Source organism: Podarcis melisellensis (assembly GCF_964234715.1).
Source record: "Podarcis melisellensis genome assembly, chromosome: 4".
Lineage (NCBI taxonomy): Eukaryota > Metazoa > Chordata > Lepidosauria > Squamata > Lacertidae > Podarcis > Podarcis melisellensis.
In genome coordinates, this window is record NC_138531.1 from 48,912,384 (window position 1) to 49,032,314 (window position 119,931).

The window sequence follows — 119,931 nt, forward strand, 5'->3', positions numbered from 1 at the left end:
ACCCTGTGGGATTTGACATCTTTCCGCAGGGCCTGCAAGACGGAGCTGTTCCACCAGGCCTTTGGTCTGGACTCAGTCTGACCTCCCCTCTTCTTCTTTTTATGGAACCCCTTATATGGGATCCTGCATATAAATTTTCCCTCGGCCCTTTTGCTGGCCCATGTAGGACCAGCGTGGATAGCTGGCCCTGGTGAATATTTGATGTTCCCTTCCCTTAAGGTCTTGATTTATGGGCCACCAGTAAAACGAGGCTGCATCTTAAGCTGTATTTTAAGCTGTATTTTAACTAATTTGGGTTTTTAGGGGGTTTTTTAGCTGTATTTTAAATTTGGTGTTAGCCGCCCTGAGCCCAGTTATATAAAAATAACATAAAAATAAAATACTATTATTATTATTATTATCATTATTATTCTATGGGTTACATATTGTGCTTTGATTGCATAACAAGTATCAAACCTTAACAAAGTCTGGGAATTCATTAAGGGCTCTAAGAGAATGAACTCATCTGAGGCATTACATAATGGGTAGTTTAATAAATAATGTACAATATTCTCTATCTAGCTTTTGTATATTTTAAAGTAGGGTTGTAATTTTTCTTGATTTTACTGTTTTATCTTTTGTAAATTGCTTTGAGGGTGGGTGGGTGGGTGGGTGTTTTTACAATCAAAATGTGTATAAATTTCATGAAATAATTAAAATAAACATCCTATTATGCTCAGAGGAGAGTGTGATGAGAGAGGGGGGGAAAGATTGCATAGACTGGAAGGGTTTATAAATAATTTTTTTTGGCATGGTGAACTGTAAGAAAACAAGGCCACCTAGAAAACAATTAGAACTCATTTTGATGTTACGCTGCAAGAACTTTTCCAAAAGTTAAGTCAATCTCTTCTAGATAATCATGTCAAATATGCTGAGACGTTTATAGCACAAGCATAATATACAAAATAGCCTTTTCATTTATTGCCCCCGTTGAAAACATTGGCCTGTTTAGGCAATCTGGTGTCAGGCATATGACTTGGATGGCATAAGTAGCATATTGTGGAAAGAGACTTTAATAAAAGGGAAGGCTAACTTGGGCATGAAGCAGTGCAGCAGTGTCACAAGGAAAGCACAAGAGTGTTCTGAAGAACTAATTCTGGGTAACTTCCAAAGAGGTCAAATCAGCTTCACTTCATGTTTCAGCATCATATCAAATATGAGCAACTACCTTCCCCACACAAAGGTCTTAAACTGCTTCTCAAAGAAGAAATGTAATTTGGGGGGAGTGCTAGTTCCTGGGAACTTGGTGGACGCTGATAAAACCATCAATAAGGGTTTTAAGCAAGAGCATGCAAGACCTGATATAAAAGGAAATGTATACACCCTCCACAAGTAAGTATGCAGATAAAATTTGTTTTTAAAAAGCTGAAAAGTAAACAGAATATTGTTATAGGATGGGGGGCAGTCTGGATGTGCTCTGGGTGTGTCTTCAGTGCTCTCTGTGGCACTTGCTTCCTCCGACTCTTGCTTGTTCTCCCATTATTGAGGCTTCTACTCCTTCTGTCTGCTACCCATTTGCAGACTTCTAAATAGTCAAAGTCTCTTCCTTCTCCACAATTGACGTCCAATCTTTATGCCTTCCAGCTGCCCTTGATCTCCTTAGCCACCTCATCTGAGTACTCTGCAACTGAGCTTCTGGGTCATTCTCAACCATTTGTAGAGGCTGAACAGGCAAAGCTCTCACCTTCTTATGTGTGAATTTAAGAGTCTTCATAAACTCACATCGGAGGTCGCCATTTCCCCCTTCAAGGCTCCCCGTAATCTGATGGCATGGCCTCTGGTTCTGTAGCTCCATTTGCTGCTCAATAATGCTTCTGCTGTTCAAGACTGCTTTTAAGCTACTCCATCATCTGTGTTTGGTGCTCTGCTTGCTGCTGTATCTTCAGTTCAATGCTTTTAAGCTGCTGGAACATCAAGTTGATCTGTTCCAGGAGTATTGCTGTTTCTCTCACCTTAGCTCAGGCACAGCTTGCTCACAATTCCTGTTCCAAGAAACACAATCCTACTTCTAACATCAGTATTACACGTACCTCAGTCTCTGAGCAGTGGGAGACTTCAGAGGTTGTCGGCCGGGGCCATCCCACCCATGAGGCCGGGGCTGTTCCACCCATGAGGTGAATTGAGGTAGCCACCTTGGCTGGTGGAAGCCCAAAAGGTGCCCCCTCATGGGTGCCTTGCCTGCCCTGCCGCCACCACCACCACTGGTGGAGAAGTGGTGCCAGAAACAGAAACAGGTCATTGAAATCTTATGAAATCTCACCAAGATTGCATGAGATTTCAGTGAACTCTTGAGAGAACTTGCTGGGTATAGCCACACAACCAAATAAGGGAGGTCGCGGAGACACTGAAGTGTGGCATGTTTCTATTTCACCTCAGGCAGTGAAATGGAACAGGACATGCCGCCCTGGTGCCAGCACACCACAGGTTGGGTTTCCTTAGAATGAAGGTGACTTGGTGGGACTGGTTAAATCAGCTATGATACATTGGGTGAGAGATATAGGGCATAATATAGAACTGAGTAAATGAGAGAAATTGTGGGGTGGGCAGGAATATCTGCCCCTTCTTCTGGAAGCACCACTAGTTAGTAGTTTCTGGGGCAACACACCTGTACTTGGCAAACCCTTTAGTCATGTAGAGATGCTTAAAAGACTTTGCTAAGGCATTAACCCAGGAAAGAGCCTGGTTCGACCACTTCAGCAGTTCCTTCTACAGCCAGGGGTAGTGTCAAAGCATTAGCTTCCAGGCTCCAAATCCCCACTTGGCCATGAAGCCAGAGGTGAAGAAGGGGGAGTGGAAGCAGGCTCCCCAGGTGTCACCACTGAGGAGGGGTGACAAAATGGCGGGCGGTACTCACCACGGGGCCTGCAGCATGCCTGAGCCACACGTCTCTTCTGGGAGTGATGCTTTGGCTTGGGCGCCCGCAGGCTCCACACTCCCCAAATGGTCCACCCACTGCCTCCCCCTCAGCTGTAAGGGCAGCTGAGTGGGAGGAGGCAGGCAGACTCCTCCAGGCCCCACAGGCGGCTAACTCCACCCCCACAGGAGGTTGGCCCCCGCCTCAGGCATGCCACCCCAGGCACCCGATCGGCTTGCTCCACTGTTGTATGAAGCTCCATGGTGACCTTGGTTCAGTCACCAATTCTGAGCTTAGCCTACCTCACATGGTTGTTGGGGTGAGGGTTGGAAAACCACTTAGGAAGGAAAATTGAATGGAGCAGGTCAAGGGCGTGGCTAACAGATTGGGATAGTAAACAGGAGGCCCTGCATGCACTGTAACATTTTATTACAGGTCCCTCCTTATGTAAGCATATATTATCAGTTTGTGAGGAAAGGAGGCAAACTTTAGGAGAAAGGTTTGGATGGGAAGACATGATTCTGCTGTGTTTTTAGATATTAAAATGCTGCCAAGGAGCATTTTAGTTTGAGCTTGTTTATTGATCTTGCGTTGAGAACGACCCAGGCCTTCATAATAAATTATGAATAAAATCATTATGCAAAACAAATACAATCTCATATTTTAAATAATAATTCTACCCTCAGAAAGCTGAGCGGATATGTTGCTGCAGCTTTCAGATAAAAAGGGGAAAGAAGAGGAGCATGTGGAAAATACCTAAAAAGCACAATCTGTTAAGCACAAATTTGTTTCCTCTCAGCTGAGTTAAGATCAAAGAAGGTTGCTATGACTAAAAATCATATATCCCTATGAGCATTTGTTCTGTTTCTTATTCTGCTCAGGGTTCCTGTGGTCTATTTTCTGGGCTGCTGTAACTGTCTTCTGCTTGCCAACCTCTTTGTGGTGTGTGAGAAGTCAACAGTGAAGAAGAAAAATTAAAGCCACACATGCAAACCTTGTGGTCTTAAACACACTGAGCTGAACAGTGTCCTCTTCTGTTAGTCATTTCAACTTCCACATCTTAAAAGGTTTCTATAGCCAAATTGGGAGATCAGTCTGTAGCAGTATGCAGCTTCAGCTTCAGCAACTGGAAATGAAGATGCGATTGAGGTGGCTGTTGATGTTGCACCCTGAAAGACTCCATAATTAAAAGGTTTCCTTCTACCTCTCATTACTGTAGCGATAACTGATGCATTGCTTTCACAGGTAACATAGGAATATGGGAAGCTACCTTATAACAAGTCAGATCACCGGTTTGTCTACCTCAGTATTGTCTACATTGGCCTGGTTCATACATAACACTAAACCATGGTTTATTACACAATGGTTTATTAAACTGTGCCTTAGCATCATGTGTGCAACCAACTGAGCAGCTTAGCTACAGTTATTAACATTCAAGGCTGAATAATCAATGGTCTTAGCAATCTGTCTCACACGAAGAGGCCTGTTTGCCCTAATCGACCCTCACTCTGTGGCTTTGGAGCAACATTAACACCTTTCACCAGCACTCTTCAACTCATCCAGGCTCTCAACCTGAGCAGCATGAATTGTTGCCCACAAGCATCCACTGAAATGGATCTCCCACACCTTTTCCACAGCAGCAAAAGAAAGAAAGAGAAAGAAGGTAGCAGCAATAAGCTGCACCTGGTGTTTCTCTCCACTTCCTGGTCCCCCTGACAAAACTCATGGGCCTCAACATCAGCAGGGCAGTGAGGGAGTGATTGGCAGGCAGATTTGTTGGCTTCTCCCATCTTTCTCTTCCTTAGCTGCCAGTGCAAACAGTGCCCAGCACCCTCTTGTACCAATATATAGCTGTATATGTGATACAGGAGCATAAGGGATAAGAGCTTCCATTTGTACCAAGCACCTCATGCCTACATACTGCTTTTAGACACTCAGGCAGGGAGTCCTGAGGGCAGGGTTAGCATCAGAGGTTGAGGCCACTCCCCCATCCATGTATTTAGTGTGCACATAGAGAAAACTTCAGAGCAAGAGTTAGGTTTCCTTGTCCGCTGTGGTATCTACACAGTATACCGAAAATATAAATAGTTCACAATTTATTTATTTTATTTTTAAAAAAGTTCTACTAATCCTATGCATGACCCAAAACTAGGGATGTGAATCCTACATCCTTCCAGATGTTGTTGTCCTACTACAACTCCCCTAATCCCAGGCCATTGTCCATGCTGGCTGGATCTGATGGGAGTTGTGGTCTAACAACACCTAGCAATCCACAAATTTCCCATCTCCAGGCAGTGCAACTGTCCCTTTTAAAGAAGGGCATCCCAGATTTACAGAAACCACCCTGGCTTTCTAACCCCAATCCTGAATGTCTTATTTTGGATCCCGTGCTCTGGCTGAAAGATGGAACCCCTCTCCTTCCTCCTTCCGGAAGCTGTGCTAGCTTCCAGAAATGAAGCATTGCTTCCAGAAGTACGTCGGCTGGAAAGCAGAGTACTGCGGCCCCTGAAGCGGCTGAGGAGGTGGTGAGCGAAGGTGTGTAAGGGGCCCTCAGTGGGGTGGGGGTGGGGAGTGGTGAGCTCTGAGGGAGGGAGCTGATAGCCGAGAAGGGGCGGGGCCTGGGTGAGGGGGCGGGGCCTCCATCAAGGTCATGTACTGATTTGTCTCACTAGGATGTTGGAGGGTATGCCATCTCTGCATGGCGTAGCGTGGGTTGTCAGCACCCGGGGCAAGGCAAGTAATTTGCGCCCCCTAACCCGTGGATTTGCCCCCCCTAACCCTAACCCCCAGATGTTGCGCCCGGTGCGGCCGGCCCCCCCTGCACCCCCCGCGCTACACCACTGCATCTCTGGCATTTAAAATAACACCTGTGGTATACAATCAGGAGGAACTGCAACATATCAAAGAGAGAGAGGCATCTTAAAAGCCATGAAGTACAGAAAGCTTTTAACTGAGGCATCATAAGCTAAGGAGCCTATTACAGGGAAAAGCCTGTCCTGGCTGTACATCTGCTGTTAATGTTCCTGAGGAAGGAGGACCTCCACAGAAGCATTGTTCTCCTCAAATGGAGCCCAATATTTCTTGGGCTGTGTTTAACAGCAAAAATAAGCATGTCACATCATGACTGGGCATCCCTGCCCTTACAAAGAAATGTTCTCTGTGTGTAGAGGGTCAGGGGGTTGGATGTGTAAAGAGGAAGTGGCATTCTGGTTTCCTACCTAAACTTTCTACCTGGGCACCAACAGCTGCTTAGAACTTCCTATGTAACAACTAGCAGTAGATCAGCAGGTGATATTGCATAGTTTGTTATCGCCATCTATCGGTCTAGGCATGCACATGCAATGGCCTCTGAAGTTTAGATCATGGCAATAGAAGGGGAGTAGAAAGGGAGGGGGAGGAGAACACTTTTTTAAAAAACAAAATTGTAAAATATTTCCTGCATACCCTAAAAGGTTCAAGTGCAGTCCAGAATAGCGTGTACATGGCAGTCACCCCAAACCGGGCAGAGGCAGCAGGTCGCATGAGTGGAGCTCCGTTGAATGTTCAAGGTACCTTGATTTGGAAAGATTTTCCTTCCACTTTTCTGCCGTTCCCCATGTCACCAGCCCCTGCTGTTCAGGACTCCCCCAGAGGTTTGGGAGTGGGGTGAGACAGGAGATTTGTGGTGTGAGAAGGTCTTCCACTCCTGTACCTTTGCTTCTTTCCTGGTGCATAGATCTGCTCTAAGGGAGACAGTCGAGTTACCCATTCCGGATGGAGTTGCACTTGCTTTGAATGAGCAAGTGCATGGCTTGGGGGTAGATACATATTTGACATCAGAGGTCCAGGTGCCACCTGTGGCTAGGAGGGTCTTTTATCAGCTCCACCTGGTTGGCAAGCTGGAATTGTTCCTGGACAGAGATAGTCCTTCCTTTGCAGTTCTTGTTTTGGTAATATCAAGGCTGGATTTCTGCAATGTAGGGCTGCCCTTGGTTTTCGCTTTGAAGCGTCAGCTGGTGCAGGGTATGGTTACCAGGCTGCTGGTGAAGGCAGCTGGCAAGCAATATGTGACACCATTGTTAAAATATCTGCATTTGCTGTCCGTCTACCACTGAGCCAGGTCCGTCTATTACTGAGCCAGGTTGTGTTAATTTACAAGGCCCTGAGCAACTTTGGTCCAAGCTTGATCACAGAGATCAACTGCTGAAGCCTTGTTGGCCATTCCGCAAGCTGACAAGGCTTGTTTGACAAAAACAAGAAAGTAAGCCTTTAGTGTCATTGACCCAGTCCTGTGGAAGACACTGCCAGTAGCAGACTGTGCCAACTTTTAAATGCCTGCTGAAAACCTTTCATTTCCGTCAGGCTTATGCAGGTGATTAAGACTACAGTACATATCTCATAAGAGTTAGTCTGTTTCTGATCTTAACATTTTTATATTGTTTACATTGCATTTTTGTCTGTAAAACAAAGAGAACTCTGTTGCGTATGTCAGGTTTTGCGCTGTTGCGATTAGTAATAATGTCTTCTCTGAGACCATGAATCTGGAAGAGACGGCTGACATTTGTGAAGAAGACAATGGACCTTATCATTGCAAAGAAAGTGAGCATGAGTGCAATTAAGAAGACAACTAGATGACTTATGTAAATTGTTTTCTGGGGGTGTGCATGGGGTTGAAGATGGATCTTGTCTCCATGCAGGTTTTTTAAAATGATGTTTGCAAGTTTCTGTGTGCTTTGAGATGCAATTTGGGTTCCCAGGTGCACTATATAAAATAAAGCTCTGCGTTCCCCAATCACTCTTATGGGTAACTCAAAAACAGTTTTAACTCTCCCCCCCCCCTTTTTGAAAAAGATTATCAAATTTGCAGGCATCAAGTGGATTAAGCCTACTAAATTGCAGGTTCAAGGGAGTGATAAAAGGGTCTTGCAAATATCCTTATAGGCCATCTTCAACAATCCATTTTAATTTCATACTTTCAAGAGTGGGGTTCTTTTTCCTATTTTAAAATGATATATGGGCAAGTGTTGTGTATTCTTGCTTGTACTTAAAAGAAAACACACTCGCAGCTTTGCACTGGTCAGTTTGGCTTTCCCAGTGCTTGTTTGTGTTGGGAGAGTATGACACTCAACTTGCAATGCAGAGCTGTGGAGGATTTTTGTTTTCAAGCAGGCAGGGGACAATTGCTTAAAAAACAAAGTATTATTTTTTATGTTGTTAAATGAAACTTTTAACTTAAAAAAAACCCCTCTACGACTCTGCTCCAACCACAATAATCCAGAGCTCCTCTAGCGCTCTGTAGGCAGAATTGAGAAAGCCTCACTTCTTGCCAAGCCCACAGACCTGGAGTAGAGAGACGTGAGAGACATGGAAAACATAGATATATACTGTATAGAACAGAATACAGAAAAACAGAGTGGCAGTGCAACAAGCTTTGTGGAGTCATGGTGCTTTGCTGACATCACAGTTTGTCCCAGGGAATGGTAAAATCAGCCCTGATACGGAGCAGTTGCAAATCCCTAATACCCTCATATATTCTTGTTGTTTAGTGTAGAATAGTGGTAAAGAGGCTGAGCTATGAAACAGAAATTATCTAATCTTGGCCTCTGCTATGAACTCACCAAATAGCCTTCATCTCATCAGCATGTTTCAGCTCCAGCCCCTTGGATGTACAATATAGACATGATGATAAAATTTATCCAATTTTACAAGGAAGTCGTAAGTATTACAGAGTATATTCCAAGGCGGCAATCCTATGGACACTTACCATGCAGTAAGTCCCACTGAACTCAATGGGTCTTACTTCTGAGTAGACATGCCTAGGATTGTACTGTAAAAATGCTAAGGAGTACGAGGTGCGTATTTTTTTCCTGCTTGCACCCCATTACTTATGAGGGCTTCCTTTAACAAGGGTGGGATTACAAAGGGAACAATGGAAAGTAAAAATCCAGCGAATGCGATCAAACAATAACATAACAGGAACTTCTGCAGCTTTCTGTTCTCATTAGTTACTTCCAGTGAGAATTGCAGATCTTGAACAAATGTGATTTATTGAAATTACATTCTTTGGAATTTAAAGCACGGTTGTCATTTGACGAATACAAATTTAAAATAAAAACATTGATAATGTAGTTTTGGCAGCTGCTGAAAATTGCACAACAAACATTATTGAAAAGATCTTATACTAACATAAGGCTTATGCTTCAAAACACGATGTGGAAAATGTTTCCTCTTTGCGTCAGCAAGTACTGCAGTAAAAGAGAGAGAGAGCACTTTGTCCTGGAAACATTGAGACCATGCCCAATTTCTCTAATATCTGCTGGGATTCTCAAAACCTAGGGTGAGCTAGGTTTGATCCAGCAAGGCACTTCTTATATTCTGAAGAAAGAGTGCACACTCAGGATTGCAGATTACTTGTGGCTCGTCTGTTTCAAATAATGGCATGCCCTCTTGCTGTAACACATTATTAGGGGGTCACGGGAATCCTAGTAAGCAGATCCCGCAAGACTCAAGTCAGCCCAAGTCCTGTTGTAAGGTGCTGGGCAATGGGACACCCAGCTTTCTAGTTGTTAAGTAATGGGGTGAAGGTGAATCATTAGTTCTTACCGCATCAAATTGACATTGGCTCTGTAAGTGTAGCTAGACTACAACTCCTATCAACCCCAACTATTGCCCATGCTGGCTGTGGCTGATGGGGGTTGTAGGTGTTCTCAAAGGCTTTGGACATTGCTTCTTCCTACACCATTCCCCTTCTTTATCTACAGGTGTCTTGCGATCACATTCCACCCTTTGCCTACCTTACAGAACACGGTGCAATATAGGAGCTAGTCAGAACAGCACATCCTGGGTATGAGAGAAGACAGGTGTGATTCTTTCCCACAGAGCAACCTTTGTGGGAGTACCATTGAGTTCAAAGAGGCTTACTCCCAAGGAAGTGGATCTAGGACTGCAGCCCTAATTGCGCAGTACAGCCCTAATTGCTTATTTAAATGATTTGTTTAAAAATGTACCGGTTTGTTCTTAGTACCATCAAAAGAAATAAAAGGTCAATAAAAGAATGAGGAAGTTGTAACATGTCAGTTGTCGCTTTGCTATCAGATACACGCCTACTTGCAAGCTGGCTTCTAAAACTCTATGACAAAAGGAAAGGGAAATAGGAGAAGGGAGAGTTGAAAAGCTACAGGAAGATTTAGATATGTTTTAAAGGATGAGAAAGAACCTCAGGATTCAGTTCTAGAATTTGGCTGCAGCCAGTGTAAAGAGCCCAGGAAGGCAGTGTGTAGCAAGGGCTAGAGTCTTGGCCTAGGACTGTAGAAAACTGGGTTCTAATCCCTATGCCTCCATGAAGCTCATTAGGGTCACACCCACACAATACAGTCAAAGCACTATTATACCACTTTAATAGTCACAGCTTTCCCCAAAGCATTCTGGGAACTGAAGTTTGTTAAGGGTGCTGAGAGTTGTAGGGAGTTAATTCTACTCCCAGAGTGGTTTAACAATCTGTCCAGGGAACTCTGAGAATTGTAGCTCCACAAGGAGAATAGAGATCTGCTGACAACTCAGAACCCTTAAACTACAGTTCCTGGGATTCTTTGCAGGAAGCCACGGCTGTTAAAAATGGTACAAAAAAGATAAAGGGACCTCTGACCATTAGGTCCAGTCGTGGCCGACTCTGGGGTAGTGCCGCTCATCTCGCTTTATTGGCCAAGGGAGCCGGTGTACAGCTTCCAGGTCATGTGGCCAGCATGACTAAGCCGCTTCTAGCGAACCAGAGCAGAGCACGGAAACACCGTTTACCTTCCCGCCGGAGCGGTACCTATTTATCTACTTGCACTTTGTGCTTTCGAACTGCTAGGTTGGCAGGAGAGCAGGGACCGAGCAACGGGAACTCACCCTGTTGGGGGATCCGAACCGCCGACCTTCTGATCGGCAAGTCCTAGGCTCTGTGGTTTAACCCACAGTGCCACCCAGTGGTATAGTCATGCTTTAAACATATGGTGTGGATGTGGCTTAGGTGACCTTGAGCCAGTTACTCTCAGCTTAAATCTCTGCACTGGGGAGAAGCAGTGTTTGTTGCCCTGAGCTCCTTCAGTGAAGAGTGGGATAAAAACGAAATAATTAAAACAAATGGAAAGGAAAAAGGAAGTGATTCTAGGTTTAGGAAGACTGGCAACAATGAATGAATAAGGGGATGGTGAGAAGCAAAGAAGAGAGGGTGGAAGAAGAGTATGGGAAGCTTTATGTTTAAGAAGCAAAAGCTTTAAAGCTTGAGACAATAGAAAGAGAGCAAAATGGAAGGGGAAAGAAGAGGAAACCAGAGGCTGAAGAGACTATAGGAGCAGCAGCATGAGGAATGGAAACAGGACACAAATCAGAGGAAGGAAGACCAACAAAAGGGCACGATAAAGCACACAGTGATGGAACAAACCATGCCTTTCGGCCACCACCGTGTGAGCTACCGGAAAACTATTTAGCAAGATCAAATCGAAAATGTTGTATTCTTGCTGCTCAGTACATTTTTTGGTGGGGCAATTTTACCTCTTAGCTTTGGAGCTAATAGCAGGTAGGAAGCAGATTGGACTGAATGCCAACACCAGACCAGGAAGCAGTCCGGATCTGCCACAAAATCCCATTGGTTGCAGGCTGGCATCTATGTAAATTGGCAGTATCATGAAAATGGATCAAATGTCTATGTTGAAAACAAAACAGGAGTTGGCAAGAAACGTAATGCGCCCTACACGTTCTGGGCTACTGCTCTTCTTCCAGAGCAATTTCAGGCAAGATACAGTTAAATCAGACAAGCTAATTACTCCAGTCCCATGGATTTCAAGGGGAACTAACTTAGCCTGGAGCCAATGCAACTTATAGCTAAGGCCCATTAAAACCAACACAATTTTGGAGCACCTAATGGCAGAATGGCTTGCAGCAAACGGCACAGATCCAAACAACTGTGTGGGTAGTTTGGTGGAAGAATAAGGTTAAATGTGTTTCTTGATGAGCAGGAACCCCTTTCCCTCAATGCTGTGTTGCAAGACTCCCTCTGGCTACTTCTTCTTCATAATAATAATAATAATAATAGTATTTATTACCTTCCCTTTGCCAGCAGGTCCCAGGGTGGGTCCTGAAAGCACACATCTCAGGAGTCAAAGGTAAAGGAAGAGGCACAATATGGCATTGTGTCAGCTGCGGAAAATGAAAAACAAACCAACCTCACAGGGCATGCTCAAGCTCTTGAATGTATCTCAAGCAGGTCTTTGGATGCCAGCCTATGCATTTAAAAGTTACATTTTAATCCAAGACATCAAAACACAAATGGAGTGCTGACAATGGAAGGAAAGGGGAAACGGCTGCCACATTCTAATAATGATTAAAATTGAATAATGAAGAAAGACCAAAAGAAAAAGAAAAAGAAAAAGTTCATGATATATTTTGTTTATTATTGCTCTCAAAGGGCTTGGTAGTCAAATATACAAGCTATGTTCTATTAAACCAGAAGAAAATAGTGTAAGGTATAAAATCTATGCTCACTGTTCCAACCCAAACCGCTTGATATTCTTCATGAGACACACTTACTGCTGTTTCCAGTAATACTCTCTCACACGTACTCTGCATATTTATATAAAAAACTATTTGAAGAGACAAACCAAAATTTCAAGCCAAAAAGATGAGCTGCCATGTACTAGATTGTGCCATGTTGTACACTTCAGTTTTCAAAACGGATATGTCTTTCTAAAACTGCAAACAAATTAATGTATACTTTGCTATGTCTTCAAAAACAAAATATGATCAATATGTCATGATATGAAAACAAAACAGAAGGAAAACATCTGCTTTTTCTCTCCATAATGTACATGCAGTACTCCCAACACCTTTTAGCAGGAGCCATTTGCGCTAAGTGGAGGCTGGACACCTATTTTAACAGATCTGTACACTCTTTGCTTCCTTGCAACATTTCTTCCTGCATGACCCCCGCTTGCCGCCTGCCCCCCCCCCACTTAATTCTGTTACAGTGTCTGGACTTATCTATCAATACATAACTCCTTGCTCACAAGTAATAGTAATGCACAGCCAGGGGACTTTCCCACTTTGTTTTTGTTATTAAGTGCATTTAAAATATATTCAACATCTTCTTCAGAAAGCAATTATACAGCATCTGTTAAACGGAGGAAAGAAAAAAACCTTTCCAACAAGGAAGTGTTATTTACCAAGTACTTTTAAAAAACACAATCCTGCCTCTTCAGTCCTCTGGTTAGATAACAGAGAGGAAAGCTCTCTGCTCAGCTGTCTAACTGTTTAAAAACAAAACAAAAAGCAGAATATATTTACTAAGTAAAAAATAGTCATGGCTGGATTCTCCCCAAGAAGCACAGGTTCAACTTCCAATGAAGTTAATAAGTTGTCTGCCCTTACAGTCAGGGTAGATTTTATCCCCTTTCAGGAAGCGTAGCTTACCGATTCCGGGACTGACAGTACAATGTTATGCTGGGGGAAAGCAAAATTCATGGATACTGTGGGCTGTGACTTAAGAAGCCAATGAAGATCTTTTTCTGCAATAGTAGTTCCCTCACTGAAGAGACAAGCAACTGCTTTATTTGAAAAATGGCTTGTCTCTGCAGAAACAGGAACTGGTAGCGCAGTGTTCTAGCTGCATGAACCATTCTCTTGCATGCCATTTTCTACATGTTTGGATATTGGTTGTTTTGATCATGGCTCCATAGGACAATTCCAAAAACCTTTCATGTAGAAATCCCTAAGCAAACATTCATCAGCATGAGAAAGCTAAGATAAGCCGTTTCCGCAAAGAATCTTTCCAAACTTCAGAGTGGCAAGTTGCACATAAAAGTATTCTCAAAACGAGCTCCTACAAGTGAGGAATAAGAATAATTAAAAAATGCTAACATTTGGAAAGTAAGATGTCACACACTTATCCCTGGCTATGAGAGGATGTGTGTGTTACTATCACATCGTAAGGAGCAGTGGGGGCCCGATTCTGCTTTGAATCCCATTTATAGAGCTTAATTCCTATTGTATTGTGTGTGTTTTTTTGGTGCGGATCTGATTGCAAAATTTGGTCCCAGCACTGGAAGATGATATATGCCACTGCCATATGCTTTCAAATATTTCCGAGATGCAGCAATCAATTTGCAAAGCCCTATTAAAGGCAGCTGCGCACAAAACAGTATCTGAAGGGAGACTTTGACTAGTCATTCACCTACAACATTCATTATATGGAGTAAACCTAGAGGTGCTGTGCCAGTCAAAACATGGTTGGCTTGAAGGCTGTGTCAAGCAAACAAATGGCTTTCCACAGGGAAGCAACCTCAATGCATTGTGACTGAGGGCAGCCACCACATCAAGAACCTTTCTACTTAGCTCTTATGTGTGTTTTCGGAGCCAGAGATTGTTGAAACCAAACCGGTAGCTCTTAATGTGCAGCAGAAAATCCTCAATAAGTCTGAACCTTATATAAAGGCTTCATTGATTGCTGGATGACCTGGCAATATCCCGTGATAGTGTAGGCAAACTGACATTCCAGCCCTAAACACATTTGCCTGGAAGAAATTTTGACCTGAAATCAGTAGTGTTTCCTTCCAAGTAAGTGTGCTGAAGGCTGCAGAGGTACAGTACCAACCTTATGTTATCTACTACAATTAGTAGCTTTTTGAATACAATTTTTTTCCAGGTTTCTCTGTTGTTTTATGCTGTTTTTGCACCACAAGCCATACAGGGGATTCTGAGAACACACTTTTTTTTTTTTGCAGTGGGGGTAGTACTGCCAAGATGAAATGACTGAGCAGCCATAGTCATACTGGTAATAATTTCAGGATCGTCATAAAAGCTTTTTGTTTTGTTTTTTTAAAGAAAGAAATAGCAAGTCCAAGATCTATGTAGGAAACTGAGCTAAGCACATCCCTGTTTCAGCTGGGAGTGCATGAGGGGTAAGGAATGTGTCTGTCAAGTAGGGAAGCCTGGAACCGCATTAATTCTAGTGCCTTGTTCAAAGTATGTGCTTATCAGTCAGGTACTGCTGCCATTGGAACGCCACGGGTGTACAGAAATGAATAAATATTAACCTAAAAATAAAACATCTGCAAGGATGAAGTAGCTTTTCCAAACTGCTTCCTCCTCGAGGAGCAGCTGTTAGTCAACTGGAGATTGTGTTTTGCTGCAATTCATGCTGCCTTGCTTGTTTGTTTGTTTTTAAAAAAAGATGCCATGAATAAGAAAATATTAAATTAGTTTTAGCAAGAAGAAACATTCAGTAGCTCCTCTTGCGAGCAAGTGTTGTACTCTTGAAAGACAAACCAGTTTATCTGAAGATGCATGTAGCTACACCCATTAGTTCCCCCTCCCACCCACAAGAAAGCCAAAAATAAAACAAAACATTAGCCCAGATATTTTTTCTCCCCAAACTTATGAACACAGGGATCCTTGGGCAGGTAAGTAGTCAATTGTTTCCTCTTCCTCTTGAATCTTCTAATTTCTTCAGTCTTGGCTCAAGTATTAGTAGTTATCAGTTAATAAGAAAAAAAAGATAAGTTTTCTAAGTGTCTTTCTTTCAATGAAGTTAATTTGATACCATAGTCTTGTTATATGTTTGGAACTGTATCTGTGAAGTTATTCCTTTTTCTTGAATTCTTGGTTGCCGTAGCTGGAGCCTTTTTCTATTTCTGTTACGCCGATCAGTCTGCGAACTCCAAATGAAGCTTTAAAACAGAAAGGAAAGAGAGATGACTGAGTTACGCCGCTCCTTGTCCATTAATGATCTGTTATATACTGAAAAGTAAACTATAGAGAAGGTAGCAAAATGTGCGCATATGCATAATGCATGTGTACACCCATACACATTGGGCTGTGTATGTGTATGTGTATATATATGTGTGTGTTGTGCTGATTCATTCTATACCACTACTCCCAAATTCCTAGCTGTTAGAAAGAGGAAGAACCAACTCAGCATCCTAAAGCCCCAGCTACTAGAAATCCCACTCTGCACTACCATACCCAATCCCATAAACTGCACTTCTGAGTTTTCACTCGTTTTAAAGTTATCTACAAACAGCCAATTGGAACCAAAAAGGGACAGGGAAACTATGGCCAGGGTAGGGAAGAAATTTTATTCAGTTTGTATTTACAGCTATAACAAAGGCGGCATTTTTTCATCTCCGCCAAGCTAAGCAGTTGGCCCCTTATCTCTCTCGCCCTGACCTAGCCACTGTGATCCATGCGACTGTCACCTCCAGACTGGATTATTGTAACTCGCTCTACGTGGGGCTGCCCTTGAGACTGACCCAGAAACTCCAGCGGGTGCAGAATGCCGCGGCGAGACTCCTTATGGGGTCTTCGCTGCGAGATCACATTCATCCGGTACTATACCAGCTGCACTGGCTCCCGGTGGAGTACAGGATCAGGTTTAAGGTGCTGGTTTTAACCTTTAAAGCCCTATACGGCCTAGGACCCTCATACCTACGGGACCGCCTCTCCTGGTATGCCCCACAGAGAAACCTACGGTCTGCAAATAATAACACCCTCAAGGTCCCAGGCCTCAGAGAGGTTAGGCTGGCCTCAACTAGAGCCAGGGCCTTCTCGGCTGCGGCTCCAATCTGGTGGAATGCTCTGTCACAAGAGACTAGGGCCCTGCGGGACCTGACATCTTTCCGCAGGGCCTGCAAGACAGAGTTGTTCCACCAGGCCTTTGGTCAGGGCACAGCCTGACTCCCTCCTCTGGCAACCTGCACAGAATCTTGCTTAATCAGTTGCCATTAATTTGATTTCAATTGATTTTTATAATGAAATATTTTTAGAATGTGCAATTATCTGATTGTTTTGATTGTTGTTAGCCGCCCTGAGCTCGGCTTCGGCTGGGGAGGGCGGGATACAAATAAAATTTATTATTATTATTATTATTATTAAAGGTGAATCAAATTAATTTGCAATAACCAAAATAATATACAAACTGAACGTCAGACATCTTTCTAAATTTGCAATGCCGTTTTCTAGCCAAGTAATGTAAACAAAAATGCACACACTAAGGTAAACTGTGCATATGAATACATATCTTTGTGAAAAACAACATACGTAAATATACCATATTATGGGAAATTTAAACATTAAGGAAAATAAAATGCATGTGTTGGCAAAATTGCATAGTATGATATCTATATTAGGAGAAAACTGCATTCCATTTGTAGATTTTATTTTTTAAAATTGCAAACAGATGTGAAAATGTGGAGAACTTAACTATAAGGTTGGAAAGATGAGAGAAACCAAAATTGGTACCCATTTCTACTGGTGGCTTACCAGAAGTTGTTGGACTACAATTTCCATCATTCCCATTGGCCGTGATGGCTGGGGACTGATGGGCAAGGGAGTGCAACAACATCTGCAGTGCTGCAGGCCCCACAGGCCCTGGGCAGGAATGAATGCCAAGCCCCTTGGGACCCTGAATTTTGCATCATTAAATGCTACATCTGCACAGAACACCAGTGCAGAGATCAAGCATCTGATAAGGACTCAAAGGAGTAAAAGGCAAGAGCAGGTACAACAATTAAACTAAGTTTTAAAATATATTTAACAATCCATTCAAACTGTGTGTGTAGCATTGTTTTTGTTTATTACTTATGCACTTTTTTGTTTTTCTACTGCAAACTGCCCAGTGATCCTCAGATGAAGGGTGATATAGAACAGCAGCAGCAGCAGCAGCAGCAGCAGCAGCAGCAGCAACAGAACTGCAGCCTAAACCAGCACAGGCTTTAGTACAAGGAGAAAAGTATATATAGGTGTCTATGTGATGCAAGGGCTAATGTATTAGGTTTGTCTGGATGGTCTTAGGGAAGTAACTGTTGCTCAGCCTAAACTTATCATAGGGCTACTGTAAAAAGAAAATGAAGTGTATATTGCAACCTATCCTGAGCTCGATTGGGAAAGATAATCAAAATACAGTTGTAATTTGGAACTCAAACTCATTGGCTCCCGAACAAATCGGTTCTCAAATGATCGAAACCTGGAAGTGAGTGTTCCGGTTTTCTAACAATTTTCAGAAGCCGAACATCCGGAGCCGCTTCTGGTTGGCTGCAGGATGCTCCCTGGTTCGAGAACCAAGGTACGACTAGACAAGATTCTGAGTACACTTCTCAAAGTGCTAATTATTAGGTCTAACAACCACTGTGTTCCAGTACAGATAGATAGATGAATGCAGCTTTTATTTGTCTTAACACAATCTTCCTTCCCCACCTCACTGCAAGTCAGCTAACAAGCTGAGCAAATGACCGTGGGGCCTGGCTGTATCACAGGATACAGATGTGCACATTCAGCTTGGCGTTTATTACCTGCTCCAACAAAGCCCATGAATGAAAGAATCAGGAGAGGAGATCCGCTTGCAAAAATGCCAAAACCAAATTTGAAAAGAGGAGACAGGACAATGGTGGCCCAGAACAGAAAGTTGAGGAGAGTCCATGGTCTTCTGCGAGGTTTGATTTGCTCTCCAGGAAATGTACCCTCTTGATTATACTTCTCTTGTAAAGCATCCTTGAAGAGAGAAAGAAAAACCTTTATAATTTGGGGACACACAGGGGTGCATTCATATCATTCAATGCCTGTACCTTTTAATATGGTCACAGAGGCAGGTCTCTGTGACCCCGTAGTCGTTGCTGCAGGAGCAATCTGTATTTTCTGTTCCATCATGATTACTTAAAAAGCAAAAACACATTTTTAGTGAAACTAGGCTCTGCTACTCTATTCCCAACCAAATCCTTTTTCTATTCATTGTGCCTTCTTCTACATGCCATCACTGTCTGGATAGGAGATGGTGTTCCCTGATGATAAAATGGCAGGTTATGGTAAGAAAACAAAATATAAATAAAATACAGTCTCCCAGGAAGCTGAAAGGTGTGTCAATGTCACACTTTACATTATTCATGTAACCTAGTCATGAAGTGTTAACCTGAAACTACTGTTAGTCCCCATCAAGTGTTATGGCTACTATTTAAACCAAACACAACTTGTCCTTAGAATTATGTGGAAATGGAAGTTATTCTCAGGCAGCCCCGAGAATTCAGGGCCCCATTCACACAATCAATTGCAGAAAGTTAGAAGGTAGTAAACTTAGGCTGCATTTGCATGTAACCCAAAACCTTGGTTTTAGAACTGCATGAGCCCATACAAGCCCCAGGCTCATGTGCTTACATCCTTGAGGCTTCTCCTTTGGTGTCTATCATGCACCAAGTCCTTACATAAAAGTTGCTGTTACTGTGTAAACCATCTTCAGTTTCAAGCTTATTATTCCCCTAAGGGGAGCTGCATCGAGTGAGCTGTAACTGTATCAGGTTGCCTTTTATTTTCCCCACTGATTTAACTGCTATATACAATACATGGTAATTAGTCTCCAACTATTTCCATTTCCACTGACAAGGCAGCGTAAAGAAGCAAATAAGAATGCCCAGTGCCACTGGTGAACCATAGCTTGCAGATCAGATTAGCACAGAACCCTCCAACCCTTTATCTGGCAGGGTGAGGATCCGACTTGGGCAGATTCTAAAACACTTAAGAAATCAGCCCCATTGATTTCAGTGGTGTTTTTATTTCTATGCTGCCTTAGGGATGAATGTGAAAAATGAAGAAAAACAGGCTACTCAACCCAATGGAACCTTTATTAGCAGAAGTTACAGTTTTCTCTTGAATTAGTATTCTCTCTCTTACAATGAAGTATCATCTTTAGAACAAATCAGATTCCTGATGTTTTTTTCAGTGTTAGTATATCCATTCCCCCCCCCCCTTTTTTGCTACTGTGAAACCCCATTGCTCAGTAAAACTCACATGATATAGAAAAGACAGGATTGGGGCCCCATTTGTGGAGGAAGCAACGTATCGCATCACCATGGTCTAACAGAGAGTATATACATTCAGCTTTGCACACATTCGTATCTCAAGATATATACAAAGGTGGACAAATGTCAAAGCACTTTCCCCATGGTAGAAAACATGTTTATGTTAAAATAACCATGGGAGATCTTCCACAAAGGATCTTCCATATTACATCTAGTTGCTCCCTTACAGATACAGCAATGCTGTCTTCTTTGAGAATTCATTCAATTAGCATATTATTCCGTAAGATCTTAGAGGCAGGACAAGTGATTTACCTTTTCTTGGTAAAGTTTATGGAGCCACTTTGCTGCTTCCTTTTCGTCCAAAGGGATATCTTCTAGTGGAAACCTCCTGGTGTGTTTTTTAAAAAGGTTCAATAAAGAGCATTTAATAAAGAATGAGCATCACAATTATAACTTCTATGTTACTTATACTGAGTACTCTGCTCTAGATGAACACAGATTCAAGTGAAAATCCTGTTTTGTCACATCCGTACCATGAATTTGCCACTAGGGGGTGCCCACAGCCAGAATACATAGGTTGCACAGCGGAACACTTCTTGCTTTGTACAAAAATGGATGGGTGAGTTTATTGAGAAGTGCTATATATATATATATATATATGCAGGTTTTGGTGTCCTCGGGTGTCTTCCCGTGTAAAAGTTGGGGTGTCTAGGCGACGTTTCGACGAGGTCTCACTCGTCATCTTCAGGCTGGTGCTTTCGGCTTCTTGTTACTGGAACAGAGCAGGATCTCAGTGTTTGAGTTCCTATAAATACTGTTGAGGGGGTGTGGTGTATAGCCTCCAATGTTCTGGGCAGAGAGGAAGTTCCCAGGCTAGTGTGCCTTTTCTTCTTTTGTTCCTTAATTACTTGAGGGATATCCTGAGTGATTTCTTGAGTGATATCCTGAGTACCACTTAGGTGGGTCATTAGGTGTGGATTAGTTGCTAAAGTCTTTGTGTCTTGACCACATATATGCTTGACCACATATATGCTTGACCACATATATATATGCTTTCGTAGATTTTCACGGGTACAGGAATGCAGGTTTTGGTGTCCTCGGGTGTCTTCCCGTGTAAAAGTTGGGGTGTCTAGGCGACGTTTCGACGTCGCCTAGACCAGTGTTTCCCAACCTTGGGCCTCCAGCTGTTTTTGAACTACAATTCCCATCATCCCTGACCACTGGTCTTGCTAGCTAGGGATGATGGGAGTTGTAGGCCAAAAACATCTGGAGTCCCAAGGTTGGGAAACACTGGCCTAGACACCCCAACTTTTACACGGGAAGACACCCGAGGACACCAAAACCTGCATATATATATATATATATATATATATATATATATATATATTTAAATAGTGGCATGATTCTCTTTCTTTCACCCAAATGAAGGCTACAGGCCAATGGTGACCAAAGCTTGGGTCAGATAACCACAGGAACTTGAAGATGTTATTAAAGAAATTCCTGTGGTCCATCTACTCTTAAGTAGTGACAAAGGTTAAAATGACAATAGAGATTCTGTTGAGGAACCACACAGACTGTGACTCTTTGGAACTTGGCTGCCCCTGTTATAGCTGTATAACAAATAATGCCGTTTTAGTTTGTTGGCTTGAGAGGAAGCTGGGAACATAAGACACAACTTGTCTGTTGAGCTGAGCATTGTCAGCTCTGACTGGCAGCAGCCAAGGGTCTTTCTTAGCACCAACTCTGGAGCAGGATCTAACCAGGGAACCTTTGGATGCAAGTGGAACAGACTCCCACAAGAGGTGGTGGTGCTCTCCTTCCTTGGAGGTTTTTAAGTAGAAACTGGATGGTCATCTGTCTAGTTGAGATTCTTGCACCACAGGGGATTGATTGGCCTAGATGACCCCCCCCCCCGGGTCCCTTCCAACTCTAAAAAAAGGTAAAGGTAAAGGACCCCTGACAGTTAAGTCCAGTCTGGGGGTGTGGCGCTCATCTTGCTTTACTGGCTGAGGGACCCGACGTTTGTCCACAGACAGTTTTTCCGGGTCATGTGACCAGCTTGACTAAGCCGCTTGTGGCCAACCCAGAGCAGTGCACGGAAATGCCATTTACCTTCCCAATGGAGCAGTACCTATTAATCTACTTGAACTTTTTTTGGTGTGCTTTCGAACTGCGAGGTTGGCAAGGAGCTGGGACTGAGCAACGGGAGCTCACCCAGACGCAGGGATTCAAACCGCCAACCTTCTGATCGGCAAGCCCAAGAGGCTCAGTGGTTTAGACCACAGCGCCACCCACTTCCCCTCTTCCAACGCTACACTACTAAAAAATCATGTGCTCTCCCATTGAACTATAACCCCTCGCCCAAAAGTACATGTCTTTCAGAACACAGCACCGGTGTGAGTTAAAATGCTTGCTTAAAAAATATAATAAATTATGGTGGGAGAGGCAAGTAATGGCAGCCACTGCCATGTCACTCCATGAGCTGTACAAGGGACAATGTCTGGAGATGGTTCAGTAATTTTTGTGAAAGGTGAGCTGTGGACCACTTTGGGGATCCCCAAAAGCCCCATAATCCTTCAGGGCTTTCTGTTTGACAGCCCTGAACTAGATAATTCTTCTTTTCCTAGGGCCATAAAAAGCAAAGACTGTGGCAAGCCTGATGATATGTATTTCTGTGGGGCACCAAAGAGATGACAAAGCCTCCTTCGTCACCATTCACAAGGGTAGAAATGACTTGCTTCAGATACGCCTGAAGCGGATCCAGTCAGAAAGCATTCCTGGCAAGTCTTTTACTGAACAAAACAAAAACAGAGGAGATGGGCCGTCCATTCATATGGCTGAGCAGCAGGCCTATCCGAGAAAGCGCAGGCAACTGGATCTCAGAACTTTGAGCCAGACTGGACTCAGCAATCTAAAAGACACGAATGACTGTACTATGCAGTTCACCATCTTTAAGAGAGGGCAGTAGGAATTTATGGAGCTTTACATAATGTACTTTCCCACGACCACATGGGTCTGTCAAACCAAATATGGAAGATGCTGAAATGGCAGGCAGAGCCAAGTATTACTTTTACAGAATTCGCAGTCGTGCTGGATGCATGCAACAGCCTTCGTCTTCTAATATTAATGGTGGGAAAGAGGCTCTTCCATACTAAGCCTGAACAGCTGAAGTATCCCAAATCCATGCAGTGAAAGAACATGGGAAAAAGGAGGCAGGCTTACCACCATATTTGGACACTGTGACAATTCTGAAATACGTGCCATGCTCTCAAATACATGCCATGCTTACCTGACACACATATCAGCTTTGTATTTCTTCCCATAAAGGATTCCTAATAAGGAGGGGTTCTTGTTTCCTCTGAAGTTTAACGTTACATCGTACACGGCTGAAACTATGGCAAACGAGAAGAGGTCACCATTATTTTAGCCTCTAGGATCCAACATTTAATTGTTATAACAAGGCATACAAACAGAGTGCCAAATGAGGTGAGGCTCCTGAGACCGGAAGCACATCATTCTCCCAAGTACAATGCTCCACTGGCCAGACAACGTCAACACAAAACTGTGCTGCAATTCCAACAGCACTTAAATGGGTTAGGACCAGCCACATTCACTGCACTGAGTGGGACGTGAATAAGCATCTTTTTGCTTTCTCAAAATTCCAAAAGTGTCCCGCTGTTTTACTGCTACTGAACATGTCTCTGGTTCATGCACTCCCCATGCCCCTCTCCTCCTTTGGCACATGAGGGAAGAGAAGTTCAGAAGCAGTGTTTGTTTCATCTGAATTGGGACAAACGGTAGTTAGCTCAAATCATGGTTTGTCAAACAAGCTAAGATCAAACCGCGGTTTCTGATACTCGCTTTCTGTGGTGTGTGTGGGAACATGATAAAGCTAAACGCAATGGTTAGTGAACGCTTTTGATCTCTTCCTTGTAGTTAAGCCAGAGGAGGGGACAGGGAGCAGGTTCATGCATTTAATGCTAAACAGTGGTTTAACATGACATCTGAAGCGAGTTACCCTCTTTGTATACAACACAACAACAAACTATGGTTTGCTGCAAAAACTGAAATAATGGAGAGAACCAGATTGCTTGAGCATACAGGGAAGAAAAAGAGACGAGGGAGCTCATGAGTCAGAGCCTCCTTTATGTAACACTAAGTCGTGGTTTGGTGATTAAATCTGAACTTAGCGTTAGTGTTAAGTTTTAATGGGGTGAATCTTAGTCATGTTGCAGCCAACAGAAGTGAAGAACCCTGAGATTATACATACATGAAGACGGGTATCTATCTATATGTGACTCACAGAAACACAAGGGAAATTACTTCACATATAGAAAGAAAAAATTAACATTAATATTAGGTATCTTCACCTCTCAGAATCTCACAAGCATGCTGAAATGTGTGTTAACATATTTCCCATCTAGCAGAAAAGGGAAATTAATCCAGGGCAGTGTTTTGCTCAAGGCAGTTCTTCATCCAGATTCAACTCTGTTGTCTTTCCTAGATTCGAGTGGCTCTTATGGATTAAACACAATCCAGAGGAAAGTACATGTAAGTAAGTGCTCCTGAATCAATAGTACTTAAGCACTTAAGTGGAAGCTAGACACTCTTTTATTTCCTCAAGATTTAAATCACATTTATACTTCTCTGGGTTGTGCTGAGTGGAGGTGGGGGAATAATTTCAATTTGCAAAGGGAAGCTCCAAAATCTTTTATCAACAGTCTTTAAAAAACACTGTCACACTTTTCGAACACCTGGATAGATTGGGAAGGGAGAGGAATGTGGATAAGGAATGGCGTAAAATAATGTGATAAACCTTCCACCAGTAAGTATGGAAGGGGACATTGTGATTTCCTAAGCTCCCCAGATTCCGCAGAACAGTTTTGATACTGTTGTCTGGAAAGACATAGCAAAACTTGTAACCCACAATTGTATTTGGCCAGCCATCTGTCCTATTTAACAGCCTTGTCTGTGTGGCATAACACGAACTTACACCTCACATGCACGCTGGGAGCGTTAATTAGTCAATGTTTGCACACCACTTTAGAAATGTGAAGTGCTAATAAGCAGTATTAATTTCTCTGAATTCAAAGGGGAACTAATTAACGTATTAAGAACTAATTACAAAATAAAATCCAGCGGTCTAAAACGTCAATATTAAAGTCAATACTGATTTTCCACTGAAGAAAATAATAATAATCTGGGGACCAACAGCAATGAATGCGCTCAAGAATCACATCCACAAACACTGCAAGGAAGGCCAAGGAAATAGATACCTGTTCCCCTGAGACACTGGACGGCAGTCGTGAAACCTTTGGTTCTGGGCAACAGGTGATATTTGAGCTTAGGCAATCCTTTGGATTCTGCCACTTCCATACTGATACGATGCTTGGTCTCTGTAAAACGAGTTCCTTCACAGTACAAAAGAAACTAATGGAACAGAAGAAGAGGGGAGGGGTGGAAGAAACATCCAAGTGTTACTTCTCAAATAAAGAAATCATATGGAGAGTTTGCTGGGGACCAGTATCCGGATTCAGAAACTTTTGCATCAGTGGAAAGATTGAATGACACCAAGGACCCAGAGACAAACGAAGAGCTCTGTTGGGTCAGGCCAAAGGTCCATCTAAGCCCAGCGGCCTGTTCTCATAGTAGCCAACCATAGGCCTAAGGGCAACAGCACTCTGCCTACCTGCAGTTCCAAGCAACTGGGTAGTCAGGGGGATACAGCCTCCACCTATAGGGGCAGAACACAGCCATGGTGCCTAGTGGTCACTGAGAGACCCTCTCCCTCGATCATTTCCTTTCACTGAAGGGAGAAGAATCCTCAGGCACCATTGCGTTTACCAATCATTCCTCTCCAGAACTCCCCTCAGCTTCTCAAATCTCTCTCACCTTCAGTACCATGCCAGTCCCAGAGCTGGCAACAGGTACACAAGGAGACTTACCAGCATGGTTAGAGCATGGACCTCAGAACCAGAGCACCACCACATCTTCCATGGGGAGATTTTCAATGCCACACCCCTCTCCACTGCACTATTTTATCCTCCCATCTGGAGACCTTTAACCAGCACTAGACTGCCACTCATGACTATTTGCTTGCTGGACGTATTCTGTTGAAGTGTTTTGCCTCCCGTCCCCATCCTGACTTGAACAGAGGGCTCAGCACTTTTACTGATGTCTGAATTCCACCTATTCCTAGATCTTAAGGCCTCAGCTTCAAATAGGAGATCCTGACCCAGAACTCATTTAGAATGAGAACATGCCCATACCTCAAATTTCCTCACATGATCAAAGCATCCTCTTTAGGGTCATTTCATCACTTAGTTTTCCAATAAAGATATTAAAAACTGTATTTTTTCAGGGGGAGAATGTACATGGATTCCCAATATGTAAATTTGGAGCACATCTGACTATTTGTGCATTGTTATTATTCAGCATATTAATACTATATCCAAATACAGTGATGTTGCAGGATCACTTCTGCAGAATCTGTACCTCATACTAAAAAAATGGGAGAAATTCAACATAGCACTAAGGAGATTGTTCTGTCAGCTCAAGCATTGCTGCTTGCCTGATGGAATGATCTCCCCCCCCCCCCATGTACTATTTTGGGGGTTTTCCTGACCGCTGCTCCCCACCAAGCCAATTTAGGGGGTTCAAGGGAGGAGAATGGAAGGCTAACTGGGCCAGTTAGTTGAATCCGGCCCATACTTGTGTACCATACACAAACACACCTGCCAATTTCAAGTTGGAATTCATTGAATAAGCTGCGAAAATGAAGGGTTTAAACCAAAGACAGCTGCACAGCCTACCTGAGGTGAGACATTGAAGGCTATATACTATTAGACGTGAATCCGCATACAGATTTGTATATAAAATCTTAATATGGCCACACACACACACACCATGCAGGAAGACCGCACCTTTCACCATCTTGTTCAAAGTGCCAAGATATAACTTACCCACATATACTCTGGATAATCGGACAATCGTTTTAGACCTTCAACAACTTTATCTCTGTCTTCTTCCCATTTCCTTTTGCAGAAAACAATCTCCAGGAAGTACCATGTCCAGCCAATTAGGGGCACGTACAACAGCTCTTTCTTAGCAAGAACTTTTGAACTCTGAAAGGAACACCACAAGATAGTATCCATTTGTTTGTTTACAACACATCATTTACAAATTGTGCCATTTCCAAAACTGTTCTGAAGCGGCCTAGTAAGGTGATGTTGTTTTTTTGTTTCCTGGAATTTACTAGTCACATCATATTACTACTACTACTACTACTACTACATGTATATCCTACCTCCAAGGAGCTCTAGAAAACATGGCTTTCTCCCCATTTTATCCTCACAACAACCCTATGTGGTTGGGTGGGTTCTGCGTGTTTGTATGTTTGTGTGTGTAAAAGGGGAGGAGGAGAGAGATTGGTCCAAGGCCAATTGGACTGAATTGGGAATGTGAATCTTTGTCTCACCTGTCTGAGTCTGAAATGCTCAATCCTTCTTTTGGATTGGATTCCTGGCTCATTACATATGCTAATCATCTGCGCACTATCCCTTGCTTTTCCTGTAGGACTTGCTTTTTCCTGCAATCGTTAACAGTCATCACCAGGTTTACCATATCCATTGAGTCAATCACCCATCTCCTACTACCCTCCTGAGGAAAAACCCCACCCTACCCTCCCACTATATATAAGGGTCTGGTGACTTCTGTTTCAGTGTATCTGAAGAAGTGTGAATGCACACGAAAGCTCATACCAAGAACAAACTTAGTTGGTCTCTAAGGTGCTACTGGACAATTTTTTAATATATTTCGACTGCGTCAGACCAACACGGCTATCTACCTGAATCTAATTTTGCTGTTAGTGGGAAGGAAATTTATCCAGTGTGACCATTTAAACACCCACCCCAGCTGCCTCCCTTTCCCAAGGTGAAAAATAAACCTGACCCTACCCCTCAAATTAAAAGATATACAAGGCTACAAGTTCAATGCACTCACCCCCAAGACGCCAAATCGCTCTGTCATGGTCCAGCCACACAGAAAGTCTATTTCAAAGTTGTGGTTCAGGATGATGATGACATGTTCTTTTCCAAACTTATCGACTGTAGCCTGGTCTGAGAACAAAGTGCATTCTGTACCAGACCACCATTCCAGCAACATCACTAATTCTAAGTCACAGAAGGAAACAAAGAAAGTAGATTAGGCCTTAATGTTTTATACCACTGTATATGGCAGACTATTATTTCCAACCTTTTTAACTCTGTTAAATGTGCAGTTATATACTATCTATACAGGGCAGAAGCAAACAATTTTCAGGGATTTTGTTTTGAACACCTTAGTTTTTTACTGATGACAATTTTCTTTATTTAAAAGCTCCACTTTCAGCCTTAAAAGATATGAATTTCAGGGCTGCAAGAGCACTTTTAAATCAAATTGGCTGAAGTTTACAATACGGTTTCCAATGCCAAACAAGTCAACCATTCTGATCAAGAGGAAGATCACCAACCATTGTTTCAAAAGCTGTTACGATTACCCAACCACATTATCCAATTTTGATAATTTTTGCTGGGATACAAACATAACTCTGCCATTTAATTAACTATATAATTAAGTAACTGGGAGTGGTGCACAGGGCGGTTCATCCCCTTCATCCACTCACTCTGTCCTGCAACAGAGCTTCCCAGCGGAGAGGTGACTGTGGTTTTCCTTGCTGCATCCCCTTTGCTGGGTTGCTGCACTATGGGAACCACCACTCGAGGCTTCGTTTGGCTGCTGGCTGGGCTTTCTGCCTTTCGCTCAGAGAGGCTCAGAAGTTGAACGTACCTGTGCTCTGAAAATCCTTTATTTTGGCTGCTGATCCCTTATTTTTGAGGCTGCTGGTCCCTTATTTTCAAATCTGTAAGTTGACAGCTATGCACTGTGTGCTCCCTTCCAGTCTCAATGCCTATTTGATCGCTTAATGATGATGAGTAAGCAGTCAGCAGCATTGCGTCAGCACCAACCCAAGGCCCTGTTCAGATGGCAGCTTACTGCAGCAGAACTTGTTTTAAAAGACTCTGGTGTTTTAAAAAGGGAAGTGGCCGCATTTTGTTCTGCACCGGTTTACAAGCACTGATGCATTTCTGTTACTGTCTGAATTTTTTAAAAAATTATAACCCACCATACAACTGCAGGCAGATAACAACTGACTATGTTGTTCCTTCCCTGCAATGTAGCCCAATGAATAAAGGAACCCAAGATCCCACCAGACCATTTAGAATCTCTGTCTGTGTTCACACATTACAGTAAACCATAGTTAATGGTCTACAAGGAATACAGAGATCACTCCTACTTCACTTCTCTCCTAGTGTGAGCAACAAACTACGACTCCTGGCTTAGTGTTCTGCCCAGAGAGAGGGCTGTGGTTCATCTGGAGTGAAACAAATCTACAATCTCTCATTCGAATGTATCACTAAACTAGTGGTGGTGGTTTGTTTCTATTCTTGCTAGAGGAAGAGCACTTTCACTATGGTTTACATTGCTATGCGAACACAGCCACTATTTGCCTGTCCGCGTTTCTTAAGATGGGAACCTTCTGTTAATACTGGACAGCCTGAAGAGGAACTTTTAGACTCCAGGAGTATTTCCCTATCTTTTCTGACAGTTCTTGCCAACAGCTTGAGGGAGCAGCAAAAGGAACAGAGAATTGGTTCTGAAGAAATGTTTGTAGCCTGAAGTACTGACTTCACTAGTGTTGGGAAAATCCCAAGATCCTTTTGCTTTTCCTGAGCTTTCACAGCTCCAATACTGACATCTTAGAAACTGAATTATTATTTTTTACTTGTTAAGCCTTGTACAGAAATGTCCCACCCCAATAAATCTGACAGTGGTTCCTGATGTATTTTTCCAGCGGTGCATTTTATTCTTGTGTGGTTTAAAAGTAGGAAAAACTGGAAGTCAGAGAAGTACATAACAATATACTTTACAGCAGGAATTGGGGAGCCTTCCCCACTCAAATATTTCTGAGTTACAACTCCAATCATCCCTGGCTACTGGCTATGGTTTTTGAGGCTGATGGGAGTTGTAGTTCAGCAACATCTGAGGGAGGGAAGTTTGCTGGAGGTGAGGAGTGAGACAGAGACAGAGAGTGATGCTGGTAGGTTCAGCCTTAAGTATCACAACTTATATACAGTACTGCCCTGTGGTCTTTGAATAAAGGGTGGTATACTAATTTAATTAACAAACAAACAAAGTTTAAATACATTTTAACACATGTATATTTTAACAACTTTAGCTTTGTGTTAATCAGCTGGTCACCAAGTTAATAACCCCCCCCCCCGCACCTGTTGCACCTGTGGAACGCCCTCCCACCAGATGTCAAGAAAATAAACAGCTATCTGACTTTTAGAAGACATCTGAAGGCAGCCCTGTTTAGGGAGGTTTTTAATGTTTGATTATTATTATTAGTGGAACATCACTTAGCCTTAAAATGAAAAGAATGTCATGGCATTTTAAAAAAAATTGATTGTGGGGAAAAACACACAAAAAACAGTAGAGGGAAGGGACTCAATGTACAAGCTGCAATGTACAAAAATCTTGCAAACAGTAAACTATCCATTTAGACTTGGATGGAGCTATTGTTGCTAGGAGAGTAAAAACTGAACATGCTGAGCTCTCCCTCCCCTTTTTTTCTTAAGTCATCTGGAGGTAGCTAGAATGAATAAGGCTGGAATATAGATTGCCTTCATGAATTAAATATGCAGCAAAGTGTTTTCTCTTTGCAGGAAGTCAGACGAAACATCCGTGCTGCTCTACAACAGGAAAGAAGCTTTTTTCAGAGAAGTGCAGCACTGATCATTTTAGTTAAGAGCGGCACAGCAAGAGCTTCAAATCTCTGAAGGGAGCCAGTCTGTGAATGACTTTCACATGGCTGGCATCCCATGGTGAGGAAAAGGTTTACAGTTCTAAAATTACCTCATCAAATAGTTATACTGGGGTTTGTTTGTTTTTTAAAGTGTACAGTATATATGAAGCTTCTTTTTTTTAAAAAAAAAAGTTAAATTAAGATATCCTTGAAGAACAATCTGGAAAGGGGGATCTAGTCTAAAGAGGTCAGTTTATTCTGCACTATGTATGCAATGATCATGATGGACCACCATCAACAGAGACTTGCGTCTCTTTCCACATCACACTAAATGCCGTGCTTGGTGGTTTCACATACTCAGTTACGAGTCCTCAAAAGATGTGTTATACTGAGTGTTGGGTGAATCAGCATGCTTAAAAAGCATAGATTGAGCTCCAAAATGCATGGGTGCTTCAGCTGGTATACATAGGGGGAAAGAGCAGCTTTTCACTACAAACACAAATTTACTTTTCACAGCAAAATCTGCATTGGGGGAAAGAGAGGTGTGGGGAGCTGCAGCATTTTTAAATCCACTGACTTAACATCCTCTAAAGCAGGGTCAAGAAACTTGCGGTCCCTGCAGATGCTGTTGGAGTTCATCTCCCATCAGCCCCAACCAGTGTGGTCAAAGATGATGGGAGTTGTAGTTCAGCAAAATCAGGATGAACACTGATTAAGAGCCTGAGAAAGAATGCTAAGAACGCAGCAGTCATCATGGTCAGCCTAGTCTCAGGGGTGGAATCGGTGTAAGACCTGGATTTTAACTGGCTACTTAAATACTAGAAACCTTCTATTGAGTCTTTGCTTTACAGCTGCAAGGCAGCTAAATAAAAACCTAGTTATTTCTCCCCCTCCAGGTACCTATGAATACAGGAAAGTCCTCTACATCTCACACAGCCAGCCAGCTAAATAGGTTTGGGAGATGACCTGTATACTCAGCTGCATTACAGTGAAACAGAATGTCTAGTCTAGCTCTACCTAACCATGATGGTTCAAAGCTCTCCAAGAAGCTATTGATCTCAAGATTTTTAAACTGAAGATGCCATGGATTGAATCTGTTGCCTTGATACAAAAACGAGCTCTATCATTAGTAGGATGTCGTACCAATGTCCCTTCTGAAACAAGCCCAAACGGCCAGCTTTTGGCATTGAAGACAAAACTCCCAACCACCTGCCTGTTATCTATTCCCCTGTCTCACTAAAGAGGTCACCTAATGAACCTGAATTGCCCTGCACACACCCCTCCAGTGTCAGCTGTCAATCTGCAAGATCCACCCTGAATGGGAGCTGCAACTGGAATTGTATGTTTGTAGAGATAGCCGTGTCGTAGTAATATTCAGAGTTCTCAGAGTAAGTGAAAGAAACAAAAGGAAAGAAAAGCAGGGGAAATGACCGTTCAGCAAAAAGCTAACATTTCTTCATGGATAAAGATAACAAAGAGAACAGTCTGACTTTAAGACTTGTTAGTGATATTAGTGCAGTGCTAGCCAACACAGGGCCCTCCAATTGCTGTTGGACTACAACATCCATCATTCCTGACCACTGGTCAGGCTGGCTGAGGCTGATGGGAGGTGGGAGTCCAACAAGATCTGGTGGGCTACGCCTGTATTAGTAGATCATGCTGTTCATAAAACTCCTTGAGTGAAAGCATTTGGATACAATAGAAGCCCATTTAATGCTTAAGATGATTTCATCTTTATTTCCCAGTACCCTCTTATAAACATGAAGACAGGAAAAAAGTAAAAAAAAAATAAAAAGCACCCTTCCCCAGCTTGTCCCTGCCAGGTTGGTGGAAATGGTACTTTGGCATTTTTCAAAATAAGGACCCGAAGAGCAGAGCTTCTAGGCGACAATGTCAAAAAATGTCGCAAGCGATCTCAGTAATGAACTTGCTCCTGGACTAACCTAGTCAAAAAAAAAAAAGCATTTTAGCAGCTGTTCACTATGAGCCAGTTCAACTGGATTGTTTGCAGGGTCTGTTTTCCACCTTAACAATTTTTCAGTGGAAAAACTGTCCCTTAGAGCACTTTAAAAGATTTAAGAACAGTTAAATATTTAAGGTACACAAGACTATTTTGTGTGTGTTTGCTTTAAAAAACAAACAACTGAGATGGCTCTCCCTCTAGAATTTCTGTCATACCTCAGGCTCTCTGAATAACCAATGCAATGTGACTACAATGGAAGACGTTTTAAAAAAACTTTTGCCCCAAGTTACAAACTTGAGAAGCACTGCAGTGAATACTAGAGTAGACAAGGTTGGTAGGGAGTAAGAAAACAGGCATTTGTGCAAGAAATTTGAAAGTAAAAGACGGTCTAAAGGACTGGGAAATGAGACAAATGGACAAAAACAGGCACTAGAAAAGAATGAGAAAACATAAAACATACATACGGGGGGGGGGGGGAGGTAGGAAAGCTGTAAGCTGGGAAGTTACAAAAAAATGAAGAGTGGAAAGAGGAACAAGGCAACAGGGTATTTGATATCTCCTCCACTGGCAACAGAGGGTGTGTGAGAGAGTTAGGCTTGTTGGGACTAAAAGCAATACCACAGGAGGAAGGAACAATGCCCAACCTCTTGTGGATACCTGCTGTACGGAAGGATGAAGGGCCTATCCTAGCTATGCAGGCAAGTGGTTTTTCAGGAGGGCTGAGAGGGAAGCAGAAGGGCTGGAACAGGGCCCCTCCAGAGAGTTTTTGTGTGTGTGTGGCTATATTCTGCACAACATGCCATTCCTGCAATAGTGCTTCAGAGAGTTCTCACCTCAGCTCCTGCCTTTAGGTGCAAGGATATGGAAAAAGCGGGAAATATGGTACATGCAGAGAAGTCCGCCGTGCAAGAAAAATTCCCAGTGCCTAGCAGTGGCAGCTATAGATCAGTGTTTCAGCATCTGCACCCACAAACATTGTTCCCCACTGCTCCTAAGGAGGCCTACCCGCTATAGTCTGAAGAAACTACATTCCTAGTTGGCACATAGAAATCAGAGCATACTCACGGCTCCACAATGAGTAGGAAAGGCGGCAGTTCACTCTTCGATAAAACTGCTTGTTTATAGGCCAGAGGATTAGCGTGCATAGCTGGATGAAGTTAATGATGAACCCACTCACAACGAAGACGAACCCAATCAGGAGGTGAACTATAAACTGGGTCTTCAGAAACGCAATTAAGCCCATGATAACCACTTAGTAGCGCTTGCAAGGTCCTTCACTCAGAATTACCGTCCTACAGAAAAAGAATGAAAGAAACAGCTTGCTTAGCAAACAAAACATTCCTGATCCAGAAGGGGAGGGGAATGCTGATATTTCCTCCCTGCCAAGTAGCAGCTGGGGAATCATAAATGGCATGTTCACCCCCAGGCCAATTTCATCCAGGTCAAGAGTTGGTTAGCATTATATTGCAGATCATGTTGGGGAAATGGAAACCATTCAGCTCTTGCACACCTGCAATTCCTACACAGCTTGGTTTTCCAAAAGCTCCAGATTCTGGTGCCACAATATACCGTATATGATGGTTTTGCATGGGCACGAACAGCGAAACAGAACCGTCTTGCTTTTACACGTAAACAATGGTTTTAAAACAACCTCTAAAATGTAAGACAGCCTCCTCACTTTCTGAATGCATAAGACTTGCAAATCATCAGGGGAGTTGGATGCGGAATACTGAGCCTTTTCCTATTCACTAAAGTCAAAAGGTCACCTCCCTCTACAAAAAAAAGTTGTGGGGAAAAGATAAGGGAAGTGAATATCTGGAAATGGTGGACCATGGGCCAAACGCATACTTGTGAGAGTGCTTTCTGTCCCAACAGTTGCCAGCCATAGAAGAGGCAGATGTGAAAGAAACATTGGCTGTGGTGGCGAGATCTGTTGCTTTGGCCCTTACCCACTCTCAAAATACCCTTTTTGCAAAGCTGAATGGGGCAAAATACTCTCAAATAGCATAGATGCTTCAGATTCTCACTAATTTCACGACTATCTGTAATCTGATAACATTCTCCACCAAAGTAAGCCAAATTCTGCATCAAGAAAAGCTGAATCCTGTGAAAGTTTGCATGCTTCATATGGATCCAGATTCCAGGAGCACCTCTATCATTAAAGTAAGAGGGATCTGCTTAAAAACACCAATCATAAAAAAGAAAGAGTGTGCGGTGCCAAGATGTACCTTTTGTTTAGTTTTTGAAAATCTGTTGTGTTTGGTAGGCCCCATGTTTTCCAGATTCCGCACTGTTCAATGACTTAATTTTAGTTTATGGATGCTGGGTAGCACCTGCCACTAGGGGGTGCAAGGAGAATTGGTACATTTGTAGTTGTCGGAAAAGAATTATAGTTCGATGTGAACAGATCTACTCTGCGGGGCACGCCAGGTCAGGTAAAAATGTGCCACTGCACCCACTCTCGAAATTCATAGAAAAGAACGGAGGAAGGGGGGGTCAGGGAAAGCAAGCTTTGTTTTGAGCGGAAATATAGGGAGAATGAAAAATGGGAGAGGAAGCAAAAGTTATGCTAAATGACCGATGGTGTGTGAGAAGGCTGAATAGGATTTAGCTGGGTGTTAGTGGGGAAAAGGGAGATGTGCTTGCATAGGGCTTCTGGGAAGGGGACAGTACAATACACACAAGCTCAATTCTGACAAATAATGTTTAGAGAGCTTGGGGCCTAAACCTGCCACAGCCATCCCGGTTTTGTAATCCATCACCTGCAGCCTGATGTGGTATAGCCCTTGTACACCATAGAGGCTGTCATTTGTTGTACAGGCACACATAGTGTGCTCACCCACAATGGAGTCTCCACGTGCCTACACTATGCTTTTGCCTTCCAACCTTAATCCTTTCCCTCTTCAGGCCAGGAGAAAAACCAAAGCTGGTGACAGGCACAGGGGCACCCTACTTTATCTCAGCTTTGGGTCTTCTCAGGCTGCTTGGTCGCCCACAACTCTCACCATGTTGCCATCCAGATAAGATTAGTGGCTGAGCTCTCTCTGGATAGGAATTAACAAAACTCTGACAGCCAGGCCCTGAAACGCATTTTTCACTCCCTTAAAATCCTGGTGCTATGTGTTCCTTCAGGGAAAATGACAGTTTTCTTATTAAAAAGGCAAAATGATTCCAACTCCTACACATCAGTTGCTCCCTTCCGATTGCAAGAATGCATCTCCTTGATTTTCACACCACAGAAATGCTGAGTGGGCTTTGATTCGTTCCGGAGTCAGACCGTGGAGGTGGCGAGAAATAGTGAGATGAGACAAGCCCAAGGCTTCCAAAGCAGGGGTGGGTGGCAAAGGCCTGGACCTCAAGGTAAGTTAACTGAAGGAACTTTGAAGACATAAAGTGTCCCTCTTCACCTGCCCCCCTGCGGCCCTCTAACAGGGAATGCTCAGGATCCCCTTCTGAACTACTTTGAATGGGGCTCAAGGGGCTGGTGGAGAAGAAACATTCATTCATGGTGACCCAAGAGTCCTGCAATGATCACAACACGGAGTAAATAAGCTGTAAAGTACCTTGCTGCTGGAGATTAAGGGACCACTGAGCCTAAGTCTGACAGTATCACACATGACAACCAGCCACAGAGCCAGAACCATCATGGACCCTCCTGTGAGCCCGAGAGCCCAAATCAAGACCTCACCACTCCAAGTGGCTATAAATCACAGGAGTGGCTGTCTTCAGATCAGGGTGTTGGCCCCTTAAGAATGCTCTACCATGCGAGTAGAGGCTTAAAGGGACTCAATTTGCTTTCAACCTTTGTTGGGCACAGAACATTTTGTGGTTCTGCAGTTTCTGCCCTGCCTTGTTGTCTTGCCCCATGGGCTCCATCCCAGCCCAGGACGGTATATCCGTGAGTACTTTACAACCCAAGCCAAATCAGGTCTGATTTCAACCTACACCAGAACCCTAATCCCCATGCCAAATCCTCTATTATTTAGAAGTGCCCTCCAACATTCTAGAGAAGGCACAAGTAGCTGCAGGGAGGATGAGATAGACAACATTCCACTCTGAACTTCTTTAAGTTCACTTATCATAGAATCCAAACTAGTTTGTCCCCATTTGAGCTACTTTCATTCAGATGGGAATGAAATAAATTATATCATATAGGTAGATAGGCAGATAGATACTGTACAGGCATCCCCCCACTTACACGTGATCAACTCTCATGTGCGTATTGCCAAGAAATAGTTAAATAAATTCAAACCTGGAAATGATAGGAGAGTGCTGGAGAGTCTACATCGCTCGTGAGCTGACCTTCCCTGGAGCCCAAAGAGGACATCAGTGAGGGAGGGGGAAGCCCCAAAGAGACCACAGGTGCAGTGGGCTTTGTTTAGGCTGCTCAGCTTCCCCACCTAACAGCTGGTGTGCAGGGTATCACAGCAGCTGCTACTTTCCTGCACATATTCCAGCCTCCTGCCAGCACCAGCACCAGAGCTTCAATTTTGGTTATATCTTGGGATACAGTATTTTTTACATAGATTGGCGAGAGAGCAGCAAAGAGGGTGTTTAGAGGCTTTTTAGAGGGTACACCCCATTTTAGGCAATTTCACTTACGTGCTCGGGGGACCGGAACTAACCCCTGCATAAGTTGCGGGTGGTACCTGTATATAAATTTTCATTACATAATGTTAGCATCCTTTTGCTCTCCACGCCACCTACATAATTTCAACCTGTGTCTGTAACCCTAAACACACTTATTAGGGATCATGGTGGAATTTACTTCCAAGTAAGCATGCCAAGTATTGTGCTGTTTTTTTTCAACTAGCAGGAAATTATCTCTTGATGATGATCAAGCAGTCCTGGCACTTAGCATGGAAATTATCACTTTTCAACAGACACGACTGCTCCCTTTGGATATGCTATTTAAAGTCCAGAAACAAGAAGCAAACAGCAACTGGGTAAGAAGAAGGCACAGTTTCCCACACATGTGGGTAAATTAAATCGCAAAAAACAAGCCAGCTAACTTGACAGAAGGCTCTGTGAACAAGACACAACAGCAATCTAGCATAATTAGTTACTTCCTCACACCATTACACATTTATAATTCCCAAACAATGTATTTGATATTTCTGAATTGAATACTGTTCTGTCGTGCTGCCATTCTCTCACAGGGCAGAGGATGAATTGGCCGCTAGCTTAGAAAGAAACATTCTTGTTAATGTCAATAATGTTCAAATCAAATCATGGAGGAAGTCTAATAGGTTAAGTTCTTGAATCCATATATTAAGCTGTAATTTCTGGGCACTGATTTTTCCATTTCAGCATATAGACATCACGACAAGTACTCAAGGTAGCCTTACCCTTCCAACTCTACAGTTCTATGAATGATCCACCAAGAATGAACCAATATCAACCTCACTGTTGACCAAGCAACTGGCCGTTTACATAGATTCTCCAAGTATTTCTGGCTTGAAGGGCTGACAACACAGAGTACATGCCGACATAAAAAGGGACAAAAAAGCTCATTTCGTAAAGCAGACATCACAATGACATCAGGCGTAAAGCACTCTGAAGTCCTGATGTCAAGACTTCAAATCACCTTGCAAGGCACTGCTAAAACCAAGTTAAGAGGTTTGCTTCAGAGTCAATGGCTATATACCAACAACTCATTCACCTAAGGAAACTGGTACACTTGGAGTGCTTCCTCTATCAAGTAATATGCGTTTTTAATGGAAAAATCATACTACTATTGTTAGTTTTCAAAGTTCTAAAGAAGCCCTTTGGAATGGGCAGGAAATAATAATACTTGAGAATATCCTATTTCCTTTCTTATAGGAAGGAAAGTGGTTCAAAGTACTGTACATACACTAAGAGGATGTGGGGAGGGGCAGGTTTTAAAGAAAAAACATTACATTTGCCTTGATTGAATCCAATGGGGATAGATAAAACTAACCTAAGTACAGTACAGTACAAAGAGAAGGCAGATATAGTTCTGGATTAAGAAGCAACAGTGGATTGAGAAAAGTTAACTTGACTAAAGCATGTGTGATTTAAAATAAATACAAAAGTAATAATGAGTTTCATTCTGGGATACTAATTACAGTAACAAAAGATGGTTCTGCTCTATAAATCACAAGCTTCATAATGTGATGAACCCAATATTAAATTTCAGTCTGAGGATCCTCTGAACTAATGCTTGTGAAGAGATCAAACTGGAACAGGATTCAAGGCATTTTTGATGTGATCAAATGCACAGTAAACCCACCACTATTAAATTTCTATACAGAAACTCTAATGTTTATGCTTTGACATCTTGGTTAGATATGTCAGGATCTCCCTGTTCTGCTTCAAACTTAGTCCCATTTAGTGGCTTAATTTTGCTTACAATTTCCAAAACTGAACACACACATAGATAGTGCAACAAATCTGAAATTCTAGAAAATTATATCACAGAACTCCACTTAATTCAATGGAACTTACCAGGCAAGTGAATGCAAGTATTAGTAACCCAATATCCATTTTATATTCTATTCAGTGGTTTAAAGAAAAAAATCTAGGCAAAAAAGAACCAGACAGTCAAAACGAGCCAATCACAACTTTGTCAACTGACATGTTTCTTTGGAGCATGCTTTTATCCATGACCATTGAAGACATCCTTTTGTATGTTGCTCAAAGCAGGAAAGCTAACAGTACAAACCACATGGCTGTCTTTTAAATTATACCACTGCTGTTTAAATTTATTTTAAAAATCTGTTTAAAATCTGGAAATATGTTTCCAGGGTGGTTTACCTTCACAGGTATCTTATTAGGCAGCCATTCAACAACAATGCCCTCATTTCTAACAATAAAACTGATTTACCCAGAAAGCTGAGACTTTAAAAGAAACTGCCAAGGAAAATGTCAATGCAGCTGACAAATTACCCCTTTTTTCCACAAATATATTTCTCATTTTTTCCATATTATTTATTTCCTCTTTAAAATCACCATCGCCTTGTGATCTTCAGATGAAGAGCGGTGTAGAAATTTAATAAATAGCAACAATAATAATGCTTTTCTTCTTTAAATTGCATCTTCAAAGGGATTACAATAATTCACAACATGTTTGACCTTGGTCTATGATTTAGAAATGGCACTCCACATTACAGTTTCCACCTAACTTGACTTTTCCCCTGTTCAAACCAGCATGCAGGCAATTTAGACCATGCCAAATATTATTCTGAGCTGCTGTTCTCCATATACGTACAGTAAGATCTAAGATGGGACACTGCTCTCCCATTTCAATGCTATTGCATCAATTAACAGTGGTGTACCCAAATATGTCCAGCTCAAACAATAAGCCGATTAGCTGAATGGGACTGAATTGCAACAATCAAAACCAAGCAACCCAACTGTGTGTGCTTGGCTGGCAAGCTGAAGACAAAGCCAAACTGCACGGGGTCAGGAGGGGCAGGGAAAGAGTCCTCGAAGACAAATATGAACATAAGAAGAGCCTGCTGGGTCAAGCCAAATGGCCCATCTAATCAAGCATCCTGTTTTCACAGTGGCCATCTAGATGCCTACAGGACACCTGCAAGCAGGACCAGAGCAAAGCACTACTCTCCCCTCCTGCAGATTCCAGCAACAAGACAAAGCAGAAGACAGGACATAAAAAGACAATGCAGTTAACGCCATGCATTCTGAACGGTGCCTATTTTGTTCCACATAAGAAAAAAGCTGTCTCTCTCATATGCTGTGAAAGAGTTGCAAACACGGATAGGAAACAATATATATGTTTGTTTGTTTGTTTAATTCTATTTATGAATTGCTTGATATAAAACATCTCAAAGTGATTTAACAATAATCTCATATTATGCTGATTTTACAGGAAATGGTTTTTCAGAAAATTTGAAATTAAAAAGGGGTCAGCGAGCAGAGGGAAACCCCGAAAGGGCTGTCCGAGATCTAGTGGAAGCCCTCACGTGACTTTCCAAAAGCCTGGAAAGTGAGGCTGAGAAGGAGCTTAAAAAACTGTTTCCACATAGTGCTTTCATGCCATGGAAAGAGCTGGAAAGGCCACATGAGACTCTGAGGGGAGCTCCCATGAGTTCACAAGACAACCCCACAGGGGGCTTTTAAAGCTTGCAGGCCCATCCAGAGGCCTCATGTTACCTTCCCAGAGCCTGGAAAGCATGGCTTAAAAAGCTCTCCACTTTGTGTGTGGGACAAGGCCCATTCAGCGCCAGCTTCAGACAGGTAGGGATGGTCATGTAGGGCCATTCCAGGGGTTGTTCTGGCCTTGTGCAATTTTTCTTACACGCATGTTAGCTGCAAACGTAACCCTTTTACCTGCACAAATACAGACTGCGTCAGTAAAGCACAACTTTATGTTCCAGTGTGAGGCCTCATATGCTTCTGAAGTAACAAAAAGAATCCATAAGACCATGAGAAGAACTTGCTGGATCAGATCAGCTGTCCATCTAGTCCAGCATCCTGTTCTCCCAGTAGCCCATCTGCAAGGAGGACCTGAGCACAGCAGAATCCTCTCCTGCTGCAGTTTCCAGAAAATGGTATTCAGATGCATATTGCCTCTGTCTGTGTAGGCAGAGCAGTCATCATGGCATGTAGCTGCTGAATTAATCTTATCCTCATTTGAAGCCATCTTTTTTTAAAGCCATACCTTCCATAGTTTAACTATGTGTCATATGAAGAAGTACTTCTATCTGTTCTGAATCCTGCGATACTCCCCTTCATTGGAAGTCCCATGAGTTCTGGTGTTATGAGAGAGGGAGAAAAACTTCCTTCTAGCCACTTTCCCTATGCCATGAATAATTTTGCTAACTTCTATCATGTAGCCTCTCTCTCGCTTTTTCTCTTAAATAACAAGCCCCAAACGCTACAACCTTTCCTGCAACCTTGATCGTTGTGGTTGCCCTTTCCTGAACCTTTCCAACTCTACAAAATCCTTTTCTGCATAAAGCATTCAAAATGATTACTGTAATTGATTTCAGTGGGAGCTAAAGTCAACCAACTAGACAGGATCCAACTCAAAATGGCAATACAGCAAATACCAACAGCTGTAGAAATTCACCAAATGGAGGGGAAATTAGACCTTAAGGTTGGTGGGGGTTTTTTCTCACAATAGTGGGTGCCCCTACAGGAAAAACACTTCTCTCCTCCCTAATCTAGGCTCACAATAGGAAGGTATACAGAAAATTGCAGAGGATGAGGAAGAATGCAAGGGGGAGTCACTCCCTATGATACACAGATCTAAGCTATTTAAAATTTTAAAGATAAATCACTAGCACTGAAGTGAATAGGAAGCCCATGCAGATGAGCAAAAATGGGCATATTAAATTCTCTGTACTTTGCACACTGACCTCTGTTGTACACCCCCTGTTGATCAAGCTATGCCTATTGTGCCAGAAAGTTTAGCATTCCTGGCAACTAACTACAGTAATCAAATTTCAACCAGGCTGTTGCTCTCTGCATTTCATCTACATATGAAATGGACCCTGCTAACAAATGCATATCAGACAATTGCTTATTGTTGGCTCGGACACACCTGTGGAGTTTGGCATCACACAAGGTTAGAAACCTTTCCCTACTTTGAAGGGAGCATCTGATTGGCCATGGCTGTGGGTGTCTGTTGGCTGAGGAGATCTCTTCCACCTGAGGAAGAGGCTAGATTTTGCTCTTTAAGACACCTTTTTGGTAAAGGATGCCATTTTTAGTAACCTATGTTTTACATCTTGCTCTGCAGTTTTAGAAATGCAGTCCTAAAATACACAACAGAACAAGTCCCACTGCCAAAAAGACGCATGGATAGAATTACACTGTAATAGTCCAAATTAGGATAAAAATACTAGTAAGAATTCTATCTTATGTGTCTGAATTTAGGTTTCCCCTTCCCTACCCCCTCAAACGAGGGGACGCAGGTGGCGCTGTGGGTTAAAGCCTCAGCGCCTAGGACTTGCCGATCGAAAGGTCGGCGGTTCGAATCCCTGCGGCGGGGTGCGCTCCCGCTGCTCGGTCCCAGCGCCTGCCAACCTAGCAGTTCGAAAGCACCTCCGGGTGCAAGTAGAGAAATAGGGACCGCTTACCAGCAGGAAGGTAAACGCCGTTTTCGTGTGCGGCTCTGGCTCGCCAGAGCAGCTTCGTCACGCTGGCCACGTGACCCGGAAGTGTCTCCGGACAGCGCTGGCCCCTGGCCTCTTAAGTGAGATGGGCGCACAACCCCAGAGTCTGTCAAGACTGGCCCATACGGGCAGGGGTACCTTTACCTTTACCTTTACCTTTACCCCCTCAAACAAATATTACATTCCCATTTGTTCCAGTCTGTTCAGAAGCTGTGGTGCTCACAAAATCTTCTTGTAAACACAGAAGAAAGTGGCCAGGTGCAAAAGAGGAGACAGCTCCTGCACCCCCAAACAGTTGTGTAGAAAAGATAATTTCAGAAAGTCAGCTCAACTTAAATAAGAGACACACCGTCCCTGATCAGTTTTCCTTCCAACTGTCATATGCCTCAGTCTAAGGCATACGCCTAAGTAGTAGGCAATGTGGTACCCTGCAGACTTTGTTGGACTCCAACTCCCATCAACCACCACTCAGCATAACCGACAGCCAAGGATGATGGAAGCTGTAGCTCAGCAACGTCTGGAGGACACCAAATTGGTTTCCCCTCCTCCAAGGGATGAAATAGTGGTATTTTACCAGAGTTCCTTGCCAGTAAAAATATTGTTGGCCTACTCCTGTCCATGTTTAAAAAGCCACCCCAGGGAGATTCTGAAAGCAGTGCAGTTCAAAAGTATAAGGTGTGTTTGGAAAATCAGTAAGGCTCACTGCAGCCAAGACTCTAAGGTTTTCTTGGCAGCTGGGCTGCCTTATATGGACCAAACCTCTCTCTCTCTCTCTCTCTCTCTCTCTCTCTCTGTGTGTGTGTGTGTGTGTGTGTGTGTGTGTGTGTGTGTGTTTAAGCCAAGGCACAGCATCATTCTAGTTCAAAGCATTCAAGCTCCCGCCAAATCTATTAAGAGAACGGTCCTCAGCAGTACGTTGCACTGTCTTCTGTGGTAACCTACAACTGCATTTGGGACGATCAATATCCCAACTGAATGAGCAAGTTGCTCATTTATTTAGCATCTCCGTCTGTCCTGACTGTAAAGAGATACAGAAATCTGTGCTTCACATAACCACAAATGGCTATTCAAGACAATACTTTTTTTAAAAAAATGGACAGTGATCATAAGAGATTTTGTAAATGTTATATTTGAATGGTTTGATGGGCAATAAATCTTATGTAGGGCTTCACTCCAGAGAAAGCCAGGTGTCTGATTTCCCCCCACCACAATTCGGGGCATCTCTGCTCAGAATTAAGTCACACTAGATGCATCCAGACATCATCATAAACCATCATGGTTTATGATGATGGGAATAAGCCTAGCCTTTCTCTGGAACAGGCAGGAAAAGCCCGGAACCTTCAGTTCCTAAGTATTTGTTTAAACACAGCTTGTCATGACAACTGAACCAAACAAACTGTGGTTAACCTTGGCAAGTATTTGAATCAAACCAACTTCAAACGGTGGTTTATGAAGAAAGTTTCTCAGTAAAAGTTAAGAATAATCACAGTTTAAGATTCAAATGTAATGTTAAACCTGTAGTTAACTGAAAATTGGATCTGAAACCTTTCAATCTCCTCTTAACAGCCATACGAGAGGAGAGGGCTAGAATGCATGAGCTTGCAGAAAGGTTAGGCTTATCTCCCAACATGCTAAGCCATGGTTTATTATTCCAGCTGAATGCAACCATTATATTTAATGAGGCTTACTTCCAGGTAAGTGTGCATGCAATCTCAGGCTGCATTCAGAAGGGACTTTATTTCATCTTCCAGGCAATTCCTTATTTATTAATTTCTGAATTTTATATTATATTTCCTCAAGATTTAAAAGCTGCTTCTGGAAGTCTAGTGTGAGTTTAGCAGTAATTTCTGTGTTCGTTTGTTTCCAGAAAAAAACAAAACTGTTTGCAACCCTACTCACTCACAAATCATGGGAGTCTTGCACTGTACGGTAATTTCACATGGTGAAATTTGGGGTGGTATTCTGGCATACAGTACTTTCCCACCATTTAAAATTTAGAACGGCAAGGCAATATATCCATCAAAAAGCCACAATTCCTTAACACAAGACGAACTGCAGTGTAAAAGTGATGTTAGAAATCGGAACAAAAGTGCTAGCATTATCACCAGTAAAACTAATAAAGGCCCTCTAGTAGTGTAATGGGGATTTCCCCCCTCCTCATCCCATGCACCCCCAACTGGCTCTGGGGAGGTCAGAAGAACCCCCAGAACAGCATGTGAAGGAAGGAAAGGGGGAATTGTGCTAGTTGTGGAGGTAAAATGCTTGTGCTGATGGAATGATTGCCATGCCATTATGTTGAATTCCTCTGTGTGCATGTGTATACACAATAATTCTCTAATTATATTTTCACATTTCATCAAATTCTGACTTTAGTACTGTTATCAACCTCACACCCTTTGGAAGGAACAAGCTGTAAATACAATCAGGAAGGTTTATTTTAACTGTTAAGTGACAGGTCAAAAGGCTATCATTGGCAATAACAATTTCTTAAACACTTCTATTCAGGAGTATTCACACGGTGCAGGAACTCAGAGGTCAAATCTGGCCAAGCCCTCATTTCTCCAAGTCCAGTAAAAAATGTGCACAAATTATACTCCTTGGCCCAAAGAATATATAAGCCAAGAGGTTATAAACTCAATTACTCTCTGTAGAACTACAAAGGCTTTTCAATTTGAGGGAGACGCAACTACTGTATATAAATGATTTTTATTTTTATTTTTACAAAGGAGAGTCAAACAAAATATGATAAAGTGGGAGAAACAAGGCAAGTGATTGGCTGGATACACATAGTGTACAAGTGACAGAGTATATAAAGTATATAAAGGTTAGCAAGCAAACCATTTGATCCAATCAAACTGTGCTCCTCTTTAAGAGTTCTTAAAATATTCCATGCATGCAAACTGGAAATACAAGCATAGATATAATGGGAATAGTCAAGGGTCTTAACCTAAAACTAACCAATGCATGCTCTCTATGAATTGCCCTTATACAAAATGCAAACAACTAATCATTTTATAGTATTTCCATATGATGCTCTGCAGTCTGTCTCTCTCTCTCTCTCTCTCTCTCTCTCTCTCTCTCTCTCTCTCTCTCTCTCTCTCTCTCTCTCTCTAACTCCTTCCCCATTTCTTCCAACTGCAATCTGAAAATGCAGTAATTCTCAGTCTATAAAGCAGTGATGGCCAAACTTGGCCTGCCAGCTGTTTTGGGACTACAACTCCCATCATCCCTTGCTAACAGGACCAGTGGTCAGGAATGATGGGAACTGTACTCCCAAAACTGCTGGAGGGCAAAGTTTGGCCATCACTGCTATAAAGGAATGGGTTTGGCAGGTGGGAAAACACTTGCAAAATGGCAAATAATAAATTGCTGTCTATAACACAGCACAGAAAGCAAACCAACTGCTGAAAAAGGTTTAATTTAGTTATCCTCTGATGCTCTGCACAACCTCAATGGAAGGTTAGGTCATGTACCATTTCTTGGAATTGTTCCCATTTGTAACTGATCAATGTGAACAAGACTAATCTAGTTGTCAACTACTTGGCTAGTCCTAGAAGGGTTTCAGCATGTTCTAAGCTGACAGGACACCATCAACTCCCTGAATCAGATCCTTATTGTAACTAGAACCTCTGCAGGTGTGAAGAGTGTCAGTTCCGATTTGTGACCTTTTCTGTGTCCCTTGTGTGTCTCAAGGTTCTGCAGAGCAAAAGCTCTGCTAGATTCCTCACGGCATCTTCCTAGTGTCCATTACTCACAGATGACCACAGGTAATCATAGAACTGTTGCAAGGGACCACAAGGATCATCTAGTCTAACCCCCAGCAATGCATGAATCTTTTTGCCCAACATGGGGCTCAAACCTATGACCCTGAGAGTAAAAGTCTCACGCTGTACAGACTGAGCTATCAAGCTATCAGCTCATTGACCAGGCTGCATGAAGCAGATGGGATATGGAGTCCAACAACATTTGGAGGGCTACAGTTTTCTCCAGCCCTGTAATATATAGCCCAAACCTGGCTGTTGCTATCTGACCAGAAGAATACCACAGTACCTTTCCTCATTTCTAGAAAATAACCCAATCCAGCTTCTGCCCTGTCCATTCCCTAAAAATGTGTTCATTTATTTGTGGCATTTACACCTCACTCTCCAAATGACTTTCCCAAGACAGCTTGCAATGAAATATCAGAACCACACAGATATGTACAAATAATAAAATGTCAGAGAAAAGTTAAGCAGCAGATAAAATGCAACATAGTATCAATAATTAAAAATAATGCCGTGTTTTTAATTAGAGATGGGGAAGTTATAGCCTTCCAGATGTTGCTGGACTACAGCTTCCATCATCCAGGAGCACTGGGCACCTTGGCTGCAGCTGATGAGAACTGTAGTCCAATCACACCTGGAGGGCCACAGGTTTCCCATCCCTGTTTTAAAGGCCTAAGAGAATAGAAGTATATTTTGCCCAGGACTGCAAAAGTAAGCAACAGGCAAGACCCAATGTAGGGCTTATTTCCTAACTGCAGCACCAACACCATCAAGACTCTTTTTGCATCCATGCAGCAAGAGGCTCAGTGCGTGGGGAGGCTCACACCTATAACATTGCCTTCGTCCTTTTTTTGAGAAACTGTGAGATCCATAACATAATCTCAGTTATTTGAGAGAGTTGTTTCCTATAGTTAAGCAGGCTGCTTTGACCTCAATGAGAGCAAGAGACCACTGGCAGAGTAACAGCAAAACCAGGTTAATCTCCCAATATGCAAAGCTGGTAGTCAGCAATCTCTGGTGTCATCTGATCAGTTCATCCTGACTGAAAAGAGCTGAGAGCTACATGGGCAGAAAATCTCAAGTATGTTTAAAAAGGAACACACACGCTCAAGCATTCCTGTAGAAACTGGGTTATCAGGGTTTCGGACTGAAACACTACCAAAACTGGTGGCTACAAAAAGAGCAGCTTTTGTTGGATTGCCTGGTCATTAGTGGTGACATTAAAAAAAAACTTGGCAACAGCATTGTATGTTTCTCTTGAATCTAAACATTGAGAATCAAAGAGTACTTACAAAAGCCAAATTAAACTGAAGGCTCCTGTCTCCATGTTCTGATGTATATAATGCTTGAAATAATTAGAGGTATCCACTTAAGCCACACTCACAGAAGACACATGGATATCAATGAGCTGCATCTGATGCTATCCATGGGTAGGCAAACTAAGGCCCGGGGGGCCGGATCTGGCTCAACTGCCTTCTGAGTCCGGCCCGCGGACGGTCTGGGAATCAGCATGAGTAGAATGTGTGCTTTTATTTAAAAGGAATCTCTGGGTTATTTGTGGGACATGGGAATTTGTTCATTATTATTTTTTCAAAATATAGTCCGGCCCACCACAAGGTTTGAGGGACAGTGGACCAGCCCCCTGCTGAAAAAGTTTGCTGAACCCTGATGCTATCCATAGGTGACTGGAAGAGCTTCTGATCATGCAGTAGGCCTTTCCCTTTCTTTCTTCCCCTCTGTGGCCTCCCAGACATTGTCCGTATGTTGGGGAACCCTCCAGAACAGATTTGGGAGGAGGGCATGGAGGAGCACAGAAAATCCTGTTGCATGAGTGGAAATTTACTTGCCCATCCTTGGATTATGCCTCATGGAAATAGGTTATTTAAGTCCATGCTTTCATTGGGTTTCCTCCGATTATGGCTAACATTAGATATCACCCAATGTTTTGACTACCACTTAAAATTGCTTTAATTTGATTAAACTTACAGACACTGAACATTTTCCAATTTTTTGTTTTAAGTAAAGCTTAAAAGTATAATATGATTCCCTACTTTCAATAGTATTTTTCAATATACCGTACTGTTTGGCCTAGGTCACTAAATATGGAAATTCACATTCTCACATTCCCTGGAGACAAAGTCTAAGGGCACAGTTTGGGTGGAACTGTACACCTACAAGCTTCAGGAGAACAAAAGTATTCCCATTCCTACTGGATTGCCATTTTATCTGTTTCTCTACACCCACAATATGCACTGGAATAGTTTCTCTCGCTACAACATCAATAACTTGATGTTACAGATGTTACAGATACAGAAGGAGCCCTACAGAGAAGAATAAAAACAATCCAAATTCCTTCATCTCTATAAAACATCCTAAGGCAGATATTACAGTTCACCTGTGTAGCTAGTAGTAAACAAAAAGACTCAAGGCCAGTGTGGATATAAGAATCTGTAAATAGCAATAGGCGGCTAAAAAGCCAGACCTCTTCTATGATATTTTAGAACCTATCATCCTCCATTTCATCACAAAAGATTTCTCAAAACACCTGAGCTCCACAAATAATAAGTACCACTGTGAAGAAGGGGAAGATCGCTCTAAAGTTACAAGCTACTGTACTAAAAACCACATTTGATACAAGCAAAGTTCTCAAAAAGACATGTGATCCCAGCCTTATGAAGTGGAAAAGAAACCCACAGAACTTGTTGCGTAATTTGCTACTTACCAGTACAGGTAATAGGCTAAAGCCAGGGCAACCAGCGTCGCACAAACTCCAGCTAACAAACATATTCCCGACTGGTTTGCCAACATCTTTCAAATTCACTTTTGCTTCCACAAAACAAGTAAGTGGTGGCGGGGGATGGGGGGAAAGCCACGGGAAAAACAGGAAGATGACAGTCCCTTGCTTGAAGAACAAATCAGTCTTGACAAGAAGGAAGGATTATGATGACAAAAGCACACTGTGGTAAATCGGGAAACATTGCTGTTACTTAAAAGCTGCTTCCTCGGCAACAAGAGACGGGCTGGTATCTTCTCCTCTTGTCACAGAGGCATCTTGTTAAACCACCCAAGTTCTTAAAGCTCCAGCACCATAAGAAATTAATGTAACACAGGCATAGTTGAATAAAATTGTAAATACCTTGCAATAAATGATAGTGTCAGTGTTGACATACTGAGTCTTTGCCCTAATCCAATAATCGCCTTAAGGCCAATTGCCATGCACAAGAATATATCAGACTGTATGGTGGGGAGGAATGGCAGAGGACTGGAAAAAAATACATACATACATACATACATACATACATATCCCAGACATATTTTTTTTAAGTGAAATCTACTATTTCAAAATAAAGTAACAGAAATGTTGAAAGCTGTAGTTCTTTCAATATAAAATACTATAAACACACACAGAATTATTATTAGTATTATCATAAAGTGAAACAGGGAATAAGAAAAAGCAGAAGGGCTTTGAAAAGAAAAAACAGGGAGGAATAACTCTTAAGTCCTATAAACTGGTGAACCATAATCCTACTTGAGCTTCTTGGATAAACCACAGGATAAGCTAAGAACAAAGAAGGATAATATTCTATTATGTTAAAGAACAGTACAGTTGGGATGTGAGTCAAAGAAAATCTATTATTTTCCTAGTGCCTTATTAATTATTTGTCTGTGGTCAAACTATGGTCAGATATTCCATGAGCCCAAGGTGTCTTTATGTAAGTGGTAGCCTATCTTTATAAATTGCAACAGGGATTTCTCTTGTAGAGAAGACTGGATAGAACAAGGGTTCGTTGTTCCCCAGCCCAGAAAAGATGAGGGCGTGCATGCAGACATACAGAGTCATTCAGGACCACACACAGTCTGCCCTACTATAAACATATAAGTATCTTAAAACAGGATTTTTTTTCATCTTCTGCAGTAGTTATGCACATATTATTGGTTAAGACTGCAATCCTTTATCCACTTATGTAGAAGTAAGCTCCATTGAATTGTGGATGTGTTGCAATTCCAAAACAACATATGTTTACGATGCAGACATATGGGTAGGGAAGGAAAAAGTTGCCCCAGCAGCTCAAAACCTAGGCCAAACCATGGTTAAGGCATTAATGCTGCATTTACAGGATTCTGGCTGAAACAGAACTGATTACTTTTTCAGCAGCATGGCACTAGCCAACAGATCAGCTAGTAAGCAACCTGACTGGTTGACACAATTGGTGAAAATACCAGAAAATACTCAAGAGTTTCCACAAAGACAAAAGCATGTACACCACATGTTTTGTTTTGAAAATGATCCAACACTTGTAAGCTATGTGCCAAAGAAAGAAAAGAATAGTTATTCTCCTTTCTTCAACATATAAAGACGCAGTAATTTCAAACAACAAATTGAAGCCTGTGATCATTCTATTTTTTTATAATGAGACTAAAGGTGGTGCAGACATCTGTGACCAGATGTTTGCCACATACACTTTCAAAATACATGATCAACCGCAGTCAGTGCTAGTTGTTTTCAAACATAGTAGGCATTGCCTGTTAAAATGCCTACATTGTTCAGAATCTGAACACTGGAGTGGACATCCCAGAAGACAAACCTGGGTCTGAAGTTCATTAAGCCCTGGACTCAGCCAATAAATGTACTGTAATGAGTTTCCTAAGGACATTGGGAAAATTTAACATCTCTAAGAAGTCTAAAATCACAGTACTGTACATTTAATAGTGATTCTGTAATACCAAACCTTTGGATATCAGAAAGGGAAATGAGTTAAAATAAAAAGCTGCTATTGGTATAGATTGGCTTCTGTATCAGGTGTACTTTTAAAAAAGTCCATCAATACTGTATGAACTATATTGTATTGACAATTATGTTCTAAACAATAATTTGACTTCACAGTATTGAAACTAAGCAGAATTCTTTACTCTTCTGGTAGGGTATGGGGAAAGGAAGGAAGGAAGGAAGGAAGGAAGGAAGGAAGGAAGGAAGGAAGGAAGGAAGGAAGGAAGGAAGGAAGGAAGGAAGGAAGGAAGGAAATGAAGAGCTGTTACTATAACTGAGAATATAAACTCTGCAATCAGGAATGCGTCCAAGAAATGGCATTTTCTAGTCTATTTAGCAAAAGTTCCAGTATGTAAATGATGTCAAACTGCGATTCAAGAAATGAAGTACCAGAAGTCTATGCATTTCTGAGTATGCACATCAAACTGGGCCTGTTTCCCTCATCTAGGAGAGAACAGCAACCATCAGATCAACAAGTTAACATTTAAATCTGTAAAAGGAGCAAAATGGGCCCCTGGGAAGTTTTCTGTATTTACACAAATCTTCCGGGGCAATATCTGTATGAGCACGTCATTTAATTTCTGCTTCAGCAATTTTCATAATCTCCATTGCATACTTCAGGTTGCCAAAAATGCCACAAATCTGATGTTGAGCTCTCAGCTGATACCTTTGCATTGCCCATAAAAGCAGAGTTGCCATGACCTCTCTTTCAGGCGCAGAAGGTAGCTCCATGTGCTGTGCCTTGCAAGAAAACTATTCTACCTATAAAATTTCCTGTGAAGAGGGAAGCTCTCTAGTCTGCTCTTGAACAACAAATGTTTCTCCCTCCCCAGAGCCTCCTTCATAGAACTAAATTGTGCATGGTCTATAAAAGACCATTATTCAAGCCTATCCATTTTCAAAATATTTCTTTAAGATATATTATGCTAACTGGAAGGAACTAGAAGTACTATCCATCAAGATAAATAAAATATAAAACTATCTAGTGACAGAAAACACGTCTTGCTCTGTGACTTTGCCCCCCCCCCAACCAAACGATGCTATAGCCTGAAAATGCTCCTCGTGAAACTGAATGTTGCCCAGCAGGTAACAAATTAATAAATTAACAAATTACAGAGAAAGTGGAGTGTTACCATCGCAGGAGCGAAAACTCCTGTCTTGAGTTTTCACCAGTCAATAGCTAAAAGAAAAAAAGGGAAAAAATGACCTCTTGACTAAGAAAGGCTGTGCTATGGAAACAATGAAAGGTATCTTCCCTTTTTCCTTGATTAAAATCTTTGTTGGAAAGGCTACAGGAGTGTGAGTACTCCGTCATATGCCATGGTGGGCACTTTTATAAAATGCCCATTCTTATTAGTGGCATCAAAGAAACAGGTCATGAATTAGGATATTATGCATGTTTAAGCACTAGGCATTTCTGACACCAGGGGCGCAGGTGGCACTGTGGTCTAAACCATCGAACCTCTTGGGCTTGCCTGTCAGAAGGTCAGCAGTTCGAATCTGCGCAATGGGGTGAGTTCTCGTTGCTCTGTCCCAGCTTCGAAAGCATACCAGTGCAATTAGACAAATAGGTACCTCTATGGCGGGAAAGTAAATGGTGTTTCTGTGTGCTCTGGTCTCCGTCATGGCATTCGTTACGCCAGAAGCGATTTAGTCATGCTGGCCACATGACCCAGAAAGCTGTCTGTAGGCAAGCACCGGCTCCCTCAGCCTATTTCTGACAATGAGGATTATTATTATTGTAAAGACATGGATCACATACTGCTTATCAGCAGCTAGACTGGAGATCTTTAAGTACTGGAAAAATACAGAACCACTACCTATTTCTTAATGGCAGCAAAGAACACAGGGACACTTGCTCTCATGCACAGAAATTTCATGTACTTAGTGGTGCACTAAAGAATGAGAAAAATACCCAAAATGAAATCAAACACAACAGCAAACCTCAAAAGGATAAGCAATAAACTAGAATAGGTAATATTTAGGAAATGTGAAACTCAAATACATACAAACACTTAAGAACCCATAAAATGCACTTTTATAACTACAAATGTCTTTTTTTTTTAAGGACAGCCAGTTTATAAGCCACTCCAAAATAAATATATATGAAATGCTGCATGCAAAAAAAGCAAACCCCTGATGGCCCTCTAGGCAAATCATTATGAGTAACTTCCTTCATAATGCATATTCATGTATAACTAATACCCATACATGTTTCAACCATTCCCATCTTTCTCACTGGTTTACTATAGTTTAAATAGTCCCAATTTCCATATTACACATGGGAGAAATCTTAGCATGCCTTTCAAGCCAATTTCCTCAGTCTCACACCACATTGTGAAATAAAGGGTTCAATAACATTATCTAATGACTCTGTGTATGACACATGTACTCCTTTGCTTTTTATTCTTCATCATCCTACCACCTCCTTTCTGTAGCTTCTTGCTTGACAAAGAGTTCTAAAGTTTGTAACTACTTTGTAATATTTTGGTTGGTCCCCAACTGGATTTTGGATGTGGTTATTCTTCTTATGAATCAATATGACTGGGAGATTCTTATGAATCAATATGACTGGCTTGAGAGCAGTACATGTGAAAAGGATCTAGGAGTCTTGGTTGACCACAAACTTGACATGAGGCAACAGTGTGACGCGGCAGCTAAAAAAGCCAATGCAATTCTGGGCTGCATCAATAGGAGTATAGCATCTAGATCAAGGGAAGTAATAGTGTCACTGTATTCTGCTCTGGTCAGACCTCACCTGGAGTACTGTGTCCAGTTCTGGGCACCACAGTTCAAGAAGGACACTGACAAACTGGAACGTGTCCAGAGGCGGGCAACCAAAATGGTCAAAGGCCTGGAAACGATGCCTTATGAGGAATGGCTAAGGGAGCTGGGCATGTTTAGCCTGGAGAAGAGGAGGTTAAGGGGTGATATGATAGCCATGTTCAAATATATAAAAGGATGTCACATAGAGGAGGGAGAAAGGTTGTTTTCTGCTGCTCCAGAGAAGCGGACACGGAGCAATGGATCCAAACTACAAGAAGATTCCACCCAAACATTAGGAAGAACTTCCTGACAGCAAGAGCTGTTCAACAGTGGAATTTGCTGCCAAGGAGTGTGGTGGAGTCTCCTTCTTTGGAGGTCTTTAAGCAGAGGCTTGACAACCATATGTCAGGAGTGCTCTGTTGGTGTTTCCTGCTTGGCAGGGGGTTGGACTCGATGGCCCTTGTGGTCTCTTCCAACTCTATGATTCTATGATTCTATGACTGAAGTCCTAAAAAAACACCTAGTTCACAACAAGAAGTTCCAAAAGATGAGCACTTCTTACATTGGTTACGTACGATTAGAAGAACACAGTGAATCCAGATAAGATTAAAATGTATAAGGTTTGTAAGGATTACACCTTCCTCCCAGCCTTCATCTCACTGAAAGCTCTTTTTTCGGGCAATATCAGTACCCATAAAGTCACACAACAATAATGGAAGAAAATAATGGAAACAAAGAATTTCTATTTCCTTAATTCTGTAACAACCCACAAAAGATTGCTCTGTAGCTCTCTGGGAATGAAGTTTCTTTGACAGTACTGTATTTCTCAACAACAGTTTTCTCTGACTAAAGTACTGTGTTAGACTACCATTCAGACCAAATTCTTGCTTTAACACATAATCTTATTAGTGAGCAGAAATTTCTCACACAGTAGAAGGGATATAGTGAAAAGGCACCTTTGAACCTTTAAGTCACCAGGCGCTATCGTACAGATCAGCTGACATGCGAGTTAACAAAGCAGCACAGGTCTGATTTGTGTGGAAACATACTTAGGATTGCGGCCTTAGTAATTTGAATGCTAAATTGAAGAGACTGTTTTGGACTGTTAGTAAGGCAAGTAAGGATAATGCTGATGATGAAGACTAATTATTCAAGTCCAGGATTTAACTGAAAATCTAGGTACTAACTTTGGTGTAAACTGAAAGAAAAAAACATCTCACTGTTTTCTCTCAGTGCACTGGACTTCCATTTAGCCAGCCTTTTGATTTCATTAAATGTTGTAAAAGATTTCAATGGTGGATTTGTGTGTGTGTTTTCCAGCAGGGGGTGTTCTACAGTTACAGCCCTGGTTCTCTAAAAGCAACTGCAGCAGTGATCAGAAATGCAATTTTAATTCAAAAGCACTGACTGCTTTGAATTCTCCTGAACCATGTGCCTTTTCTACATATTACTTAGGGAAATAACTTTATAAACACTAAGTTTGGGCAAGCCAAGAAAAAAAAATTCTAAGAACAGCATTGAAACCATTTATCTTCTACCAGGAAAAACAGACTTTTTGTCTCCAGTTGTAAACTTCAAGCAGTAACAACAATAGAGAAGTACTACCACTCTTGCATTTTTAACATTATGACCTCCTTTACCGCAATACTTTAATGCAGGTTTTACTAGAATTATTATTAGAATAAAATCAGAAATATGAACCACAGTGCTGCAATTATCACAACTTGCAGGCCATTTTCATTAATACCGTATTTTAAAATTGTTGTAACCCACCTGGGACCTTACAGTGAAGCACAGGTAAGAAATATAAGAAATAAACACAGCAAATGACAAATTGTAGATGACTACCACAGGCCTCTACTCTCCAGTGTTTTCATCCTTTATCAGTCCTGGCTCACTCATCATTATTTGCAAATTAAGGAGGCAGGCGAGATAATTTGAACTTCTATTTATCTTGCTTTTAGGTTTCCGATCCTTGAATGTCTTGCCAAGACATTTTCGTGAAATAACGAGTGCTAACAGCTTAAAACCACTGTTATAAAACAACAGCAACGGTGATTCATGGAAGATGCAGAGATAATATTTGGAGGTTACATATTGAGAAATCTTGCTGCAAGAATGCTATACAGTGGACGCTCAGGTTGCGAAAGTGATCCGTGCGGGAGGAACATTTGCAACCCGCAGCGTTCACAACCCGCAGTGCCGCATCTGCGCGAGCACGGGTCGCGATTCGGCGCTTCTGCACATGCGTCGAAACCTGGAAGTAACCCATTCTGGTACTTCCGGGTTCGGTGCGGTGCGCAATCCGAAATCACACAACCTGAAGCGTCTGTAACCCGAGGTATGACTGTATAGTGCTTTGTAATAGAGAAGTGGAAGTATGCATTGGGGTTTACAACAAGGCACACCATGGATGCCTTGGAGGAAATACCTAGTAAACTGAAATTGCCACAACTTGTTAAGAAAACATTCACTTATTATTCATAAATTGTATGTTATACAATTTTCTATAATATGATGAGTAACTAGTTTGCTGCACATTTCCTCCTCAAGCTATTTTTGAACTGCTCCCCCCTCAAACTGGGCTATGAAAATGAAATTGGTGGTGCATATGTGGCCTGTGGAGCCAGTGCAGAGAGAAACAGTTTGGGGAGAAAGGTTTAAGCAACCCCCCCCCCAAAGAATATATCCCACCAACAACTGCATGTGGTTCCATCCTTCCCCGAATGGAACATCAGCTTTTACCTGACATGCTTCAATCACATCCATTTATATGCCAAATCAGATAGCATAAGAAGTTTCAAAATACAACCGTTTTACAAGAAAAACAGGATTTTAACAAAAATGACAAAGAACAAATCTGATGAGTACAGCATTAATGTCTAAATGCCTGATGGGAGAAACAAAGTCCAGCGTAAGAAAAAAGCGGACAACTTAAATGCACAAAGACCACCCAAATGGCCCAAAGGATCCAGTATTTTGCCTATGCAGTAGACTTAAAGGAAAAGGAGGCAACTTGGGAGGTGAAGAAAATTAACTGTTTACAAAAGCATTCTCCTCCTTCTGTCTTTCTCATTCGCACTGTGATCTTATTTACCTAAGGTAAAAGTAAAGGGACCCCTGACCGTTAAGTCCAGTTGCGGAGCTCATCTCGCTTTACTGGCCGAGGGAGCTGCCATTTGTCTGCAGACAGCTTCCGGGTCATGTGGCCAGCATGACTAAGCTGCTTCTGGCAAAACCAGAGCAGTGCACGGTTTACCTTCCCGCTGGAGCAGTACCTATTTATCTACTTGCACTTTGACGTGCTTTCAAACTGCTAGGTTGGCAGGAGCTGGGACCGAGCAATGGGATCTCACCCTGTTGCGGGGATTCGAACCACCGACCTTCCGATCGGCAAGCCCTAAGCTCAGTGGTTTAGACCACAGAGCCACCCACGTTTACCTAAGTGACCTTTGTTTACCATTAGCCACACTTCCATAACTTCATAACCAGGACAAGCAAGAGAGACATTTCCCAGTCTCTCAGCGAAAGTTTATGTGCAGAGAGTGTTCTATTCAGAATTAATAATTGTGAGCATTGGACCAGGTAGAAGAGGATATTCTGAGAGAATTACTCCAGGGTTGTGTGGCCGCAGATCAAGATGCATCAACAGTTTCTTACCACAATATTTATTTTTATAATAGTCCTCTTGAGACCCACTTGAGGTTGTGTTTTCCCTGTGTTAATTAGTTGAAAGCCCACATGGGAAACAAATAATACCTCTGAGGTTACAGAACAGCTTTACTGTATTAAAAAAAAACAAAAAAACTCAGCAGAGACACAGGGTATACCCTCTTCTGCTTAAACCAATTTTATCTAAAATATTACTTGTGTAAAGCATAACTGACCCATCATCGTTCCCATCATCACCAGTTACATGGAATCATCCGTATCAATGGCCTAGTATTCTGCTTTCAAGCCTCTTGGTTCCCAATGCAGTCTGCAGTTAAATCAGGTTGTTTGTTTATTTCTTGATGTTTCTTCAACAACAAAATATGTTTTACTCAAGTAACCTTCTAAAAGCTGCCTAATCTTTCCATAAGTCACTTTTTCCATGATCTGCAATAAATAATAGTCTTGCATCTGAATAAAATATGTAATTACAAGCAGAGAAAGGCTAATAATAAATTGGAATTTAAAGAAATGGAGAGAGATGTTTTGAATGATAGGGGGCTCAAAATCATATGGAAAATTATCCTTGTGAGCTTCATCACATTGAACTTTGTACTGCACGTGCCTCATTTACTCATTTACTTTTGGCCTGAGTTCTTGGTGTGCTTTTTCTTGGTATATTTAAGAACAAGAACTCTATAATGTCATTTACTCAAATGGCACAGGTATCGCAAGGAAACTGAAGCAAAGTGTTGGCTATATCTATAGCTCAAAAGAGTACGCATTTGCAGATGAATGGCTCACTATCTGTAATGCACTCAACAGGGACACCTGCTGCTAAAGTACCACAAATTGGCCAAAAAAAAATATTCTAGGAAGAGAAAGTGTAATGTTATGAGTAGAGAAGTAGGAAAAAAATTTCAATTTCTTTTCATTATTTTTATTTGAATCAAACTGTACACAATCTTATGGTTGTAGGAATACATATAACACTCAAACTCAGGGACAGTCAATGAAGCTGAATGTTGTAATATTCAGGACAGACAAAGGAATGTTATTCTTCACAAAGTGCAAAATCAAAGTATAATTATATCAAGTAACTTCACTGAATATATGCAAGTATTAATATATTTTGCATCAAGTAACTATTAATTTATTCTGTTTTCTTATTGCGTCCTTTTTGTCATTGCAACATTTGCACTGAAAGTATAATTAGGGCCTCCCTTTAGTCTACACACAGAAGAGGCTGTTTTTTAACAACAACAACAACAACAACAACAACAACAACAATTAAGTTTTGCCTTCTTTGTGTTTGAAACTTTCATCAATATTTTACTTACATTCTTTATGAGTGTTAAAATAATATTTGATTATCTGGTGCTTAATATCTATTGGAAGTTGAGTGAACAAGAACATTCTGTACACCTAGACATTCCGTAACAGAGACACATCTACAGGGGCCTTTCTTTACAACCTAAGGAAGTATTCTATCCAAAAAGACTGAAATTCAAGCAGCCAAAGCCAGGCAAACTTTGAATCCTCTCTTAAGCTGCTTAACAGCAGCAGCAGCAAAACTATGATGAAGAATGAACTCAAAACATGAGCTTGCAGATTTATAGCTGAGTTTAAGAATTGTTAAATTTCAGTTACTTCTCTTTAGTCAGCAAACAGACTACACCAAAGCACCATTCCTCATAATTATTTACTAATGAAAAGCAATCCATTAAATTTCATGAGCTACACAGAGCCTTTGCAGGTGCTGCATATTAATCTTCGCACCTTTGAATCACGGCTAAGATAATATTTTAAAACTTATTTTCCTCTCACACAATATCCCCTATGCGGTGTGTGAACTCCATTACTGTGAGCATAATTTAGCAGATGGTGCACTGATATCCTGCACTGTTTAGCTTCTGTAACTCTGTCACACTATGAATGGAATCACACTTTCAAGAATGCCAATAATAAACTGGAGATGAATTACAATACTGTACAGTGGTGCCCCGCAAGACGAATGCCTCGCAAGACGAAAAACCCGCAAGACGAAAGGGTTTTTCGGTTTTTGCGACGCTTCGCTAGACGATTTTCTCTATGGGCTTGCATCGCAAGACGAAAGCCCATAGGGAAATCTCGGGGACCTTTTTTTAAATGCTGGCGGTGGGGAGCAAAGCCTTTCCCCCCCCCTCCGGACTTCAGAAGAGGTCCAGGAAGGCCGGCGGGGGCGAAAGGCTTTGCTCCCCACCGCCAGCATTTTAAAAGCGGTCCGGGATAGCAGGGAAGCGCTTCCTGCTATCCCGGACGGCTTTGAAGGCAGGCGGGGGGAGCAAAGACTTTTGCCCCCGCCCGCCTTGGGAAGAGGTCCTGGACCTCTTCCGAAGGCGGGCGGGGGGCAAAAGTCTTTGCTCCCCCCCTGCCTGCCTTTCCGGGAGAGCGGAAAAGGCAGCGCTGCCCGCCAGCATTTTAAGATCGCCCCGGACAGCGGAAAAGTCTCCGCTGTCCCGGGAAGGCAGGCGGGGGGGAAGCAAAGACTTTCGCCCCCGCCAGCCTTCAGAAGAGGTCGGGGGACAGACTGTCCCCAGACCTGGTCTGAAGGCGGTTCGGTTTCCATAGGAACGCATTAATTGATTTTTAATGCATTCCTATGGGAAACCGTGCTTCGCAAGACGAAAAACCCGCAAGACGAAAAGACTTGCGGAACGAATTAATTTCGTCTTGCGAGGCACCACTGTACTTGATTGTGAAGCTCTCATACACGCAGTTCAAGACTTTAGCCCCAAACCAGCCATTTGGGCACAGTTAGACATAAAAGTGGAACCCTGCTAATAATAAGCCTGCTGCTAATATCACAGCCTGTTTAAGGGTGAAGAGATTAGCTTGGACTAATCTCAAGGTGGCGCTGTGGGTTAAAGCCTCAGCGCCTAGGACTTGCAGATCGAAAGGTCGGCGGTTCGAATCCCTGCTGCGGGGTGCGCTCCCGCTGCTCGGTCCCAGCGCCTGCCAACCTAGCAGTTCGAAAGCACCTCCAGGTGCAAGTAGATAAATAGGGACCGCTTACCAGCGGGAAGGTAAACGGCGTTTCCGTGTGCAGCTCTGGCTCGCCAGAGCAGCGATGTCACACTGGCCATGTGACCCGGAAGTGTCTCCGGACAGCGCTGGCCCCTGGCCTCTTAAGTGAGATGGGCGCACAACCCCAGAGTCTGTCAAGACTGGCCCGTACGGGCAGGGGTACCTTTACCTTTACCTTAATCTCAAGGTATGTATGCCTTTGTATTCTGAAGAGGTTTTAATTACCTCTTGTGCAGTATTCCCCCCCCCCCAAAAAAAGAAAGTTGGCAATGAGAAAGAAATGTTTTTTCAGAAACATATGGAATTCAGTTGTCCATACAAGCATTTTTTAAATTTATTGTGGAGATCATGGCCAGCATGGCAATAACAAGCCAACCAGAAGTGTTATAACAGGATGCTGGACTAGATGGGCATTTGGTCTGATCCAGCAGGGTTATTCTTAGATTCTTATGAAATGTGGTGCAAGGGGCTAAAAGAGGAAGGAAAATCATCAAAATTATTGCTTCACCCACTGGTGGGATTGTCTGCAGGATCTCAGTCCCATCCATCTGCAGAAGCCTACTTAGAAATCAAGCCAATGACTAAATAACCAACAGCAAATAAAAAAAAGCTGATAGTGCGTAAGAGGTAACTAAAAACTTTTCAGAAAACAAAGGCATACAGTAGGCCTAGCAGAACTTCTAGAGCACAAACTAAGTGGAGCAGGTTATTGTTTAGCAATGTCAATGGGCATGCCTGCAGTGTTCGTATCGGAAAAAATATTCCTAAAGATAATCCAAGCTATTAAGAGCTTTAGGGATCAAAACCAGCATCTCCATGTACATCTTTAGGGAATTGTGATTATATAGGAGAAGACCTGCAGACACCTCTTGGAACAATCAACAAATACATCTGAAATAATTACTAGATCAAGATTAATAAATACGCAGCAGCAATACTTAATGGGAATTTTAATTTCACTACAAAGCAAACAGTTAAGTTTCAAGAGACTAGGAAAAGCACAGCTTTTTATCCTACTCATGCGTCACGACTATATTCCCAAAGTACATGTTTAATCAAACTGAAGCCATTGCGTTCTTGAGACTAGCACACAGCAAGTGTTGCTACTAAAATGCTGTTAACTCTGGAAATCAAAACAAAGAGAGTACATCAGTTCTAGAACTCTATTCGCTTCAGTGTTGGGAACAATATTACACTGTTGTGCATATTAGAGAATAACATGGGGTGGAATTCAAACTCTGAGCCATTTAAAAAAAAAAAATCAGTTTGTGCAAGCTTATCAGATTCAACAATTGCCACTCTTTGTTGTGAGGGTTCTCCTGAATGTCCCAGAGGTGGGAGGAGAGCGAGGGAAGCTCTGTTAACATACAAATGTCCACAAGAGGTCTGGAGGGTGGTAACACAGGAATGGACCTTTTCTGCAATGTCTCCCCGTTTGTGGAACCTTCTCCCCAGGGATACTTGCCTGGCACCATAATTATATATCTATAGGCACCAGGCAAAACCTTTCTTCTATAAACAGTTCTATGGCCTTATACCATCTGTGGCCTTTTAGAAGAGGCTTTTAATGTAGTTAAATAAAGCAACAAACAAATCCAATAAGTAATGATTAATAAAGGAAAGTTGGGTGAATCCCAACTATATTCATTTTATTCCCAGAAATCTTTTCTCTCCTCTCCCATTTTTTATTTAAACTTATTTTGGGTGGTGTAATGGTTATATGGGGTTGCTCGTGCGTAAGTTGCCGCCACTCCTGGCTAGGTGGCCTGGTTAAACCTTTCCTGGCTGGACAGCCCTTCACTTCGTGGCTGTTCAGTCGCTAGCAGAATCCGTCAGTTGGCGTTTCTTGAACCTCTTCCAGCAAAGAAGCTCTTTGACGCCAAGTCGCCGCCTACTTTCCCTGCGCGGAAGTCTTCTGCGCAGGGTGGGTTTGGGCAGCAGAGGACCTGTGCTCTCCTCGCTGGTCTCCTGCGAAGAGTCCTGGAGCCTCCTCTCTGCTTCCCCCATCGGCCCCCCTCTATCCCTGGTGTAGCGCTGATTATCTTCCCCAGCCGGAGACCTGCCTCTCTCCTTGCTTGGCCCCTCTCCAGCATCACTGTGGAGCCTCGCCTCCTCCGCTAGTTGCGATGGCAGTTCCCTGACAGGTAGTGACATGACTGTTGACTCTTTTGTAAGGTTCATCACTAATTTCAATCAATCCACACCCAGAAGCTCCCATGGGTGGCGACATGACTGTTTGCTCTTTTGCAATTTTTATCACTAATTTCAATCAACCTACACCAAAAAGCCTAGATCCATATTCCCATGAGAAAAGCTCTTCCTTGGCACACATGAAAAGCTTCTTTTGTAGGGTGTCCACTTTCGCCACTATTATTCATAATGGTACTAGAGGTCTTTCTGAGGTCAATGAGACAAAATGAACTAATAAAAGGGGTAACAGTTGGCCAGAACCAATATAAAGTAAAAGCCTTTGCTGATGATCTGGTAATTACGATTGAAGAACCATTAGAAAGTGTAAAAGAAGTGCTGAATGAAATTGAGAAATTTGGAAATGTGGCAGGGTTTAGACTAAATAAGAGAAAAACTAAAATAATTACAAAAAATATGGATCAAAGTACAATAGAAATACTGCAACAAAGGAAAGAGATTGAGGTGGTGAAAAAAGTTAAATATTTAGGAATTTGGTTAACTCCTAAGAACATTGATTTGTTTCAAAACAATTATATACCGGTTTGGAACGGAATAAAGAGGGACCTGGAAGTGTGGGGAAGAATGAAATTATCGTTTTGGGGTAGAATATCTACGATAAAAATGAGTGTCCTTCCAAAAATGTTATTTCTATTTCAAACTATCCCCATATTAAAGGGGGTAATTATTTTCAGAGAGTGGCAAAGAGTGCTTTCAAGATATATCTGGCAGGGCAAGAAGCCAAGAATTAAATTTAAATTATTAACAGATGCAAAGGAAAGAGGAGGCTTCGCCCTGCCAGACTTGAAATTATACTATGAAGCAGCAGGTCTTTGCTGGTTGAGAGAGTGGATAAAATTAGAAAATAAAGAACTACTAGACTTAGAAGGTTTTGACAACAGATTTGGATGGCACGCGTATCTATGGGCTGAAAAGAAGAAAGTTCACAAAGGTTTTTGGGAACCACATTTTCCGGAGTTCATTGATCGAAATATGGGAGAGGTATAAAAACCTACTAGAACCGAAAGTTCCGCACTGGTTATCACCACTAGAGGTTATGAGTGTGAAGAAAATAAATATGAGGGGTAAATGGATTACATATGGTGAATTGATAATTAAAGAAGGAGGAAAATGGAAATTAAAACCTCATGAACAAGTCAAAGAATTTGTATATGATTGGTTGCACTATTTACAGGTAAATGAAATGTTTAAAAAAGACATTAAAGAAAGGGGATATGTTGAAAAAGACTCAAAGTTTCAGACAGAGGTGATAAATAATAATTGTAAAACTCTGTCAAAAATGTATAAAATATTGTTGGAATGGAATACCAAAGATGAGGAAGTTAAATCGGTAATGATACAATGGGCCAGAGATTTCGGATATAATATTCAGTTCGAGGATTGGGAAAAACTGTGGAATGAGAATCTAAGATTTACTGCATGTACAGCACTTAAAGAAAATGTTATGAAAATGTTTTATAGATGGTATATCACACCGGTAAAACTGTCAAAAATGTATAAGACGTGCAACAAATGTTGGAAATGTAAAGAAAAAGAAGGTACGTTTTACCATATGTGGTGGGAATGTAAAAAAGTGAGGGGTTTCTGGGAGTTGATTTATAATGAAATGAAAAAGATGTTAAAATATACATTTACAAAGAAACCAGAGACCTTTCTTCTAGGAATTACGGGGAATGAAATTAGAAGAAAAGACTGTAAACTTTTTCAATATGCAGCCACAGCAGCAAGATCTCTACTGGCCCAGAAATGGAAACAAGAGGAGCTACCTACAATAGAAGAATGGAGAATGAAGCTGATGGACTATGCAGAGTTGGACAGATTAACCGGAAAAATTAGATATCTTCAAGACCAAAAGTTCATCGAGGACTGGGGGAAATTTGTTGAATATCTGAAAAGAACATGTGATGTGCAAACAACACTGGTGGGGTTTCAAGAAGCACTGTGAAAACAGAGATATATTGTTAAAAACACAAACAGGAGTGGGAGGGAAGCTGAATGGCAAAATATACAGAGAAATGCGTAAACTGAGAAGTAAATATGGATGGTTCTCAGAGAATCCGAAAGAAGTCCAAAAAGCGTTTTTGCTGTTCTGTTGTGAGCAGCTTTGAGCACATTCATAGGGAAAAGCAACAGACAAATTTAAACAATAAAATAATAAATACTCAAAAAAAAGAAAAGAAAGAAAAGCTTCTTTTGTAACTGAGTGTTTCCATGAGCAGTTTGCGGTATGGTGTGGGCATCAAAGAAGCATTATAAACACCCTCATGATAAGATGTTAGCCCAGCATATGGTGATGAAAGAGCCAACTTTTACATAGATTCCATCATATGAAACAGCAACTGCAGAACTTCATCATGCTGAAGGGAAAGCAGTCTTGTCAAGTGGCTTCATGTTGCACATGAACTGCCAACCTAGCCGTTTGAAAGCACGCCAGTGAAAGTAGATAAAAAGGTACTGCTGTGGTGAGAAGGTACACAGTGTTTCCATGCGCTCTAGTTTCTGTCACGATGTTCCATTGCACCAGAAGCTATTAAGTCAGGCTTAACACAGTGATGAGTTGGATATGTCACGGATGTGGCAATCTTTTATATCCGACATAAATACCAGCACCCTGAAGCGACGCAAACAGCTATTTGACAGTCACTGGAACTCCTTCAGTAACAGCATACTGTAATCTGATTGCAATATTTCACCCCAGTGAGCTGTTGAACCACCACATTTCCATTAGCTGCAGTTTCTGCATCAGCCTCAAGGGCAGTCCCACATAGAGCATGTTAAAGTAATCCAATCTGGAAGTTACTGGGGGCGGCTGTATCAATATCCTTACACATCTTACTACAGTATTCAATAGCACAAAAAAGCCCTTCAACATGGTCACTTGCTCTATCCCTTGGGGAAGAAACCCAAGGCATTCACAAATTCATTGGATTCTACTAGCCTCTGGAGCTGGACCATCCAAACTGTACTCAACAGAAAGCTATATCTTTATTTATTGCCTGCTCTTCACCCTAAGGTCTCAGGGCAGACAATATTAAAAACAGTTTAAAACTTACAGATATGTACTCTCTAAAGAATCGTGAACAGAAGTATCGTGAAAATACAGCATTGCATGTTGCTGCTCAACTTAAAACCAGAAAAATATAAACTATGGGGTGCTCAGTGACAATTTTATGCCTGTGTGGGTCAGCATTTCTATTTTTGTCAAGTTATCTTTCTTCAATTGTGCTAGACTTCTTGCAACCAGACTTCCACCCGCATCTCCACCCTGTGGACAGTTTTCTTCTTAATATGTTCAAGGACTGCAGCAGCTGGAGCACAATTCTGCAGCTAGCAAATTTCATCAACTTTGCTCCATCCACTCTGTAGCCTCAACAAGCTCAAGAGACGGAAGTGTTGCCTGCAACTGCCTTGTGAGGTGTTACCGCATTTCAAAATCTTGTTTAAACTCCCCCCCCCCCTTTTTGACTGTTAGAATAGATGCCCTGGAACGACCGGTAGGAGGGGAACTCTGACACTGCTGCCAGACTACACTGCTAACATTATGACTGACACAGCAGTGCTTTGGTAAAGAAACAGGACCCTGGTCTGTGTTAATCTGTTGCCGTTGTTCCCAACCTCAGTGCAGTACAGTGGTACCTCAGATTATGAATTTAATTCGTTCCGGAAGTCCGTTCTTAACCCAAAGCGTTCTTAACCCGAGGCGCGCATTCCCTACATAAACTCCCGCGGCCCCTGAAGCAGATTGCATTCGTATACCGGGGCAAAGTTCGCAACCCAGAACACCTACTTCCGGGTTTGTGGAGTTCGTAAACTGAAGCCTTCGTAAGCAGGACTGTTCGTAACCTGAGGTACTACTGTAAAGCAAGAAAGAGGAAGAACTGAAGTAAAAGGAGGGGGGATTAAGTGGGATTAGAGGCAGAAAATGGGGACTGCTTAAGCAGCAGCAGAAGGACAAAAAACATTAAGCTGAAAGGTGGGGAGAGAGGAGACGAAAGAGCTGGGAAGAAAGAAGCTTTTGGGAAATAGATTCCCACCTTTGCTAGGGATGCACGGTGAGGTTCTGGGCAAGTCAGAAATATAGCTCCTTAAATATAGGTGAAATCTACAGACCTCAAGATGCAGTACAGATAATACAATTACATGTCCCGGTAGGCTGGCCTAAATAAAAAAGTCTTTTTGTGGGCATTCAGAGCATAGGTGGTGCTGTACTAAAAGGTAAGATCCCACCCAAGGGCGGAACCATTAGATGGCATTTGTAAAAGCTTCATATACGTTGAAAAACACATTGAATTTGTCTCATAATAAATAGGTCAGTGGAGATCTCTGAGCAAGGATGCAATATGCTGACAGGGTCTCGCTCCTGTCTCCAATGGTGTTGCAGCACTGGAATCCTATTGAAGCTCAAAAGCAGGGTGTGAAAGCAATGTCCATCCCTGCTATTTGCACCTAGCATCTGGTACTCAGAACTTGTCTAACTTCAAGTCTACTCCAAATATAACTTAGTTGGATACAGCTGTATTATGAAACTTTAAATAATCACCTTTTCTTCAACTTCGTCTCTTGCCAGTCTCTGTTTTCTGTACTCCTACCGAATGGAGCCCAAAACTCTCTACATCAGGCACTCCCCTTAAAGGCATACAAGTGTTTTCATTAATTTCTATATCACAACCTTATGTAAGATGTGCACACAAAGAGCTTATTTTTCAGTTTGAAAATAGAATCCAGACTTGCAGAGGACAGCTGAGTGATGCAAATAACGTTTCTCAGGCAATAAGCATTCATAATTTATATTATGCCAACAGTGAAGCAACTTTCAAATGTCACACTTTATCCTATATAATTCTGGACATTAAAAACTGACATATTGCTATGCTGAGCAATATAATAAAGTGTGAGAAACTCTACCTTGCCACTGCTATTATACAGGGATCAGGTGAAGGCAGGTGCTGAGGTCTATGCAACTGAAATGAGATATTGAGTTACTGTGGGTGTTGCAGTGCAAGAGTGTAAGATGTATTAAACTCCCATCATCCCATGGTGGCTGCAACTGATGGGAGCTGATGTTGAACATCTGGAGGGTATCACAATGGGGAAGGCTCCTTTGGGTGATGATTCAGAATGATTTTAAAATGTTTAAAGCTCATTAAAAATATATAAATAAATTTTATACAGCAGCAGCACTATTTATTTATTAAATCAGAGAGGTCTAAAAGGTTTCATCAACACTTTGGTATTTTGATTGTATTGTGTACTGATTAATTCCCCTGAGTCTGACATCTTTTCTTGTTGTTCCATGGCTGGTGCCTTGGGAAAATTTGATCTTACCCGCTGAATCAAAGTTCAACTAAGCAAAGTGTCCCTTCGGATTTTTCACACATCTGATAGAATTCGATTTGGTGGGCAGGATTGAATTTTTGCAAGGCACAGCCACAGAACAAGGAGAAAAACTCTCTGACCTAGGGGAATTAACTGGTATGAAATACAATCAAAATATGGGTCAAGCAAAAAGGTGCATGAACCTTAAATATCAGAAGCCACAGTACAAGGCCTAACAAGTTTCATAGAGTAAATCAGCCACATTGAAACACAGCATAATAGTAGGGAGTAAAAACACGATTTAAAAGGCCTGTGAAAATAAATGTGACTTTGCCTGTTGCCAAATAAGAAAATATATTGTGGGAGGTATGAATATAGTGCCTAAACTTGCCACAATGCTTCAGAGATATCATTTTTGTTATCTTTACAACAACCCTGTAAAAGAAGGGAAGGCTGAGGCAGAGAGACAGTGGCTTGCCTAAAGCCACCTGGAAGCTGAAATGACAATTGAATAGAGGGCCCACCAACCTGCTCTCATTGCAACTATGCTGCTTTGCAGATGAAGAAACTAGTCTTTTGCCATACACACACACACACACACACACACACACGTAACTGCTCACCACAGGCATACCTCTCTTGTGAAATCAGAATTTGGTTTTTCGTAAATATAGATAAAAAATTTCCCAGGCAAGCACCTGCTTGATTCTACATTTCCCTAAAACTCCAAAGTTTGACTGTTGTAACACTGGCAATAAAAGTATTATGCAAAGAGGCTTCAGACAAGGGAAAGTATGTATGCAAGTATGTACAAGCCATGCCGGCTTTCCCCTCACTTATTCAGAACTGCTCAACCCACAGACCTTTTCCTCAAGCAAGATTCATTTCCCTCCTCTCCTCTCCCCTCAGTTTCCACATATGTCTTTCACTTTCAATGGTTTTTTAAAGAGTGCAAATATTCTAAAAGAAATATACAATTTCATTTAAAATGAAATTTTGTACCTCCTTGGTACAGATGCTTTCTGGGTTTGTTGTCTCTCAACCGAGGCTAGTATATTCTTGGAAAAGAACAGAGTAGGATTTTCTTTGGAATGTTTTTTTTTTTACAAGTCCCAAATCCTCCACTTAGTGCTCAAGTTAATTATTTTCTCTGTAATTAAACTGAAAAGAAAAAGGAACCCTGACACCTCTGCAAAGGACAATTAGAACAAGAGCAACAGCAGCCAGAAAATTCTGAGTAAAGAAATCCATTTATTCCTCCTCCCATAATATTCTGCAGAACCTCATTTTATGCACTGCTGAAGTGGAACTCTTTCACCTCCAGCAGAGAGTCACTGGCCCAGTTCACATGTAATGCTAAACCATGGTTTGCCCTATGTGCCCAAGCTGTAATGAGCCGAAGCAAAGCCTTGGGATTGTGCTCTCTCTGCTCACATGTGGCCAGGAGAAGGACTTTTTTTTACTTTCCACTCATCTTGGTTTATCATGTTATATGAACCAGAAATAATAGTTTAAGACAAACCCTGGCTAGTTGAAAAGGCTAACTGTATAACCCAATGTATGAAGTGGGTTGTTCTAAACCACAATCCTAGTGCATACATAAGGACAATCAAAGTTTGGTGAAAAGTGAAATGAAACTCTGGTGAAGCCTTCCTCCCAGCCACACAGGAAAGGAGAGGGTAGAGATCAAGATCCCAAGGTTTGCATCAGCTTCTTCCTGCTCATGCACAAAGTACTAAACCATATTTTAGCACAGTGTGTAAACATGGCCACTGCAGAATTCATCTCATTCACATTCCTGCTTTTACCACACAGGCATACCATAACTAGGAAACACTGTTGGGGGGGAGGGAGAGTGACCCTAATCTCATATAGAGATGTAGTTAAATTTTATGAAAAGTAACAAATCCCCAGCAAATGTGTCACACTTAACACTCTTAGTACTTCCATAAGTAAATAAAGAATATGCACTGGATTACGGCTATCCCCTGAGCTTCTGAGCATCTTAATATATACGTTTTACATTGCTATATTCAGATTACTCCTCAAACAAAAGGTTTACATTTTTATTTGAAAAGCCACTTTGTGCTCTATGAAACTCAGCTTTAAGCATACAAAGGCAATGGCCAATCAGAGAAGACTCTTCTTCCAGCTTTTCCCCAGCATATTTTGGCACAAAAACATCTGAGACTTTTTCTTTTCCTTCCCAGCAATATTTTTCTTAAAGAGGTTGTTATAAATATGCCTGTGAATTTGGCAAGCGATTGTTCAGTATTCATCTTCTAAATATGTACATTTGAGGAAGTAGAATGCATTGCTCCCAACTCTAACATTTGATCTTACCGGCCATTTAACGGCCTATGAAAGGACTAATCTTAAAGGGCGTGCCCACATTTTACCAGCAGAAAGACCTCAAAATTTTGGTCATGGCTACAGTAGTGAACATGTACTGAGGGAGAAAAATACCCAGCTGGTACCCCAGCTGGTTCTGGGGAGATATGGGGTCAAGCAATGACACACTTGCATCGCCAAATAAATGGCCATGCTCAACCTACATGGCAAAACACAACCACAAATGTCAATTTACACATTTCAGGCAACATATTTCATTGATTCATAAGTTTTTTAAACCACCCCAAAGACTTGGTTGGTGGATGGTCATCAAAATGTCACCAATGAATAAATGAACTGCTTCTCCTTTCTCCACCCAAAATTATCACTGCTAAATAGTATGCTTCCCTTGTGAAGGCCACATTTACATTGCAATTCGAACCCCCTATCCACTACTGCATTGTTTTAACCCACTGGAATTACCAGTCATGTCACAGTGGTGTCTCTGGTGCCCTTGTTGTTTGCCTTCCCTACCCTCGATCTTGCATGAACGAGACCTACTGACTACTGGCTCATAGGCATCTCTGCCAGAAAAAGTCTGAAGGCTCTTCTAACTTGTACATTGTGTGGGGGAAAGTTCTGCAACACCATTCTGGCATTCCACTCCTTGCTATGTGATGCTTGCTGCCTTCCACGCATGGCTAAAGAAGAGGTTTCATTAGCAAGCATTATTGTGATTCTGTTCTTGTGCTTTTGACTTCACTGCTTGGGGAGAGTATATGTTTCTCGGCAACATTGCGTTAGCACAGTGCTGGCAGATCAGCCGCCCAGAATAGCAAGACCATCGGATCAGCCTCTTGGAAGAACTTTGGCTAACTTAATGGCAGGTACTAAATTATGAATCTGGAGAAGAGGCGAAAGTGATTTAAAAGACTGATATAGAAACCATGCTGTTGCCCTCATCACCTCATATACTAAATGTAAGTTCTGAAATGGAAAAAAATAAAGAATAAGAGTTAATTGCAGCATTGGAAGAAACCATCCCCAAACTACTTGGAAGATTTATAAAAGCATGTATACAAGCAACTGCTGTCATTAATATGGTTAGATTATGCATGCTGTAAGCGAGACTGCAGCAAAATGTTGCAGAATGGAGTGCTCCTATTCAGGGTTCCTCGCAGCCATACCCATTTCCATGATACTCCCTTCCACACCTCCTGGTCCCATCCCTGCTAGCAATAATCAGTCTGCATCGCAGGCTCACTAGGTGGTAGCTGTTTCCCCCTGAGGATTTCTTGTACTTCTCCAAACCCTGACATTTCCCTCAAAGCTGCTGATACCCTCATCATGTCTGTGAATGGCAATGTTTTAGCTACATAAGGCCCATGCTTGGAGAACAGATTTCCTACTAGTATCTAGGGTTGATCCAGTTCTGTGTATTTGAAGCAAATAAAGATAAAGGAAACAATGCCAGGAAAAAGAAATTAAGAATGGGGGGGGGGGGGACCTGATACAGTTCTTACAACCTGCTGGGGATAACGGCAGCAAATATTAGAAGGCCAGCAATATGAGGAAACATCCGTTTAATCAACAGAAATATATTACTGGCTAAGAGATTACATGGGGGGGTGGACAAAAGCAGTAAGTTTCAGTGACTAATTCTGATCATACTATTTCTATTTAAATCAATGATTCCCAAACTCCCCCCCCCCCAAAAAAAAAAATCAGGGCAAACTTAAAAAAGGGGGGGTCAGATTTAACTTTTAAAAAATCACCTGGTTAAGATTAAGTTTGAATACAGATATGTTAAACCTACCTATATTTATAGGTTGCTTTGAAATGATTCAATGACAACCTAGAAAACACACTAAGTTAAAGGTCCTAGGCTACACCTTGTTGAAGTTAAACCAGCCTGGGTGTGATCAGCGACTGGATGGGTGGTCATCTAAGAACCACGTGTAGACCACCTTGGGTTCTGTGACCGTAGAAAAGCAGGATATTACTATATTTTATTTTTTTAAAAACTGCTTTTCTGCAAATAAGGAATCATGGGGAAAGAACCTGTTTTTCAGATCAAGCATCATCAATATGACACAATACTTAACCATTCCTTTTATTTTCTGGTGTGAATGCTGTTGCTTACGTAGCCAAAAAGGAACAACTTGTATATAAAAGGGATCAACAGAAGCATTGTTTTTTTAAAAAAAGAACAACTGGATTTTTCTTGGAGTAGAGGGGAAGAAACACAACAAGTAATTCTTTAACCCCAGCAATGAGCCCTGTCAACCTTGCTGTTATTTTACATGGGAATAGTCCAAGTCAGTTTTCTTTAATTACTGAAGGCAATTCCTAGGTTGCTCAGAAATGCCCTTCTGAACAGTGAATATCCCTTCCTTCTATCCAAGCAGCCCCATAAGAGAACTACAGGTTGTAGGTTCAATTCCGGTATGGGACAACTGTATATTCCTGCATTGCAGCGGGTTGGACTAGATGATCCTCAAGATCCCTTCCAACTCTTTAACTCTATGATTCTACTGTTCCTGGAACCACATTCCAGGTAGACGAAGGGTACAGAGCAAGAGGCAGAGACGTAGATTGTTAGCATAAGGTCAAACATTGCAGATCGGTCAACACACACTCCTGGGCCAAACTAAGCCTCTTAACAGAATGATGTGCGTGCACTCTCTCCCTCTCTCACACACACAGCCAACCTCAAGGTGAAAGAAGGGTGTTTATCTCCAAATAATGGGGCTCCAGTCACCCCACTCACCCCTGCTCCCTTCTCGAAAGCGGCTCTCAAAAAAAAAGCCTAGTTGCAGGCCAGTATTGTATTCTGCATTTGAAAACGACTGTGATGTTTGGTGGAAAGAAGTATAAACAAAAGACAAAAACTCCACAATCATCATTCTCAGTGTAGATAAGTAAGTAACGGAATGGGGATGAACACAGCAGGTGCTGTATTGTACTGATGCAAGCTGGCAGACCTTCTCTGTGAAAGACTAGAGGAAAGAATGACACCATCACAGGCCCTAGACAACCATGACAAGGGTATCCCTGGCAACGACACAAGCCAGTAGCGTTACCTCAAGTTAAGACTAAAGATTCTTTGGGACCCACCCCACAAACAAACCGTTATTGACTTTCTTTCTAAACATCCACAGTCTGCAACATTTCTCTCTCCACCGCCACCCCAGAGAACACATGCTTTCCACAACTTCCATAAACTAGTTAGCATCTAAGGCTAACGTTTTTAGGGTTTTAACTCTGGCAGATAGATTGCTTTGTGACTTTAGCTGGTCTTATTGCTAGGTTTGTTCTGATGATTTATGGCTGTTTTACGAAGCTTCATAGAATCTGTAGCTTGAACCCTGCCATGGGAATCCATCACAATGAAGGGTAAGTTATAAACGTTCTCAATAAAATAAACAAATGAATAAGTCTGCTGGTGGGTGTGGGTGTTTGTTTTCAAGTATCAATTTAACACTTGTAGGAGAGAGGATGGACGAAATATATGGTGACTTTTGGGGATGGGGGGAGGCTTAAAACACCACTCCAAAATATGCTGATATTGCAAGAGCTCTTATGCTGCTTGGCAAGGACATGTAATCAAATTGAGTTGGCAGGGCTGGTGGAGGACAATGGATCACTCAAGTGTTGCATATATATTATAAAGCAAGAGGTATTGACCTGCATCACTGCACCTTGTGATCTGGTTGTAATATTCCATCCTGCCTCACTGTTGTTCAGTAACGGAACCTTTTTTCCCCTGCATGGAGGTCTCAACATTCTTTATCCAGTGGCTCTTGTAATTGGTGAATACTGTATTCTGGAAGATTCACGAAGAAACGAAATGTGAAATCAGGAGGATAGGAACAAAATGAGAATGAATTGGCTCTGCTTGTCACTGGTTCTGGCTCCACCTGCTGCTACCTTCCCTGCCTTTTGCCCTATCTGTCTCAATGGGCATCAGCAACCAGCGCTCATTGCACTGTTGGGAGGTTGAATGAAGAGCAAAAAAAATATCCTTCACATCACCAAAGCCTTGATTTTTTCAGAGGGTAGAATCCAATTGCTGCCCTTGCACTTTCAGGAGGGCTTGTGATCCAACAACTGCCTGGGAAGGAGGAGATGATTTCTGCCTATACCACTCCCCCTCCACCCTCTAAAGCCTTCCACACCACCTCCCACCCTGTTCTGAAAGTTTTCCCCATCTCTCTGGAGCCAATTTTCAAAGGCTGCTGGGGGGGGGGGCAGGGAATCAGCAGAAATTACCTCCCCTCTTATTTTGTTTGTGGAGGCATCCACTGGATCTGAACTCTTCCCATAAACTTAAGAACACCAACAGGATTCCACCCATATTCTGCAGCGTGAAATTAACTGAGATCCACTCTCACAAGCATTTCCAATGAGCGAAATGCCTTGCGAAGGGACAGATTTACAGATATCCAATAAATTGCTACCAATGAAAAGCTCAAATTATTAGCGTATCAAGCAACCCAGACAGTCTACCCCTATTGATAAATGCCACCATTCAAACTTTAATAGAATGATTCACTAGCCAAACATGTGACAGAAATGTTGGTTTTCTTTATCACACTTTTTTACTTCTACCAGGCAATCAGATTTAAAATGCTACACTTGATTAATCAGTGGAAACTACTCAGGCTCTTTTCAAGCATGAATTTAATGCTCACAAAAGCAAAAGATTAGGTTTGACTGGAGCCAGGACTGCCAGGATATTGCAGGTATTCTTCAAATGAAGCTTTAGTCCTTTTACCCTTCTAGCACCAGAACAAAATAGGGTCTACCAACAGCAATTCTTCAGTGAACTTTAGGAGATTTACGACACAATCTTGGACATGTCTACTTGGAAGTGAGGTTCCACTTAATTCAACAAGGCATACTCCCAGGAAACTGTGTAAAACAGTAGCAATCCTATACACATTAATCTAGAAGCAAGTCTCACTGAATTTTGAATAGACATGGAAACCAAGGAATAACTAAATAGACTGTGGGGAGGTGGAGGAGAGAGTATGAGCACATGTCTCCTTTGGCATGGTGTGTCTGATAAATTCTAAATAGAAAAGTGGTACAAAACCAATATAGAATGCAATAATCAGTGCCAAGTAAATCTTCCAATTCAAATTTCACTCAAACCTACGGAAATTGCACCAAAGGAGGCATCTGATGGATAGAGCCCCACAGCAACTTAGTTTTCCCACCTAACTTCATCTGAGATGGCTTGCAATGAGAACATTAAAAGGAATACAATAATAAAGATATACGTTATACTACCTCATATTATAAAGAACAGTGATCACAGCAATTATTTGGTTTGATTTGGAATGGATTTGGTTCAGATTTTATTATTTAGTTTGAATTGTATGTGTCATTATCACCTTAAAAGCAACAGAGGCCAGCTGAAGATTTTTTTTGCCCCAATTAATTGGGAAGCATCTTCTTAATCAAGTGTTTTAGTAAATTAATATGATTGGCATATATACTGTACTTTTTTCCATGTATAAGATGAGGGGTTATTTTACTAGAAATTTATGTTAAAAATAGGGGTTCATCTTATACACGGATAGTGAATAGGGGTGACGTCGGACTGGTTGCTGCCGCGAACTGGAGATTGTCAGGGGCTATTTGTGATGTTATTTGTGGCTGCAGCAAAGGCTGGTTTTGATTGGCTATTGCTGCGGTAATAGGGCGGGCGATGGGCAGCTTAAAAAGCTCAACAACTCTGGGCCACCCCCCAAAAGAAGCTCAACAACTCTGGGCTGTTTCGATTGCAAGCAGAAAGTTCAACTTTATGAGCTACTGAGATTTTATTAGTTATATTCTCACCTCCAAATTTGTCTGTAGGCCATTTGAAAATCACAAGACAGAATTCAGTCTGCCAGTTATCAAAGTAATTATCTGGGAACCCTCCTTGTCTTACCTTAGGTATTCATACACCTGTGAAAGCATGAGTCAATAACCATATTTCAAAATGGGCAATCACAGATGTGAAATAAGATTCCTTGTGATGCATCATACAAAATTTCATCATAGCAACAGAGTCAGGCAACCTCAAAATGCATTTCCAACTCCTTTCCCCCCCACTTTAATAGTCTACACGCCTAACCATTTCTGTTAAGTGCTCCATTTAAGTTATTGGTATGCAACTTGTGTACATATCTGCACACACAGAGTTTGCACTCTACCAACACTAATATTTTCCTATTGCTCCCTCAGTAAAATATGTGGAGAATCCTGCACACTTTGCCATTCAATCCCATGGATAGCCTGTCTATTTTTCAGATTGAAAAGTTCCTAGCTGCCACCCACACATTTTCACCCATCAGCTCAAAGATTATTATTAATGTCTATAAAGGCAGGGATAAGGGTGGGGTATACATATATAACTACAAGGAGTGCAATCCAGGCAAAAAATAAATTCCTTTGATTTCAAAGGAAGAGAATTAAAGTACATGCTAGTTCCCTCAGCAAAATCAAAAGGACACTGAACTTCTGGTTTATTGCACCCTACAATGTTTAAATTCCAGAGATTCAAACTGGATTGTAAAAAAATCAGTAAATCCACTATCAACATGCACAACAAAACAAACCACTTAGGCCAGGCTTCCTCAACCTCGGCCCTCCAGATGTTTTGAGACTACAATTCCCACCATCCCTGACCTCTGGTCCTGCTAGCTAGGGATCATGGGCGTTGTAGGCCAAAAACATCTGGAGGGCCAAGGTTGAAGAAGCCTGGTCTAAGTTAAAACCTATTATTATGTCCCATATCTATTGCCCAGTGTATCATAGAGACATAGAGGCTTTGACAAGCTCCTCTTTTGTTTCCCAATCTAATAACAGATTGTACATTTTAGACAAAAGCTTTTCTTTGTTTTGTAGAAGTTCTTTTTCAAATTGTGAGCTGTGGTCCGAAAAACCATTTTTCCTGTTTATTTCAAACATTTCATGTAACTGATGATATTGTAACCAACCCATAACATGGCTCCTTACATTTTCCACTGATTTCAGTTTAGGTTTCCCCTCTGTAAAAATGCAGCAATTCCCTGTAAAAAAGATAAAGAAAAAGCCCTGTTCTCATCTTGCCTGCCTGGGTAGCAGGGCCTCCTCCATTAGACTTTAAGGCATGTGATGGCTCTTTCAGTACCAAAAGCGACATCTATCATCTAAAGGAAAAGTAATAACCTCCAATACTTTAAAGAAACAATAGGGACACTTATTCTACAAATAACCAAGGGTCCATTAGCAAAGCAGTTACTGTTAAACCTACTTTATCACAGTCCTGCTCTCCTCAACACATTCTTCTGAGCACTGGCCACCCTCTCTCCAGCTCCTCCTGACGCCAGTGTCGGATCTGATGATCTGTTCTGATGTCACAGAGGAGTTTTACAGGCAGGAGTGTCACAGACTCACTTTGCCATTGGCTTAGCTCTAATTTCACAGAAAGAGACCAGGGAGATGGGTCATTAAGCAGGACTTCGGAAAACTTAAAAATGTGTATCAAACACTCCTTAAGCAACTTTTCCTAAATGTAACCACTTCATCCTTGTACACACGCTGTGGGCTTTTAAAAATCTATGCCTCTCAGCAGGTGAAGACAGTCAAGTGGTTTTGGAGACCATGAAAATAACCATCATGTCCTATAACTAGACACAAATAATCACATTTTCATATGTATCTAGCATATCAAGGTCTACAACATCGAAGTTTTTGGAATATGGTACATTCTTGGCTAGCTGCAGCACTGAATTCTGCAGTAAGATTTGACAACATTATATACCACCTAAATAGAAAATGTCGAGAAAGTTCCTGTAATAGGTAGAAATTAAAAACCTATCAACTATTCCTAAGAGCAGAGGAAAATATGTACATCAATTATTCAAGAGTTATGATATATTGCTAAATGATAACTATTAAGGCAGTGTCACCCAATACTTATTAAAACTTGGTTACATTTTGGTATTATGCACTAGGGACATTGTCCAAAGCTCTGTAACTCACGAAAAACAAAATCATTGGAATCTAAGTGATAATGAAATAATAAAAAAGAAACACTAAACCATTATATATACATGAAAGCATATATATGAGTATATGTCCATAAAATAGAAAATTATAAAATGCACTTTATTTTAAAAAAATGAAGTTACCCAAACAATACCAATGCAGTGGTACCTCCGGTTAGGAACTTAATTCGTTCCGGAGGTCCGTTCTTAACCTGAAACCATTCTTAACATGAGGCATGCTTTTGCTAATGGGGCCACCTGCTACTGCTGCACTGCAGCTGCGCGACTTTTGCTTGCATCCCGGGGCAAAGTTCGCAACAAGGAGCATCTACTTCTGGGTTAGCGGAGCTCATTACCCGAAGCGTTTGTAAGGAGGACAGTACGTAACCTGAGGTTCCACTGTAATAGCTTACAATATCTTTGGGATTATATCCTGTTTCACGCTTCTTCAGAATCAAATTGGAGAATTATTCACAGATGGCAGCCATTGATCTCATTATTACCTCAATTTTTCCTTAATTTCTTTCAGGAATATGCTATTCCTGTTAATTGTAATTCTTCCACATACGCCTAATCATTTCAGTTCAACATTAAATGGTTGTTACTCCAAAAGCTGTAATCCAGAAGTGGAGAATTCTTGAATGTTAGACAGTGACCTCCTGCTGCCCACAGCTTTGTCTATACACTTGTTCTATTTTATGAATTTAGGGGAAATTGCAAGAAAGAGCAGTTTTATGATCATGAATAGTTGGGAGGCCAATAAGTGTTTTCCTGACTCTTCTTTCTCAAGACTTTTACAAAGGTTTTATAAACTACTCTATGAATTTTATCAAAGGTGAAAGGTATAAACTCCTAAAATTAAACAGTAATAAAGACAAAGTAAAAAGAGGTAGGAAAATAGGAGTTTAATAAATTCAGGGTTTGTGGGACACACCATGTGATCTATAGTCCCAGAACACTCTGGCATGTTGAACTGCTTGCAGTTTCAATGTCCACCAGCGTGGACACCCAAATTCACAGATGACAAGGTGTCATGAACTAGACTAGAAGAGTGAGATTTCATATGGCAGGGATCAAACTTGGAGAGCTTTTTTGTGTAGACACACATGCCTGCTAGGAGGAAAAACTAAATCCTGCTAGAAGAAAAACTAATTTGGGTGGAAGACTTTCAAATTTAATTTCTGTGGCTTTATGACCATAAAACTTGTCTCCCCTCCATATTATTCTCATGAGAAATCTCTTTTCCGGAAACTGTGGTGATAATCAGGGAAGAAAGGAAGTGAGCAGGGGGCTGTTAAACCAAAAGAGAGGTTCATTTGTTAAATTAGAACAAACGGAACACAAATTCTACCAAATATTATTAACCAGGAAGGGCAAGAATACAGATGGTCACCCACACTTGTCCAAGTACCCTGAACTGCACCCACAGAAACTCATCCAAGGGCATCTGACCAGACTGCTTTGTAGACACCCCAAGAGACTGACCTACCATGACAGTAGAGTCTGCATCTCTATGGATACAAGTGATTTTACCCTAAAAATGTCTAGCAAATAAGTCACAACAGGCTATTGAGAGCTCTGACTTTCTTTGGGCCAGGATATAAACCACCACACCACACTACACTCTACATTGCTCTGCTGCACACCAAATCAAGGACAAACTTGCAGCACAGAAGTCAGCACACCTTCTTTGCTGACTTCACTGCCACAGAGTAGGCTAGATAATCCACACGTATCTGTGTTCAGTTGTATTCATTTGGAGTCTTTATCCGCTTGCGTTCTAGCAGTCTTCTAGCCTGCTTCATCAGCCTCCGCTCCAGGGAATACCACTTTTGCTTCAACAAGGTTTTGTCACAAGTGTCTAGCACAAAAGCCAGATAATGGTGGGATTGGCACTACTACAGATGCCACATAATACCTGTTCTTCCTATGGCAGACAGCACCATTTTTGCATGTTCTTTTTTGTTAACACGGAGTGGGATTCAACTACGTTGTTGTTGCACAGAACAAGGTCTGCTCACACAACGGGACTCTCCCTTCCTCTGCACTCCCTGAATCTGTTTTGGAGGGTTGAGAGAAAACCCATAGCAGGTTTAGGGTGTGCATGGGGTAAGAATTGGGTGAGGGAAGTCTCATTGCGCAAGTGGACCTCATAGAATTCCACCCACAACAACTATGTAGATCTTTAGTTGCATGGAGAATGACAGCTACTGGGTGTGTTTTTGGCGTTTCTCGTTTTCTGGTTGCGACAGAAGTTTAAAAGCTCCACTAAATTAATAATGCATCAAACAGAGGGTTTGACTCTACCTTATCAGTGATAGCAGTCTACCTAAAACAAAGATAGTCAGTGTCATGCCATCCAAATGTTTAAGAATACAACTCCCATCAGCCCCAGTCACTATGACTAATAACCAGGGATAATGGGAGTTGTAGTCCAAAAATCAGGGATGAAGAACCTTATGCCCTCCAACTCCCATCAGCCACAGCCAACAGGGCCAATGGTCAGGGATTGTGGGAAATGTAGTTCAGCAACTTATGGAAGGCCACAAATTTTCCTATGTCAGGTCCTCTATGTAGGTGATCTGCCATATTCAAGGGAAGAGGAATGTGGATCTTTGAGTAAAGACAGGTAAGATAGGTAGATAGATAAGAGATAAATAGATGATAGATAGGTGTGCGTATATATAGATATAGATATACACACACATAAACTTACCAACTAGGCTAAACTAACATGAGAGCTCTATATTCAGACTTGCTTCGGAAGCAATATTTTTCTCTATATAAATAAGGACATATTTAAAGCGGTGAGAGAATTTATTCTGTTACACTCCATAGATCCCATGGTTACATATTACTATTGTACCACACATCTGCACCCAATGTTTGGTTTAAAAAACAACCATTCACTGTGACTTGCCACAATAATTCAGGTAATTAGTTCATCACAGGGTAGTCTGGTCAGCAATATGGGCTCACAGACGAGATATCTGACGTGTGTTGCAGCAACTATCTAATCTACATACAGTGGAAAACACACATTTCACTTGATATGCTGTAACATTTTACCTATGAAGCCACAGAGCCTTCTCTGTGGTGACCCCCCCCCCCCGGAATGCCCTCCCAGGCATCAACCCAGGCCAACCTTCTGCCATCAGGCAAATATGTTTTGATTCTCCAGGGCATTTTATCAGTGCTAACTGTCTTGCTTTCAGTGTTCATCCTTACGTGGGTGGGATGGTTATTTTATTTTTAAGTATGGTGGTATTTTTTGCAGATGAACACTTTTAACACATTTATTTCATTTTAATTGAGTTTTATTGTATTGCAAATCACTTTGGGGTTCCGTCTGTGAAACACAAATTGAATAAATCTAATCTGTTCAGAGAGAACAATGTTCTCATACTAAAAGTAGAATGGCAAGTACGTATACCTTAATTTTAAGGCCCTTGCCCTTTAACAGACCAGTGTCTACTGATTCATTTATAAGCACAGATGGGGAAATTAAAAGCAAAAACCTCTTAATTCTCTCAAAACTCCCAGGGACAAAATAACTGAGTAGGACGGGCCCTCAGGAAGCATCTCTTGCATCTCAAACACATGAAATCGAGACAGCCTGGCGGAAAGGATATAGTCTTTTCCAGTTTCTGTCACTAACAATTCCAACCGCTGAGCATCCCTGCGACTGAAGAAATGCCTGTTAACAATTCCTATACAGTACAATCCCAGGCCACAAATATAAAGGCTAAAGAGAAAGTATTGAGTCTAAAAAGAGTCCACCCCACGATATGGAAGCCCCTCCTTATCTTGCAACACCACAGATATCCAAGCAAAGCGGCAACGTACAAGCCCAGAAAGCATACCTCCAATTTCACAATCCTTCGGAGAAGCAGATGGGGGCCTGAAGCACAACCGTAGGGAAGGGTGTGTGTAAAGAGCCAAGGGCTGCTTCAGCATCGCAAGGCTAACCCCTGGTGTGTTTAAAAAAAACAAAAACCCGAAGAGAAACTCAGCCAAAAAGTAAAAAAAAAAACCCACATACCCACTGAAGAAATCCGGCAGACATAGTTCTCCCCTCACTACCACAGCACGGAAGCAATTAGGGAAACGGAGGAAATTAAGGGAGGAGGGGACGCTACTACCCGTACCATCCAGCGCTCTGAAGGCAGCGGCTCGCACAATGCAGAGGGGCGAGGGCGAGGGGGGAAAGGAGACTAATCCATTAAGGTTCCCCGGGGGAGGGAACGGGGTGCAGGAAGAAGTTGGCAGCCGGAGAACGAGGCTTGCGAGGGGGAGGGAGGCGCCCGAGGAAGGACTGCAGCAAGGAGAGGGCTGCGTGGAGGGGCTGGGGAAGGAATAAAGGAGGAAGGCGGGGAGAGGGGGAGAGGGGGGGCGGGCAAGCAGGCTGAGCCCAGCGGAGCCACCTGCGAAGAAGGGCAAGCCGGGGCCGGCGCTGTGCCAGGGGAGAAAGGGGTGAAAGGGTCTCTCCTCACGGGAAAGGGAGGAGAGGAACCCGATCTGCCGGCAGCTGCACGGACCCGCCTGCACCACCCGATCCCTTGCCGGAGCAGTACAAACCTGCAGCTGCAGCAGCAGCCGACGCCGCCTCGCCTCCTTCCTCCTTTCCTTGCCCCGCGGCTGCCCTGGCTCAGCTCCGACCCAAGAGCCGCGGCCACCTCCGCCGCCGCCGCCTTCCCCCGAGGAGGAGGAGCAGCGCCGCCACCTCTTTCCCTCAGCGCCGGCTACCGCAATTGGGGCCGCCGCCTCTGGCACTGCGGCGGCGCTTCGGAGGGCTGCTCCGAGGAGGAGGCGGGCGGGCGGGAAGCCTGGGGTCGCGGCGGCGCCGGGCTCCGGTGCGGAGAGCCGAGGGCATGGAGTGCGGCAGACCCAGCTGCCCGTGTGTGTGTGTGTGTGTGTGAAAGCGAGAGATGTGGGGTGTGTGTGTGCGATTGTGTGCTCCCAGCAGCCGCTACTTCCTGTGCAGCGACAGTTCAGTTCCTCCCGGGCCACCGGGGGCAGGAGAGTTGGGTTGGAAGCGAGAGGAGGAGGTGGAGGAGGGCGCCGCCGCTGCAGAGGACGCCTTGGCTCCTAGGCAGCCGGGTTCCTGGCGTTTGCAAGCCCGCCTGCAAGGGAACCCGCGCTTGCATCAAGGCCGGTCCTCCCGGGCGGCGGGAGGCATTGTTCCCTGACGACGCCGCCTCCTCTCCATCCCTCCCCACTTTCCAGGCGCGCACGCCTATCCAGAAGTACCGCGGAGCTGGAGAGCCGCGGCCTCCGCAGTTCTAGCCCGAGTCCCGTTCACTGGGGTGGGGTGAGGAGGAGGAGGAACAACGCCCGCAGGCCGCTCCATCTCGCCGCGGCGGCGGCGGACCCTCCGCCTGCTTCTTCTCAGGCTTATGGGGGGCGAAGGATGGTGGGGGGAGAGATAGGCAAGAGCCGCGTCACGGATGCAAGATTTCATCCTCGGACGTCGTAGGCTGTTTCAAAGGACTTCCACGCTGCAACCCGCGCGCCCCAGTAGTTGCCATCATCCCGTAATGCAGATTCAACTCCCAATGACCTTAAGTCTTTGTGTGCAACAGGGTTCCCCCCACCGAGGATGAAGCGTCCTAAATGGGCACTATCGCATGCAGTTTAAAATAGGCCCTTCAGTCGTTCAAAACGGACTTGTGGAGTGCCGCTTCGGTGTTGCCACGCTTAGCCTCCGCATGTTCACTACTGCCATTTGAACAGGAGCACACACTGGGACACGCCTGCACTGGGGGTAGCATTTGGTGGTGACCCACAGAGCTTGGATGGGGTGGTGTGTGGGAGCCCTGCTGCCGCACCCTATAGGGCCTGTGCATGTGTGTGTGCAAAGCTGGGGGCCACAGACAGTAATTGTTGGGAACATGAACCAGTGGCGTAGCATGGTTTGTCAGCACCCGGGGCAAGGCAAGTAATTTGTGCCCCCTAACCTGTGGATTTGCACCCCCTAACCTGTGGATTTGCGCCCCCTAACCCCCAGATGTTGCGCCCGGTGCGGCCAGCCCCCCCCCTGCACCCCCCACGCTACGCCACTGACATGAACTACATATGAGCATTCACTCTTGCCCTGGGCTCTTCCTTTTTCTTACATTGGGATAAGGGAATAGGGATCAGATTGTGCTTCTCCTTAGTACCTCTTCCATATTCCAAATCCCTTGTGGCAAAACTTTTGTTGACTGATGTTTTAATGTATTTTTAATCTTTGCTGGAAGCTGCCCAGAGTGGCTGGGGAAACCCAGCCAGGTGGGCGGGTGTAAATAATAAATTATTATTATTATTTCTGTTTCCTGGGGCTTAGTCTTAACAGGTCTTCTGACTGACCTGTTTCTGCTGGTCTCCTCTCCTCAGGAAGGCCTCATGGAGTTGTAGGCCTATATCCTTTATTACGTTTAGCAGATACACAAACTAACATTCCCTCAGCGACAAGGCTGGTATAACTAGTTAAAGGGACATTTTCAGCATATGCTGCACTCTTCCTTGGCTGTAGCTGCTAATAATAATAATTATTTTATTATTTATATGCCACCCATCTGACTGGGTAGCCTAAAACGTAGAAAATTATAATTGTTCCAAAATATTGAGTGGTAATAACCACATTACATCACCATTGTTACCTTATCATGGCAATGGTGCCTACCTGCCAGAACTGAGTTTCGGTTGAGAAAAAGCCCGGTGCTGACCTTTAGAGCCCTAAAAGGGCCTGAGCCCTGTATACCTAAAAGAGTGTTTTCACCCCCATTGTTCAGCTGGAACACAGATCCAGCTCCAAGGGCCTTCTGATGGTTTCCTCATTGTGAGGTTACAGGCAACCAGGCAGAAGACATTCTCAGTAGTGGTGCCTGTCCTGTGGAATGCCCTCCCATCATATGTAAATAAACAACTACAGTGGTACCTACCTCGGGTTACATACACTTCAGGTTACATACGCTTCAGGTTACAGACTCCGCTAACCCAGAAATATTGTCTCGTGTTAAGAACTTTGCTTCAGGATGAGAACAGAAATTGCTCGGTGGCAGCAGCGGGAGGCCCCATTAGCTAAAGTGGTGCTTCAGGTTAAGAACAGTTTCAGGTTAAGAACAGACCTCCAGAATAAATTAAGTTCTTAACCCGAGGTACCACTATATCTGACTTAGAAGACATCTGAAGGCAGCCCTGTATAGGAAAGTTTTTAATGTTTGGTGTTTTACTGTGTTTGATGTTTTAATTTGTTGTAAGTCTATCAGAGTGGCTGGGGCAACCCAGTCAGATGGGTGGCATATAGTAACATTTATTAATTATTATTATTATTATTATTATTACTACTACTACTGTTGTTATTATTATTATTTGTGTGCTGCTCCAAAGGATCAAACATGTAGGATGCATAGAGACCTCCTGTATACCTCAAGTGATGCTCAGGAGTTTACTCCAGATAACACTTCATCGTTAATTTAGTTAAATTAGGATCCTATTGAAATCAATAGGGTAAGTTAGGCTAATAGCGTAAGTCCCATTGATCTCACCTTTTATCTGGGTCTAAACCACTAACATTTTGGAGGTTAGTCACAGAGTGTGCAGGATAGGTATTACCATTGGCCAGGTTGATAGGAGGTTGCTATATTCAGAAGTAAGCCCCATTCAGTGGGTTTTATTCCCAAAGCAGCGTGCAAGTAAGTGCAACTTTCATAGATTGATTTGTGTTATGAGGCTATATATATTGAAGAACAGCATGTGCAGTCCTTAAGGGGGAAGAAAGTGTGTTGTAGGAGATTGCATTTAACTTGTGAGAAGCCATCAAAATTAAAGTAGGATTCCAGCAGATAATGCTTCTATTCTCATTTTTCTGGGTGAGAATGAAAGAATTCTTTCTTACTGCTGTCAGATCAGCACTGTTAATCTCATATCACTTCTATTTAGCCACATAGGTGGGGCCAAAATTGGGGTGAATTCTCATGGATATGAAGTTTTTTTTTAAATCTGTGGGTGTCTTAGAATCTCCTTTTGGAAACATTACATTACAGTATTTTGATTGATTTCCGCCTCATAATCTATCAGAATCTCATTCATTTAACTTCCTCTCAATGTACAGTGATAACCAGCACTTTGAATTTTGCCCGCAAATAGACTGGTAGCTACTGCAGCTGTTGTAAAAGCTGTTATTCTCCCTAAAATCAGCCCCAGTCAACCATCTGGCTGCAGCTTTTTGAGCCAGTGGAGGGTCCTTATCACTTTTCAAAGACAGCCCCACATGGAGTGTGCTACAGTAATCCAAATGGGATGTAAATGAAGCTGTGGCCAAACCAGACATCTCAAGGAACAAGCCCAGCTGATGTACTAGCTTCAACTGTGCAATTGGGAGGGGGTTTATTGGTTTGTGGTGGTGTTATGTATTTTGTGGGTTTTTTATACAGTATAAGAACTGCCCTGAGATCTAAGAATGAAGTGTGGCATACAAATTTAATAAATAATAAACAAACTCCTGGGCACCCCTGAGACCTGAGTATCCAGACACAGGACTGAATCTAATAGCATGCCCAAACTGCAAATTTGTGCCTTCATGGGGAGTGTTATGCCTCCCCCCTCGAGTTCAGACTGAATTTTTATTCCCTGTTATGCCTTCAGACTGACCAAGAACATCTCTGTCTTGTCTAAGTTCCAATTTCTTCACGCTCATCCAGATGGCAGGTGCTGGTTTAGAACCAAGACAGCTTCCTTGTATTTAGGTGGAAAGGAGAAATAGAGCTGGGTGTCATCAGCATACTAGTGATACCGAAGCCGGAAACTCTGGACAAGCTCTCCCAGTGGTTTCATGTAAATGTTAAATAAGCATGGGGGACAGAACGGCTGAGGCATCTAAAAGGAGTCCCCCAACACCACCACCTGGGTTTGCCCCTCCAGGAAGGAATGGAACCAAAAGCATAACATTTGACATGCTCCTTCATTAAATTGTGTCCTCCCATAATTAAATCATAGCTGTATGGCCCTGTGAATATAATTTAGCTACGTATTAGTTACATTCATCTCAGTGAATGAACTGTAAAATGATGTGTGGCTTGCTGAGCTGTGTGTTACTACAGCTGGTTGCTATGCCTAGTGTTCCAAAAATAATGGTGCTATTAGGATGCTTAAGTGATATAGTTTACTACAGCACAACTGTGGGGCCAGGAAAAAAGAGAGATAAAGACTTATTTCTTCATCTTCACCCAGAACTATTATATTGAAGGCAAGTCAGGTGGAAGTGGTATAATTGTGGCTTCCATCTGGAAAGGATCAGATAGATTTCCTGTCATCCTGAGGAACAAAAACAAAATCTCTTTGTTCACCTCTGAAGAATCAGGGATGGTATTTCTAGTGTGAAGCACACACTATGCCCAGTGATGTGCTAAAAGGGTCCCCTGGGAGTGTCTTATTAAAATTCTAGTACCAAATGAAGGGGAGAGTGTGGATCATTTTCTCATCGGTGCACCTTCGCTGGGTACTTATAAATCATGCCTTCCCAAGATATCCTATTCCCCTTTGAAAATTACTACTGTCAAGGAAATTTATTCTTTCTTTTGGAAACACCAGATTGCATCCAAGTCACATACTATTTAAAAATATATATTTCACACACACCCTTTTCTACCTTTTTTTTTAGTATTGAGCAACCTAGTTTGACAGGAGTTTTGCATTAATATAATCTATGATGTTGCAGAAATTAGATTTAGGCTGCAATCTCATGCCCATTTACTTGGAAGTAAGTCTCAATGAAGTAAGTGGGGCTTGCTTCTGAGTAGAGATGTATAGGATTGTGCTTTTAATAATGTTTGCTTTGTATGCTATAGACATTTCTCTGCCCTGCATTTTATGTCTGTTACGTGTTGTTAAGAGCCTGGTTTGCAAAAATAAATAAATTATTGTCTTAAATACGTTTATACCACTAACATCCTGATTCTATACAGCTTAAACCCCAATGTGAAGTTAGGCTCGTTCCCCCCCCCCAAAGGTGCATCACGTTACACTTAACTTTCATTGAATCACATTTACCATTTTAATGCTCGTTTACCCATTTTGGTGAGATGATTGTATTAATGCAACAGGTAGTAGAAATACAAACATTAATTAATGCTGCTTATTACTTGGCTCGTGATTCTCAGTGAAACCCAGAAATTCATCATATACTATAGGGATGAGGAACCTATGGTCCTCTAGATGTTGTTTGGACTGCAGCTCCCTTCATCCCTCGCCATTGTCCATGCTGGCTGAAGCCACTGGAAGTTGCGGTCCATCAACAACAGGAAAGTCACAGGTTTTCCATCCCTAGTATATCTTCTGGTATGTAATGTAATTGGTTCCATGGGTCTCAAGGTGACCGTAGGGTGGTGCCTCAGAAGTTGCTATGCAAGAGTTGTTGTAGCACTGGACTGCATGACCCAGGAGTTAGTACACCCCCACAACCACATTTTTGCTAACGTAGTATCCAACAGGATTGTGCTGTATTCCTGCACCGCTGACCAGTAGCAACCTTCCACAGACCCAAAAAACAATATGTAGAAAAGTATATGTGATTAAAATAAATTTTATAAATGCCAACAACCACATTTATAAGAAAACCCACCCCTGTATTGAAAATGCAGTATGTTTGTATTTGCAGCACTGTTTAATTGAGCATTTTTACGTTGATTCTTTCCTTGCTTCCATGCTATTGTTCTTTAAAGTCCTAATACAGGACATTAGGACTCACATGAATCAAGTGCTATATACTGAAAGCAGTGCCTGTCTCGTCTCTGGCAAAAGCAAGTTGGGCATCTGACTTGTCTAACCCATACTATCTGCACACATGCTAAATTTAGGGATAAACCAGCCACCACTACCCCTCCCACTCCCGTCCTGCTCTCTGGTGGTGCCTGAATTAGAATGTTCTACTTCCTGGTGCAAAATCCTGCTGAGCAAACCAAACTGTCTACTCTTCAGTCAGCACAGTGAACAGATGATATCGCAGCTGCTGCAGCTGCTGCAGCAGCAGAGAAAAGCAAGGGAGGGAGTCAGTAGGGAACCTGTTCCAACTCCTAAAGCTGCAGCCAAGAGGTGTAAAGGGCTCTTGGAGGAAGAGATCTGCACATACCACACTGGCCTGCACAAGAACCTTTTCCCCACAGTGTCTTCACCAATTTTATGCACTGCCCCAATGCCTATGTCAAGGAGGAGGGTTGCTGTGGTAATCCAGAGGTTTAGTCAGGCAACCTGTTTACCACAAGCAGGCAGCTGATGTGGAAAATGACAAAAAGCAGCCACAATGAGCTGGATGGACATTTGCAACAGCCATCAATTTGGTGAGCTTGTGAGGGTGGTGGTTTGCTAAATGTGGGGGTGGGAAATGGAATGCATTCCCTTCTGTGTAATTGTCTGAAATTTCCAGTCCTCCAAAAGGTGGGGAGGACTCTTTGCCAGACTGTTTTACGGTTCTTCCCCCTAATGAAATGAGGCAGCTGGCACCCCATTTATGGAATGCCCTCTCCAGGGGCGCTTACCTGACACCCACATTATGGATTGTTTGATGCCAGGCAAAGGGGCCTTTTCATTCTCCTAACCTATGTCTTTTAGTTTATAGCAGGTAGGCATTTTTCGTCTTTACTCCTTACTCGTTTTATGCTGGAATTAAGATGATTTTATGATGCTGTATTTCTGCAGCCTGTGGTCTGCTCCTGCAAGTCTCTGTGTGTGTCTTTTTTATATCAGAGACCAACAGGGATGGACAGCTGCATGACTAACATTACAAGTCGGAATAAACAGAACCATGGAAGTGCTGATGTTACACATTTCTCCTGTTGCCATTTTCCAAGAACAAGGTTGTTGTCATTTTATTTCCTTTTGCAGCTTTCTTTAACAATTCATAAAATGGCCTACTGACACAGAGCTCATTGTAAAAACTGGCAAAATGTTTCCGAATTCTGTTTCATTCAGTGCTATTATTTCGTTTTTAAGCCCCTTCTCGCAAAACCCTGAAGAAAAAGCTTTGCATTGTATGCAATCTTTAAATGCTAGGGAAAGAGGTGACCTCGCAACTGAAACACTGGTATTTAGGGGAAAGGTTATTGGCTAGAGATAGCGAGGACCATGCTGCAGAAAGCATTTCAGAAGAGCTCAGTATAGTAACTTTGGCACCCACCAGCAAAAAGTCTCAGAAGCAATACAGATAGATAGCTTTAAACAGTGGCCAACCACGTCAACATATTCTGGTGCAGTTTTCTTATATTCATCTGGCACTTCCAAACCGTCCCTATTTTTGGATGGGATTCTTTCACACACTGGGAAATTCAAGTTGCAGAATTAAAGCAGATTTGGATGACTTCTGCAACAAACCTGCTTCCCCCAAAGATCAGACTTTTAGTGATAAAGAAAATGACAGAAAAATGCAGTGGAAAGTGTCTGATAACACTTTCTTTGGTGCAACATCATCTAACATCCCTGCAAACCAATCCAGATGAATGCTCAATAAACGGGTCATCTGGAAATGCCCTTTAAAAAGAAAGAAAACCTCAAGTGAAGAACAGGGCAAAAGCAGTTTGGCACGAACACGCATGAATACAGAAGAGTCAGAGAAGATGCCCTTGGGGACAGGTACCCAGAAGACCCTCACCTCTTGAACTAATCCTTATCTCAGCCCTGGGATACATAACCAGAGCATAAACAGGTTGACTTTCTTTTACCACTAGCTAATTGCCACCAGACCTTAGATTAAAACCTTGAGGGCAAAGGCTGTAGCTTCCAGACCATACCTTTCTCTTTAAAAATTAACTATTGCCTCCTTCTAGAACAGCTGCGTAGCTGTGTTGCAACCACAACAAAGGTTTTTGCTACACTAGATACTTTCAGATATGTCACATCCCAGCATGTTCAGGTTGCACAATTAACAGTTAATTTGGTACTCTTTCGCAACAAACCTTTCATCTAAAACCAGTTTTTTTGCAGTAAGCAAGTTTATGGGGAAATATTGTTGCACGCCACCCTAATCTCTGAGCGGTGCAAGATTCCAGGGGTTTCAGGCGCTTACCCAGGTTTCATGTTTCCTTTTGGAATGAGGCACAGCAGAGACTGGTGTCTTTAGGATATGGGATTTATTTACACATATACCAGTATACAACTTGAGTCTATGATGGAGGGTTTTACAGCATCAACACCCCAAAAGGGTATTGTTTCACCCAGAGCCACAGCCTTGGATTCAAACAGAAATCATTGCTCTCAAATGTTACTCAGATTCTTCCTTCAGCTTGCTGCTTTACTTCAAGGTTGCATTACTGGAAAACTCTCAGCTTTCAACTGTGGCTTTGTCGATTGAAGGAGGGGACTCCACTCATTTGCTGCCTTGCACCAAGCTCCTTAATCCCCCCCCCAGCTCATTAAGGAAGCTAGTTGGCTCTTCCAAGAATTAGAAGGCATAGCTAGCTTTTCACACTTGCTGGATTCAGGGATTAGAGGGGTCTGGCATACATCTTTACACATTGGTTCTCAAAGAGTGTGGTGCACCACACTGGTGTGGCTGGAGAAGATGGCAAGTGTGGTGGGAAGATTCAAGAACTATCAAAGAAGAGAAATCAGAATGATTGTTCAATAAATAGACAATGTTGCTCAATCTCCCTACGAACCTTGTGCAAACAGATCAGAATGAAAGCTCAATAAACGGCTGGAAGCAGCCAAAGGGTATTGGGGCATCTAAAAAATCAACACATTTATTATGGCACAAGCTTTTGCAGGCTAGAGCTCACTTCATCAGGTGCATGAACTCACTCCCTTCCTTCCCCTTCCCCTGGCCTGGCCCTCACAGTATCCTCTCCACCAGTCAATGGGACTGCCTGGTGCTATGTGCCTCCCCCCCCCAATACCCCGCCTAGGAATGTGGAAGTATAATAAGGAAGTCTGACTACAGGGCTGGTGCAACTCACCCCTGTCCTCAGGAAACTGATCTGAGAGATCACTTCTGCTCTATGAAAACCCAGCTTTTTGATTTCAAGAGCAAGTTTTTCAGCTGCTGGGTCTTACTTAACGTGGGGTTGCTTGGTCTATTCTTAGTCAATTGTGTGTATAGGCTGAATGTTTGGTTTATTTACAGCACAAGCTAGTCGGCTGATACGGAAAGGCTTGGGTTAATTCTGCAGTGCACCACAGATGGCTTAAGAATATATTTCAGTTTCACTCTGCCAGCTCTGCTTCACAGACTCTGGTGCTGGGTTGTTCCTATTCCTTAATCCTTTTGTTAGAGAGCAAAATTGAGCAGACTCCTACACAATGCAGACATGCCATCTTTCGAAGACCCAGGAGTGGGAGAGTTTACAGATTATTCACACATTCATGAATGTGTGCGTTAGGCGCAGCTTGGAGTGATGGGGGCCATGGTATAACCGTTACTCACCCTGCCTGTAGCCCAGAAGAGGGGCACCTCACACCCAGGGCCAAAGACAGCTCTACAGGCCCTCTATCTGGCCTTCAAACTTCTCCCCAGGCCATGGACCTCACTGGGCCCCACTTTGCATCCTGAGTGTTCTTGCCTGGTCGTAATGTTACTTGAACTTTTGTACTGCCTCTTCCTTGCATTGATGGAGGATAGAGAAACTAGTCTACTGAGCAAAGGTGCTCTGCCAGCTTCCGCCTCTGGCTCTGCCAATCACTGGCTTGTGGCCCTCAGAAGGTTATTGAAAAAGGTCCCCCACCCTTGCTGTAGCTCTTCCTCCTCGCATACCTCACCTCCATGAAATTTGGTGTTCCATGTGAATGTTAATCCCAGTGTGCATATGATATTTTACTCATAATGAAACCCCAAAATCGAATATTTTAATGTTTGCATTTATTCGTATAGCTTAAAAAAAATAAAATCCAGATGCCTTAGGTAGCTTCCAGATGAGACATGGTGAGTTGTGCAAGTGATCAAACAAACCATGGCTTGCTTCTCCAAAGTTTGTTTTGTTTTACAGCTGCTCTTGCCTTGTGCCTTTGTGGCTTGGTTAGCGCCTGGAGAGGGGTGGCAAACAAACCATGGTTAAGGAAGAGTGCTGGGATCATACACAATGATAAGCGATAGTTGAAAGAAATCTAAGTTCATAAGTCAACAGTAAACCATGGATTGGGTTTGTTGTTTGCTTGCAATAAACAAATCACAGTTAAGCTGTTGAGCAGCTGGTTAATAAGTCATGCATTAGCATTATGTGTCAACCAGGCTACAATGGATAACAGAGATGGACAGAAGGGGAAAGCCCCCTCTTTTCTGCTCTTTCCTCACTTGTCATTTACATTCCTGTTGTTTTAATCATCAAAAATAGAAAGCAGTCTTCAGCTATTATGAAACTTTTTTTTTCTTAAGAGGGACTCCTTGTGTGATTTAGGGAAAGGGTGTTTTTCTTAATTAGTTGAAAGCCAGATTGCAATGGGGACTATTACATGAGTTTTCTTAGCATCCAATCTGTCACATTCAGGGTAGAAACTTTTTTTAAATGCAGTAATTAATGCTTGATTTCTAAAAGCCTGCTTGATTTACTCTGAAATGGAAGATTTAATTTGTTTTTCTTTTTAAGCCAATAAACCTATATGAATGAATCAAAGTTTGAAACATAAGCCTATATGCATATTTACTAAAAACTAGCAAATATCGCTTTGTTCAATGGAGTTTACTATGAAGAAGTGCATAGGATTGCAGTCTTAAACACCCAATGGAGCACACACCACTCAAGTAAACCAATAAAAACAAATTCATCAACAAAATCTCATTTAGCAATTGGTGATGCATGAATAACAGTTTGATCCTATTTTTCCAGAACTGTTTGCTTCCTTCATTCAGCACCGTTTCTTATATGCTGTGTTTTTGCCCTGTCATATTCACCACAGATTAGGCCCCATTGATTTCTATGTTTGCATTGACTTTGCTAAAGAAAGACTCTGAGAGAAATGCCTGTCTTTAAATCCTTTGATACAGAAGTATATGAGGAATCTGTGGGTTCTCCTGCCTCCCAAAGGCCTGCCTTCCACCCACTCCCAGCCTCCACCCCCTGCATGTACAACACACTTTGATCATACTTCCAACCATGCCTTTTTAATAGGGGCAGGTCGTATTAGGGACAACTTGCTAGTACGGTTGCCATTATACAAATCTATGTTGCAACTGCATTTTGAATACAGTGGTACCTTGGTTGTCGAACCTAATCCGTTCCGGGAGTCCGTTCGACTCCCGGAACTGTTTGAAAACCAAGGCGCGTCTTCCAATTGGCTGTAGGAGCTTCCTGCACTCAATCGGAAGCCACGTCGGACGTTCAAAAAATGTTCGCTGTGGAACTTCCTCCCACATGAGGGCAATAATGCTTCTGAATAGCAGTTCCTGAAAATCACAAGAGAGCAGAGTTCTCTTGTGTTTGGGGCCTGCTTACTGGTTTCCCACAGTTATCTGTGCGCCTGCTGTATGAGAACAGGATGCTGAATTAGATGGGGCATTGGCATGATCCAGCAGACTCTTCTTATGTTCACATATGTAGGATTTGTGCCCAAACAACACTGTTTGATCTCACACATTCTTTTATGCAATCCTGAATTTAATGGGACTTACTTCAAAGCAAATATGCACCGCTGCTTTAGTGTGCACCAAATTCTAAAGTCCTGAAAATATTAGTGTGTGTGGAGTCCAGAGGCTGGTTGTTGTTGTTTAATTGTTTAGTCGTGTCCGACTCTTCGTGACCCCATGGACCAGAGCACGCCAGGCCCTCCTGTCTTCCACTGCCTCCCGCAGTTTGGTCAAACTCATGCTGGTAGCTTCGAGAACACTGTCGAACCATCTCGTCCTCTGTCGTCCCCTTCTCCTTGTGCCCTCAATCTTTCCCAACATCAGGGTCTTTTCCAGGGAGTGTTCTCTTCTCATTAGGTCGCCAAAGTATTGGAGCCTCAGCTTCACGAGAGAGCCAGTGTGGTGTAGTGGTTAAGAGCGGTGGACTCCTAATCTGGTGAACCGGGTTCGCGTCTCCGCTCCTCCACATGCAGCTGCTGGGTGACCTTGGGCCAGTCACACTTCTCTGAAGTCTCTCAGCCCCACACACCTCACAGAGTGTTTGTTGTGGGGGAGGAAGGGAAAGGAGATTGTTAGCCGCTTTGAGACTCCTTTGGGTAGTGATAAAGCAGGATACCAAATCCAAACTCTTCTCTTCTTCTTTCCTTCCAGTGAGCACTCAGGGCTAATTTCCTTAAGAATGGATGCGTTTGATCTTCTTGCAGTCCATGGGACTCTCAGAGGCTGGTTGTATAGTAATAAAAAGTACTCTTTATAAAAGTGTTATTTTTCTATAAGAAAATGTAAACTTTGAAATGAATATTTTTTTTAAAAAAAAAAAACACCCCCACAGAAACACAATTGCATGGTTTACCTCCAGACATCATGAAAGCGCCTGGTTTGCTCAGCTATGTGTTTCCAGTCCTTTCAAACTATATAAGACAAATATATCTATTATTTGAAAAATATTGGCAAATACGTGTGTTTTCAGTATAGGGGATATATCTTCTCTTCACCAAATTCTTTGGGCCAGAAAAAATGGTTCAGATTTTATCAGGTAATGAAAGATACTGAAAGAATGCAAAACAATTCCTAAATGGGTAACCTACTTGCTCAGATATGTGTTGTTGTTAGTGTAAGTTTTTTTGAAAGTTAAGCAATAATCAGGTCAGAGTAATCCCTGTCTACTTTTTACAACAGCATAGTTGTTTGACAGAGTAATTTCTGACACCTGGGACTCAGCTACATTAGCAAAAACCACCACCACCACCATTTTGAATGCGTTAGAAACATGCAACACCAGATGGTTTGTTATAACGATTTAATTTCTGACTTATTTATAGCATTTTTTCTTGTGTGTAGATCCACCCTTGATATTTCTCAGAGCAGCAGGTACCTTTCATCTGTCTGTTTAGAGTAAGGTACGCGGGTTGCGCTGTGGGTTAAACCACAGAGCCTAGGACTTGCCGATCAGAAGGTCAGCGGTTCGAATCCCCACGACGGGGTCAGCTCCTGCTGCTTGGTCCCTGCTCCTGCCCACCTAGTAGTTCGAAAGCATGTGAAAGTGCAAGTAGATAAATAGGTACCGCTTCAGCGGGAAGGTAAACAGCGTTTCCGTGCGCTGCTCTGGTTCGCCAGAAGCGGCTTAGTCATGCTGGCCACATGACCCGGAAGCTGTACACCGGCTCCCTCGGCCAATAAGGCGAGATGAGCGCCGCAACCCCAGAGTCGGTCAGGACTGGATCTAATGGTCAGGGGTCCCTTTACCTTTACTAGATAGAATATTAATATTTAATGGTACCACCACCCCATCTCCCCAAAATTTTGTATCTCTATCTTTCTCTTTAAGATTTGCCTATACACACTACTCATGTTCAAAAACTGTGCCTGTTTCTCTCTAGCAAAAGGTCTGCCCTTCTCTTCAGAGGTTTAAGGGGATAAGTGGGTAACAAGTACCTCTGGCTTCCCATCAGGCTCTGTGCTAAAAACATCTCAAATGAAGGAGTCTACCTCTTTCCTGGCTTGTCCATTCTACTGTTGAGCAGCTCAACAGAAGTTATTCGTAATGTTGAGTCTTCTACATATCAAAAAACAAACGACTCAAGTTTTGAATTCTCACAAAGGACTGCCCATCAGAAATAGCTACTGGAGCAGAACTATATTTATGTTTTCTGAGCCAGCCATTAGAGGGGAAAACTAAAGTAGGTAATATTTTGTTTTTGCTTTTTCATGAAACAATCCTAAAGCAAGGGAGCTTGAAGGCTTGTCAATTTGTCATCCTGTCAGGCAAGAAAGCCCTTTGAAGTTTGGTAGCAAACAATAATGGATAGAATTTTGTTATACGGGGATCATGTTTAACACAGGTGGCATCTCCAGACCCCACATGCTCCCTTGTCAAGTTGAATTCCTTGCAACTACAAAGTGTGTCAGGTGGGAAAGTGCCACTTCTACAGCAGCAAACAGTGCTAAGTTTACAGTGCTCTGTCCTTTTGGTAAAAAAAAAAAAAATGTTTTCTGTGTTAAATTGTGGTACACCCCAACAATTTCTCACTGTGCTGGGTGAGAATAAATTTGCCTTCAAAACAATATTTCCTGCCCTAAGAATTATGAAAAACCTGTTTCTTCCTGATGTGTGAGAGAGATGCTGCAAAATCAAATAATTTCAATTTCTTGATACTCCGTTTGGTACAAATGCTGATAATCTTAATGTTAGCTACAAAGTCAACATTCTATTCAGGTGTTTAATAGTATTTTGGTTTAATATCCCCAAGGGACATAGAATAGACCATTTAAGGCCATTAATCTTCAAATCTCAAATCCAAAAATGGACAAAAGCTTGAAAAGCCATGGGATGATTGCCAAAGGATTAGAACAGGCATAGGCAAACTTGGCCCTCCAGATGTTTTGGGACTACAACTTCCATCATGCCTAGCTAACAGGACCAGTGGTCAGGGATGATGGGAATTGTAGTCTCAAAACATCTGGAGGGCAGAGTTTGCCTATGCCTGGATTAGAACGTTGTGTGAATGCTCCATAAATAACCCAAAGTGGGTGGGGAGTCCTCACCAAGCTAGATAGTTTATAGCTGGCTCCCCCAGAGGAGGCTGGCAGCAGCAAGAAGAGGGAAGTGTTGATATAGCAAAAATGGCATGGCGTCTTCCTCACCCCTCTCCCCCAGCTGCTAGTGCTGAAGATGTGGCAAAGATGTGTGGGATGGATGGGTGCCATTATAGTTTTTCTCCACATATTTGTATTGAGACCAATTTTACCATGTTCTTTTGACAGATATTACCTATACGGAACATAAACTGCAGATTTTCTTTTTTTAAAAAAAAGTGGAGGAGGTGGGATCTATATTTGTGTTAATTAGACTCAATTCCACATTTAATCTCTCTTCTAAAAAAAATAAATCCCAGAATTCAGGTTTTTGAGTGCCTAGATATTAGTGAAGTGCAAAATATATATAAAAAAAACCTGATGGGAATACATGGCACAACTTGACTCCAGAGGCAAGTGCTGCATTGTTCAATCTTAAGAACTACAAAGACATCATATCCAAGCCAGCTGACAACGTAGTTATTTTGAATGAAAATGATTACTTCACAGAAGCGTATCGACCGCTTAATAATACTGTGCACTATACTAGGTGCCATAATGATCCAGTCACACAGACAAAAAAGGAAAGAGCAAGGATAGTAGGTTTGGGATTACCGGAAGGATATATTGATAGGTCCTTTTCAGACATCCATGCTCAATGAGTAGGAATTGTCTGTGGATTCAATGTCAAAGACATAGCTCCAGAAAAATAATTCTACGATGGTACCTCGGGTTACATACGCTTCAGGTTACAGACTCCACCAACCCAAAAATAGTACCTAGGGTTAAGAACTTTGCTTCAGAATAAGAACAGAAATCATGCTTTGGCGGCCCAGCGGCAGCAGGAGGCCCCATTAGCTAAAGTGGTGCTTCAGGGTAAGAACAGTTTCAGGTTAAGAACAGACCTCCGGAACGAATTAAGTACATAACCAGAGGTACCACTGTAGTTCAGTTTTCATGAGCAATGCATGAACAGGGCTTTATTTGGACATCAGTCCCATTGCAATCCATGCCAGAGAAGGCTAAGTTGTAACAAAAATAGAAAAGCGCCTTAAAATAAATGCTTAGAAAATGAAAGTTTGTGCCAATGAAAGATCCCGTCTCAATACATGTGCATGTTTTTCCAAAGTGCCACCACAAAACTGTCTGTCACTGAAATAAAACAGGGCTTAGTTCTGAGTAAATGTTAGGATTCATTCACATATCCAAAAGAAGCAAAATATACTATGTAATCAGAATACAGTTTTGAGAGGTCCTTTGATTAGTTAGAGGGTTTGCAGTAAAGGCCTGAATCTGCTCTTAGCAATACCCTTGGTAGAGGCTCCGGTAACTACAGTGGGATGCATTTCCTGAAGAATAAACAGTTCAGATGGGTTCACTGAAAGGCTTTACACAATATTTAAAATGCGTTTCCCTAGGAAATTCATGGCGTGTCATTCTCTTTCAACATGCAGGGGTTCCATTTAACACATTTCTCCTGACTGAAATGGGAAAACATCAATAAGGTTCCATTTGCAGCTTCTCATTGGCTCTGGTACTTGTATTCCGTACAGTGTATAATCAAAGGGGGGGGGGGAATGAGGTATGTTACACAGAGGGCCATTGAAATATTTCCTTCAGATCCATTAAAATGAGATTATTTTTAGAAAGAAACTACAGAATCAGATATGCAGCCATTTGCCAGCAAGGCCAAAGCTCTGGAAACCACCAGGCTATTTTGTGAGGATCGTATAGGACGGCAAAAGAACATTCTGCCATTGCTGAATAATTCCAGCATGCACACCCCTAGCTAATTCATTGGCTTTGAAGTGGGAGACTTTGAAATAACACTGTTTCTCTCTACTGTACTTCCAGCACTGCTAGATTATGAATAACATCACTATTTTCATGTGTGCGCCAGATGCTACTGGTCTGCTGTGTCGTTTATGCTGAAGCAACACCTCTGGACGACAGAATTGCTGTTCATAATGATGGTAAATGGTGTTCATTTTCCCAACACCAGTTATTTCTTTAAAACTGGGATGGAGAACCTGTGGCCCTCCAGATGTGTTTGGACTTCAGCTCCCATCTGCTGCAGCCATTATGGTCAACAGACAGAGACTGTGGGAGTCATAGCCCAGCAATATTTCTACACTCCTGCCTTAAAGCATCTACATGCCACTTTCAACCAAATGCATTCCCATAGGTGTGGTTCCAGTCCACTGAAACCAGAGACCTTTCCCCCACCAAACTAGATCCAAGCTAGACAGCAAGGATACTTCTACCTGGGACTTTTGCATGGAGTGCTTTTGACTCCTATAGTTCACATTCTCTCAGTTCTTCAGCTAACTCTCTGTTCTCTCATCTACCTGTGTAAAAGAGCAGAGAAACCTTTGTTAAGCACATACAACCGCGTCTTGACCAATATTATATCTTCTTCTTGTTTGGTGCTGACATGTCAGTACCAACCTGTCTCAAGCAAGGAATGTATTCTGCCTCCCCACTAATACTTGGTTAATGTTGATTTATCAACTTGTCAAAAGCACTGTGTTGTGTTCTTTTCATCCAAACTCTGTGCTTGTGTCCATACCAGCTTCCCACTTGGCCCTCACTCAGGGTCGTCTTTAGCATATGTGGCGCCGGGGTGCAAAGATCCTCCTAGCGCCCCCAATTTTTGGGGGGGTGGGGAGGTCAAAGTTGCTGAGCTTTTAAGGAGGAGAACAGCGAAAACCGCTAACATGAAAAAATAAAGAGTGCCAGTGATAACTCCATCTTTCCGTTTTTGTGATCATGCGAAAATGAAAGGCACCACTAGGGGCGCCTCCGGATACGTTGATTCTGCAGCTCTTCCACAAAAGCGAACGGAAATGACCCATCGACCGCAATCATATGGGGATCGTGGTTAAGAGCTTAAGTGGCTTCAGCGGCAGGCGCCCCCCAGAATTCGGCACCTGGGTGCACCGCATCCCTTGCACCCCTGGGTAAAGATGGCCTTGCCCTCACTGACTCTGGCTAGCTAGATGAGATTCCAAGTGCTTGGCCCTTATATTTGTGCATACGGCATTGATATATGTAACAGGCACAGCATAAAAGGATAATATGTGAAATGTCCCCCAATCACAGACTTTACTTAGCTGCATCCTAAGCCCAGGAATCTTTGAATAGATTCCCCTGTTTATCTTGGCCTGTTTCAACTTGCGGATCTCCCAGTCTACCAGAAATGCATATACTTTTAATGCAGGGAAGGATGTGGGGTTTTATTTATAGCACAATGAACACATAATCATGACCATGATCCCCGCAGCAGTCATAGCTGCAAAGGTGTTTGTGCGTCAGCTGCATTGGGTATGATTAGGACGCATCAGTCATAAAAGGTGTCTGATCTATTGTTTAACACAAGGTGGTCAACGGCAACCAGTGAGTCCTATCACAATCGCCTAGAGAGGCACATGGCTCTGTAAGGGTGATCTAGATGCAGCTGAAAGCACATTCTATAAAGCCCATTGTAAGCAGCTTGGCAGTGATTTGTGGTTCCTGGCAGGTGAACAAAAATGTTTCCGCTGGAAACTTTCTATCAGGACTTTGAAAGCAAACCCCAGGGCTTGAGGCCAGCAAAAGAAGAGAAAAGGACTCTGAATAAAGATAAATACCACATGCTAAGGATGGAAAAGAACAACATGGTATGCAAAATAGCCAGCGTGGCTTGGTAGCTACGGTGTTCAACTAGAACCATGGAGATAATAGTTCAAATCCCCACAAAGCTCCTGGAATGATCATGGGTGACTGCTGTCTCTGATCCTAACCTACCCCACAAGATTGTTGTAAAGATAAACTGAGCAGGTGAAGAACTATATTTGCTGCCCTGAGATTTTTGGAGAAAGAAATAATAAAGCAAGTATACAAATTAAGAAATCAATTAACAAAAACCTCATGGGGGTGTCTACATAATGGAGGGGAACTGAGTTGGGCTGGTTGATTTCTCAAGGCGAGGCATCAGCGTACCATCTTCAGATATTTCTCTCTGGGTGTACACATGACCATCAGGGCTATGAGGAAAGTGCTTGCATGGCTTTGTGTATAGTGACCTCCAGCCCTCAGTGGTCTGTGAACGTTTGTCAGTTGACTGACTTTCCTTTATGGTCCATACAAAAGCACATGCCACTTTCCATAAAAAAAGCCATGTTTCTTTTTATCACTGCATCTGTAGACTATTAAGCGGCGGAAAGCTATTTTTATTCCAGTGCAGCTTTGAATTGCAGAAAATGTAAGGCAATATGTAAGGAGATAGGTCTTTTTAAAATCTGAGGGTACTTCAAGCTGTATTATTAGACACTGCTGTTTCCCCTCCTTTATCCTCCCAAGCCTCATGGTTAAGAAGCTGATGTTCTTAACAGGGTTGGGAACCATGGCTATAAAGTAGGACCAGGGAACCCCCTTTTCTGTTGAGGGCTGTATTACCTCAGATGCAATCTATTTGGGGCTACATGCTGACACTGCCCAGGTTTGAAGCCAGTTATGGTGGGGCTAGACCCAAATGTGGGCAGGGTGGCACAAACCCATGCCCTTCTTTCTTTCTCTCTCTGTCTCTCTCCATTCTGCTTTTGTGATGCATTTCTGGCATGGGAGCAATGCACCCTTTTTCCACCCAAAGAGTGCTTCTGTTAAAAAAAATAAAATAAAAAATACCTATGAATTGACTCCTAGGAGGCCAATTACTGTGAATTCCTTTGGGAACTGAATGTGCTAACTGGGAGTGGACAGAGACCAATTAACTTTGTTTTCTCTCATTATAGGAGGCAAAACTGGGTTCACGGGATGAAACACTGGCATTGTAAACATATGTGTGGAAAGCATAGGTTTTAACATAAAATGTCCAGCCATCTTTGGGAAAAAGTCTAGGACAGCCTCCTGGCACAAAGCTTTGGCGCACAGTATTGCTGCTCATCTTCCTTGCCCCTGGAGCAGAGAAGAGGAGTGGCAATGCCTTGCAGAACACCCCAGATCTCATCAAGTTCGGTGAGGGGGTGAGCGTTCCAGCGGTGGTAGAAGTGGGGGTGAGGCATGGCAGTGTGGGGACAGGGAACAGCACATTCCCATTTCGTCTTAGGTGGCTAAACAGGAAGAACCGTCCCTGCATAGTAACCCAGGAACCTCTTTGCAACCGAATTAGTTTGGTTTGTGCCAAGCACAAAAGGCCACAGTTGCACCACCAAAGGATTACATTGTCAAAGGAATAAAATAACATGCCCTCCATCTGCTAGATAATAGTTGATTTTTATTGACTCTGTACCTAGTGCATCATCTTAAATCAATATCCAGATCTGATACTTTAAAGACTACCATGTGGGGTTTTTTTAAATCCCTGCTTTCTGCCTTACACAGGAGCGTAATGTTCCAATAAGAAGCAAATCAAAATCAAGGATGGTTCAATATATCTTTTTTCCAGAAGGAGAATGGCCGTTGTTTATTTGTCCCAATGTAGTTTGCTGCAAAATAAGACTTCTTGTACTTGACACAATGATAACAATATTATAATAATTTATTATTTATACCCCGCCCATCTGGCTGGGTTTCCCCAGCCACTCTAGGTGGCTTCCAACAAAAGTTTAAAAATAAATGAGCGAACCTTATTAGTTTGTGAAGAAGTTCCTGAAATGCCATCTTAAATGGACCCTCTAGGCATCCTTTTTATTGAGCATTCATGATCATTTCTGCTCAATATGTTATTGGAGCAGTGACAAACCATCCTGCTTTCAATACAGGTTGCACCTGCAAAGGTTTTGGGGGAGTCACACTGCTTCATTGCTAATTGGCACATGACATCACCTATAACTTCCTGCTGAAATCCTGTTACTTTTTATGTCACAAAAGTTCTGATTTTCTTTTCGTTCCACTTTTGTTGTGCTATAGCCCCTCCGTGCAGCAATAATGTGGGGAAGCATTGCAGAACAAACTGAAGCAGAATAAATCCATCATTAATGCACTGTTATTGTGTCATGAACATGTCACAAAATTCAGTTGCAATAAAACAGCAGTCTGGAGGGGGCCCAAAGTTGCTGTATTTTGCAGATGGGCTTTCATTATGTCCTGTATCAGCAACATTCCCCCGCCTTCTTTTCACTCCCATGTTTTTGTGTAACATCCAGCCTGAGGGAAAGTTCCTTGAAACTCAATAGCTAGCTCATTACTTTACAGCTTCCTTGTAAGGTATTATGCCACTGCTTGGATTTTAATTAAAGGATCAACAGAGCTTCCAGCATGTTTTGTCTACTTTGTTGATTTGTGTAAATATTGAGCTATGACTGGGCAACGTATTGAATTATTACTAGGATAAACTTGAGTACTTCCTTCTCTTGCCTTACAAAAGGCCAGTACACAAAGCATCTCAAGATGATGTTTCGTGGCTGTTTCTTCTTAGTGGTTTACTGCCCGACAAAAAACTCTGAAGAAGTTATAATATAGTGAGAAAGTTCACAAAGAAAGCCTTTTGTAATTTACTGACTCAGATTTGTGTGTATGATGTTAGCTGCTCTGAGCCTGGCTTTGGCTGGGGATGACAGGATATAAATATTATTATTATTATTATTATTATTATTATTATTATTATTATTATTATTATTTAAAAGGTTAAACTGAGCTCAGGTTGCAGGTGGAAGTGTCTTAGCAGGTACTCAACAGCCTTTTCTTCTCCTCAGACTTTTTTAGGCCATGGCTCAGGGGTAGCGCACCTGCCTTGCATGCAGAAGGTCCCATCATCTTCAATCCCCATCATCTTCAGGTAGGGCTGGGAGAGAACCCTGCCTGAAACCCATGTTGCCAGTCATTGTAGACAATTCTGAGCTAGACAGAGCAGTGGTCTCAGTATAAGGAGCCTTCCTATGTTCTTCTTGAGAGCCAGTGTGGTGTAGTGGTTAAGAGTGGTAGTCTCGTAACCTGGGGAACCGGGTTCACGTCTCCGCTCCTCCACATGCAGCTGCTGGGTAACCTTGGGCTCGTCACACTTCTTTGAAGTCTCTCAGCCCCACTCACCTCACAGTGTGTTTGTTGTGGGGGAGGAAGGGAAAGGAGAATGTTAGCCACTTTGAGACTCCTTAAAGGGAGTGAAAGGTGGGATATCAAATCCAAACTCCTCCTCCTCCTCTTCTCCTTCTTCTTCTTCCTCTTCTTCTTCTTCTTCTCAAATGCTGCTACCTGGAATCAGATTTACAATACCATACAAAGGGTATGGCTATGGCTGGGTAGGTAAGTGAAAGAAAGCAGGAATTATGACTGCTAAAGTCACTTTTACGAACATGTATTTAGCATCAGTAGCTGCATGCTGTGAGCAAAATATACAAGTTGTTCTCCTGTCTTGTGAATTTTCAGTACAAGCTTAGGATCCCAGGATGTGACTCAACTGAAGGCTCTTGCCACAGAAGTAGCACCATAGTTTATATAGCAAGGGCTGTATATACTCTGGTAATCGATCAACCAATCAGGATTCTGCTCCAAGGTGACCTAGATTCTATGCCAAGATAAATTACCTGCTGTGTATTATATGTATTATGTAAATGATGCATATTTGCATGGTTTATTTTGGTTCTGCTAAGTCTGATGATGAGCAATGCAGGGCATTGAAACCCCATGCCTGATCACAGGAACCTCTGGCTTTTGAGATTTCATCAGGCTTTAGGATATGAAGATCTCTTTTTTTTATATACCAAGGGCCAGACATGTAGGTTACAAGCAGGGCTTTGGACAGACTCGGACTACTTATGTGTATAGCAGACCTTCCAAGTGTCCCTATTTTCCAGGGATGTCCCTGATTTAGAGAAGCCACCCCGGTTTCTGTTTTGATCCTGGAATGTCCCGCTTTTCTTTAGGATGTCCCTATTTTCATTGGAGAAATGCTGGAGGGTATGGAGTTATCTGAGCCCCGAGCCATCTGAAGTCAATTCTGTATAGGGAAGGTTGTTGTTTTTAAATGTCTAAAGTTTGATTATGTTATTATATATGTTGGAAGCTGCCCAGAGTGGCTGGGGCAACTCAGTAAGATGTGTGGGGTATAAATTTCATTATGGAATGAGACGTCCCTATTTTCATTGGAGAAATGTTGGCAGGTGTGGTATTGGCCCTGGTTTGAATTGCAGGTTGTATACAAGGTGGGAAAGAATGCTGTGTCTCTCACTATGTGGATATTACGTGTAACCCAGGTGTTGACATGAACTGGCTCTGAGTCAGCTCATTACTCTAGCTAATCCTCTGTATTGTTTACATGGACTGTCAGCAGCCTTGAGGGAGATATTTTCCTATTTGAAATCCTCTGCTCTTCAACAGGTTGACCTTCTGTGCACAAATCACATGCTCTTCATCTGAGCTATTGGCCCTCCCCTTCACATTGCCCACATGCTTTCCAGACCCAACACCACAGTCCTCAGACCTTGAATCTTGCCTTTGAATACAAAGGCCAAGATCTGGAGGCTCCTGCATGGTACGATCAGAGAGGGGAGGTAGTTGTTGGGGAGGGGGGTATGACTGATTCCCTTTGACACCCTGGCAACAAAAATGCATATACAGTGGTACCTGTACAGTACTTAATTCGTTAAGTACAGTACTTAATTCGTTCCGGAGGTCCATCCTTAACCTGAAACTGTTCTTAACCTGAAGCACCACTTTAGCTAATGGGGCCTCCTGCTGTCGCCGCACTGCCGGAACACGATTTCTGTTCTCATCCTGAAGCAAAGTTCTTAACCTGAGGTACTATTTCTGGGTTAGCGGTGTCTGTAACCTGAAGTGTATGTAACCTGAAGCATATGTAACCCGAGGTACCACTGTATTTGGTATTGATATAAATCAGGGGGTTAGGAACCTCAGCCCCTGGGACCAAATGTAGCCCTCCAGATATCTCACTGGGACTCCCCAGGTCACACCTTTCACCAGCCTTGCTCTGCACCCTCCTGGAGTGTTTGTGCGTGGCTGGAATGTGCCCTTGAGCTCTGATAGTGACTCCTGCTTGCCTGAATGCGGGGTAGAATGTGGATGTGTGTAGAAACCAGCCTACTGTATAGTACACATGCAAAATTCACCCTAATTGCACTGTTCATCTTTTGCTTTTGGCCCCACCCCCAGGACTGCCATGTGGCCCCTGGACATTGTCTGGAAGGGAATGTGGCCCTTGAACTAAAAAAAGGGTTATTTACTCCTGTTATACGTTCAATAACAGAGTTGAAAAGTCTGCCTTGTTCAAACAGTATGTCTCCTGTGAGGCCATCTGACTAAAAGAGAAGAAACTGACATTTCTATCTGTAGGGAGAGTCATGAGGTTAGGGTTCTGAAAGCACGAATGGAGGCTTGTCTTACGATTTATTATCAGTGTGTTCGTTTGTATAAGTGAGTGCATGGCTGTCTCCAGCCGATAGGCCCTAATAGAGCAAGTAGTGCATCATCATCTCTGTCCTCATTAAACATTGTTCCAGTCAGAACAGATGTTCATTTGCTGTGTTCATCTGGGGGCAGCTGTAGGTTGCATTCACAAGAGATGCTTAAATCTATATATTTTTAATTTTCCCTTGCATGGATGATGGTGACACATCACATTTCACTTGAACATTTGTTTTCTTAATGGAGGGGGTGCATCTCCAGAGAATGCCACTTTATCATCTGTGGTAAAGATAAATTGAATTAAATGCCTTTTTTCTGTTTCTATATATGTGTTAAGACATTCTAATAGCGACAGAAAGAAGAAGGGTGCATTTTGGAAGCAATATAAACAAGCATTAACTAAATGGTGCTTATCAAGGTGTCTGTGTAACAAGGTATGGATGTGTGGTAAAATTCCCTTCCACACTTACAGAAGAACAGAATCCTGCTAGTTGCATGTTGCTTGCTGTTTCTTCATTCAGAATCTCTTGTGCAAATGCCTTTGTACTGTGTGGCACAGCCCCCAAGTGCTTCAGACAGGTGGTTATTATCTTTTATTCTGCACTTCCCCCCTTAAAAAATAGAAAATGAGGCACATTTTTTAAGAACACGAATCCTGTGCAGGACACTTCATAAAGAATCATGGAGAGTGTGACCAGGGGTGTGTGTGGGGGGGGGTGTTTAAGGGACGGGCTTTGAATGATTCAGGATGGAAAAGGAAAAACAATTTTCTGTGGAATAATACACGGGGTTTTTTAACAGCTTCCTAATTCACAGACTACTTGGTGTGGAAGTTTTATGTTTGCCACCAGAGGGCGTTCCTTTCTTTCCTCTTAACAGCTGGTTGTCCATGTAGTCACATGCACATTATATGTGTAAAGCACATTCAATGCACAATTAGAACATGGCATCTCCCAATGAATCCTGGGAACTCTAGTTTACACCCACAGAGCTACAATTCCCAGCACTCACAACAAACCAAAGCTCCTGGCATTCCTTGTGGGGAAGCCGTGTGCTTTAAATCTGTGTCAGATGTGATTTAAACGTATGATGTGGGTGTGGGAAACTGCTTCAGCTCAGTAAAAATAGGCACCCCATGGTTCAAAAGTAGTAATTCCTTCAAGAGAGCTTTGTTTTACGCTGCACTTCCCAACATTTCACAGATGAGGTGTGGATATGCTTGCTGCATTCTAATTGCCACAAGATGGCGGCATGGGTTGAAAATGTAGCTCAGGAGGTGCAATGTGTGAAATGGTGTTCTGTGCACTGCATTATGCCTTAATGTTCATGTGCACACACTGACTTACAGGCACACTAGATCAGGAATGGGGAACCTGTGACACTCCAGATAGTGCTGAACTCCAACTCCCATCAGCTCCAGCAAGCATGGCAAATGGTCAGGGATGATGGGAGTGGTAGTCCATCGAAGGGCCACTGGTTTAGCCACCCACTTGCACTAGAAGCAAGACGGAGCCATCCACTCAGCACGTATTGCCTCAGCCAGGGTGTTGGTGCAACTGTCCGTTCCACAGCACTTTCGAGTTCTTCTCTCTGACTAGGCCAGGCTGTTCCTCCATCCTGTCTGCTGTGGCAGACTTCTCTCAAACACCTGTACTCCTTCCCATAAACTCCTGTCAGACAGCTGCCATTACAAGAGAGACTTGAGAAATTGGATCACCTCAGAGGCATAACACCTATTTATATCCCCCTGAGCTTTCCCCTGGCTCCTCTGTCTCACATACTATCTCCATCTTCTGACTACTACAAAGTTTTCTCCTCATGACCTCACCTTTCCTTTCTGAAAGTTACCTCATTTTCCAGAGCATTGCAGCTTCATGGGCACCCATTTCCCCCCTCACAAAATCCCATGAGTTCTGAAATCTCAGGGCAGCAACGTCCCATATCCTAGATGAGGCAGCCCAATCACTGTATTAAACTCCACTGAACTGAAAAGAAATTAAATTTGTTGCAGTAGGGTTTCCCATTGTCTCAGAGATAATAATTCTGCCTGGTTATATAAAGCATGGCTCAGTCTATTTTGCTGTGATCATTCTTGCCTAAAGACAAACTCTCATAGTAAGATGGCATTTCCACCACACAAAAACAAGCTCAAAAAAACAGCGGATCTGGTGCCATTTCTCTGCTTTGCTCACTCTGTTATCAGGCATTTGAGCACCTATATGGAAGCTTTAGTCAGGGAAACCTAAACAGATATTGAGGTGAAAGAACCATGAATACCGGAGCGTGGAATGTAGCATTAGAACTTGAGGTCATCCAATTAAGTTGAATGTTGGAAAATTCACAACAGACAAAAGGAAGTACAGTGGTACCTCGGGTTACAGTTGCTTCAGGTTACAGACTCCACTAACCCAGAAATAGTACCTCGGGTCAAGAACTTTGCTTCAGGATGAGCACAGAAATTGCACGGCACCAGCGGGAGGCCCCCATTAGCTATAGTGGTTAAGGTAACCAAAGGTACCACTGTATGTCTTCACACTGCACATATGTGAACTAAGGGATTCGCTCCCATAAGCGGTAGTGATGCCCACCAACTTGGATTAGACAAATTCATGGAGGATAAGGCTATCGATGACTGTGAATGTGAATATCAGTTGCTGAGGTGCATGTTTGGGGAGAGTGCTGTTTCCCTTAGGTTCTGCTTGCAGACTTCCTTAGGCATCCGGTTGGCTGCCATAAGAACAGGATACTGAACCAGATGGTCTGATCCAGCGGGAACTCCTTTTATGTACAGTGGTACCTCGGGTTACATATGCTTCAGGTTACATACGCTTCAGGTTACAGACTCCGCTAACCCAGAAATAGTGCTTCAGGTTAAGAACTTTACTTCAGGATGAGAACAGTAATTGTGCTCCGGTGGCGCAGCGGCAGCAGGAGGCCCCATTAGCTAAAGTGGTGCTTCAGGTTAAGAACAGTTTCAGGTTAAGAACGGACCTCTGGAATGAATTAAGTATTTAACCCGAGGTACCACTGTACTTAGGACTGAACTTCTTTGTGTTCCATCTGGAGCTTTCCTGAAGCAGCTCAAACAATTTGTTCATCTAGCCCAGTATTGTCTTCTCTGACTGGCTGCAACTTTATAGGGTCTCAGACAGAGATCTTTCACATCACCAGTTATTTAACCCTTTTTAGCAAATTGCAGAGATTGAACCCTTCTGTGTGTAAGCTGCGCTCCACCAGTAGCCTTTTGAAAAGAATTGTTTTTTTAGTTTTGGGGGTTGTATTTTATCATTCAAATTCTATTTCTGTGTTGTGCATGGATTTTATTCAGTTTTGTACTTCATCATGATGATTTTTTTTTTTTTGCAGAGGGGTGGTTAAGAAATATTGTAAGTAAATAAATATTTGTGGTCATGCAAGTTGCTTGGAGGAAACAACATCATCTGAATCTAGTATGTGTGAGAGGAGGTGAGAGAGAGTGAGTTCAGCAGCTACTTGTGATTTGTTTCATCATTTTCTGCTGCTTCCCCTTCTCCCTGCGCTGTACCTGTGAACGCTTCTCCTTTCTAACCCTGCTCCCCATTACTCTATCTGTGAATAAAGAGATGGTAAACAGTTTTGTTTCTGTAAATAGGTTCGATTGCTCTTCTTGTAGATTACATCACCAAAGTTGGTCCTCCGTGATCTCGTAACTGTCCTGTGCACTTAAAAACCCATTCACAGCTTCTTGATTCAGAAAACTCCTTCGGTAAATTAATTCTCAGGTTGCCTGAGCTGTGTAAAGTGTTTTGCCCATATCCATTTTAGAAGTCTCTGCTCATTAATTTTATAGAGTGAACCTCTATATTAGCAAGTATAAATGGAACAATCTCTTTTATTATACTCTGTTAAAATCCTAATAAACTGCCACTTAAAATACCTCCCAACTCCTTTACCTTTGCAATTTTAGCTTTGGAAATCTCATGGTGTGCCTGCAGCAGAGGTGTCAAACTCAATTTATAGAGATGCATGAATTTCATGCTTGAGTATCATTCAGGCACAGTTATACTTGAATGTATACATTACAGTGATCATCTGCTGACTGTTTCATGTAGTTTTGCTGGAAAACGGGTGACAACACTATCTGTGGTTTTAGCATCTCATCTGTTTGTTTTGATGTGTTTTAGTCAATCTCCAGCCAGTGCTTTTTTTGGATTTCTTACCCATCCTTGTTACCCGTCCTAGGGAAGATAACAATATAAAAATGCAAAATTGAAGTAAGTTTAAACGATTTTTAATCAGAACAGGGTAGGTCCTAAAAATACATCTCTTATATGTCAAAGGTCAGGGTTTACACAGCAATGTTTGCTGCCTCTTTTAGTAATTTTATGCCCATGGATATATTTAGCCATTCTGAGCCTAAACTGCACACTTAAGATATAGTGCCTCAGATAAGCCATACAGAGGTTAATTAACAATTTGAATATTGTTTAAGAATGGAAGACAAAGTCCTAAGGCTTGGAAAAGAAATATTTTTTATTGTGGTGGTGTGGAATTTATTTTTACAGAATTAAAATATTCCTAATAAGAAATGGCAAAGATTTCACAAAAAAGCATACCCTGTTGTTGTTGTTGTTGTTTGGGGGGTTGCATTTATTAATGTATGGCATTATTAGTAGATTCTGAGCACTGCCCACAGAATCTTCTCCACAGAAAGCCAATTGAAACCAATTGAACATGTTAATGTCAGTGGACTTTGTGCTGGATATGGTCCTGGCAGTGCCCTCTGGTGGCATAAATAAACTTAGCAAAAAATAATCTTGCAGCAGATTTGACCAATTCTGTATCTCAGTACAGTAAACTGTTAATCAAAGCCTCTCTTGGGCTTCACTGATGCTTACAATTATCTACTACATAGCTTGGAAAGTTTTTAGTTTCTTCATTCTGTGTGTATTTGGACACATCTTAAGTTAAGATATCATAACCAAATTTTCCATGATGGTTCCACAAGAAGGAATCTTATTTTGGTCTAATTGGATACAGATGGAAACCATTTTGAATCAAGAATCTTTCAAAACAGCACTGATCTTTTGTGCCCTGGGATTCCCAAGCAATGCGGGGCCCTATCTGTTGGTTGTTATTTGCTAGTTTAGGAGACGCTGAGAGTCAGTTTCCAGTTAGTTCATAACTCACCCGATCTCATATGAGAGAGAGATCCTCTATTTGGCAAAGTCGCGCGTTTCTCGAGCAGCAAGAAGGCAGAGATGTAAAGGCTGATGAATTATTCCAACCCTATTGTATGGACTGATCTTGTGCATTAGCCCAAAGCTGTCTTATATTGCCATCTTTTTAAAGGTTTGGGAGGAAACAAAATTGCCTCATCAAAGATCCAAGTTCTTTGTCACTAGAGGCTCTAGTAAAAGGACTACCTTTTACCAGGTTCAGCCGGTACGTCAGCTGCAACCATTCCAGTCCATGCATCAGTATCCTTAAGTGGCGCTGCCCTTGTATCTGGCCTGGAAGATGCAACTAGCGTAGTGGCCAGACTGCTCACAGAAGCAAGTTACTGGCAACATGTGAACTGCACTGGTTGAAACTGGCCCAGTAAAATAGGCAGTGTTCTTGCTTTAATTCACAGGTCCCTAAACAACTTGGACCCAAAGCACCTTACTCCTTGGGCTCTGCTTGTGATCTTCTGATGGAGCCCCTGTGCTTCCATCAGCCTTCACCAGACGGGGCTTTTACTGTAGCAAGCCCTGCCCTTTGGAATCCTCGCCAAGGGAAGTCTGGAAGAGTCACTCCTTTAATTCAGAAAGGCCTTTAGAATTATTAGCAACCAGTTTATTGACATACTGTTGATGTTTTTACGAATGTGATTGTAGAATTGTTTCTGTGTTGTATACCCCCTTGTTATATTTCTTATCAAAGTGTGATTTATAAACATTTAAATAAATAAAATATGCGCTGGAAGTTGGAACGCTGCTTTATTTATTTATTTTTTAAATGCAGAGCTGCTTCACAGTAATAACCTACGTATAGCTACAAAGAAACACAACAACAGTCACGCCTTTGTTTAATTATATGAAGTGGGCAACATAGCATGACTGAATACCAGTTGCTGAGAATCCCAAATGGAGACAGTGCAGTTGCAATCAGGTTTTGCAGGGATTTTTGCAATCAGGTTTTGCAGGGATTTCACAGGCATCTGCTTGGCCATTGTGAGAAAGGATGCTGGGCTAGGGATGCCTTTGGTGTCCAGGGAAACCACTATGATTTTTATTTTATTTTATATATTTTTCCAATGGCCATTTAGCCACACGCTCTTTTCCCCAACTACAAACTGAACACTTCCATCCAAGAAACGGTGGAGCAGTTTCCACCATCTTATTTAGTTCAAGTGCTGATTGGCTTGACTCCTTAGTTTACAAGGCTGGCAAACCTTTAAGTTTAGCTTCAGTTGTGCCATTTCTCTATTATTCTTATCAAGTGTCTGAATTATTGCCAAGGGGTGATATCTAACGTTCCATGTCTCACCCTCCCAATCTTCATAAATCTGAACAAACTGACAGAGAACACTGCAGAGAATGCACCTCCCAATTCCTTATTTTAGAGTGATACACAGGCTCTGGGATGATATACTTTTTTTGAGTAATAAATCCATAAATCATAATTCTTAGCTCAACAGGAATTAATTCTTGGCCTTCACTTAGGTAGTTCATTGACTTTATTATCATCTTCCTACATATTTTAGCATGTAAACGTTACTACAAAATGGATAAAAGTCACATGTGGCAAACCAGAAAGTATACAAACAACATTTTCATTGGGATTGTGGCCACTGACATTAGACACAGTTACACATCACGTATTATTATTATTATTATTTTTCTGGCATATAAACAAGTTATCTACTCTTTGTCCCTACAACTCAAGAACAATTAATAAGAGGTATAAACATATAACAGATCAGTTTCTTCAATACAAAGCACTACACAAATGTCAAATACATATAAAGTTTGCTTGTAAATATTTATCCATTTAATATTTTAGAGCTAAAAATATATTTCAAAGGCATCTTTATATATTAATTAAATCCATCTTGGGCTGTTGGGATTGACTGAGCTACCTTTCTCATTTCTACAGCCACACTCTTCTAGCCAATCTTGCAGATTTACATTCCTGGAAGAGGCTGATGTGGCACAGCTGAGATTTGAAATCATATTACAGTCTATAAAAATATATATATATATTATTTCCCTTTCTGAAGGCCTGCACTGCCAGCCCTCATATTCTACTTCTACCCCGCTGTAGCTAGAACTTCAATACATACAGATACAGAGTACACATGCCACATTCTCCTAGACACAATTATTATTCTAAGTAGCAATGCAATGAAAAGGCAGTATGTAAATAATGCATGTCATTTCCACTTATTATTATATGGCACAGTCTGTTTAAGGTTAGAAATGCTTTCAGTGTGCTTCCTTTACTATATTTTTCTGCAACCAAACTATTGTTTTTAACAGAAGTCTCCAGTTCAAGAATGCATCCTTGCTCAGAAACGTATATGCCCGAGACCAGCAAGCTTGGAATACTATATTTCAGTTGCATGGATAGTAGCTGTTTTGTATGGCTCTGGAAGTGGAATTTTGGAAAACTGCATGGAAGGAGTGGGATGACTAAAAAGCTAACATTTTCTACCCTTCTGGGCAGATTCTTTTTAATTCAAAGGAAACAAGTGAACAATTTGTTTCTTCTGTTCTGCATTTTACCAGTTCCTCAATAGGCATGATTTTTGAAGACCCTGTTCTTACGTTCTCACAAGATCACTTAATTTTGCCTCCTAAATGTCTAAGAAGTTACCAAGGCACAAATGCACTTGCATAAGTAGAATCCTTAAGAGAGGAACTTCATCAGCGCGCCAATTAGGCTGGAATTCTGCTGCTCATGCCATACAACTGCTCTATCAGCTGCACAATCTGCTTATTGGGGCAGTGCAGAACCTAGTTCAGCAATGTGCTTCTTCAACATTCAAAGTCAGGCTGCCTTATGGAGAACTGTATGGTTCAAAGAGAGACTGGGTCAGGGGATAAAGTATGTAAAGAGGGGAAAATATATCCATGTACACAGAAAGCAGAATATGCATGCCCTACCATATTTAAGGTCCAAGACCCAAAGGGCAGGGAGACTACTGAGAAAATGGGGCAGCTGTCAGGATTCTCTGAATTGGTGGTTGTTGCTGGCTCTAATACTCTCTATGCACTGGAGGGTCCTAGCTCTCCCAAGCAGAGATATCTCTACAAGCAGCCTGAAGATGGAATAAATAATCCATTTACACAACCCAATCCTTTAAGTCCAGCACCATCGATACACTTCTGCACCAACTATTCTGGCACAGAATACAAAACAAAGGCATTTGATGTAGTATCAAGCTCAGATTAGTCACCTATCCAGGCATGAAAAGCTATGAGCCTTGGACTCCTGTTGGGATGAAGGGACCTGACATCTTTTTTTCAGTCAACAAATTAGTTAACTCTAACTCTCACAAGCAGAGGAAGAGTCAAATCCTGTTACCTAAGGGGTATTGCAAACAATGAAGTCCCATCTTACATTTGACAGTAAGAGTTAACATCTAGTTTTTCAGTAAGACCTCTCAGCGTTTCTTTCTGGCATGCATACAGGTGATCATTTCACTGCGTAGTCTACCAGACATTTTACCTGTAGATGCCCATCACCCGGCTGCACGATACAGATGACCACACTGCGTTGAAGCAAAAGTGCTCATTAAAGGGTAGTTTGGCCATCTGGATGGACCCTCTCATTCTGTGCTTCCAGTGGCTTTACCTTGCTTCCCCCTTGGATATACTGTCTGTGGGCCCTGCCCCTGAACCAACAATGGTTCACATTTTAAAATATGGGATGGAAACTTAATAAAAGGCCACCTGATTCAGCAACACTATCAAACTATTCATGTTCTGATTAATTGTGAAGTGGCTAAACATATCCAAAACAGAATCTAACAATAGTTATGCACAGTGTTATTAAACATATATAGCTTTATTACAATCTTTCTTGCCACATATTGTAAATTGAGACTAGTACAATCACTGCAACAGTACCAGACAGACAATGAATTAACACCATCCAATCAAGATACGTATAAGGTTACTCTTAACAAGGCAGTATCTTTAGCTAGAAATCTTGGTCCTCTTAATTCTTTTTTAAAATATTGCGCTGATCACAGATCTCTTGCATATTGAATGCAATTTGGCAAATAAACATCTAAAACATAGCAAATTTTAATACATATGCTTCTTAAAAGCACATTTAAAAGTAAGATTTCACAAATGACAGTTTCTATTTACTTTTCTAAATGTCGTTAGGTGCAAGGAAGTCAAAGTATTATGGGTACATAAAAGCTAGATTTAAGCTTGTGAGATACTTCATTTTACATGAGTTTTGGTCCTGCTGAGGGACTAATTAAAGGTAATGTGCAAATGCATGTAACAGATTCCTGATGCCGTACATTTTAAAGAACAGATTTGGAAGAGGGAGGCTTTAAGTGAAGTAGTGGAGGGAGTGCTTAACCCCTTCCCCTGCCCATCATTTTAATGCTCAAAACCATTGTCTCACAAAGCCATTTGTCTTTTTTGGAAAAAAAGAAAGCTTCAGAGCTCGATCACACGTACTTGCACATAAGATCTTGTTAGCCCCTATGCTTCACAAAGAACTGAAACCACAATAAGAAAAATAGCTGCACGAGTACATTGAGAAATCTTTACAAAAAGTGGAATTAAACACAAATTAGCAACCGTAGATGATAACACCAGCTTTCCAGTTGAAGACAATCATAAAAACAGCTGCAGTATTTACTTAACTCGTGCCTCTGGGACTGTTAGAGACACATGCTGATTTGCTTTAAGCGCATCTTCTTTACTTTCAGTCTGATTCTCTGGGCGAGCTAGTCCTGGTCTACCCTATATATGGGGGTTGGCGGAAGGAAGAATTCCAGATCCTTTCAAAAAAAAGCAGCTTAAGCGGTTATGGCGGAGAGAATTAGCTTCATTCGAGTTTCACTAGGCAGGGGTGGTGAACTTGGAGCTCTCCAGATGTTTAGCACTTTTGCTCCCATCCACTCCAGCCAGCATGGCCAATGATCAGGGTAATGGGAAATGCGGTTCAACATCTGAAGGGTACCATGTTGGCCACCTCTGACCTATGGCTATAGAAAGACTTCGCCTCTCTCCAGATCTATCTCATTGCTCTAGAGAAAGACAATGGCCAAAGGGATCTGATCTGACTTTATCAGCTTTTCCTCTTTCTCTCTCCATAACTTATCCGCTACAGAAGCTGATACACTGGTGCAGAGGACGGGGTCTCACATCTGCAGGGATTGTATTAGCTGGCACCCTATTGAGGGAAAGGCTCAGGTGGCATCAGTAAGGGCGCCAGCTGATAGGTTCACGCATTGCAGTTCTTTCTGGAGGGTAAGGCTCCCTATGGGCGGATCTGTAAATAGGACATGACCCTTACGAGATGCTCACTCCTTTAAATAAATGTTCCAAAGTATAAAAGGGTGAAGTAAAATATTTAATAGCTGTTCCATCTGCATCTAATTCCCAAAAAAAAACCATTGGAAACCTTGGGTGTCTGTTACAGCTAAACAAAAAGAAAAATAAAAGAAAACTGATCTGACATGGTTTTTGCTAGGTTTATGCGGAATATTGCTTACATTTTTTCAAGGGCTGTGAAATGATGACATGACAAGAAATAAATGCTGCCCAAACCATATTAAAGAGAAATGTCTCCAAAAACTGCAGCAATTAAAAATAGCCTGCAATAGCCTACTGGGATTTTTTTAAATGCTTTTTTTTCAGTGATTCTCCTGATAAGCCTTAGAATACTGGAATCAGGTTCTAACATGCTAGCAGCATAAGACTTACTTAAAATAAGGGAGTGTTGTAAATTAATCTGGGTAGAATCAAGACCTAATATGAATAATATTTTCTCTTAAAATCTCACTAAAAATTAGTATTTTACTTGTGCTTTTTTGATGTGCAATTTGTCCTGCTTATGCTAGAAATTAAGTTGAAAATTGGGAGGGATAAAGAGTTTCCCTTTCTCTGGATTTCTGGCTAAAATCACAGTTCATATTGGCTTGTCCAGTGTTCTATGGGGAAAGTTTCATATATGAAAATCCCACATTAAATCAAAATTCACCTCAACAATAGTAGTAGTATTTTTAAAAAGCATACCTAATGAAACTACTTATCCTCATTTATCTATGGAAATCAAGTGCTGCAATTTTAATGAATGTCTAATAGCCCCAATACATTGAAGAGGGACAAAGACAGTATTATGTGGATTTTGTAGGATCTTAATTAACTCACATACCAGGAAGGCTCAACTTACAGCAGATCTTTATAGCAATGGGTAGTTTTCAAGATTCTTCATGTCTTGTATGAAAAAAGTGTATGAAAATTTTATTGCTATAAATTTATTGATGTTTTACCAGTAACAAACCCACCAAGCACAGAGAAGGCCAGGACTGATCATGACTGTTAATTTGCAAGCTTCCTTAAGCTGCTGGAGATGTTAACATGGAATGTTGTACTCAAAAAGAAACTTTAATCCTTTGAGTGTTCTATGATCAGATGGGGTTAATGGTTAAAATGCATTTGTGCTTTAGAAGTTGTCTCTCTACACAGCTACGTTTTGCTCATCAACTATATCCCTCCAACCTGAAAATTGTGTTGAATGTCGTACTCATGCAATTAAAACTACCCTTTTTTAATTTATAAAAGGCAATTTCACAACAGTGGTGACTAAAAGGAGTAACAGTAAAATCCAGTAATTAGTTACATGGAATTTCCCTTCAGATTTGCTAAAAGTAAGGGAAAGTGTTGGGGACTGAGCCCTGAAACTAACTGTAAACACTGTGAAAAAGCAAAACCTCAGCTTGATGTAAGGCTTAGACATACATAAGCCACATTGCCCTTGTTGGTTCTGCTAAAGAAACCCAGGTATTATTTCCCATGGCAGCCAGTCCATTCAGGTCATATTTGGATGTTGCGCAGAAGTAATGGGAAGACAGTATAGGAAACTCTTATGTTTTGCCTTTTCATGCTTTCTGAAATGAGTACTCTTCCAAGGTGAGATGAGCTGCCACTCATGCTCTTTCTCATCTCACTTCTGTATAATATATGAAGCACCCTCAGTTATTGGATGAATGAGTGAGTGAGTGAGTGAGTGAGTGAGTGAGTGAGTGAATGGTGCCATTCCAAAGCTTCCTATGTAACCGTTTTGTGGTAAGAGAAGCAAACACAGCTTCAAAAACTAGTAGAGACCAGGAAAAAATATATTAGGAAAGCACTCCAAGGATGTGATGCAGTAGTTCCAAAAGATCTCTTAGGGATACTTAGGGTGCTATTTATCTATGATGGAAGGCTGTGGCTAGAATTTGTAGGGAATGCTGGGTCAATATATGTTCTGAAAAATAGCAATTCCTAATTTAA

At 42.1% G+C, this 119,931-nt stretch overlaps 1 protein-coding gene and 1 long non-coding RNA gene across 7 annotated transcripts; one reads left to right on the forward strand and one right to left on the reverse strand.

Annotated features, from left to right (window-relative positions):
* The first annotated feature begins 729 nt into the window (after positions 1–729).
* Positions 730–9,937, forward strand: LOC309368888. The gene is made up of 3 exons (XR_014167950.1): positions 730–1,371; positions 5,328–5,428; positions 9,634–9,937. It is a non-coding gene; the product is annotated as an uncharacterized lncRNA (long non-coding RNA).
* A 2,348-nt stretch (positions 9,938–12,285) lies between these two features.
* On the reverse strand, positions 12,286–83,685 carry AGPAT3 (1-acylglycerol-3-phosphate O-acyltransferase 3). Of its 6 annotated transcripts, none has more exons than XM_081909243.1 (10): positions 77,763–77,848; positions 74,176–74,300; positions 33,567–33,793; positions 27,694–27,863; positions 26,655–26,816; positions 24,969–25,122; positions 22,982–23,084; positions 20,005–20,080; positions 18,196–18,394; positions 12,286–15,576 (listed from the first exon to the last, which is right to left on the reverse strand). In XM_081909243.1, the coding sequence occupies exons 3-10, from the start codon at positions 33,742–33,744 to the stop codon at positions 15,488–15,490; spliced, it is 1,131 nt and encodes a 376-aa protein (XP_081765369.1). In that variant the 5' UTR covers positions 33,745–33,793; positions 74,176–74,300; positions 77,763–77,848; the 3' UTR covers positions 12,286–15,487. The 6 variants fall into 6 exon arrangements, with proteins under 6 accessions (XP_081765369.1, XP_081765368.1, XP_081765367.1 ...); XM_081909242.1 differs by having other exon boundaries at positions 74,162–74,300; XM_081909241.1 differs by lacking the exons at positions 74,176–74,300; positions 77,763–77,848 and adding an exon at positions 83,077–83,685.
* Positions 83,686–119,931: the final 36,246 nt, after the last annotated feature.

Coding starts and splice junctions, on each gene's coding strand:
- AGPAT3 (XM_081909241.1), bottom strand. CDS start 33,744: ATGGGCTTAATTGCGTTTCTGAAGACCCAGTTTATAGTTCACCTCCTG. Junction 26,817..27,693: donor AGCGATTTGGCGTCTTGGGG/GTGAGTGCATTG, acceptor TGTTCCTTTCAG/AGTTCAAAAGTTCTTGCTAA. Junction 15,577..18,195: donor CATGGGCTTTGTTGGAGCAG/GTAATAAACGCC, acceptor TCTGTTTTAAAG/CTTCATTTGGAGTTCGCAGA.